This window comes from Channa argus, chromosome 18, assembly GCF_033026475.1.
Source record: "Channa argus isolate prfri chromosome 18, Channa argus male v1.0, whole genome shotgun sequence".
Classification (NCBI taxonomy): Eukaryota; Metazoa; Chordata; class Actinopteri; order Anabantiformes; family Channidae; genus Channa; species Channa argus.
Window position 1 is genome coordinate 18,425,220 of NC_090214.1, and position 144,179 is coordinate 18,569,398.

Sequence of the window (144,179 nt, forward strand, 5' to 3'; positions counted from 1 at the left end):
AGCTAACGAGAGCCAGGTTAGGACCTGTGACCCCCATGTGTTAAAGGTCGCTACGCTCATGTGAAATTAAGAGCCATTAAGAGAAAGGTCACTGCTAATGAGGACCTCTGTCTTGATGTCCGAGGAGAGCTCGATCTGTGGAATGCGTATTCCTCATGCATTCTAGGAGAAGTTAGCGCTCCCTGTAGCTTTGGTGACACAGGATAAAGTGACATTAGATTACACAATACACTGTGTGTTAGGAATTTAGCTGGCAGCGTGGGTGTGGGTGGCAGTGAAAGCAGTAGCCGATTTAAATGAACACAAACAATAGTAAGAAGTGCCACAACTGATGTCTTTGTTTTTACCCACTTGAAGTAAAAAGAAACAGTTTTTTTTTTTTCTGCAGGCCAATAGCATCTAACATTTCACAACTACAGGCTACATTACCTTCAAGTTTGATTTAGATTTGGATTTTAATCATCTTTCTCGGCAGATGGGGATGATGGTGGTGATTAAAAACGGATGCTGTAGTGAACTGTGTTTTGTTCACAGCACATCCAAGCTGTGCCACTCCACAAAACCTGCTCTATCTATGCATGGGCTACACATTTGCGTTGGGTAATGTCTAGAGATGTTCAGGGTTACAGAGCATGTGTGAAAACAGCTAGACAGCCCTGCCTATGAACTCCAGCATCTCTGCTGAATCCCACCTGGGACCTTGCTTGTCATTTTCCCCATTCTCTTCTCAACTATCAACTCTCTCATTAAGTTGCAGCAAAAGTGATGAAAACTTATTTTCTCATATCAGTGATACAATTTACCTCGAAAACATTGTTTTCTGCACGCTAAATTTATTTCACATCTGAGAAAGTGATGTCATAGGGTTCTGTGCACCACTCCAAATGAATCAGCATTTGAATCGGAATCTGAACCCCACCCAAAGAGTCCTGGCGGAAAATATGAAGAAATACTAAAGATATGAAATCAGGTTTTCAGAGGCTTGAAATCAAAATAGTGTCATTGCCCTCAAGCCAAAATGTCAACTTGTGCTCAAGATGTTTGACACCAGGCAAACTGTCATGAAGTCTCCTGATCAAAGGGAAAGTGCTTCTGAGGCCACATACTGTTTTAATTTAAATTGTCCGGGGGATTTTCTGTGGTGCCAATCTGTACAAATGGTAAAACCAGCAGCATCTTGCTTGTTGTTTTGATGCACTTTAGTACTGAGGGGTGAAATGTGCAGTAGACCTCAGGGAGTTTGGTTTTGTTCATACTTTTGCAAAAGATCCGAAGTATAGTCGCAAAGCAGATGATAAAGCCTCATCACAAAGCTTGTGCAGTGTGTTCATATACTGCATATCTGTGTTGCATGAAGGAGTGAACATGTGATCAAACACAACCGCATGTGCTGTTCCAGGGTTTGTGTGATCATGATCGAATTTTCTCCGTCTGAATGTGGCTACCGTCTGTCTGGCCTGATTTGAACCAACTAGATTCCAGGTAACTCATCAAGATTATTTAATTACCCCTTAATTATGCAAGTGAACTCAAACCATCCTGTGCTGCTAAAATGTAGGCACCAGGAGACGCTGCAGGTCACGTAGGGGTGTGTTACTGCCTTTGAGGTCTACAGGAGGTCAATGATTATGTCATCTCTGCCTAAGCTCTGTTCTTATTGGATGATTCACGTGACTATGAGGGGATTATACAGACAAAAGTGTGAATCATCCTGTGTTTGCTTTGCAGCATACATTAAAGAGCATACATTCCAAAGAATGTATGCTCTTTCACCTCAGTGTTTGCTGTTATAATGTCAGAGCATACAGTACAGTAATCACAACTAGAGGATTTTATTGAACTTCTTACAGCGTGTGGGATCGTCACATCCACCGTATATGCCTTGTAAACATTGTAGTCATCCTTCCAGTGAAAACAGCTGAAGCAGAAACAGTTAAATCATTTTAGAGCATGCCAAGGACAATTAATCTTCTTGAAACTGAAACCAGAAAGACTGGTGACACGACTTAGGGACGACAGCGACACTGAGGCTTCTGAGAATGAGCATATGAACATATAAACGTACAAACTGAACTCTTGAACTCACGCTCAGTTTAGTGCTGATATGTCAACAATGAGCTGAGAAAGGTGATGATACCCCCCTGTCTGGGGGCAAAACAAACAGTCATATGACAGTTAGTGCAGATGGGCCGACACAGGGAGCTCTGGTGCCACACGGTTGACCAGGTTAGTCCTAATAAAAAACAAAAAAGATCATCAACATTTTTTGTGTTACTTAAGTATAACAAATAAATATGATAAATATTTCTACCCGGAATGAAACCTAAAATAACAATTTTGTCTTAACTGTGTTTGCAATGAAGATTTAGTTCAAAATGCTGTCACCTTATAGGCTTCACAAATTCAGAAAGCTGAAACATTTTGAATTACATCATCAAACAAACCACAAAAAACTGTAGGTCAACAATTGAAAAACAAAGATCATTGAAACACTAGAATGTACTATATATCACCAAGACAACTTTTCTGCGAGTGAAAAGTGTTGAGACAACTGCAGAAAGATCCAAGAAAGCCCCCCAAAATGGGCAATAAATGTAAGAAAATAATTGGCAGTGACATAATAAGATCATGTTGAACTAATATCTAATGTTGCATATTGTATCATTTAGGTTTTTTTATGCTAGATACAAAAAAAAAAATACTGTTTTCTTTGATGATCACTGTTTGATTTACTGTGCAGAAATAGTATGTGGTATGGATTTGGCACTCAGCTAATGATAACATGCCAACATCTTAGTTCTTAGCAGCCACCGACAGTTTGTAAAAGAAGATGATCAACTCTATAACACTGTAACAAAACCTAATTAAACAGAGTGATACTATGGTTTCAATAAATCGAGCGGTGATGTCAATGTAGGATCTTGTCATGTCAATTTTAGACAGAGATAGTGGACTAACAATCTCGGCCATAAGTTGCTTATTTGGGTAGGAAATGAACCTTGACTAAGGTTAGACGACAAGGTCGAGGGGTTCGGTTTAGGGGAAGCCATTGGTCAAGGCCATAAGCCCCAGACACATTTTAAAAAGGCTCTTTTTTTAGAAGTTGACTTTTAGAAGTTGTTTGCATCTGTGTCTCCAGCCAGGTGCCTCTCATTTCAGAAGTCACATTCTCCCATGTATGAGTTTCATTCTTATGTGATCAATTATTTAAGCTTATAAACTTAATGTATTGAACTAGGACCTCCAGTGTTTGAATCAACAAACTGTGTCTGGTAAAACAAAATATAGTTGTTTCAAAGAGTCAGATACTGTACATATTTAATGAAATTTACAGCAGCCAGGTCCCAAGGAACCAGGATTAAGCCCCCCCCCCCCCCCCAAAACTGAAATTCATAATTGCAATGCTATGCTCCCATTAAACACAAAGACTGGCATTTAGTAAGTTTGAAGGAAACATGAATATTTGCAGTGTTTCCATGCGCTGAGATACTTAATGGCATTTTATCAACAAGAGAACCAAGTACATAGCTCAGATTAGTGTATTAGCAGCATTTAATAACAAATCCAATACAATAATGTAAGGAACTAATTCTTTCATGATCCTCAGCGTTAGGTAACTTCTCAAAACTGTGGCAGTGGCAGACTGTGGCAGTGGGACACTAAAGCATAATGCTTGGCCCGGATGTAGTTCGGAGCGGTAGTTTCACACACGTAACACTCCTACAAAACACACAGCTCACCCCTACATCAGACTGATGAGTCAGATAAACAATTGGCTTTGTGCACATTGAATTTAATAACATGTAGAAATCACTGGAGCTGATTTTCCTTAATGCTTTAATGAGACAGAGAGCAACGGCTCATTTCAGCCAATTATAGTGTGACTTTAGCTGCTGTTATCGCAAGGGCAGAGGAGTCAGAGCACGGATGTATTTAAAAAAAAATCAGACAGTGAGTGGAAAAACACATAGACTGATGCATTTTTAACTTCTCAGCATTTTGCATTTCAGCCTTTTGCTTGTCGGTTTTCAACAAAAAATCTAAATCCAAAATCTCTAGTGTCTCTACAGGCCTGTGTTGTTGGGTTTAAATGTATTTAGCACAATGAAAAAAAAAACATGAACTTTGATGCTTATCTGGAAAATAAAGCAGTCCATCTCCCGGCCTGGGGAGAATCTGACTAGTATATCATGAGTGTATCTGCTGCTGTTGAATCTGACAGTTGCCACATAATGGATAGCTGGGGTGACAGAATAAACAGTTGGGGCAGTGAGCTGTGTGCAGGGGAGGTCAGACATGCTGATTTATGGCCTCTGTGATAAATCACCTCCTCTTTCAGGGAGGAGGTCACCGTCAGATCCTCTTGACCGAGGAGCATCTGTGGATTCAGCTGTGCCCTCCGTGACCTGCAGGCAGTTCTTTCTGATGCAGCCTGGAGCCTTAGTGCCCGTCCAATACTCCTCCTACTCCTTGTCACTCCTCTCATCCTTCTTTTTTCCCCCCTCTTTCCGCATACATTCCTTTTGCCATCTATCTCGTGCTTTTCATTCTCGTGTTCCTCGTCCTCCCCTCGCCCCTTCGTCTTTGTCCTCTTGCTTTTATTTCTCCTCCACTTTATGTCTCAGGTTTCACGAAACCTCTTTCTTTTCCATCTTCTGCTGCTTCTCCTCTTACACTGTTTAATGTTCTTCTTGTTCTCCCCCTTTTTTGATTTACCTCCTACTCCCCCCCATCCCCCCTTCATCCTCATCTTACTCTCTCTCACCTCTTGCTGCTTCTTCTCCTTTGATTAATCACCTTCTCACCCAGTCACATCGCTCTGTCATTTGTTTCTCTTCCTCTTCCCTTGCTCAGTCAGAAGACATGCATTAATGCTCACTCTGTCATAATTTATGCGGCTGTTGCAAACACCTACACGTACAAATTGGGTGAGAATATGCAACAAAAGTGGCTTTTTCTGTGCAGACTTTGAAATGAGCATAAGCACAAGTTTCATACTTTGCATGAAACTTGAGTTTGATCCTGTGATGTGAGACACTTTAAAATAATACATTTTTCAATTGTATAATATTATAGGTAGAAGCTTGGACACAACACATTTTGAATATTGTCTTTCATTTGTGAACAGGATAAATAAAAAAATATCAATAGCAGCACCTAAAGGCCTAATATGCTTTGAATGAACTGCTTTTTGGATTTTGCAAGGCTGGATTCACAGTCTGAGTGGAACATTTTAAGTAAATATACTTTGTACTCAAGCACTATTTTTTAGTAAACTAACTTCACTGTGTTTATTTGACAACTGTAATTACTTTTTGCAGATGCAGATTCCTATAAAAAATATGCTTTAAATACATTAAATATATTTGAAGTAAATATTTGAAGGAAGCATAAAAGAACAAATATTTTCACCCAATGTTCCTCACCTTGCTTAAATATCTTAATTGAAAGTAGTGGCTGGTAGTTCCGTACACGTTCACTTGTTTCTTACCCTGTGTGAGAAGAAAAGGTGTAAAAGAGCACGACTCCGTGACAGATTAACAGAAGAATTAAATTGGACTATAACATGAATTAAACCTTCAACAATTTAATTCATCTCATCAAGTCTTATTTTAGATTTAGCATTTATTTAATGGGTTGAAGCTATTTCAAGGCTTTGTAAGCCTCAGTTCATTCTTCACATAACCACCTTTCACTGCTTTGGATGTGTATATAACCCCATCACCCTGGTTGTAATAATACTGCGGTTGCAGAACATACACACATCAAGGCTTTTAGCACCTTTTACACAACAGCTTCATAAAGAATCTGCTTTCCATACATTTCAGAAGCGTAGATGCATTTTGTGTTTGTTGTCATTTTGACTTTGTTTTCTCTTTCTGGAATTTTTCTTCATTTTTCATCATTTTTCATGGTAATATAAAAACAAAGTTGAGACCTTGAAAATAAAATAAAGAGCAGGCAAAAGACAATATGTCAAATGTTTAAAAATCGCTCATTTTGAATTTGATACCAGCATCTTGTTCCACAAGTGTGTTGCATCCACTGTACATGAACTGAGGAGAACATTTGTTTTAATTTCAAAAGGAAAAAAGTTTTATCCACCTTTGCTTGATTTAGAATTCCAGCAGTTTGGGGCTTAACCTTTGCCTGTTGCCTCCATCACAAAATAAGCCAAGATTGTTTTAATAAAACCAAATAAACCTCTCACTTTCAACTTTTCTGTTTCCTTCGTATTATTTAAAGTCAAAAATAGGTTTCAAGTGTTTTGCTAATATTTGCATTCTCTTCTCTATTTACATTTTACACAGTGTGAGGTTTGGCAATTTTCCTGGAAATTGGGTTTGCTTTTTAGTTGCTCTAATATTCAAGTCATTCATTTTTTTTTTTTTTTGTGGAGGCTACTAGAGATCCACAGTTTTAAAAAATCTGTTTATAGACCTCATGGTCTGTTCAATCCCAGCCTGTCAGCCACTAACAGATTGAAAGCTGCGTTCTGTGATCAGTGTCCCTCATCAGTATGGAGCAGGTGATCTCTGCTTCTCCGTCTCTTTCTCCACTTTTCACATGATCTCACATTCCAGCAAACACATATAGACACCATGATGGGACCTATTTACATTTAGGAGCTCTGTGTTTGTGTTCATGCTCAAGTGTGTTGGTATGTGCATGTGATGTTGTGATCTTCAGCGAAATCACCGACTGAGTGTGTTTGTTTGGGTGTGTGTGTCACCAGACCCTGTCATTCGATTACAGGTCATACTAATCTAATCATCCAGCTGTGAGCTCAGTGAGCAGGCGTTTATGAAAGGGACTCTAGTCCTGGTGAACACAGACCTCAGTCTGTCACTATGTTACCTTTTGCTCAATGACAAGCTGTGTCTGGGCTGACTCTGATAGCCCGCGGCCGATTCCCAGACTGATTACTGTGGGAGTGAGCGGCCTTTCAATTCAATTTAGACACCTCAGCAGCTTCGGTTAGACATGGAACTGTAAACAATGGGTCACATCAGGGCTCCCAAATACTTGCAGTTCTTTCTGAAACCTGAAGGATGTCTAGGTGTGATGGAGGACCCAGGAGTCCCAGAGATAAAGCTGTTATCAGTGTGACTTACAGAGCTGGATGCGACAAGCGACTCAGCTCTCTTCCCTGAAATCATATTGACAGGAAATGCTGTCCCCTCAGATGAACTCTGAGGCATCTGGCCTAGCTTATCATTCTTGGGCCCGCTTGTGAGGGGTTGGCAGCTGATACACATTTTCTCAAGCTCAATCAGCTGAGCGGCTTGGGGTAGAAAGAGATCAATACTTTTCATTTTTAACACAGAGGCAATATCGACCGTCTGAAACGGGCTCTTCAGTGGGCAAGGAGACGCTTTCTGCACTACGATAAGAGGCATATTATTTTAATCATCATCATCTTTCATCTGCTCCCTCCTATCTGTCACCCATTCACAGGAAGATGGTTGAGGAGGTAATATGAAAAGCTTCACACACTGCTGTGCCGTTACAGAGGCAAAAACACATTAGTTGACTCATCTCTGAACCAGTGGCTTTTTCTTACACTGTCGAGTTAAAACCACAACTAATAGGATGACAAGCTAATGTGAGGCTCTGGAAATATGCTACGACAAATTTTCAACTGGTTTCCTGTAGCTCATGCAGGGCAGTACATGTATCTATATGACTGAGAATATTTTTCTGCCCGTAGCTAAAAACTCAGGTGAGATCACATTTGTTTGGGGCTTTTCAGTTCAGATTATGACGTCATCCAAACTGAAACATTCCTCCAGATGATGTCATCTGAAGGAGTTTGTGAGCTAAAAGCGAAGATAGATTTTTATAGGGAAGGCAGAGGGAAGGTTGATAGCATTCATATGCGTGTACTCCCGAAACTAGAATCGTATGAAGCAGGTTGAAAATTTGTGAAATTGCCCTTTAATACTAATACATAATATGTACTGCCAGCATTAATACTGACCCAACTACTGTTACTATTTTATGAAGTAATAATGTACTAAACACAGATAGATAAATAGATACATAAAAACAAAAAACAAAAATCCAAGCCAGTATTTTTCTTGACAGTATGTTATGTGACTTTGGTGTGTTCAGTTAAGTATAAAAGGTCTGATACTGCATTTTATGCAATTTTTTTTTTTTTACAGGACAGGTGCAGCAGTGCCTCAGTTCCTAGAGTGGGCGCCTGCTGACCATAGGGTCGGAGGGTCACACCCAGCTCTCGCCGACCACATGTTGAAGTGTCCCTGGGCAAGACACTGAACCACAAACCCTCTATCCCCACCCGCAGATGTGCGGTACCGGTCCCAAGCCCCATAAACGTGGGAAGTGTTGCGTCAGTAACGATCCGCTGTGGCGACTCTGAACTTACAGATCCAAAGAGTGGCGCTTTACAGAACTTCATTTCCCAATCAGCTCTATTTGTTTGTGGGTAAGTAAATCGACAAGTTGTAACAAGTTCAGATAGACTGAACTGTGCAGACGTTGTTAGACAGCTACAAAATTAAACAAAACACTTTAAATGTAGTGAGTTTTATAAATATAGATGAAACCACATTACTGTTTTTTTTTTTTTTACAAAGTGTGATAAATGAAATGCCTAATAAGTCGCTGATGTTAGTTGACCAAAGGCTATCGTGGATGTGACATAATTATGTCAGCTTTTCATGAGGTTCTGGGCCTTTGTTGTCATAGTGATGAATAGGTGGAGAATTGTCAGCCACAGCAGTGAGTTTGTGCACATCGTTAAGCAGTGAAGTTTTACTGTTTTGGTTCCTTCTCCTCACTTTTGTGCTAAATTACTGTAAAGCCTACTGTGACCTAAGTGCTTAGCACAAAACGCATATAAACACAGTTAAAAACTGACTGCAACTGACTGCTAAACACGGCTCAGCATTTATCTGCTGCCAGATTGGTAACTTGGTAATTTACCTGGTGGCTAAAAAGACGACTTTGAATGCATTGTAATGTTGTTCCACAGCTGCTGAATCTGGAAATAAAAATGAGTTTTATGACTTTAAAAGGTGAAGGTTAATAATACATAAAATGTGTGACTTATGCCCTCGGGTTTTGCAGGTGTAACATAAACACAGCCATAAGGGAAACTATGACAATATTTCAGCGATTACCGTATATCGTTCACTGTCAATCACAGCTTCAACAAAAGAAATTTCTTGTTATACGGCAGCACACCAACTTGTGTTTTTCCTCCTCTCTGTGTGTCTACATACACAGGAGACACATGATTGTCTTTTCCAGTTGTCCATCTTACATATTTGCCGAAACACATACATTTCAATCTTAATTAATCCCAAAAGCCAAAGTACCAGAGCCACTCAGAGGAGCCACTGGCCATATTATTATAGGAAAACAATGAATGCATGTATTCATGACCACATTTACATGTAGTCGCACACTATAATGAAGCAATAATGTTTCTTCATGGAAAAGAAATCATATGATCATGTATCATCAGCAGGCCTGATGGAGATCACAACAGTTGAGCTCCATCACTGTTTGTCAGGCGGAAGAAAAACAACAAAACTGCTTATTGTAATTTTATTCATTGACCAAAGTGGCATACACAATACAAACCATATTCATAAAGTGGCAATAAAAGACAGAGGCAATACAAAGCAAATGGCTCCGCTAGCACACGAGGGCTTATTGTTTCAGTGCAGTAATAGACTTTCAAGGACAAACTATTATTTAGAACAAGCGTTAATGTTTGCAGACAATCACATAATTATTCTGAGAAATGAAACGCTCTGAACTCCAGCTTGGATGGCTTCGCATTTTTCTTAAGTTTAAAGTTCTCAAGTCTCATGAGCACTGGACAACAACCACAAGCTCATTAAAACAATCCTAAAGTATAACTTTACATTTTCATATGAAGTGGTTACAGACTTCCAAAACCATCTACACAACTGTATGAAAACAAGTCATATCACCACTTTCTGATCCACTATTTTAGGTTTAGGCAACTAAAGTACTTGGATTTTGAAACATCACCAGCAGGAAAGGAGAGTGACTGATTGTAGGAGGTGGTAGGTGCACAGCAGTCTGATGTGTTGAAGTCCTATGTTTTTTTACTTTGTATATCATCATCATGCTAATTAGTGAACTGTGTCACTGTCTATTAACAGTTAGCTGTAAACTGATCTTACTCGAGATTAAAAACTGCAAAGGACACAGGTTTCTATTAGTGGGCAGTAATGAACAGTGACATGTAGGTCTAAGAAAAGCTAGAGTAGACCAAAATAATGTGCAACCACATCATAGTTTAATTTAGTATATATACATATATATATTTTAATATTTTACTTTTTGGTCATAATTAAAAGTCATGCATTGCTAGGCTGCAGCTATTAAAGTAAAAATGCTAATTGGGCAAAAAAATTGAACTTGTTTTTTTACTAAAGCAAATTTGACAGAGTCAGTCCTAATTCAGTTTATAACCGTTAATCTGGCCATGAGGGCTGCATGGGCAGGTTTTGTTTTATACGACATGAAATGAAAGATCTGTAGTAAAAATGGCAACAGAAAATACAATAAAGAAAGACATGAGGGAAAGGGATTTTGAAACAGAACTATATATAACAAAAAGGTGATATCCTTTAAAATGTTTTAAACTAAATGATGAAACAAAATCATGTAATGAATTGTTTTCAGTGATTTCAACGTAGTGTTAGGTTGGTGTCTGGATAAAACTTGTACGTCTTTCTGACAAGACACAGTTTAGTTTTTCTTTGCCCACCAGTGGTTTAGAAATGTCATTGTACCTTGGTTGCTACCTTTCTTTTTTACTACTTGGTGGAGTAGTTAGCGCTGCTGCCTTATAGCTAGAAGGTCCCCGGTTTGAATCCCTGGCTGACTGTAACCATTGAATCATGCCTAATAGTGTTTAATATGGTGTTGACTGTCTTTCTATTGAAATTACAGTATAAAGAAAAATTCAGTTATGCAGTTCTTTTCTTGGGAAAATTGATAGACAGGTGGTGAGCAATATCGAAGGAACGACAGAATCCCAGCTTAACTACCGAAACAATCAGAATACACAGATGTGCTGTATGGGAATTAGAACATAGGAAACCATTTAGTACTTTGTTCATACAATAGTAACGTCCACATCATTCATCATAACTGGCTCAACCTTGCTTTCATCCCTCGACAAGCTTTCACTCTAGAAGCACAAAACGTTTGATGACGTTGCTGCTCTGAAGATTTCACACAGCCGACATTCCTTTGTAGATGGGATAGATTGAGTTCTATTCTCTAAAACTTAGCTCTGTTCAGTCCATAATGAGAAGCTTTTGTTTTTCAGTGACAGGGTTACAATAACCAGGCACCTCAGTGCCGTGAAACGCTGATTACCTTGAGCTATCAGTGCTGCTCCCATTCAGCCTCTCTATGAATCACTTCGGCTGCATCCATTGTGTGACACAAACCAGGAACTGAGAGGAATTTGCCCACTTTGTGTATTTCTTCGGTCAGGTAAATGTCAATGTCAAAGTGTCGCTTTCTCTGTGAATAGGAACACTTGTTATTTCTAGATGGATAAGCATGTGTTTTTCTCTTTCTTGAGCCAAGGTGGTGAATTTAACTATAACCTTTCATGTAAACTGTCCAGTTCAAGCATGAAAGATAAAATCTCAACATTGTACTCAAGACACTCCTCTCGAAACAACCCCTGCTAACACTCCACGTAGCCACTATCCACGCTCTCAGTTCACAAACGCCATCTTTTAGGATTGTGAAGTTGATTGACCGAACCAATATGTAAACTTTGGAGGCTAAGTCTGTCCTCAAGGAGATTGGTGAGGGATGAGCCTCTGTGCAGGAAAATAAAGACAGTCAATGAGAGCAAGGCCATTTGTGAGAGCAAGGTGAGTCTGATAGCTACCGCGGGCATCTCGTGACTTGGAAATCATCCATTTCATCTTTACAACAGTCAATGTGTCAGTCACTGCTGAAGTGTCCTTGAGCTACAGCTGAAAAAATAAAACAAAGTAACATGAAATTTGCTGCCAGGGGTCTAACAATACATCTTACAATACATTTTGCTTTAAAATGCAGGACAATGAATAAAAAGCAACACAATTACACGTTGGAACCTTGAGTTTGAGAGGGTGTTGAATATTATAACAAAATAAAATATTTTGCTGTTGAAGACTTAATGTTTATTGAGAGTGGGGGGAAAAGGATAATTATCTAGTGTCTCACAGTCCCATCACTTCCATCATGTAGAAGATTTATTAGCTGGTCTGGCAGATAAACTGCTCTGAACAGACATGAAAAGCATCAAAACATTTTTTAAACAAACAGCTATAAGCTAAAACACACAGGTATGCTGGGGTCAAAGTTCAGCACTTTATTTATTCTCAGTGCCTTTCATCAGCTTTCACAGTGTTTGTTGTGCAGCGCTGCATTAAGCTATGTACAAAAAGTATTTTCATCTGGACCTTATCCCATTGCATGTACAGCCTTCTCTTTTTCTTCAGAATTTGTATCATACTGACTTGGGACTAAGGGCATTTTATTGCAATTATAATTGTCACAGTAATTATCATTTTATAAAAGAAAAGCTGAGTGAAAGGTCCCTGGCTGTACAAAGCCCAGGCATGTGCTGCTGCTTGCTGATGCAATAGTTGCTTGAATTACAGAGTTATTTGAAAATTGTCATACTAGTGTCTTACTAATTTGATTGGAAGGTCCAGCATAAGATATACAGTATGTATGAAATTTAGCCCTGCAAAGTTTGGAAAGGCTGTTGGGTCTGTTGAACTTGGTTGCTGGTTGACTTACACACATATTTTTTTATTTTTTTTATTTTTTGTCCTTTCGGCTTATTCTGTGAGTTCAGGGCCACAGCGGATCATTGTCTGCGTGATGATTTGGAACAGTTTTTACGCCGGATGCCCTTCATTACACGACCATCCCCAATTTCTACTGGGCTTGGACCGGCGCTGCACAGCTGGGGAGGGGAATGGGCTTTTAGGGGTTTAGTGTCTCGCCCAGTGACACTAACCACTTACCGGGGATCGAACCACTGACACTGTGGTCCGTGGACAACTGCCTTACCGGGTAACTGAGCTACAGCCGCCAGACGTAAGACTAATCAGACATAAGCTTCCAGTACTGTCGGTTTCAAGAGAAGACACAGAGGAAATTCACAGTACCACTCAAACTTTTGTAAGAATTGTCAAAACACTTCTTGATGGGAAGTCTATCAAATGACTATAAAGAGATGAAAGGACAAAAAAAGAGAGGCAGAATAACCATGCAGGGGGACATGGTTGTGCTTGGCGGTGATTGTAGTATTTTTGAAGTTAAAATGTGTTTGGAGGCACAAATAGCAGTAATTCATTAACATTATTCAGTTGTGAGTGTTTATGTGGTATCATGGATGTACTGTAAAGTCTATTATTGGGTAGAACATGGGCTTTAAATTCAACACATTTTGTTTTTGTGTATCCCAGAAAAATCCACTAATCCGCACTGAAAAGTTTCTAAACTGCCCGTGTTGGATACTTCACTGTACTATTGATCCTTACATTCACTGTTTTCTAAAGAATTGATGGTTTGCCAGGAAAGAGCTGAAAGGTTACCTTGCGTGTAACACACAAATGCATTTGTTAAGTAGAACGTATGACTGCTGCGGTGCTGGGAAACTGGGCAAAGTTAAGGGTGCTGAAAGAAGGTATTGAGTAGTTCATTTTCCGACGTTTTGCACCACTACGGGAAACTTTAACACCAACGTGCGGGTTTGTCAAAGCAGCCACGGCAACTGCAAAGAGCAGCAACCTGAAGTGAAGTCTGAAAATAATGTAGGTTGGTGAGGATACAGCCATATCATACAGGGGACAGTATAGCCTGAACAGATCTGCAGTGTTGATGCTCAGTCCACCCACAGGGGATCTGTTCAGACAAGTGTCACTTTGTTTGTCACTGTTAACAGAACCTCTCTGCAGGGAATCAGTGCCCAAGTGTCTTTATACTCAGTGGGCTTTTTGAAGTACTCCAAGAAAGCTCCAGCCCAAAATAATATGATGAAGTCATTAGTGGAACTAATCATGTACCTTTTCTTCTATTCTACTCAATGATTTCTTTTTTTACTCTTAAAAAAAAAAAAAAATGAACACGAACATGTCAACAGAGATTCTCCAGTTCACTACATGATAGAAACCGTAGCTAATATGCAGATGCTTTGCAGCTTTCTCTCTCCACCGAGTCTTGCCGCTCTGCTGGGCTGGCACAGACGCCTGTGATCCATCATTGCTAGCCACAGCCAATGCAGAGTCACCTCAGCCTCACACTTCTCTGCAGGCTGTCTGCTAATTAGGAGAAGCAGAGAGTTGTGAAGTAGCTGCAGTGTAATAACATGTACAAGTTATGCATGCACATCCAACATGGAGCAGTGATATTCAAGATTTATCTCAGTCAGGGGATGTTTAAATATGCTGTTGCATCAAAAGTTTTGTTCTAAAATGACATAACTTCCACTGAAAATGCACAAAATTCAAATGAAATATAAAAGTACAGAAGAACAATTAAAGTTTAGGACCAGATGCTGCATAGTGCTCCTCAAATGTATCTTCCCTTCCAAATGTATTGGAAATGCAAGGCCAGTTCACTTTTGTTTGCTGAACATTGAAGACATCTGTGTTTTAGATCAAGAAATGAAGATGAGACGGTTTCTTTCTGTTATTTACATCTAGTTATATCAATATATGACAAATTCCAAGTGAGCAAGACTATTGGAACAGATCATGTTCAATTAAATTTGGTTGCAGATCTATTGTTGCATTAACTGCATTAAGCCTGTGATTCACTGACATCACCAAACCTTTTCTAGGTTTCCACTTTTTCCTTCTGATGAAGTCCATTGTTTCATTAAGCAACCTGTTTTGAGCAATGTCTTGCTGCAATGAGGAAGCTCCTCCCAATTCGTTTCCAGACAAAATGTTTCTGTACACCTCTGAATTCATTCTGCTACAACCATCATGAGTTCCATTGCCAAGATCAATGAGTCTGTTCCAGAAGCCGCCGCGATACGGTGCTTCACAGATGAACAGCTTTGGTTTGGATTATGAGCAGTTTCATTCTTTGTCCCCACTTTGGTCTTTCCATCACTTTGGTTGAGGTTCATCTTGAGCTGACCAACCCATAAAACTTTCTTCCCACCTGACTTTCTGATTCTTATCCTGATGCAGTAATGTATCTTGTGGGATGGCCTCTATCTCGAATCTCTGTTAAAGCAATTAGCAACAAATCTGTGAATCTGAGCTCGTCAGTTTAAATCAACAATATTGAAACTAAGGACACCATTAAACCAACATTAAACCACTTGAAACCCCCACCAACATAGGAGGCACTTTTTTTGGCTTACTGTGGAAGCTTAGGCCACATTGCATCATATGGTCTGCCCATTAATTTGGCAAAGGTTTTTTCTCTGGATGACCTGCATGACATGACCCTTAGTTTTTACCAGACATGAGACCATTGCAGTACCAAAAAGCGATTTTGTAACACGTGTCTGCTGGCTTGTGCAACCTCAGAGTCTTCCTCCGGGACGCTTTGACATACAGCCACGGGGAGTCAGGCCACAAACCACCAACCCTATACAGCCACTCAACAACGTATGAAACACATATGTAAATATTTAAGATTGGAATAAAATAAAAATAAATGAAATGGCAACCAGATATATAAAAGTAGTACCTGAAAATACATTTTGCCTCTTTTCTTTCTGGTCTGCAAATTTTTCATCGTTCTCTTTTTCATTAAATACATGGCCAATGTTTTCTGTCTGACTTGGATCCTGGTTTTTAATTCCTTATAAGGTAGAAAAGTATCTAGCAGTTTCAGCTGTGGTCACAGTGAGGTGGATGAGGATCTTTAACAGATCTTGTACTGATCAAACCTGTCTTCCTGTCGTAAAGTGACTCTGCCAAGGTGATCTGTGAAGGACAAGTGTTCCCTGGTTTGTCCCAGTCTGGTATCACATGATGACACCATGATTATTAAACTTACATCACAGATAAGTAGAATTGCTGAATACTGATCGACAAGTTATGTTTACAGCCCTAGTTCCACAGTCTGAAAATGAGAAGATTAGCTGGCTTCAGCTTTCTACTGTACTACATCATCATGCAAAAGAAAATTAGCTGATAGGTGGAAATAATAAAAAATCTAAATAAAAATGAATAAAATACTGTGAATTGCACATTTAGTGCAGTCCCTCCTGTCAATTAGGCCACAGATTCTCATTAATATCACACTGAGTATTTTCCTTCGTCTTTGATCCAGATTTGCAAATAGCAACACAGAAGAGCATCTTTTCTAGATGGATCAGGACTGATAACTGATTTAAGAATTTTGTGTAGGGGGTTGCTCACATGTACATTAGAGATTCATAAATTTACAAGTAATTTATACCAGCTGGGAATGTGTGTTTTCCTTTTGACACAGTTAATTCAATGAGGTCACTGAATGACACGTGTGCTAACTGTTTTGAAAAATGGTGTAAAAAATGTGTGAAACCAATGGAAACGTGTTAACACATTCGCAAGAGAGGACTTCTGCTGTGCTAAGAAGATTTCATTAAACACATCTTAGCAATTGAGAAAAACTGTATTTGCATAAATCACAGTTCTTTTTCTACCTGCTTCCTATGGAAATTGTATCCCCTCTAAAAAATCGGTCATCGGTGATTTCGAAATATACCCCAATGTTTGATGAATGATTTTCAACAAGATTCAGCTGTTAATGAATAAAGTTAAAATTAGCCTCATAGTACTGTCTAGAATGTTGTGGCGTGTGTAGTGTTTTTCAGGAGACTTGTAGCATCAGAACTTTAAAATAACAAACTGGGACATTTGTAGAAACCGCTGAGCTGCAGCAACAGTTGAACTATGGTGGATTGGACGTAGACTGAGACAGAGCAGACAATCGTCCAATCACAGGAGGTAAGAAACATTAAAATCATGTCCATTTGGCTCAGTACTGTCCGCACTCCATGGAAAAGCCTGAAGCTGCTAATTAAAGCAGCATTTAAAGGAAGTAGACAGAAAGATTAAGAATTGACCACCTACTGGGTAAACAATGTTTACTCTTAATATCCAGAATATTATCTATTCAAATGTATGTTTTTGAATTCATAAATTAATTTTTATTATGTTTAAGTCTCCACTCCACATTGACCAGCCACCACTAATTCTCCTCAGATCTGTGATCTGATGCAAGGTGCTATGTATAACTAGATGTAATAGGACATAGAAGCTATAATTGTTAATTTCTGTCTTATACCCATTTCTCTTTTATCTTAAATTCAAATTTCAAAATACAATTTCTATTTCAAAATAGTGAACAAAATACACAAATGAATTGGCCTGCTATTCCAATACTTTTGGAAGGTACTGTAGGTCACTCTTTTTTTTTGTACTTTTCATGTTTGTGTACAGCTCTTTGTATTTGTGAAATGTGTGCACCCATCTACACTTTGAGGGTGTGTTTTTACATGACATGTAGACACAAGCTACTTGCCACAAATCCATTTCTTTTTCCGCAGGGCAGGGAAATGTCACTAAACGCTGATCTCTGCTTTCAGGTGATCTTTGGAGGACCATTGTCTTTGTTGCCCACACCACATGTCCAATCAATTCCTGAAATGCTGCTGCAGTTTCAGCTGACAGCTGTTTTTTGGGGGGTTTTGGGGGGTTATTTGTCTGCCATAATAACCTGGTTGTGCCAAATGTTGAAGGCCATAGAAATCTGACACATTTGGTGCTCCTTAGATTTTATTTAAAACAGTTTCGATTCACATAGGGTCATTATGAGGTTTGCAATTTTCCAATTCATGTCTCATTGCATGACTTTTTTGAACGCCTGGCTTTACCCCTTACATCTTTATGAGGAGGGTGACATTTTTTTGGTTTTCTGTCTAGTGTTTCACCAACTATTGCAGAGTGCCAGGAGATTTGGAGAAATTTGAGATATTCGTGAACTCCAGACGATGTATCTAAAAAATTATGATTCTCTTTTTGTTTGCCAAAGGTGTCAAGAAACTAAATCACTCAACATCTATTGGATAGATTGTAAAAAAATCTGATGTGACATTCATGGGTCTGAATTTTGGATTTGCTCAGAATTTTCATTAAGTGCTGTGATCTGTAATCAGGTTAAATTTGCAAAATGTCCAATTCTAATCACTATATCTCTACAAAGAATAATGGCATTCCCATTAATATTTTCTTGTACTTAATAAATATTAGCAAGTCAGGCTTATCAGCATTTACCAAATCCACAAAGGCTGTAAAAACTGTTCCCCCTAATGACACTTTTGACAATCATAATGGACTTTTTGTTTGTGATTACTGTTAGATGTGGTTTTTGTGATGATATAGTTCATATTATTGTCATCGTAAGAAAGGAGTCTTGAAATAGATTTAAATTGATTGATTAACATCATCTATATAAAACCTACATACAGTATGTTAATGGTATAAAAAGAACATTAATTAAAATATTTTGTCCCAAGAGCCATGTAAGAGAAAAGGCTAAAACTTAAATGAGATAAGAAAACTAAATTGGATTTGATTTTTTTTTTTTTGTTAACATTCAGGGCAAAATAACACTAGCAATGTTGAATCATTTATATGGAAATATCATATACTTAAACCAACACATATTTATTTTAAAAACCTGCATTCAAATTCAACAGCTTAATTGGAAAGTGATTAATTTTCACATTTTTTAACCTTCCCAGAGGGGGATCAGATATTTGTCAGAACCAGAGTGAGACAATGTGTCCCCTCCCGCTGTGCTGCAGCCGCTGTCCTCCCCCAGTTCCTTCTAGGACCCTTTGAGGCCAAGATCACAACCTGCCATTAAAAGACTCCCCCCTGCCACCCTCCTTCTCAACAGAGACACATGAGCTGATGAATCCTTTGGATTATTGGCTCGGGATCCGTTTTACCATGGTTGGACTGATTTTGTTCTAGTAGTCCAATTCACAGTATCCACTTGAGCCTGAAACGCCTCAGATCAAAGGGTAATGAATAAAAGTGTAATAAGCTAAGTTCCAGACATTTCCTTTTATGATGTATATGATCCACCAGGTGCAGGTACTGCATGTGTAGTTATTCACTTTTATTACTACACTACTTCAACTTTCTTGGCAAAGTCATTTCTGCTTTCGTGTCCAGGCTTCACATACTCTACAGGATGCTTTTCTCTTTTTCTAGAGGGGGCTAAGACTGGGAACTACATTCAACTCAATACGTATATGTTTTCAGCAGTTTTTCATTCCGTCTCTATTCCTCTACCCAAATCTAATCACAAATCCTGCTGCTTTCGCAATAAGCTAATTTGAGTCTGATAAAATTGTGTTATGAGAATGAGAGTGAGTGGATTGATTGAAAGGTCAAAAAGAGTCGATCAATGAGCAGATGAGACCTTCAGCTCCACAGTGTGTGACTCCCTCAGGCAGATTTGGCTTTGATTTGGATGACACCCTCTTATTTAGTGTTTTGGGGCAGTCACCAACAGCTTTGACTACTGGAACCTGATACTGGGTTGCCCAGACTTGCCTCCATGTGACCTGTATGAGTCAGTGATCCACACAGATCCTCTGAAGCCCAAGGGAGCTTTGAAGAAGGGACACCTCACCTTCCTTAGGCATTTCAGCTGCCCACAAAGGGATTTAGGGGGCACTTTCATCAATTAGATGAACACTTTATGGGCACGTTGACTGGTCAGCATGACTCTTGCGTCAACCAGTAAAACTTTAATCCGCTACAGTGATCACTTTGGTTTGTGTAAAGGACAACTTGACAAAACAGAGGCGTCCCTGGGTTGACCAGAGAGTGGTGTGGCTGACTAAAAGGTAACACTGGTTGAACAGAAGAGCACAGGAACAATAAATTGAACTGGAGAGGCATTTTTGGCATTCAGGGTAACCAAAGGGGCACAAGTTGCTCCAAAACAGGGGCATTAGGGACTATTTGCTCAGGCAGATGAGCACTTTGGTTGACCAGAAGGCATCGGGACACATAGCGCATGTTATTTCATTAGAATTTATTCATTCATTCATTGTAGCTAGTAAGAGCATGAGGAGGACAAGGTGAGTCCTTTAGTTCATTCTAGGTCACTGGGGCATGTAGACAGAGGCTAAGAAGACTGAAGGCACATTTTTTGGTTAACCAAAGGGCTGAATGGGTGCAATTTACTTAACTACAAAGATACCAGAGTTGGCAGACGAAGATTGGACGACTACTAGGGCACTTGGGCGAATTATGTGGGCAATGTGACCAAGTAAAGGTGGACTTTGTTCAAGCAGATGGACATCAGGGCCACCCAAGTACACTTTTGAAAGGCAATAGGGCATGTATGAAGCTTGGAACCCCCCCCACCCCCCACCCCCCACCCCCCCCTGAGCATGCCACTGGTATAAATGTACAAATCTGGTGAAAACCTCCCCCCATCAACATAGCTGACATTCCTTTATGAGCAGCTCTCAGTTTGAATGACTTTAAGCAGGGCAGGCTCTACAGGTCACAGACATTACTTACCTACATGCAGCGAAACATCACTGTGAAAACATGGATGGAGGGAAGTTTTTCTCTCCACTAAAACATGTGAAGCATTAGTGTGTGCCGCGTTTTTTTTTTGTGTGTGTGTGTGTGTGTCTACACACGCTCACAGGCTTTTGTGTGCAAGTGTGAGTTTGTGTATTTGTGTTCGCAAAGGTCACATATACAAAACGAGGTTCAACCAGGTGCCGCACACAGACCTAAAAGTGTAGATTTGACAGAAATAACTCAGACCTCCCACGTCTTTCTGGATGGGAGTCAGTCTGTCATCGTGCATCTTCCTCACACAACCCCTCTCTCATCTCCTATTTCACTGTGATTTGTATATTTTTCACCATGGCCAAATCTTATTATTAGATGCTATTCTTCTTCTAAACTCAACATCTACGTCCTGTATGGGCCTGCATGCGAGGCCAGCTGGGAAGGTTCACACTGGAGTCTTAGACAACCATTGAAGAAGGAAAGACAGAGAAGTATACCACTTCCTTGATGGAGAGATAAACATTTACTTTTCCACGAGGGAATAGCAATAGCATTACAAGTAGTTAAAAATGAGGGAAAGAGAAAGGAAGTGAAATGGACAGTGAGAGCAGAAGACTGATGAAAATGGAAGTGCATGACTCATCAACCTCTATGTCATGCACAATTTATTCAAATAACATTGCCTGACCTGACACCCTTTTGAAAACTACTGTATCAGAGCACAAGCTTGTATAATGTTAATTGACAATAACCACTACCAAACATTAATCTGGCGTATGGTCAAATTACAAGAACAGACTACTCTGTTTGAATAAAAGAAGGAAAAGGAACAGTAAGCTCTGACTTGTTCAAAGCGAAAACCTTAACGTCTATGTAAATTGCTTGCTGCTACTCTGTTATTTGACCTAATGAATATTTCTTAAAACAGTGTCGGCACACTCACTTATATTTATCTCCCGCTACACTATAACACACTATAGTGGTGTTTTTGTATTTATGACTCAGTAGTTAGTCGCTGATACAGGTGCAAAATGCTCACTAGTCTGGCATACTAATACTGGCAACGTTACACACGTGAATAGATATCCCTAAATGTTTTTTTTTTTCAGAAGGAAGTGATAATGAACCAACACTTTGCTTTGCTCTCAAGGTGTTAGCAACCTCGATCGATAATAGTCTCCAGGTGTAATCCAGGTAGCAAGTACTGTATGTTCTCTGGGTGCTTAGTATATGCAGCAGGTTTGTGTCTGGTGGTCTTAGATTCAGGCTTTGTGACATTCTGGTAAATTATGTGTTTTTGGTTGAATATTAAAAAGTAAACCCACCCTGCTTTAAGCCAACGTTGACTTTTTAAACCAACCAACCTAAGACATAAGACTTCTGATGGCAAAATTGCCACAGTCCTGCTCACTCGAGTGATGGCTTCCGTCATTATGGAGAAAGAGTCTGTCCCAAAATAAGGACAAGTCATCAGTGCTGATGAAGGACCAGATCAGAACATCGCTGATTGAACTCAATCCCTAATCACTTGTAAATAAATGGTTTCCAGCTGGTCAGGGTCGACAGTCAGACGAAGGAATGCGCCCTGAGCAGCACCTTCAGTGACATTCTGCTCCAACCATGGAGAAGGTTGCAGGTTCAGATAATTACAGACTGTACCGCCTGACTGCTTAACTTAAAGACACCTGTCAGTTTGGTGTCATTGTTCTATGTTGTCGATTCATTTTATTGAGGCATTTATTAGTTTGTTCTTAAAAAAAATGTCTCTGCTGCTGTTACATCCAACTTTGCTACCTTGGTGATCAATAACAAGATACAAGTTAGTTCATTTTCAGCATTTATTCCCTTTTCAAATATGTCTTCTTAGTAGTGAGGAGGTTAAGGTGGGTGGATGCTACTCACTATAACAAGGACACGAAAGAAGACAACTGTTTAGTTCTCGATTTAAACCAACAAATAATGGCTGAAGCATGACCTGTGGTTGCCTAACTTAATCATGCATTTATTATTGTACCAATGACAAAGCTAAAGACACAGTTTGCAACTTAAACTAGTGCTAACTTGAGATTTGAAATCAATCCACTCTACTCTGTCCAGCCCTCCCTGTCCCTGCTCTGCTGTGGTCTTCTGCAGTCAGGCATGATGAGAAATGAGAGTGCTCTTGTGATATCAATTGAAATAACTGAAATTGTCTGATTATCAAACCAAGCCTTACTCAAATACTTCAAAGTAAATAAAAGTAAATATCTTACTGGGTCAGAAAAATAGATTGGTAATCGCATGATAAAACTAGTTTGAAACTAACAAGGTTTGCTAGTGGTCTTGGCATTTTAACCTCCCACTGGCCACAGAAAAGTTGATGCAGTGCTCTAAATTTAAACTTCTGTCTGTTCACATACTCACAGAAGACCGAGACTTTAAAATAGAACGACACTGATAAGCTTTTAGAGTCCGTCCCCTTCAGTTATGATAGTTTACAGCGGTAATTGATTTAGTAGATCTGCTAATGTTAAATACTCATTTTCTGTCGCTGCTATTTCCCCTGTGGCTCTTACTGTGAAATACACATGGGAAGTTTAATCTATTGTCTCTGACATTAACACCAAAGCACAAAAAAACTAACTTTTGCGCACATTTAATGATCACATGGAAGATTTCAGGACACCAAGCGGACACAATAAGGCTGTTCTATTAACCTGAGCAGAATTCAGCTACATATCCTGTATGTTCACCTGTCAGACTTCACCATTGGTGAGCGGAAGTTCAAGTGAGTAGAGGAGGACATGACAACAATGGGATGTTTAAGTGTTTATCCAATGAAGCCCTGGCAGAAATGGTTCTGTCCAACCCAAAGGTGGTGGCCAGAACTTTAACAAGTTTTCTATGGCCCCCCCGGCCCCCCATGGTGGATCTTTCATTATTTGACAGCACCACTCCATATTAGGATTAGTTTCAGTGCATATTTTTAAGAGTTGGAAAAAGTTTCACACTGGAGCTTTAACAATGTGCGAATTTTAACACAAAATGTGTAATTCCAAATTAGGGTTTTTGTGCTTGAACAAATCCAAACATTAACCATCGTTTTGTCACATCTCAAAGCAGCACTGACAGAGGCTTTCCAATAGGGTTGTCAGATCATAAAACACTTAAAACTGTCACAGGCATGGACAATTCATGTGGTTTGTCAATTAATTAAAAAAAATAAATAAAATCACTTGTTGATCTTTACCATTCAGTGGGCAGAATGTGTCGAGTGAATTTTAAAAGAAGAAAATGAAGCTGTCAAGTCACGAAATCAAACTTAGCACAGGATTTCAAACTTAGAGAAAACTACTTTGCTTTACTCTGCTATAATCATCTTCCATATTATATTATTTCAATGTCTTTTCTACATTTTCTTCTATTAATGCCAAGTGGACTTGCTATAGGAAGTAAAAAGATCTTGATGAAATAATTCAACAAAATATAAATATCATCAGTGCTCACAGCAGGCATTTAAACTGTGCTAAGAAGAAGAAACAAATTGTTTAGTTCTCGGGACAAAACAGCCATACTGAAATGGATTTTTCTTTGCAGAGCAGAATGTGATTACAGTCTGTTTACCAGCTGCTAATGGAAGAGGACTGAAAGCCTGTAATGCCTGTGTCACAACATAAATGCTCAGTGGCACTTTGATGGTGCTGCCTTATTACAGATTGCATTCAGAAACAATAAAAACTGAACAATCTGCAGCTCTTGTTGCTGCCCTCACTGTGCCATGGTGCACATGTGTGGTTCAGCATCTTGGGGTAAAACCAAGGTTGATACATACTTCATACAGAAATCTCATTCCTGTGTGACAGCCCACTCATATAGCAATGAGAAACATTAGGATGCACCACTGTGTGTTGTGCTGGCAGCCCCACTGACCCTAATTTATAACGACTTCATTGTCTTGGGGACCACAGACGTATATCAGGCATAAATGAAGTAGGACAGGCACTTTAACTGGGGAGATGAGGTGATTATAGCTCATGGATTAGTCTGCCTGGGTGAGGCGGATGATCAGCCTGACACACACACACACACACACACACACACGCATGCACAAAAGAAAAATGCACCAAAGCTCACAAGCGCTGATGCAAAACATGTAAATGCATGCACACACACTCACATCTCATCAACCCAAACAAACCCAGTGTGCAGTGGGTTTACTGCGAACAAAGCCCGCGGGAAGAAGCGCGTGATGTCGTTGAGTTTGGGCTCAGCCTGCTCACCTGGGATTTGATGGTGTTCAGCAGGTGTATGTCCCTGTGAGTTTTGTCTTTTTTTAGGTGGTGTTGTCAGGTGGCTCCAGACCAGTGAAGGGACCAGATGGGTGTTTCAAAAATTGCTTGCTTATTTCAGTAGGTCCGGCTTATCCTCAGAAACTAAGGAGGAAAGTGAATCAGCCTGACTTAAGTTATGGAAACCGATTCCCTTCGACTAGCCTGGTTTGGTTGGATTAGTTTTCAGTCCCAGTTTCACCTCAAGATTAACCAGTGTAACAATAATTTTGTTTAACTGCGATTTTGCCAGTTGTTACTAGGTTTCAAAAAAGAGCTTGTCCGACAAGTTAATGAAGGATATGACCTGTGAGTTTCTATTTTTTATTGTTGTTTACAAATCCAAGAATTACTTTAACACTGTATCTGTGATTCCAGAACCTGATTTAGCTAATTTCTAATGAGAATCACTAGATCACTACAGCTTTTAAAGCAACAATTTGCGTGTCACTACAGCTGAGAGATAAATGAGTCGACTTTGTGATGATCAGTCTACAATCAATCAAGTTGTTTGCACTTGTAATTAGCTCCCATGGTCATTCTGTCAAAATAGTAACAACAATAAAAAAAAACTGCAGCCTTAGTCTCACTGTAAGATTGGAAAAATATTTATATCTTATTCTTATCGACTCTAACTTGGCTTTTTGGAAAACGCTTACTTCTGAGTTTCTTCTGAGAATTCAAGTCTTTTTTATGTAGAAGTTGTTTCTATTTCTATTACTTCTTTTTAATATTTTTGGGTATTATTAATATATTTTCTATTGTTATATAGCTATAAATGTTATAAATGGTGCTGAAAGGTGGTTTTAAGTTTTTAATTTTAATTCAAATTTTGTTTTTCGGTGGGGCACTGAAAGAATGTTTGCCCAGAGCTCCTCATGCAACCTTGAACCGCCACTGCATCTGGTTTAGTTTGTTTGGCTCATTCAAGACAGTCTTCAAATCTACCTTCATGAATCATCCCTGAGCTTTTATTGAAAGTCAGCCACTTCGATCCATTCTTGTTTTCATACTGAATGTGCAACAGATAAAAGAAGATAAGAATTTCACTTCAAAGGTCCTTGAATACAAACCTGCTGCAGTTATATTGTTCAGCAGGCAGCATGTGAACCATTACTCCACTGTGCTGCTCACTCACAGGCAATAAAACATTTGATATGATATATAGAAAGCACTTGATCTGATACCCATCCAATGCCCTTTCTATTTCACTTCATTTTGCAGGTCCAGACCTTACATTCTTTCAAAATAAAAAATCCTCATTATTTGCAAAAGAATGACCCATCCATGTAACTGTTGCTGATTTGGTGCTAAGAGAAACCCAGTAGTTTTAAACAAAATGGGTTATCATGGGTCAAACAGATGGAGGGGAACTCTGAACCAGGCCACATAAAGGTCATCAGGCCTGTTCGAGGGGAATAAATCAGGCTGTTTGTAAACAGAAGCCACCATTTGAGGAGACTGTTCAGTGTCTCAGTAAAGTTTACAATCCTCCTGTGGAGCCCAGAGGAGCTTCCTCAGTGGTACTGTTGTTATGAGGAGGATTAGTCCAACTACCAGACACTGACTCACTAATGGACAATCTCCATCCCCCACCTGGTTGTGTTTATGTAGTCTGAATCCTCTATTTAACGTTTTCCCACGGCATTTAAAATATCTGTGTCATGAGCAAATCATCCATGGAAGGTCCCTCACAGGAGACATTTGGGGACCCTCAGTCAATTCGATTTTCCCATTCTCACCACTACGTGGAGCACTGAGTCCTGAACAAAAGCCATGTGCACAGACCTCCAGCCCTGCAACCCACGGGAGACAAAGTGTTAAACTGTGTTGCCAGTAAACACGAGTTGCTTTTGTAGTTTTAGGCAATAAACGTACAGCTATTCTCGGTGCAGAATGGAAACTTTGTTTCCCCCCCCCCCCCAAACAAGTGGGAACTCAGTCAGCACAGATACTAGACTTTTAGCCTTCTTATAACCTGATTTGGTTATAAGAAGATTATTTTTAATCTTAGGAAACAATAATTGACTTTACATTTTAGTGTACTGAACGTGGGTGCAGCTGAATTACAGCGACTTCACAGGTATTTAAACTGGACATGTGAGAACCTTGCACAGGCTGGAGGTTACTTACTGAAAATAAGCTCCGGCCAGTGAAAGGCGGGCTTGTTAAGCAGCATTTTTATGAAATGATGTGGGACCTTGCTGGCTGCTGGAAATCATAGATGCCCCCAAGAAGGAGGGATGTTGTTTTTGTAAGCGAAACGCCCGTCATTCAAAATCTTAAGCCAGTGAGACTGTACGCAACCGTGACACTGTACACTGCAAGAAATATGTGGAAGAGCACACGGCGCTGCAGCAGCTGAACTCATCCCCACGAGTGTGAGCGACAGCACATCAGTGCGTGTGCACACCCGTCGTTTTCTGTATGAATTCAGCTTGTGGGTTTTAAAGTTGAACAATCTTCTGGGAGAGAATTTTCCGCAACCTTGGTAACTGGAAACAAATCAGAGCTGATGCGTTCATTTAGCTGTTTTCTTCATGTCCTTTGAGAAAACGGGCCCAGGTAGATTCAACAGTCTCTGAATGATAAACAGCTTCACTGTCAAGAGGAACATTTTTTGCAGTGTACCCCGGCTGGAGGAAGACAGAGGGAGAGAGAGAGAGAGAGAGAGAGAGAGAGAGAGAGAGAGAGAGAGACTGGGGGTGGAGGAGCTGGAGGAGGGGGGTTGGTCCTGGAGAGCATGGCCGCAGGAGCCACAGCGCTGCTGACTTGCATTGGTTCATCCAGATTGAAAACACCGCTCATCGTGCGCTCTCGGTTGTGTGGCGGAGCCGCTCGTCACGGAACATCTAACACGGAGATTGTGCCCCTGTGTTGCTGGTGGACAGCTCTGATTTACTGCGTGTGTTGCTGCTGTTACGGGGGCAGGACCGCTCGGGCAGCTGCGGGTTGAGCCGGAGACGAAGCTGCTGGTTTGAGTCTTCTTCTTGGTTTCTTGGTGATTTTGCACGAAACAAGAGGGAAAAGAACCCGAGGACTGGGCGCCCTGCTCGCTCTGTATCTGCAGTGTGGAACATTTGCTCTCCGATTTTTATACTTTCACTTTGCGGACGCAGCGTTGCCTCCTGTCTGGGGAAATTTAGTGCGAGTTGGGGAAAGTGTTCGCTGAGCTGCGCAGAGTTGAGCTGGAGGAAGACTGTCTGTGGCAGAGGTATAAATAGTGCGGCTTTTTACAGTTTAATAACCACTTTAAGTAGAAGTGATTTTCGCTCGGGCGAGTGAGCGCTGAATTTGGTGCTTATTGAACGATCTGGCTGTGAAAACGCGGACTGAACTGTCTTAAAAGAAGACAGTCCTTCATTTAGTTTCTAACAGCGAGGTAGGAGCTACATCAGTCCGGAATTAAGGGACTCTCACCCCTTCTCTTCACCTCTCACCACATCTATCAGAACCTTTAAACCCGGACGATAATCAGCTTGGCTTCATCGGACTTCCAGAGCAGATATGCCGCAGGTGGAAATGCTCCTCATCTTTCTCATCCTCATCGTCGGGATGTGTGTGTACGGCCAGGACCCGGCTGCCAAGGTGGTGTCTGACCGATACGCCGTCTACTGGAACCGGACGAACCCCAAGTAAGTAGCTTGCTCTACCTCCTACCACCGCCCCCCGCCCCCCGCTTCCTGCAGGGGATGCACCGGCTACAGAAGGGCTCCCGGCACCTGTCTTGCGCGGTTGAAGGTGCACGCAATCCGGGTTCCAGTTTGCTTAGTGATGCCTGGGTGTAACCTGTGGTTTGTGACACTTGTAATACATCAAACACAGCCAAAGTTAAACAAAAGTGATCCGCTTAAATAAAATGAACATCACATTGCGCTTTATGTCTTAAACTAAGCAAAAATACCCTGTTACGTCGCTTTGTAACACGAGGTTGACACATTGCTCGTCACTGATGCAGTTTGAATAGTCCTCCCCTGTCTCCGTCCGCTTTTTCGCACCATAACGCGCTTTTATTCCACGCACACTGTAGGGTGTGCTCAGTGTTCGCTTCACGTTCGGGCTCAAAATTAGGCACACGAGGAGCCCTGCACGCGCTGCGAGAAATGTATTCGGCCGAGCACGAGCCTGCTGGTGGAAAATAATGCTGAGTGGCTCCCAGTCCGCCGCCGTTGATTAGAATTGACAGAGTAGTTGTTTTGTGCGAAATAGAGGCTCATCCAGTGGGTGTTTGGAGACATTTGATGTCAACTTCTCTTTATTTATCATCTCAGTGACATGTTGCTTTGTATTTCATTGCTGATAACAATGTATTTTGTTGTGCTTGTTGGCCAAAAACGGTTTGAACTTTAAGCTCCTTCCTGGTTCTAATTATGACAAGTTCTCTCCAAAAAGCTTTGGATATAAGCCCAGATTCTCCTTGTTTGGATCCTAAAATGACATTTCTCCTCCTGTGTGTGTGTGTGTGTGTGTGTGTGTCAGGGCACCTCCCTGGGTGACTCAGTCTTGGCACTTCAGCACATTGTGATATAATGAATGTGTGTCACTTTATTTCACTTGGAATGCTTTCACTCGCTGGTATTAGCCGGCTACATCATTGAAATGAGTCAAAAACATATTTTATATCAACATTTGCTCAGGGAAGAGAAACTGGTTTTTCAGTCTCTGGAAATCCAAACACACAGCCAGGCTGAAGCTGCTGTGTGGCTTCTTGAAATGGTGACGCTGAGTAAAAGTTTGTGCAGAGAAGTTGGACTGACAAGATGTTACTGAAACAAATGCAAATGTTGTGGTGATATCAAAGGCTGCACAAGTTCCTGCTCCTCTAACAGACAGATATCAGATTTCGATAAGATCTTTTGGTTCAACTCACGGGCTGCAGTTTTTTCCTTCTCTTGGCCTTCAAACAGTTCCCACTTCCCAAGTCTGGTTTCTTGGTTGCCATGCTTCACCGTCCAAGCGTCCCCTCCTACTTCCAAGCCCACGCTGGGGCAGACAATAACGGGGTACACAGGGGTACTTCAGCACTGGCCAAAACACAGCGTGATGCTCGGTCTTGTGAGAGATCCCCACATGCTGAGGTCACACACTCAGTAGTAACCAGGCGATTTGCGGGTTAAGCAGCACAGAGGGGACTGTTGTCAGGGTCAAAACCGGGGCAGTACCATCGGCCATGGGGCCCAGTTACAGCTTTGGCATGGCACCCCGCCTGGGCATTATCTCTGCAGAATGGGAGCTAAATAAATGAGTAACTCTAAATGACTGTCTCCTTTTCTCATTCATGACTTTAATCTAAACCTGACCCAGGCTGTATAATGTAAGAGAGGGGCCGTGTTTAAAGCTTTGGGGCCCCTTGACCCGAGGAAAAACTTCACAGTATTCCATACAAGCTTGTGAGCCCCGAATCCCTGCTGTTTAATGTAACTATACTCAGTGTTGGAGCCCTGGTAACCTGCTGTGGTACAGTCCCAACTTCCAGATGAGCTTTCGTAACCCCCTCATCTCCCTTCTCTGCTACATATTTGACCAAAGTGGGGGAAAAATGGCATCCGGAGCAGCAGTCCATACTCAGCCATTCATGAAATCCCCTACAGGAGCTTTGGAATTGAAATGGGAAGTCAGTCGTGAAAAATGGAAATACGATGACATTTTCATGTGTTTCTTTTGTTTTAAAGTGGCCAAAAGGAGCCTTTTATGATCTAGATAAACATGCGTGAATGTTCGCTATGCTTTCATCTCAGGGAAACATCTTTCTCCGCTGATGCTTGTTGCTGATTAGGCTTAAATGACAGGGACTCGGAGCACTGGAGGAGGTTTTAGTCTTTGCCTGGAGTTTGAAAAGCTTTCACAGGGACAGCAAGTAGCTATGTTTCCATAAGCTACCTAATTAATAGAATCTAAAGCCTTCTTAGAAAGTTATTCCTAAGAAACAACTGATGTAATGACTCCTAAAACCAACCACCAACCAAATCAGCTTTGGATAATTTTTGGGGATATTTATGAGTCATCTTACGTGGTGCAGAGGTTGCAGTATAATATTTTTTGTTGTTCAGTCTACTCAGAATCAACCAGGCGTCTGGGGGGGTTTGTGCATAAGCTGTGCACACAGTCGCATTGCAGGTCTGGGAAGTGTGGAAATGCTTCTTATTTGAATATATTTTACTAAATTAGGAATTTCGCAATGTATGTTGCAAAATTATGCTGTCAGTTTCTGTCTGACTGGTTTCAGTTGTACAGTGGTTTCAGACGTAGTAATAGACGTATAATGAGTAATGCATATTGCCGTTGGCACGACAATGTTCTTTAAAAGTTTGTAAGTTGAATGTACTTGGTTCTACTTTCTAATGAGAAATACTTTACTTTCTTTTATTAATGTTGATAATTCACAAAAAAACAGTTGTTAGAGCAAATTTGCAAGAGGATAGATCGACAGCTGGACAGTTCATCGTTCTGTCTTCAATATAACATGTAGACCAAAATCCATTTACATTAACAAGTTATTTACATTTTTAACTGCAGACTATTGATTATTATGGTGCATGAACCCTTTTAATAATGACTTAACGTTAACATGTGTGATTACATATCTGTTTCCAAGAGAATAACCCCCATCAAAAAATAGAAAAAGGCTAGAATTCATGCAAATTAGTTACAGGTATGGTGTGTTTTCAGGATAAATAAGAAAAATAAATAAATAAATATTACCATGCTTCATTAAGACATTTTAAATATGAACACATTGATACACCATCTTTACTAAATTAATAAATATGATTAAAGATTGATTATGATTAAAGATTCAGGATTCAAGATTCAAACTACTTTATTGATTTCATAGGGAAACTGTGTTGACTTGTTACAGCTGCTCTTCACGTGTAGTAGAAAAGAAAGTAGAAAAGAGAGAAAAAAACTTCCACCAAAACCAAGATAACTAGACCCAACTACAGGAGTAAACATAAATGAAATAAAAATTATACTGTTTGTCCATTTTGACCATTTAGTCCTCCTCCTTTGTACAGAAGGGGGATGAGTTGAACAGTTTAATGGCCACTGGGAGAAAGGATCTCCTGTAGCGTCCTGTGGAGCTCTTGACTGTGATCACCCACTCCACTGCATGATCATGCATAGACAACATTTTCCTCTCAGCCACAACATGTAGAGGGTCCAGCTTCTCCCCCAGAACAGAACAAGCCCTCCTTATTAGTTAGAAAGCATGGGTCAGAAGTGGGATGCGTTAAGTATAATGTATTAATGTATTAAGTATTAAGTATTAAGTAAATCATGTATTAAGTACCAGGAAAGTTTGTTACAATTTATAATCCTTTTTTAGATACACTGTAAAAACCCATGCTGTATTTTTGTGGAATCAACTAATATTTGTTTCATTAACATAACATAATGATGAATCTATGACAACTAATTTTTACTGTCTGAACCTCAAATTCTTCTTTAAACTTGAACTAATGAGATGAGTTGAATGAATTCAATTTTGTGAATTCACTCAACTGAATACATTAAGATTTTGACCAAACAAACAGCTTAATAATAAATGAAGAAGGGACTAAAACTGAGAAAGGCCAAAGGATAGGAAATCTGCTTGTAAATAAAGAGTAAATTTGATTTTTCTTTTGATCCAATTTTTAATTTATTTATTATTTGTCCTTTCGGCTTATCCCGTGAGTTCAGGGTCGCCACAGCGGATCATTGTCTGCATGTTGATTTGGCACAGTTTTTACGCCGGATGCCCTTCCTGACGCAACCCTCCCCAATTTCTACCGGGCTTGGACCAGCACTGCACAGCTTTGGAGGGGAATGGGCTGTTAGGGGTTCAGTGTCACGCCCAGAGACACTTCGACATATAGCCAGGACAGGGAATCAAACCACTGACCCTGTGGACTGTGGACATCCAATTACATTGTTTATTTTAATATAAATTACCCTGTTTAGTTCCACCTTGAATAAAAACTGTACCAGTTTAAAGCATCTGGTTTCCACTCAGATTTCTAGGAAAGTCAACTAGTTTGGGTTTAGAGTGTGGTACGTCTCATTAAAATACACTTTAAAATAACCCAGTTGTCCTTCTTGTGTGTTCAGTGAAGCATTATCTAATGATTTATTAATCATTAACAAAGTCATAGTTGCAACTTTTAAACTGCGTGTTAGACTTTCGACAAAGAAATGTGGCAATAATGCCAAATATATCCCAATAAAAGCAGGAAAATCAAAGTCTAGAACAGAAACTGTAGCATTTCATGTTGGAAAAGCTCATGTAAGAATAATGAGCCACAGATGTTCCTTGTCAGCTTTGCCGTCTGTGTTGGTAACCAATTGATGGAATAAAATGTATGAGAGGGGTATTTACTGCTGCTCTGACAAGGCGCTATTAGCGAATTCCCTCCTCAACAGCTATTTAGCTGCTTCATTAAAACCCACCTGGGTCCATATGGTCTGCACACAGGCATTGCCATGGCCCAAGGTGTTTATTTGTTGCTGATAGGTGGGATCAGCGGAGAATCAGGGCCGAGTTCCGTCCCTAATCTCCCAAGCTGTTTGTGTCTCCGACGCCATGGAAACTGATACCCCTCGTCATCAAAGAATCTCATTGGGTGGGACTAACGACCTGACAGCTGGGGAGAGAGGGATTCCAGCATTCAGGGAGAGCACTGTCACCCCAGGGGTTTCCTTTAATCCCTGATAATGCTTATCCAAAGATTTCTGCAACAGATGCCACATATTTCAGAAGACAATCAAAGAATGTTTTCAGTGGCCTCTTCGCACCCATTGACTATAAAGATCTCTCTGATGATCCAAATTGTGGCTTTGCCGTTCACTCTCTGTTTTTAGTGGAGGCAGTTCATTAGAAACCTTCTAGACTAGACACTAGACACACCACAAATGTATTCTTATAGCAGAATGACCTCAGCTATTTGCTGTTCTTACACTGCTCTCTTTTTAATCTCCACTTAATGAAACAATACTCTATTTTTCACTTGGTGTTGAGCTGATGTTGTGATAGTTTCCCAGTGGCATTGTGAGTTGCCCCATTTGTATTGTTCCCAATGTTTACCCTTGCTTTTCCCTCTCAGCCTCTTCCCGGCTCCCTACTGCTTGGTTCCGCTTGGCTTAAAAACGGACACAAAAAAAAGCAACCACGTCCAAATATTGACTGGGTCTCAGGACTGCAGCCCTCTCCCAGCACCCGGTGCAGACTGGCTGAATGGCCGCTATTGTTCCGTTCGTACTCAGCGGCCCATAGCTGGCTTTTAGCTATGCAGAAAGAGAGGCTGAGAGAAGGAGGAGACGGGAGAGGGAGAGGTGGTTGTGGAGGGTGTGCATATGTTATCTGAGGTGGGGTAGGGGGATTGTAATAAGAGGGACAGCACAGTTGCGGGGGTGAGAGAAACTTCCACATAAGAAGCCAGAGGCTATAACAGGGAACAGTGTTCAGGCTGTAGAGTCCAGGGTGGGGTCAGAACCTGTGTTTCCACCCTGAGGAAGTGTCAATCTCAAAAGGCATGAAAGAGAGCTAGCTGATTGTCATTTCCTGTGCTGGGGGCTTCAGAAACTGTCAATAAACTGAGGATGAGAGGCTTCTTATCTGAGGTTTACCTTCCATTTTATTACAGAGTGCAGAAGCATTAAGCCTCCTCGCAGCACTTCAGTCTCTCACCTCATGTAACATCTTGGATAGGAGATCTCTCACATTCAGATTCTCATATCCTGTCACTTTCCTATCACTTTGTGGACTTTACGTTAACTTGTACCTACAGAATGTCCCTAAAAAAAGCTGAACTTTCAGGTCAAATAAACTGTGTGTTTCTTGTACTCAGCTTTTAGCAAAAAGAGGAGGGGTGTGGGGGTCCTGTGGAGATCATTCCTCATGCTCAGTATGACCCTGCCTGTAGAGAGAAGCTGTCTCAGTCCTCTCTTTATGCTCTGACTAATAAGGTGAGGGCCTCAGGCTGCTGAGTCGTGATTGACAGGAACTAGTGACGAGAGGTTAAGTGTGGCAGGTTTATTGGTTTTTGGCAATATTTTTCTCAAGGCTGGTGGAAATTGGTGCATTTTCTTTTATTGTGCTAGTTATATTTGTTATTTTGATTATTTCCTGCTTTAAAATTTTTGTATTAGCCCTAAAAGTGTTATTTATGGAAACAGACAACACAAATGTAGCCATTGCAGCATTTAGTCTCAGTATCTTACTTTTAATATTTCTCAGAATCTTGAAAGAAGACTGAATGAGGCCAATTGCTCCGCTCAAATTCACAAAAGACATCTAGAAAAATTTTTTTTTTTGCTTAAAACGAATGAAAAAAAATTACAGATGCAGCATGATGCCTTCAATCACTTTGAAGTAGAAGTTCACTGGGTTCATACATTTTGTAGAATTTATATCAGGATTATTACATATTATTGCTCTTGAGTTAGGAAGATTTGAAGTTGAATCCACAAATTGTTTATAAAAAAGTGACCAATACAGCATAATAATGTCAACCTGTTATGTGAAGAAGTCTGTAGAATTGAACATGTATTGAACTTGTAAAACAGATTGTAGTAAATCTTACAAGAGAATTAATCTTTTTCTTTTTTTTTTTTTAAATACCTGAATCTATAAAACCTAACATAGAAATGAGAAAATAATGTTGGAACATTTTTCAATACTGATGCACTTGTTTGAAACTAATAATTGGAAAGGAGTCACATGATTTGGAAGATAAGCCCTAGATCAAAATAGCTCTAGATCTAAAAAACTTAAAAAATGTAACACAATTTGCCAGCAAAGTGTGATCATTAGTCATTTACTTTTTTATGCAAAACTGTTTTTAAAGAAATTTAAAAAGTACACTACAATTATTCAACTCATTTTAGTATAATAATAACTTGTTTGACGATTTTGCCTACAATTCATCCTGAGTGAAAACCAGGATACAAGAAATGAAAAGAAATGAACCCTCAAATACAGAGTAATTTAAAAAAAAAAAAAAAAAAAAACGTTGGCATTGGAAACAAGTTTTTTTTTCCATTACTTCAGCATTTTAACAGTAGCCAAAATTGACTTGATAAGATGCCTTGTGTCGAGATCAGGTACTGTGTGAGTTTGGCTGCTTCTCTTTGATATGCGCAACACTCAATGGATTAGGGGGCTGCTGCTGGTGGTGGTGGTGGTGGTGCTGGGGCTCCTCAGGTCTAATCTCACAGTCTCACTCTGCTGCACAGAGGTTCACTTTTCTGCCAGTTTAATCTTAGTGGGGCTTTTGTGTGTGTGTGTATGTGCTGTTTAAATGTGAGTGGTGAAATGGCATCCCCTGTGTCTTTGTAGGCACCGGTGAGGGTATTAGCAAAGAGGCTCTAAGGGGCTTAAGAGGTCAGCAATCCCTTTGTGTGGAGACACAAAACACTTCCTGTGGGACCCTTCACCCCTCTCTGTTCTTCCCTCAGAAAGCCAGGTCCTGCCTGACCATTCACATTAATCAGCCTTAGCTCCTAATGACTGCAGTAAAGCTTCGAAAAAGTGCCTCCAAAATGGTCCTAAAGAGCCACTAAGCTGCTAACAGACAGGACACGGCTGCAGCTGCTGCTGCTGCTGCTGCTACGTGCAGGGCGACCCGACGTATCAAAGATAGCAGCGTAGGACGGGTGCTCGGCCGTCCTGGCTGCATTCTGTATTCTCCTCAACACCATAAAATAGTGAAACCTGAGCTTAGATTGTTTGTTAAGACCTGCTGTGTAAACCTTCATCCAACAAAACCAATAAAAGCTTGTCAGAGCACACTGCAGCTGCAAGGATATGCATCTAAAAAAAGGTTGCCTGTGCAAGAATTCACTGTAAAAATCTCCATTTTAGGAGTTAGTCTTTGTGTAATATTGAACCCCGAAGGACTTTCTTTTTCCTTCTGCAAAAGTGTTATTTTAACCTGCTTCCAGTACAAATCAACTTCTTTGAGGCTTTATCTACAAATCATGTGACATTTTTCTTGATTCTAGTTCAACATCTGGCCTTACTTGATGCTCGTTCTCACCAGGAATTTTGTTAAACAAGATGATTTGTGTCGGGGAGATGTTGAAATTATGTTACTTTGCAGGTATCCTTTTCCTTCTTTACTTCTATGATTGGTAATAGAGAAGATGACCTGCTGTGGAGATAACAGAAAAGATGTGATGATTCATGTGTTGAGGACAGAGTGGAAACTAGAAGACAGAGATTGATAACTCTTAATTTTGGACTGAATGTATGCAGCTATGCCTTGTGAGCTGTGATGCCGGTAGTTTTATTACCTGCTGTGGATATCCTGACAAGGCTTGACTGCCTCTTCTAGTTTAGGACAAATGGAAGTAATGAGTAATCTGGCACATCAGAAGACTCAAATCATATATGATTACAGCTGAAATGCAAATTGGCTTGAAATACAGGCCTGATAAAAAGCAAATGTGATCATTTTGACAGTGGGGGCCAAACCTCCAACTTAATGTTTCTGGAATTATATTTGGGTCACTGCGGCTTTTGGAGGGAGGCCTGAAACAAAAAGTATGTGTACCTCCTCATCAGGGCAATATTTCCTGATTTTAAATGGCTGCTGACTTTTCACTTTGTGTTTGGCTTGGAAGAAATTAGACAAAAGCTGATGTGCGAGCGCATTACTTTTCCAGTTTTGTGAATCACGTGTGATTCACAGAGTGATGAGACACTCTGAGCTGCACATACAGCAGCCAGTTTCTCTTGTAGCTTCAAAGACAAAGCAAAACATGCATTTGTGGGAGACACTGCTGCTGTCTAATTACTTTTTTGTTTCTTGGGTTCAAATGTCTCTTGTAATGGTTTGGGAATGAGGTTTTATCTGGTGATGGTCTGGAGTTGCGATTTTCAGACCACAACAGAGAAGAAGTTGGAGCTTCTTTTGCTATTTTCAGACTCCCGTTGTGAAAAATATTGAAAGGACAAATGTTTATCCCCGTGTGAAGAACAGTTGTTGTTTCATGAACTTGGTGTGACTTTTCAGGACCTTTTGTGTGGCTCTTTGGTCTGTTAGGACTCAAAGTGTTTCCTCCTGTTGAATTTCTGCACACTCGGTGCTTTGGGACCAGTGAAATATTAAAAAAGCTGTTTGTGATCTCACGATAGGGCCCAGGCCTTCACACGCAACCAGGAGAAATCCAGGTCAGGAGCGCTTTGACTTTAATGGAGGGGTCGACATTATGCTGGGTTTTTTTTTTTTCTTCTCCCAAATCCTTTTCTGGCCTATGTTTCTTTGGTGATGAATGACTGTGATTACATTGTATTTGGTATTTTATCACTGCACAATTTGAGCTGCAGGGTCATTAATCGAAATCTCACACTGCCAACATGTGTACACTTTCCATCCTTTGACATGGCTGATTCCTCTTCGCCTTTTTTCTGCGGTGTGTGGCGGAGCAGGGAGCACAGGCAGCCATTTTCTTAATTCAACTCCATTTTGTTTCAGGAAATAAAAGTAGGTTACGAATTCCCTGGATGTCACTTGAGAATTTTATGATGTTTCTGATTCAACACAAAGCTACTTTTTGTCTGTTAAAGCTAGATTATGTGAATGTGCTGATACTTTTATTTATTTGAAGGAAAAAAAAATGTTTTCAGTACTTATTGTGATTTGGAAGAAAATACTTATTGCGATTTTTTTAAAAAAAATCACAATTATTAAAACGTTCACTTTGTAGCCATTTTGCATCATTGTAAAACTTACCTCTACAGTTAGAATGACGAATGTTTTATTTGGGGCCAAACAGGGAGAAGTATTTAAGTCAGCTACAGAAATTTGCTAGTGACAAACAAAAATCTGCAAGTGACAGAGACAAAATCACCCAGAAGATTTCCTAAAACTTTAGTAGCCATCAAGCTTAAGACTCCAGGATGTGGAATAAAGGTCCTTGGCTTCACATAGTCTCTTAATTTCTGCTGATTCCAAGTGGAGAAAGTTCAATATCTTTATGAAAGCTTAAAATCTTTTATGAAATATTAGGTTTTTGGCACAGAAAATTGTATCATTTGCAAATTTTATAGTCATTTAGGTTGATTACAAATGCTTTATTTGGGGCCAAACAATGATCATTTTAAATGTCTAAAAGACATTTGCTAGTAAAAAACAACTGGGATAACTTGGGATAAAGGTTCAGTTTTCATCAAGTTGTTGAGTAAATTCACCCAACTACAGTAAATACACTATATTGTCAGACTTGTCTCTTCTGGGCGGCCTCTGAAAAATAAACCAAAGAGTCATGAGCAATTACCCTGAAACTAGTTTAATAATCCAGTGCAGATGTGACAAGCTTATTTATGTTGGATGAGGAAAATAATCATCCTAAAATAAGGTCTTGGGAGTTTTTTTCAGTGAGGGCTTCAGTATCTCCCACTCGCTTGACCTACTAACACAATGATGTTCATACAAGCAGTCGTGTTTGTTTCTGCACAAACCCGCTGCTGTGTGCCATCACTGCTGCCCTATATGAATCGGTACCTTGGCGCTCATATCACTGGTCACAGCGGCAGCGCGGCGGGAGCACGCGCCCTGACACTGCAAGAGCTTGCACTGATGATCCCCTTTTATGTCTTGGCTCCATCAGGGCCCTGAGTTATTCTAGTGCATAATTGATGGAGGAGTTAGAATAGCAGAAGTAATGCGATGAGAGGGTGCAGCCAAGCGGAGAGAGGGATCGCGTGCGTGGGGCTGCAAACATTGCAGGGGACGAGAGGAGGGCATCTGGCGTAACAGGTCCCAGCGCTGAGTTGACGCAGAATATGTCACCGCATCAGCCAATCGCTGCGTTCCTTTTCCCGCCAATGAGATGTCTCCACTGGAGCAGAGTACTACGTTTTCATGAATCAGAGACTCTATTGTTATTAGTGCTTCTCAGAGCCTACTTTTATACCTTCCAACGTCTGATGTTATAGTCTGATGTAAAACCGATTATTTACATTTTACTAGAGATTTCTCACTGTCAGGGAAGAGCTGTAGTAAATCTCCTCAGGGTGTTTTGGCCACAGAAGGTTTTTCTTTGTCCTTCTAGCACATTTCTTATGTCACCTTTGCAGTATCATAGATGACAGGGTGGATATCACACCTAGAAAAGCTTCTTCAAAGGGAACTAATGACCCGACAAGCCTTCATTGTCTGTTTAACAAAAGGGACGAGGTCACATATCACAACCTTTCCCTTCTTGCTTCAAAGAGGCCGATGAACTCGAAGGGAACAAATTTAAAATCAAATTTAAAAAAAAGGAGGACAGATGGGTTTCATCATCTGTTTTGCCCCAAGTTTCACTCTCTTCTTAATAATTGTATAAAATACACAAATGGGAATGATTTTGTCTGTCAGTAAAATGAAAAGCTTTATAAAAACATAAAAGATGGTATTTGTGCTGGAAAAACATACCTTAGTTGCACATGTTTGTAACCTGCTTTTAAGAAAACATACTTTATTAATTAATTGAATTGGATTTGCTTGCAGTGTAATCATCACGCTATAAAAAAGTGGACAGTTGCTAATAAAACTTGTTTTCTTCACTTTATCTTCTTTTACACAGACTTTGTGACTCCTTCATACAGTGTTTGTTGTGTATCAATTACTTTCATACTCTCTGTCCTAATGTGCAAAATGTGCATTAGACACAGCTAATAGGAATTTATTGTAATTTCACGGGCAGAGAAATTGTTCTTTTAATTATCCAGCAGCCCGGCATAATGAAGCACTATGTTGTGCAGAGTTTTGTGTGTGGCTGTGCAGACGGTAGCTGGTGTCTGAAGTCAGTTCTGAAGCCCAGACTAGTCCAGCGGAGCACTTAGAGGCCACTGGACCAGGACTGTGCCTATTAAGATCATAAAATCCTGCTCATAAAGATGTTTTATTTGTTTCCTGAGTGCGCCGGCTGCTTAGGTTTCCATCAGAAGTCTTTATGGCTCAGTGCTCATATTTCTGTCTCTGGATGGAGGTGACTATTAAGTTTTACTGGACTTTTGTAAGTAGCAAAAGCCTGGTCACTGAAAGTTCACTAATAATTTTTTCCTTTTTGTTAATGTACTTTTTTCTGCCTGCAGTGTGATATTTAAATCAGTAATTTTCTCAAATCACAAATATCAGATCACTTCATATAGATATTCTATTCTTTTTTTTTATTATTTAAATATCTTATACAAAGACACAATATTTTAAATTTATTTCCATAGTGACTTACATATATTTTATTTAAATTCTGTGTTTAAAATATTATTAAAAGTAAACTTTGTGTAAAACGAATTTTTAATAGCGTAGCATAAATGTTGTAATTTCAGGTAGTTATTTTGTTTGAGATAGAAATACAAAAATACACCTAAAATATAAGTTTTTTTTATCAGAAATAATTTTTTATACAGTACGCATTAAAAATCATAATTGTGCAGATACATAAATATGCATTTGAACAGATATGTAATGTAACTTTTACAGTTACACTGGACGTACTTCTTACACACACAATAAAATCAATTTCATTTAAATCCTAAATTTTATATTAAAATCTATAGAATTTATAAATTAAACAGCTTTGTTTGCAGTAAAAATATTTTTCAAATGAAAAATCACACTAAAGTAATACAGTTTAAATCTGCTGTAGTAAAAAAAAAAAAAACTTTTTATTTTGCATAGCTCTAGACACAGTTTGGAAAATTAATCTGATTTTAAGTCTCATGACTCGTGTTTCATAGAAAACAGTTTTCAAAGGCGAACTAGCCTTTGCAGCGTTGAACCTGGCTTTGATGCAGCCGCGTGTTGATGGCGCGGGGTTCTACTTCTGTCACTTTGCCTCAGTTTCACCTATTTAAACTTGTGTGATTACAGGCTGCAATGATTGGGAAACTTTGATTAGAGAAGATGGAAGGAAAAGGGCCTTATGTGTGTGGATGTTGAAGTCCTGTGACTGCTCCTGTGGGTCACATGGTCTATCCAGAAGTAGTGCTGAAGAGGTCTAGACACGCGATACACAGGGGGGTTAGAGAAACACGCCGGCTAAGACGTCACACACATTTACCATCCACCAAGCCACTCCTGTATGTAGGCAGGCCTGTTCTAAATTTTGCCCAGCAACCCAGGAGTGTAGTGGGAGATGTGGTGTTGTGGCGCAGCACCACTATTTGATGCAGTTCTTGCCTTTTCCAGTTAGAAATAACATTAGGTTTGTATTATTTTAAAGTACAATTAAGAGATTTAGGACTTTGTGAATATTCATTTTGTTCATACTCTATCACGTAAAGTCATTAAAATGTTTTTAATGACTTTAAGCTGGAAGAGCAACTTTGGAGGCAGAAGCACCAGCTGAGAGGTCTTCCCTACATTTGCTGATATCACGTCTTTGTCATTTGGAGTCCAAACTGTTCACAAATTAGGTTACAAATCCTCCACACTACAGTGAAACTGGATAAATATGTAAATTTGCCCCCAAATCCAAGCTCCCTCCCCTTGAATAAAAAACGAAAAAAAAGATTAGGGTGTGTCATCTCAGTAAGTCACCAATAAGCATTAACCCATAACCCCTCAGCAGCCAATGAGCCATAGAGCAGCTTTGCTTTCATTGGCCCGTTGAGCACAGATAACCAAAAACTGTGCCAGATACACCAGGGTGGAAATAACCCAGAATTCCTGTTGCCTGAAGGGAGTAAAGCTCTTAATGCAGTGTGTTGAATTCATGCTGCAGCAGCCTGCACCTTTCTTTGATCTGAACGCAAATGCCAACTTCTACAGTATCTGATTAAATCACTATCTGTATGGTCTTTATGCATTGTGGCAAGGGCACACACACACACACACACACACATGGTTAAATGTTACAAGGTTACAGGGAGCTGAGTTTGCTTTCTTTCGCTCGTGGCTGGGTTATGCTTCTTGCTTGCTCATTATTTCTTCCAGTGTTTCTCTCTCAGTCTTAACAACGTCCCTTTTCTTTTCCTTATAGGAAGTTCAAGTCTTATGTTACCCAACATTTGCCTAAAATTTGTGACAGTTCAAACAACTGAGTAAATTATTAAATTGGTTAAAGTTGAACACTAACTGTTTTGTAGTTTCTATATGACAGAAACATCATAAGTAGATACAAAATATTTTACACAAAATATGTTAAAGCTATAAAAAAAGACTTTTTTTACGCTAATCTGATCACCGCTACAAAAAATATTTAGATTTAGATAAAATCCACAAAATTAGTTGGTTATTCATGATTATTCCGAAATTTGTTACAGTGTTAGTGCCAAGATTTCTAATAATATACAATGTTCATATACCAGTAAGACTTAGTGTCAATCCATAAATACTCTGTGTCTGCAAATCATGCAGATTTACTGTAGTCTTCCAAGAATGTGTTTTCTGTAAAATTTACTACCAATAAATTCTTACATTTAATGTAGCACAACCAAATTTTACTTAATTATATTCATAAAATGTACCCTGAGGAGCCCAATAATCAATCATCCTCAAAAAAAATTTAATTAAAAAGATAATAAAAAATGTACTATAAACCAAAAAATACAATACATATTCTGTACATATTCTGAAATTCTAACAAAATTTGGAGCATTGTTTAAAACCATTTGTGCAAATCCCCCACATTCGAAGCAGTAAAACACATCTGATATGATCAAGAAAAATTTTATCAAGCCCTGGAAATTTTGTCCAGAAGTCACATTTGAACTTTTTAAAAAATTTAAACCATATTTTATGTCAATTACTGTAATGACAATAAATTGCTGTCCAAATTTCTTATTTACCTAATACTACCAATATTTATATAACACCGTAAAATTCAATAATACAGCAAAACACAAGTCTTTATGTAATCTACAAATTGTTTTGTAACAACTCAAAAATATAATGTATGTAATGTAAAAATATGTTTTTTAAGTGAATACACTAGCAAAGTCTAGAAAATGTCTTAATTTACAACAAACAAATAAAAAAAGAAAAAGCCAGAAACAATTTACATAGTCAGGAGCTGCCTTACTATACATCTTTGCTAACCCTAGTGTCCACATGTGCGTTATCCAGCTCCAAACTCCTGCTGCTTGTCAATCACATATGAGAAGGATGATTAAGCCTCCTCAGACTTCACAGCTTTGTTCAAACTCTCTCAATCAAAAAAAAAGGTCTCCTGACCGCTCAGCTGACTCCTTAACTCTCTGACAGGTTTAAGTTGAGGCAACTTCATCCATGCGTGGAGTTTGCCTCCAGACAACACAAATGCTGTCGTCTTTAGCATTTGAAACCGGTTTTGTAGGTGTGGACCATTTTTTAAAAATCTCCTTCTGAGATGATGGCTTGTTCGTGATTCTGCACAGAGAAGGTTGGGGTACTTCACTGATGAATGGCAGTGCAATAGTAACTTTAATTTGGTGGTGTGCAGACACGCATTTAATCCACTGTGGAAAAAGAGCGTGCAGACTTTGGGGAGACAGACACACACATACTTGTACAGACAGACAGACACACATATGGGCCATGCATGCCTGCACACAAAGGCAAACACACACAAATGCAGACTTGTGAGCCGGGTGTCATGTGTTTATACTGTAAGTCAGCTGTTTGATCATAATTTGTGATTAATCAGCCATGAGAGCTTTTGAATTAAGTGCAGCTTTTCATGTCGGAGAAACTGCAGCCTAATCCGTCTAGCCTTTCCTAAATGCTTCATAGTTCAGCAGAGCAGATGACACAGAGTGGGGTGGTTGGGTGCTGGTGCTGGTTAGAGATCGTCTCACAACTGGAAAGTCGCAGGTTTTCGCCTCAGTTGCACCTTAAGTGCAATAAATCTCTGCCCCACTGATGAAATGTGGGTGGATTTTTCCATTTTTTAACAGCCTCTGCCTTCACCATTAGACAGCTTTTCATTTCCACACAGTCTGAGCTCCATGTTTGTCCAGACTTCTTCTTCTTATAGATGAGTCAGAAAAAGTGCCAAAAGGTCAACTGAGGAGTAGAATTACTAGAAAACAAGGACAGCGGCAGATGTCACCAATAAGGCTGAGGATATTACAGGCCGGTGCTGCTAAATCTTCAACGGTTGTTTTATTGAAGCAGTTTACATTAGTCAAATATGCTAACATGTATCACAAACATGTGACAGAAATCTGGACCCTCATGATTAAAATACTCATCTTATTCTTTTCTCCGTTACAAATGTTCTTTACGCTTTTATTTTGGCAGATATGGCTCAGGAGGTAAAATGATTTGCCAACTAATTGAAGAATCAGCGCTTGATTTTTCAAAAATTTCAACATGCCCCCAAATGGTTAATGGTGTTTGTGTTCCCTACCTGTAAACGATAAATGTCATTTAGTTGGAATTTTGGACCAACGTGAATGGATGCAGATATTTCTGATAGAAGACATGTATTCGCAGCCATATTTTTTGCAAGATGACTGTGGTAAACACATGGTTTGGCTGCATGGGGACATAGTGTAAGAGCCAATTTTAATACTCCAATACGGTGGAATTAAAAATCCATGTCCGTCTTTGTGAAATGACAGAAAAAACGAGAACAGTGAAGCCTAACTTCTGGCCATCTTCATTGTTTGTCTGATTGTTTTTGTTTTCATTCCTAATTATTATCATGGATCAAGTTGGAACTAAACTTACATACTGTATCAATGATGCTTCATTACCAGCATCATTTCAAAGTTAGGAGCCGAAGACTTGCTCACAGCATCATGTTTGACCGGAGTTCTACTTACTGTCATTTGATGTTGTTCATACCTTTTTTATGAACAGCATATTTGCCTGGTAGCCATAACTATGCATGTTTCCTGGCAACCTCATGCTGCCATTAAAATACCATAAAATGCATCCAGCTCACCCTGCATGGCATGCCCTGGGCACACTGGTCCCTCCCCACAAATGTTTCTCCTACTGCCCTTTTGTTCCGCTCCAGAATGGAGTTGACGCGTGTGAAACCGAACGTGATACCAGGGGCCCGAGAGTTCATTATTCGTCGCTGTTCTCACGGGGTGAGTGAAAAATCACTCCTTTGTGCCAAAGAAGAAAGAGCCTTCCTCTGACCTCATGGTTGCGCAGTGTAATGTCAAAAGGCCCCGAGGTTTGTGCGGTGTAGCCACACCCACTCTGTTGTGGACCCACTGTGGCATCCAAACCAGGCTCCCTCAACCCTGAGTGAGAGAAAGAGCTAAGGAAAAAAAAAAACAGCTTCTCGTAAACAAATGTTTGGTTCCCACATTGTATACCACTCTAATTGGACCCTGGCTGAACAGAGGATCTTTCTTTTACTCCAAATCCAAATACTGCATTTTCTACATTCTCCATACTGTCCACTTCAGACCACACTCACTCTCCAATTAGGCTCTTTTCTTTCAGCCCACATGTTAAAGCTTCCTTCCATGCCAAGATTTCTCTGATGAAGCTCTGTGCAGTATCACACAAAGACTGAATTACAGGTTTCTTGACATCAGCCCAGTTAGGGGCTCATCTTGGGCTCGTCACATCTCTCAAAGAGAGTTGACTGACATCAAAGTGGCTGGAAAAAGTTGTTTCCTAAGTAGAAATGATGCACGGTGGTGAAGCTGAAGAGCCGATCTCGAAGCTTCAAATGTGAACGCTAACAGTGCGGTAAAGGAGCCTGCTGCATTACGTGTGCTCATTGAAGTTAGGGTGTGTTTATGCATGTGCATATTTGAGTTAGCAAAATGCAAAAATTAAGTGCTATTAAGTCTGTATTATTAAAAATTCAACATCTTTATTATGTAAAACTCAATTCAAGTCAAGGTTAATTTCAACTGATTTTAAGGAAAAAATCCTCACAGAATGCTGCATTAAATACAAGGATTATTTACTCTAATTGAATCGTTAATCGTTCTTGTTTTGACAAACCGGTATTATAGACAAGAAGGTTTAAAAAGATATAATTTACTTGACAGCATGGAGATTATTTCCTCTAGCTACTAACCTTCAAGATACGTATGTCTTTACAGCTCTGTGGTATTGCAAAATCACTTAATAAGATAAAACATTTTGGAAACGTTTTTGTTTCAAGGCGTTGACAATTAAAAATATTATGTCATGAAACAATAAATAAGGGTTATATAAAAGTTAGAGGTGCGTGTACAGCAGCTGCTAAACCCTTTGGTTCATCCACAGTCTGATGACAACTGCAGAATCAAACGACAACTCAACAAGCAGTCGTGAAGTTTTCATAACACATCCTGGTAACTGTGTGATACGTGATAGTGTACTTTAATCACTCGTAATTACAACGTGACTCAACCAAGCGGGTGCTTTCGTGAGGTTGATTTTGGCTGCAGCTGCGATGTTCCATCCAGCTCCTCCATCTTTCCGTCGTCTCCCACCTCCCCAGATAGCGCTGCCTTGTTAGCCAGCAATGTGAAAACGCCACATTTCTGCTAAACTAAACCTTCATGGGAACGGTTGGTTCTTCTGTGGAGGAAGAACTGTTAATGGATTAAGTGGCTGCAGGGGCCAAGCCTCAATCGTGCCCTGGTTTATTGAAGCTACACCCCCCACCCCTCTCTATCTAACAGGCATGGCTAGCGTAGCCCAGCTTTAGACCCCAGTCCTCCGCCGTGAACTTGGCTTTCCTGCCCCTCTTCACCCCATTCATGTCAGCGGGCCCTGGCATTCTTGTTGGGCTTTTTTAAGTTTGTTCACTTTGGACGGCGATGAAAGGAGTCGGGAAAACACGGGATCTTAAATCACTTAATGAGGGGAGACAGGCAATGCTTTTGTCCAACTTGTTCTGTAGCTGTGTCCAGCCAAAGGCCTCTAACGGCCTCTGACACCTTGCTCTGCTGCAGACTTTAGTGTGTGCGTTGGTGCGAGTGTGTTTCTTGGTGCATCGCCAGCATTGCTTTGGCCAGACTGGCTTTCAGCGTCCGTACAATTTTTGTTCTGCACCTCAGCATTTATTTGCATTTCCTCACCAGCTCAGGCTGTTTATTTGGACTCGGCATATTTCTTGTGTTTTTGGGCGGTGGGAAGCATATTTGTGTGTGCGGTGGGGGTTAAATAGCAGGCAGGGAAAAGCTGCGGGATGTGTTAGATGGCGGACGCGAGGACCGGGGCGCTCCTTGTGGGTGCTTGGCCTTGGCCTGCAGTTAGCGTGTGCTGACTGAGCTGCAGCATGCACTCAGAGAAGGAAAGAAATAAACAAGTGGCAGCGGCAGCAGCAGAGTTACATATTTGTTTGGGCTTTATCTCGACCTTGACTTTTCCAGCACACACTTCTGCTGCTCCAATGAACTAAACACACAAACATGTTAATGAAGGGTTGTATAAGACTGTTCAACTTTTTAATCACCCCTTAAAGTACCTGAGCCTGTTTTTAGGTTTATTGTCTTAGAGTTTCCAAAGAAAGCACACCCAGAATCTATGGACACTGGCTGTAATGCAGACTCTCTAGTTTTCTTAAATTCCCTTAAATGACGTCTTTGTTACCCTCATTGATTTTATTGCAGGGTGTTTTAAACAGAGTGTATTTCCTGTCTTGAACTCATTTGTTTGAGTTTCTAACGCCGAGAAGAAGCTAAACTACCCAGAACTTTACAGGAAAACAGCAAAATTGGGAAAAGCCAGTAACACATGATAAAAATGGGAGGCAGAGACATGTTCCTGATTGTATCATCACACAACCACTCAACATCATCTCGTGATGACTGTGAATTCCTTTGACTTTAGCATTTTCCAGTAAAAGGGTGTTTGTCTGAGGTTACTTCAGTTAGAATATTTGTGCAATTTGGCACAACAGCAATAGCAGGAATGAAAGATGGAAAGCATTAGTGTGATGTTTTAGCATTAGTAAGATTAGTGTGATGTTTTCCATGTTTCATTACTGCTGCATTTGAACATTATACCAAAATGGTTTTCTCTGCTGCTGCTGCTCTGCAGTCACACAAAATCAAAGTAGTTACAATAAGCTATGGTATTAAAAAGTAGAATGCACACGTGACACCCACTACCACTGCTTTCTGCGTCATTCTTCAGTGTGTTCGTGTTTGCCACTGATGGGTTGATGCACAACGACACATGTGGGTAATGTCTTTTTTCCAGGGTGGCCAGGTTGCAAAAACAACGTTTTAAATATACATTTAATCATTGAGAAGAGGATTTAGTCTAAAGCGGCATACAAATGAGACACAGTCCCAGGCCACAGTGAATCAGATTTGATTGTGTCAGCTATGTGCAGCAGTTTATTTGTGTCAAATGATGCTACAGTGAATTAGTGCTGATGTTGGATTTTGTTTACCTATTTTGCCCAACAGTTTTTTGAGACAGTGGCCTTTTTTTAAAATGGAAAATACTTTCATGATATTAGGAATATGAGCTTGACTATGAGTCAAAAAAGAGGCTGAGTAGTAGGTTTGATTAAAAATGGGGTGCCCACATATGTAAATTAAGCTACAGTCAGAATCCGTTCAAACTGAAGGAGTCTAGTCAGCTTTATAGCTGAGGCTGCCGCCCTCGCAGTCCAGGAAATCCCCGTTTTCTCCCCTTTCCTAGCTCCCTCCATCCTCACATCAGCCGCTGGCTCTCTTTCACCTCCTCGACACCCGCTGCTATACACTCCTTCAGCCGTGAGATGAGCTGCTGTCTTCCCCACTACTAGTTAAGTCCATCCACCTCACTCAGTCCATTTTCACTCATGGGCTGCACTTAACACTCTCCCACATTCTTCACCCGCACTCCTTCCTCCCCCTTTTACTCTGACATTTCTGCCCAAGGTGCGTATTAGTGCCGGCATGGCTGTTTGGCTGTTTGACACTTGTACTGCTCTCTCTCCCTCAGTCATTGTCTCTCACTGTCTACCACCATCTCTCTCTTTCACACATGCTGCACACACACACACATTTCACACATGGAGCACACACTGCCCAGCTGGCAGGCTACTGTTCAGCTACAGGACACCCTTTAGTGTCTCTCCCCTGTCCCTGATGTGTAAATGAGTTTTGGTGAGCTCATCTTTATTAGAACTGGGACTTTTTGGAGGCCAGTTAAGGCACCATATCTGAAAATCAGCCTTGCATGAGCCATTAATGAATCAACTGCAAACAGTTGGCGCTGCAGAGCTCCTGTGCACATGTGTATCTGCATGTATGTGTGTGACTGCGTGTTCATGCTACTCTCTGAAAAGCCAAGATTTATATGGCGTTCTCAATTTAGCTTCACTGGAACCGCTTCTTGGTTGTTAGACCTCACTGTTCTTTTATCTGGCTCAAGTCCGCTTCCTTTCACAGTCCTGCAAAACAAGAAGAATGCCACGAAGTTCCCATGGTAAATCACACTCACATTTACATTTTAGGCCTCATCCAGAATGCAGTGAATACTATGGGAAAGAGTTCAACTGCGCTGCATCAAAAAACCATTACGGTCTGCACTAAGAATCTGTGAGAAGATTAAAAACTACTTGAAGGGTAAGACAGGATTAAGTCACTGTCAAGTCAATAACAAATATAAAAGCATTGAAACTACATTTGAGAAAAAAACTAACAAAATTAATAATTAAAATCTTAAATATCTAATAATAAAGAATATCGTTGCTATAAGGTATTCTGCCAATAATGTGCTCATGCATAGTTGTTGATTGACCAGTGCTGTGTATTTTCACACGACGCTGGACAGCACTGCAAGAAAAATGGGGTGTGGTTCAGTCTTTTTGCAGACGATGAGCCATTTTTGAACCAAATTAAGGTGGTAGCCTAAATATGGCTCTTCACTTGTAGTGATAAAGGTGGTTGCCGAATTGAAAAATACGTAATTAAAAGAAGTCGTAAATTTGACTTTTTATAAACATTTTTACTCTTAGCATACTTTTTTTTTTTTTTTTTTTTTACCATTATATGCAACAATATGTAAGACACCAATTCATGTTACATTCAAAATGTCCAGCCATCTTAATTTGTTTAAAAGCTTTGTATTTCCTTTAAGTTGTGGTTTGAAAGCATTTCGGAAAACTACACTTGACTAATAGTTTGTACCAGAAAGTTGGCAAAGGAGATTTTTCCCAAAACCTTCACTTTGTCACACTTCTACACTTCACAATACCCTGGACATTAGCTGGGCCATTAGTCCACATAACAGGTAATTTAAACATCATTTTTGGACACACCAATCAGTACAGCAGAACAAAGAAGTGTTTTTTATAACTCTTTTCAACCAAGGTCCATGATTACAATCACTTGTGCAGATGGAGGCATGAAGAATACTGATCCCAGTTTCTTGAGATCTGCAGTGCCACTGGTCTTTTCAGGATGTTTACTACACTAAATGAGAAGTTTATGTAAAACAGAAAGTACATACCAACCTAACCACATGCCTCCCGAGTTGTGGCTGAGGAACAAAACCCGCTTCCAGAGACTGTGCATCTTGTGCAAACAGCACTCTGCCAGTCCTGCAACATCTGTGCCTACCCAGAGTTTTTCTGCTGCATTCCTCGCCCAAAAATATTTAATGTGTTTTCAATCAAAGGCATTCAAGGGTTTTTATCAGTTTTCTTTTCATTTTTACTTGAAAATTCTCAAGTCATATCAAATATACCTTTTTAACAAATTTAACTTTTAAATCACTTAAAGTCAATTTAATCACACTTAAAAAGAACGGATGAAAAAATATTGTTCCTTGCTAACATCAGGAAGTGGTGGAGTGCACATTCTTGGATAAATATAGATTCATGCTTGTGGGCCTTGACTACAGACAGACACTGTGTACTTTACTTTGCAACCATTCTGTATGCTGTTTGAATGGGTGGTTCGATAGGCCATGAGTCCATGAGAAACCCCCAACATAAAAGCCGTTGTCTGGGCACCAAGGAAATTCTTCTGACACCTAATCACAAAAAAGAGAAGTGAAAGAAAAAAACAAAAAAACAGCCAGAGCCCACGGCGATCTCTGCGGGTTATCTTGAGGAAGCGTAACCTTTGTGACATTGATAGGATTGTACACAAAAGAAGGCGCGTTGCTTGTGCGCCCAGCATCACACACAAGCTCACAAACTTTCTTTCATTAGCTTTCTTTGGAGGAGTTACCGTGTTCTGAAGCAGCAGAGGTGATGGATGTCAGGTTGCCCTCTGTCGCTGTTTTACTCAACTGGCCTTAATGGACCTTTTAAAAAACTTGAGACAAATTGATGGGAAAACTAATCCCCAAAATATAACGCCGCCTCTTTTCTTTTTTGGTCTTTTCTCAGGATTCGCAACCACACGCTGCCTTATCAACACCTAATATTTTACACACAGTAAAAACCTCCCATAAAAACCCGTTTCTCTTCACCTCATGTAGCAGGTCAGAGCTTACGGAGCTGGAAGTCAAAGCCAAGGCAGTGAAAACAGTCACTTCTCTTCTCTTACACACATTTCTCAATGTCTTCCATTTTTTATTTCTTCAACTGACAGATTTTTTTCCATTTCGGGCCCAACATGTGATTCTCTTTAGGTGCTGCCCTGGAGCAGCTGATACTCTTCTCTGCCTGTAAGCAGGCAGCAGTGGAGATGGAGCAAGATACACCTGTTTAGTTTATTTACTATTTATGGAAAGCATTTATTTCTGAGGGAGGTGTAAGGCCAGTTTGATGAGGTGTTTAAATCATGGGGGATAAAGATAAAGCTTAGGGCTCTGTGATGGCCTCAGTCTCAATGTCAGGGGTTTAACTGTATTCTACAGGGAGAGGGGATGAAAAATAGAGAAGGAGACCAGAGCAATCAGTACATTTACTATATATTCACTAAATTAACATTGGTACTGCTGGTTAATTTTTTATTCCCATCCCCAGCTCAGCAGTGCCGGTCCAAACCCGGTAGAAATTGGGGAGGGTTGCGTCAGGAAGGGCACCCAGCTAAAAACTGTGCCAAATCAATATGCGGACAATGATCTGCTGTGGCGTCCCTGAACTCACGGGATAAGCCGAAAGGACAAAAAAATAATACAATGCTGGTTAATTATTTACATATCATGTTAAAAAGTGGTTCTGCTGTGTTGCTGCTGGATTAGAAGCTTTGAGATGGAGGTTTTACTGTACATAGATACAACAGTTTCAGAGAGGGACAGCATCACTTGGCATATAAGTCATGGCGGGATAAGGAGAAAGTGTATCGCTCTTCTTCAAAACCTTCTTCTAATACCAGAGAAGGCTTAAACAGATGAGGATGCTCTTTATAGAATAATTAACCATTTTCTTGATGAAGTCTTTGGAAAACGGAATTTTCTGTTTTGTAGTATGCGAATCAAAATTATTCAAATCGTTATATTGTAAAATAAGAAAAAAAAAACTGCAAATGTTATCAGTTGACTTTTGTCAAGTACTCTGCAAACCTAAATTTGCAGCATTTCAAAAAAACAAAAAAATAGAAGTACCAGTAGTTTATATCGGTCAACTAATAAACCAGACTAACATTTGCAGCTTGACACTGAATAGAAAACTGATATAAATAGGTCAGGCATCTGGAAAGGCAATTAATGATGCCTAAAAATGTGAAAATCACTTTAAATAAGTAGTAATACCATTTCCTGGAACTTTCCTCCCCGCAATGTTGTATTTTGCACCCAATTAAAACATAATGACTGGGGATATGAAGAAATGCTTGGAAATAGAAAAGAATGGAGGGAATCAGGAGGAGGAAGAAGAGAAGAGGTACACAGGTAGGGTGACACCTGGACAGAGAATCCCCTCAGATCTTTACCTTCATTTGAAACTGTGTCAATATTTCTGACAGAAATGCTAATAACAGTCTGAGTCTGAGGTCCTGCCATGGGAACTGAATCACAACCTAATCTTATTTCTATCGCCACTTGACCCAGGCTGCTTAAACTCCCGGTATGAGCAGGCGCTGGATGATCTAACTCTAAAGTGCATCGGTTGACCCCACAGACGACCCTGTGTGAGTCACCACCTGTATCGGTGACGTAACAAAACAGACCTGATCGGAGTTAGGTGAATGTTTGAACATATGTCTTTAATGACGTAGTGCTGTGTGTTCATTACAGCGATCAGTCTCTGGTTCAGAGATTAGAAGACAAACAGGCAGCAGTCTCCACACACCACTGAAGCCTGACTCGTGTGTGAGTGGAGGACTTTAGTGATTTTACTCACATGTTGTTTTTGCATGCTCATTATTGAATGTGCAGTGTCGCACAATTCTGAATAAACGAAAACGTCAAAATAAGAGCCGACGTTTGTTTCTCACAAAAATATATAAGATATAATAAGAGATTTTGTTTTTCTTTTTATGCTTCGTGTGAGTTTGTCAGGTTTGATAAATCCCCGATTTCTGCTTTCTGTTTGGGACATAAGACGCTTCCTGGTACTTTTGTTCACACTTTATTTTGTTGATTTGTTTCAGTTCGTATCTAGTGTTTATCCGAAGTGCTGCAAAGTTAGTAAAAGTTAGCTTAGAAAGTATTAACGTTCACCACGGTGCTGTTAGGACCCCCTGTTGTTTTTTCACCTTTTGCCTATGCACATCAGGTGGTGCAACACTTTCTTTCAGTCCTGCCTACCAGATAATACATAAACTAACAAAAAAAGCAAAAATCGCAATTCACCACCGCATTCAAGTTACATCTGATTAGATAAGAGGTTTGATACCACTCTCATGTTTTTATAGTACTGCAATCATTGTAGTATTGCAATAATACGTTTTTTTTGTCAAGTCAAGATTGTATAAAATTACTTTTCACTATTACACAAATCATGCTGTGTTTTACACGTGATGCAGCAGTGACAGCAGGAAATATGGCTGCTCGGTTGAAACATAATGTTAATATTAAATCAGAAGGGTTTTGGTGGAAAAGCCACACCACCATTATTTCTTCCTCTTTTCTCAAGTAATTTTGTTTGCAGAGGTCACTCAGTTTTAACCTGCTGACCTGTCGGTTCGTCAGGAGTCCACAAAAGCTTCAGATGTCGCTCATATGATTACCGCCGACAACACATCCCTCCTCCCTCCTCCCAACCGTCCTGCAGCCATTGTCTAAATGTCATCCTTCAAACAAATGCCTGTTCATACAGAGCCGGAACAAAACACAGCATCCTCCATTCACACTGTCAAACACACCACACAAATGCTGCTACCGTCTCAAAAAAAAACCTGGCTGTCTCGTTTTTTTTATTATTATTATAGAGGGCAGAGAACTTCTCACCCCAGATCAAAGAGGGTATCATAGCAAACATGGCACACATCCCAACCCTGATATCCATCCTGTGTGTGTGTGTGTGTTTGTGCGTGTGTGAGTGTGTGATTTGTGCATGCAGGCTATGAAAAAGCCCATTGTGGTTGTGCCAGCGTGCCTAATTAGTGTGTACACAACTATGTCAGTTGTTCTGTGATCTCCTCTTGTTCGACTGTTTGTGGAGCTCCATTGTGAGCCAAGTGGCAACGCTGTGGGGAAATGCACAAATCTGTGTGTGTGTGTGTGTGTCCCTTATATGAGTGTGTGTATGTGTTATCAAAGACACACATCAGCGTTCCTGTCTGTCTGCTTGCGGTCTCCTCTTCGTCTTACCCGCAAGCTCAGCGTCTCGGATGGCTCTTGATTTACGGTGACGAGGTCCCGCGGCTCCAGGATCGGGTGGCGCTACTGCTCAGAGTGCCAGCCAGGGGCCATAAGAGTCGAGTTCAGATTGGTTATTTGCTTTATACCCTTAATAATAACTAAAGTTTATGCCCTTATCAACTTTTTTTTTTTCCTTTTTTCATCATGCTGCTCAGTGTTAGGTTTCCCAAAGGTAGCTGAAGCTCTCTCTTTTGACTTGTAATTAACAAAGTGCTTGTGTTAGTCAGATAATGAGTGTATTACACAGAAGACTTTTAAAATTTTATGTCTCACTGATTGTTCCACCCTTTTTCCAGCAAAGTAGTGTAAATGAAACTTATTAAAAAACAAAAACTAATTAAAGTCAAGTGACAAAATAAGTGTAATACCAGTATTAATTTGTTTTACTGGTAAAACCTTGATACTTAGATGAAGAATATGAGAGGAATTTGTTTATCTGTTGGTAAAGAGATGTGTTAACAACCTAACAGAGGGCTTAATGGACACATATACTGTGTGTTAAGTAGTTCATATATATTCTGTATGTGATACTGTCCATATGCTGCTTTAGAATTAGATCGTCTGTTAATTTGAAACTCAAAGACAGACCTGTACATCTTTACAGTGTATGATTGCAGGCAATGAATGAATCTACTGCGTCCTTTCATATTATCCCATTTTCACATAAGCTCTCAAGTGAAAGGTGTTGAGGTGTAAAGAGAACATACTTCAAATGTACAAATGTTTCCTTTATGCTGTAAAAGTACGCAGAATGCATTTTCGTACACATGTCTGGCATTAAACAACACACAGAGAGGCCAGGTGAAAGACTTTTTGCGTTCAGTGAGACCTCTCATGGGTCCTGTTATATCAGAAGTGGGCCAGTTCAAACTGCTGGAAGATTAACTTTGACTCCATCAAATGTTTTCTGTTCCCCCACTGCCCTGTTTGTGCAGATGAAAGAGACATCTGAATGGGCTTTGTAGTGGATGAGGGATAAGACTATTGTCTGGATTTAGCTTTTGTCAAAATGCCCAAGGATTTTCAGTTTACCTTGTTAGTGTTTCAGCTCAGTTTTCACCACGGAGACAAACAATCAGACTTAGTCTTCTTGGAATTTCTTTAGTTTATTTCTTTGAGCAACAAAAGATCTTGTGTCAACTGCAAAAGCTCCAAAGTCCAACAGTGTTACGAACAGTGTTACTTTGCAACACAATGCATCCAGGACAAATTATGCATCATGTGTTTTGTAGATTTAAAAATTAATTGAAGGATTAAATGCACAAACACATCGATCGATATATTGTTGGATCTCCTGTAAACACTTATAGATAATACACCCCAATGAAGCATCACACCGTCCAGCGCTGGTAAAAAAGAAATGAAAGACAAGAAAAAAATAGTATGTGTGATGTTGTAGCTGCAGACAAAGCCATAGGAAGATAACACAGAGATGTGTTATCAGTCTTTGATGCTTTGGTATGGCTGGCTGAGTGTGTGTGAGTGTGTGTCCTGCCTTATCAGCACACGGAGATGTAGGGGGCTCTGCCCTTATCACGGTGCCTCTGCCTCATCTTGTATCCCATCCTCCCCTTCTGCTCCTGGGATTGTCAATACATAAACACAAGCACACACACACACACACACAGCCAAATAAAGCAGATCAGAGGGAACGCTTTTAAATAGTTCAATACATTGGTCAGCGACGTTCTGTGAGAGGACAGTGGTGATGTGTCCAGGCGGTACATATCGATGAAACACTGATGTCAATATGGTGGGAGGAGTGGGATGGGCCCTCTATTGACCTCTGTTCAAATAGACGGAGGGCCGCAGTGCTGGTGAGTTAGAGACTTGGGGTCTTGTACAGGTCAGTACTCTAAGTGTAAAAGTGATAAGAGCAGGGGTAGAATCTCACTTATGGAACTACTTGCCTGTGTCAAACAATACTGAACTAGCTTTTTACCTGCATACTGTAAGACATTATAAAGGAATTTAGACCCATTCATGATAGAGTATATATGTTTTAAATGTATTGCTTTATTCTTTTCTTTTAATCCTTCATGATAAAAATGATACTAACCACGATAAAGGTTAGACATTGTCTTTGTACTGTACATATCTAATTCTAAGTAACTTGTTTTCTCAAGTTCAATTAACTAAAATAAATTAACTAAACTAATTAACATGAGTCCAAACTCAAAACTTCTCAAGTTGAACAAGGATAACATTTTTTACAGTGTAGCCCTAGGATAGATTTTTTTTTTTAGATAATCAATTTTAATCTATTTTTTTCACATTATGGATTATTGTTTCATTGAATATTTACTGAGAGGCTTTTAATGAAATCAGTGTTTGGTTAAATGGTTTGAGTGAATAATTACAAATCTCTGCTTGCAAAGCAAATCAAGGGTCTGTGCCTTAAAGCGCAGTAAACATCTGCTGAGTAAATTCTGTTAAAAGAGGATTTCTGTCTAATTATACTAAACACATCAGATGTACAGAGGTCAACTCCAGAGCACATTTTATCAGCACTGCGTTTTCCCTTCTGAAACCCTTGTTTATCTACACAGTTTCTAAAGAAACTGAAAAGACTAACTCCTCATCACTCAGCTGGGATCTGTTGTCTGTGAACTTCCAGCTCACATGTTTTGTATGAATCTCTGTACATTACTAGAGGATTTTTGAGATCAACTTTCCCAGAGCTGCTTGTGATTTAAGATTGTTATTTTCGCCTCACACTTCTCCAACAGAGAAGGCCTTAATTTACGTCTTTTTTTTTTTTTTTTACTGTGTGACTTTGTGGTCACAGTCCTCATCTGTTTCAGAGCACGGGAGGGAAGTCATTCTGAAACCCCCTCGCACATGTGACTTATTAGCCAACATGGCTATTTGGTTAATTCCTTCCTCTTATTGCTGAAAACCTACAGAAAGACACATAACACAGTGAGGAAATTCATAGGCGAGGACACATGACGCTGGTCACTTCCTGACCACCAGACGGCCAACTGAGCATTTTTTGGTCCCTGACATACCTTCTGACCACTAACAACACAGCACAGAAAGAGGATGTTCCCACGCGTCACTTGGTCTTGATCAGCATGAGATTTACGGTGACCCGACCTGTGGGAGGCCATGATGTGGTGTCTGGAATTATCCTAGGTTGACTCCTCCAGGGAGCAACTGCCAGAGGTTAGGGTGAGGGATACAGATTTATATAGCCAGAGCTACATGCTGCACATGCTCTTTCTCCATTTAGCTAATGGGTCGGCTGTCATAATAACTATGCTTTCAGTGAGAAAGAGTTATGGCTTCATTGTCGTCCTGCTGAAGTAGTTTGCGTGCTTTAAACTTGGAGAGCTGGGAGCTTATATAAGGACTGTTGAGATGGTCTGGTGGCTTGTGGCTTTATTGTCACATCATGGGGTTTTATTCCTGCAAGAGCCACTGTGTCCACTCATGTTAAAGTGTCCTTGACCAAGACCCTTAAATGTAACATAATACACTGGTTAAAATTACTGTTGTGTGTTATGTGGTTTAGAGGGACAAAGAAGAAACAGTGCTCGTCATTTAAGCTGTGTCTTTGTATATAAAAAGGGGGTCACAATTGGTCTACTGTTCCTCTCTGTTAGGTTTCTGTTGCTTAACATGCTTGTAAATGGCTCTTTGCTTTTGTGAATAGAGCTTCATGTGCTGCACTGGGACCAAATCAGCAAACCTGTTTATGCCAGTGAAATTATGGACACTGGTCTTCCACTTTGCCAGATCAACGTCTGCCACTGGATGCCATATAGGATGCTCTATTATTTTATTATTTACACTATGCATGTATTAATAGAACTGGATACTGGAGAAAATTATGGGCCAAATGATATCAGACCAGAGTAATCACATCTTTTTCGCACTTTTTCATTCACTATTATTAAACCACTTCTTGGTCACATCATGCTATTGTAGCCCAGAAAAACAGACAATGATTTGATTATCATTCGGCAGTTACAGCTTCCATAAGGTTTTCAAAGCAAACCACTACCTAAAGGGCAACAAACAGCAGAGCCATGTCATTTGAAACCTGCAGTGCACACGACATGTGCCGTACACACAGAACAAGTAGTCAAGGCACTGGTGTTCTGATTCATGTCCTACACTGCTTGTGTGTGTTGCCCTAAGTCATGGGGCATGATGTTGATGTAAGTTAACAACATCGTGTTTCTCCACAGCTAAAATGACAAGGTGCTCAAATGTTGCTGTCAAGTGGAGGATTGAGGTTGGGAAAAAAAAAAAAAACCATGGCAGCTGTTCCACAAATATCAAAGTCAGTTTAGGAACAAATTTTGAGGCATGCAGTCATCTTCAGGAGATTTGACATGATGGGTCACTTTATCTTCTGATTGCCTAAGCCATGTGCACATTCCAGTCCCAACAATTGGGTCCACTCAGTGAACATCTGTACTACATTCCCCTCCCGTTCACACAAGTCCAAAGACAGCAGGGCGGTAGCCTCCAGCTAACCCAGAACACTGCAGATTAGCCACGCCACGCTAGCTAATGGCACAATTCAAAGTGTTGAGATCTGCTAACAGGCCGTGCGCAGGTGTGCCAGGAAACACACACACACACTTATGTGCGCACACACATTCATTCCGCACCTTCAGAATTCATCATGGTCTCATCACAAACTCACGCAGACAGCACATACAGGCCAGGTGGGTGGTTATGGATCGACATGGGCCATGTGCCAGCAAGCAGCACGGCCATTAGAGGGAAAAGGGCGAGCAGAAAAGACAAGGGAGGAAGAAGGAATTAAGAATGTGAGGGAAACCTAAGCCTCTTGGGAGCCATTTGTCTCCCCGGCTCTGTGTATCACATCAGGAGGAACATAAAACTTTATATTGTCTTAGATGAGACTTTAACTTTGTTTTAGACCAGGTCTCACCCCAGAATTAATGTTGGCCCCTGGACAAGCACGGAGCTGATGCACCACTAAAAATCTCCACTGAGACCGATGTTAATTAAATTCTTTCAGGCGGTGGTGTGACATCTCAGGTGCAGACTGCTAAACGCTCAGGAAAGCTGGAGTGAGTGCAGGTTTTCTGCCAAGAGCCATTTCATCAGTAAGAAGAATGGATTGTAGTGAACCCCAGCACTTTGTGGGAAGAACAAAAAGCTGTCATTGAATGTCTGGTCAGATATGTCATAATTATTCTTTCTGAGATTGTGATTTCTTGAGGTTTTGTTTCTATGACATCATGAACATTGTATGTTTTTCTTGTTGAATTATAAAAACACACCTTTGATTTTATCAGTTTACATCAGAATTTAGCAAATCTACAGATGAGATTTGCCCTCTCAGAACCTTAGCTTCTTTAATTATCTGGAAAAAGCGGCTTTGTAGGAAAATAGCTTCATATATAGAATTGATGAATCATACAAAGTACTGCGTTGCTATCTGCACAGAATCTCAGGTATCGGTGCTAGAATCAGAACATTTGCAACAATATTCAGCCCTAGTAACAGATGACAGTGTGAATTTATTGCTTCAATTTATTTTGTGTGTGCGTTCCTGTGTGTGTGTGCAGTGTTTATTTAGGTAGTAAATCCCCCAGCAGGCAGGGCAAAGTCTGGCTGTGTGTCAGGACTTACTCATCGGTGTTTGGGGAAAGGATTATGAGGGATGAGAGACCTACATCCATACAAAACAGGATGAAGGGAAAAACAGGGAGTGTGAGAGAGAGAGACTCCATTTACCACCAGCGGACGTGTTCTGTTGTCTTCTCATGTGCCATTAGCGAGCACCTCTGTCCAATGTGCCTCACGGTACCTTGTGTAGTGGCTCCGCTGGGGAGGCACAAACACCCACTGTCACCCTGGCGGTGGCAATGTCAACTCCGTAGGAACACACACCTCCCTGCTCCTTGCTCCTAGTTTTTGTCCTCTGCAGCCACTTGTGGAAATTATTTGATTGAAGTGCAGATGTTTTCCACAGCTGCCTCTGCAGGGGACCAAATGACTGTTTTGTTGTGGCAGGTATCATTAATGGTTATGAACTTACAAAGAAATTATTGCCATGACACTACGTTGTTAGTTAGCTCTGTAGACCTTTAAACTGACTTTCAGCTCATTTATTTTGGTTTTATAGCCCACAACTTTGACTTTTGGTCCATCTTTATCATGTTTATGGAAAAAAAGCTTCAAAAACTGCAATACTTTGATAACGCATCTGCCTTATCCTCCTAAAGGGGATAGTCTTTATAGTTTTGAGTCCATAACATGTTTCTGCTTCCAAAATAATCTATTTTTGCAGGTTTAATTAAATACAAGCAAGTAAACCTACTCTGCATCAGCTTATCCATACTTCTGCATTAGATATGCCAGTTTTATACGCAGATATGCAGTTTAAAGGTCCAGCAAAGCTAATAAGGACACTACTTGGTTGCAAGACTGAATGTTTTCCTCAACTTTCTACTACCGACAAACACCTCTCAGTGGTGGACAGGTGTACAGATGCTGCCGACTTGCCAAACATGGCCCGAGTGAAAGGTTCGCTTTCTTTTTCCTCCTCTGTTTTTGTTTTTCTCTTTTATCTTCTACTGCATCACTCTGTCGCTGCTCCTCCCCGAGCTGTCAGACCCAAATCGGGGCAACAGATGACAAGCAAATGGGTTTTGTCTGGCACACATGAGGCGATGTGATACGCTTATCAGGGCTGCAGCAGTGGGCTTTACCCAGCACACCTCTGTTGCCTTGAGCCACAGCTGTCCCTTCAACTTTCTCCCGCTCCCTCGCTACCTGCCATTTTATCTGTGGAATGTGCGAATGCACTAGTACTATGGGATAGAGGGATAGAGAAAGAGGGATGAAAGGAAGATAAAGGGGAAAGGACGGCGTCTCTGGGTGCTGACAGGTCCGCTCTTCATACTGACACCTTTTCCTGAGCCAAGGGAGATTAGAGCCTCAGTGAAGGGCCACAGAGCCCCTCCTCCACGACTCCCCCGCATTATCCCTCACCAGTTCTCCCTGCTCCTCTTCTTTAAACCATTCACAGATCCTTGTCTTCGAATAGGCGTACTGTAGGACTTAATGCAGCTGTCACATAAAAAAAAATGTGTATGGCAAATTTAGTGATTTTCATGCGAACTGAAACTGTTTCAAGAGTTTTAAGAAATTAACCACTCACTGAGAGATGTCACTTTTAAAAGAAATCTGTATTATTTTTTGCCAATTTTCTTATTTTTATTTATTTGTCAATTTTCTCAATGGCTTTAGATGATGGTTTTTAATTAAATCCATGGGCATATTGTTGTTGGACAGCTACTACATTTGGAAGTTCAAGGTCTTGTACGGGGACAATGTGTTTAGAACGGACCTGAAGTTGAAACACTGTGTTTCCTTTCTGAACAACACAGCTGCCCCTGGATTTAAATATTTTGTCTCACAAACCAAATCCCTGTTTGGCTGCATACATACACTGGCCAAAGAGAGCATGTTCACCAACGAGTTACTTACAGACTTAACATTTGTTAGTGACTGCTAATAAAGACCTGCTGCTGGAGACGTTTTCCATATTAACCAGTAAGTGAAGTAAGTGTTCAGTGCTTGCTTAGAGCCATTCTCTAGTTTCTATGGTTAAGTTTTCACAGAAACGACAGACTTTAAATCAGTAAAGAATCAATTTTTGTTTTGCGGACACAAAAAAATGCATATACTTATTATTCCGATTGGATCAGATTGGATCGCAACACCTCTGTTTTGTAGATGATATTATCAGTATAAGGTACCGGCTGGTTGAAGGGTGCAAGCTTTTTGTCAAATGCTGACAGAAATCAACTTCAGTAGCCTCATAAAAGGTAGAATCCACCAATGCCAGATTCTGTATACACCCAACCCTCTTTAAGTGTTTTTATACTTTTCACCTTTTCCTTCAGTAAATCACAGCTAATCACTTTCTGAGTTCATGTGGTGATAAATCAATGGTTACTTCATCACGTTGCCCTTTATTTGAAGCACATGTGTGTTGCTTTACTAGCATCCGCTGTGTTGGAGAAACCTTCTTGACAAACACTGCCGCTCTGACGCTGTGTGTTGAGAAATTCGCTCGGGGCCATTTAAAAACTCATCGACTGTAATATCATCCTATTGTGCAGTGTTCACTGTCAACACTATCCACTTAGCGTGGCCACAGATGCGCATATCGGCCGTCGTTGGCACAGAATCTGTGACATGTCATTTGTGGGCCAGTCCCGCTGACCGCTGGGCCACCCCGATGCTCTCATCCATTTACGGCGAGTCAGTGAGTGCTTCAGTCGTGACGAGAGGCCCAGAGGTAGAGCTGGCAGAGCCCAGGAGTGTTTGTGAGAGTACGTTAGTGAGTGATTGAACGCAGCCCTCTGTGATGTGTGTGTCAGGAGCAAAGAATCGTGTCAAACACTGGGCCATGTGCGCGCTCATTCTGCTGAAAGAAGCCTCATTTGTGACCCGCAAGCATCCGTGTTTGTTTGCATGAAAACCTGTGTGTGTGTGTGTGCGTGCGTGTGTGTGCTGTTGCATACATCTGTGAACTTCACTGCAGTGTTAATGAGAAGCAGAGCAGCCTGGAGGTGTGTGTGTGTGTGTGTGTGTGTGTGTGTGTGTGTGTGTGTGTGTGTGTGTGTAAGCTCTCATCTCCGGTGTCAGATCATTGCCGCAAAGACAGGAAGCAAGAGAGGTGAATATTTATTCCAAACAGGGGAAATTCCTCTTTATGAAGACAAATACAGGATGAGCCAATCCTGGAAAGAATTTCAGAATTAAAGACGATCTCAAAGAGATTCATTAAAAGTTATTAAGATGTGCTCGTTTTGAATCATCGGTGTCATGATCTTCCCTCTCATTTGACATGCACTACATTTGAGAACAGTGAAACGCAGACAAAGTGTGACAAACAAGCACTTAATGATTAAAGAATCAATCACATGTAAGCAATAAATAGCCAAGGATTTGTCCTAATGATGCTGCCACACGGACTTTGTGACATCAGTTTATATGGACACACATGGCAATATATAAACAGGACCTTGCATATCATATACAACAACTGCAAATATGCAATATTCTCTATGTGGATTTTGTACTTATTCCAGATTGTATAAGTATTTTAGCTGACAATAGTTGACAACTGTGCATGAACCAGCAAAAAGTAAATTATCTGTGCTCCCTCATTTATTATCTCCTGTAATTCAGCTCCTTCTTCACTCCCTCTGCTCTCCTGAGTGAAATGAAGCCAAGTGAGCACAGCTGTTTACTGACCCTTCAGTGGGGTCTCGCTCTCCTCCTGGAATCCCCCAATCCACTTTCGGACACTCCTCTGTTTGCACCTCCGAAACCATCTGAGAGCAAGTACGAGACATGAAGGCAGATGCTGCCAGAACAATGACTTTGTTTCTACATCAAAACACACAGTAAAACCAAATCAAATCTAAGGCTCTGTAACAGTGGCAGTAGAATAGCATTTTGATCGAGTAGTTTGGAGAGCATAACCGTGTTATTATCACTATATTTTTCAAAAACGATCCACCGTGACACATAGATCCCAGTGTGATAGTTGAAAAAGGTCAGAAAGGTCATTTACATTCCCCCCATGTGCTGTCTGTCTGAAACCTGCTTCACATCTGCTGCTGAGCTGAAAAGAGCAATGTTATTCCTTCCAATTAAGACCCACACACACACACACACACACACATCACCACCAGCACTGCTGCCACTGACCACTGTTTGTCTGGCTGGCTGCCTTTGACTTTGTCGACCCAGATGTCACCATTGGTCTGTCTATATATTAAATTGCGACGTGCGTCGCTTTCTTTGTTTTTTTGTTTGTTTCTAAAAGTACTGTATCCAAAACATTAAGAATATTACTATAACATTATTCTTTAAATCCACTAGAATTCCAAAAATATTACACCCTGCAAGCATAGTGTCAGTGTAAAGGCACTATTATGCTTCTCTGCAGGTTCACGTAAACGTCTGCATGGACATATGTAGTGTGACGGCCCCTGGCCTGCTGGGACTGTGTGTTTTTGTTCTGTGTGCTGCTTGCGTTACATCTCACAGGTAGTGGGCGGACCATCATTTTGAGCAGGAGAACCTGGGCCCAGTGGTCCTGATCAGCCGTAACAACTACTGCCCTTAGTCCTCGCTCGCTGGCGTGCTTGCCTTGGTTTTTTGTCACAACGCCACTACACTTAATTTCCCATGCATCCACTCACACACTTACTGACACACCTCGTGTTCTTTCTAAATTCTTCTTTAGAAATATTTTGCTATTCCTTTTTTTTTTTAAGGAAAAACATTTGTTTTGAAACGTCACTTGTTGTCTCTCTCATTTGGGGTGGCAGTGGCTCAGTTTGTAGAGTGGCCACCTACCTATTCTGTAAAGTGCCTTGAAATTACTTTGTTGTGAATCCCCGCTATATAAATAAAGTTGAATTAAGTTTAACTGAATTGGTTAACATCCTTAGAAAAAAAAAGAAGAGAAAGAAAAGTAAATGGAGCAGGTGGAGGAATGGCTTTGAAAGTCAACTGCAAACAAGGTTAGAAAACATACAGTAAATGCATCTTGCTTGTGTTCTTCCACGTACGTTCCATTCAGTGAAGCGGTTAACATGATTTTCTGTGTCCAGTTTTATTCGACCTCCTCAGTAAATTGTTTGCCAAACAATGGAGACGTACAATTATCGTACAAGTGTAACAGAAACACATATACCAACATCTCAGGACAAACCACACATACGTTTACTTATGTGCAGCAGACAGAATCACAATTGTTCCTTTAGCGTTAGGCGTCGTTTCCCAGGCTTTTATAGCTGTCATACGCACATCAAAATTTACATTTAAAACAGTGCAACATCAGAATTGGCCTGAAAAGTCCTCTTATTGTGGTTTCAGCAATTCTGAAAAAGCGACTGTCGTTCTAGTAAGACCTTTGTTGACCCATTTGAATCAGCTACAAACCAGATTGTTTATCCTTGTGAAGTTTTCTCTTCAACTTCAAACTTCAAGTCTTCAGGCTGCGGCAGCCACTGGCCTCCATCTGCGTCCTGCAGCTCTAGGTCTTGTCACCTGACACCATCTGCATGCTAACAGGCCTGTGAGAGTCTCTTCAGGCCGGCCGGCACACACTGCAGTGCACTGTGCTGTCCGGTGACAAGTGTGGAGGGACGAGAGCCAGGAGGTACACAGGAATGCAGCAGACGCTCTCTGCATGTGAGAGAGTGTGAGCGTTTCTCTCATTCCCTGCACAAGTTAAGCGAACTTGTTGAAGGCCATTTTTGTTGTCTCCTGCGTTGGTTTGCCTTTGGGTAACCTACGTCTCTTTGAGAATCTCAATCAGCCTGCTGGAAGAAAAAATCCTTTCACGTTGTTTTTATGTCACACCGGTTGTTCTGTCACCTATTCTTCCTTAAGTGCTTTAATTAATATTTAAGCTTCTTCCCTGTTCATGTCAAAAATACTTCATGTTTAAACTAAAGGTGCTTCTTCGGGGTTTGGCCAAAAAAATCAGCTCATGTTTTTCAAGGACAAATAATGAGCGCAGAGCCCAGTGACGTACAGTTTTCATCAGGCTAATTTAGTAGCAAGACATAAGGCAGAATCAGTTATGACAGAAGAGGTTAAGTTTTTCTGAGATGGATGTAATGATGTTGATCTTCTATACTAGAAAACCTATGACTTTATTATTGAGCTTATTCCACTGAAAAGCTAAAATTGTAAAAAAATAAAATGAAAGATGTGCTTTAATGTGTTTAAATCAACTCAGCATATCATAGTCTAATATTTTTTATCCTGTCAACAACTACCATGTAAAAAAAAGCCCCGAAAAAAACTAAATCAACCACGAACTGATTATACTAACAAGAGTATGTTTATCCAAAGCCTGATGTGGTTCAAGAGCTGTGAGCCACAATGTTACACTGTGTGACATGTTTCTTTTTGAAAAGAGTCCCCAGGGTACTGAACAAATGAACTATTCAGTCTTGGAGTATCGTTTGACTATAAACTACAGTGCCCAGATGTTTAAGGAAATGACTGAGCCTTTTTTGAATGTAATTATATATTTGTGCTCATTTTTATAGAGATTTTCATTTTCAGCAGTAGGAATGAATAGTCTTGGTGTAGGGACTAACACACTTATTGTGCACTTACTGTACTTGCGTTTTCATAATATTTGTTGACAATAAAAGAAAATATACAAAAAAATGCTGTGTATGTATCAGTGAAATCTTTGGTTCAGGGAGTTTCACTATTAACTTGTAAATAGTAGCTTCATCTTCCGTAACTCATAAGATGAAGTGTCACTATCATTTCTATAGTTATTGGACATACCAGGATTTAGAATATTAGTAATTACACTGCTGATTAATAGTGGAAGGAGTGGACATTTGTCAAACAATCAGAATAATGTCATTGAATGCATCATTTCGTATGAAAGAGCTGTTAAGATTCGTTGAAAAGGTTTTTGTTATTTCCTGTCTGAGTGTGTGTGCTGTGACTCCTGACTTGGGCTTCATCATTTGAGGGATTATAGGGATTTGACTCTTTACCTATGGTGTAAAGAGTTGACCTCATCCATCTGCGTGTGAGAGCCGTAGCCTCCGTTTCACCAGTTCACACTGAATGAATGCAACACACAACTCAGGGGGCAGGTACGGACACACTATTTATCAAATGTGTTTCCTCTGACCTCACACCACCCTGACACACACCTACTCAAACACAGGCAGTCAAGTCACCTGTGTGTATAGTGGTCAGGTCGGAGTCGTTTGCTTTACCTGACTGATGATCGCTCGGATGTCAGAGCCGCAGAAAGGCTTTGTTGAGGTGGATTAGCCGCCTGCAGGGGCCAGGACTCAGGTTACTCCCTGGGTAAGGTGCACTCTCTGACCTGTAGGTGTTAAACTGAGACCTCGTCTCCACTGTGAAGACTTGATTCTGCAATCGGACAGGTTGAGTGTGAGAGAGGACATCTTAACTCTCAGTATTTAACTGGTTTCCTATGTGTATGACCTCACAGCAGTAATGCAAATGTGTATGAATGCGAGGGAGAAGTAAATGTACCTGTGAAAGTATAAAGTCGTTTGATTGAAGTCTGCTGCTTTTGCCTCTCAGTCAATTACTCAACTAATTGGTCATTAGGATCATCGCTTGACCAAGAAACCTTTACACAGTAACTCACATGTATGGTCTTTTTACAGGAAACAGGCTGTTAGTCATTGGCCATTACTGGAAAGATTCATCTGTGCAGACACCATAAGTTAGCAAAATGTTTTATAATCTTCTAGAAGCAAATGAAATATTCATTGTTATAATGGTATCTGCAAGGGGGACATAATTTGATACCAACTAAAGGAATTCAGATACATGTCACTTAACTTATCTGACCATTCAAAACTGTGAAACCTGTCTTTAGGAAAAGTATGAATATGAGTATGAGTATGAATTCTCTGAATATAAATATTTAATTTGGTTTTAAGTTAAAAATTGAATCCTACAATAGATTCCCTTTCCAAATCTGCTAAAACGTTTGGAGAGCATATTTTCAGAACTTCATCATTTTTCACAGTCAGTGTATAAAATCCTCAGTTGATAAATGTTTTCACTGCTGTATTTATTTCTATACTTACTTATGTGGTCCACTTTGATTTAATTTAATTTAACCCAGACAGTATTGTGTAAAACAACATGAAGTATGTCCAAATGTTTGTGTCTCTGTGATTATAATGGCTCTGGTTTAGCTGCTGAAAGCCTCCCTGTCCATGTAATTGGCTGTTGTTCGGAGGGTAAACACTATCGCGAAGTGTTGAGCCTGTGAAGTGTTCGGTGTGTGCAGTAACATGGTGAGGGCTGAGTGCAGTGTGTGTGGCTGGGTTGCACAGTGTGTGTTTGCTGACTGATGCTGGTTCGGAGTGAGTTTAGACTCTGGCCCCTAAACGGCCTCTCTCGTGCACACAGATTGTTTCCTTCGTTCAGCATTTTTGGTACGTAAGCATCGACCAAATCAGCAGAAACATTTAGCACGTGTCAAACGGGTCACATTGTCTCTGGGATGTGGCGGCATTTATATTTTAGCCTGGACAAGAAATCCTTACGTTTTAAAGATTATTGCTGACCTATAGTGAATTACATTTGTTTAGTGTCCCATAGAACTTCTCTGTGTTAGACCCCAGACCCCATAGGGTGTTTTTTGAGATTTATTTTATTAGTTTGCAACATATTAAAAGCCGTTCCTCCCCAACAGAGAAAAGTTACAAACTATAGCTTTAGGTGTAACAGTGGAATCATATGATGGTTCTTTAAGATCAGAGCTTTGTTTGGGCAGCTTGACATAAAATGATATCAGTGGTGTCATCGGTCTAAACCTGCCAATATGTGCCGACATTCAGTGACAGCTAATCGAACTGATGTTCACAGCCTGTATGCTTAGCACACTTTTGCTTTAAACGTTCAACAAGTTTGCCGTACAGTTGATGACATTTTTACCTATTTTTCCTAGTACTAGTCGTGTGACTCGTTTGACACCAAACCTGTTGGTCCATCACTTTAGTCCAGCCCACATTTTTGTTTTCTTTAAGCATTACAATGGCTACACATTCGCTTGTTAACATACATTTAACAGTCATTTAGTCATTGGCTTTAATTCAAAGTGACTTACAGGTCAGGGACGCAGACCAGAAATAACATGAGGGCCAAGGGGTTTGGGCCTGTGGACATTTTGTGGACCAACCAAACTGCTGCTAGTGGACAACCCCTTTACCCCATTTCCACAAAAAAAGACAGAAAGAAAAGTTTTTACGAACACAATAAACATAAACCAGCTTGAGTCAACCAACTTCCTTGTTGTTGTTGTGTTTAATTTCTGCCAGACAATAGTGCATAGTCAGTATAAGTACACAACAGTGCTATGATCTTTATGAGATTCTAATGAAATATGATCATCACTGTTATTGAATGCCTGCCCCTCCCTGGTCCAATATTGTCAGCATTGACTCAGCTTAAAAACAAAGCTCTCCTAATTAGTGCAGAGATTGAACCTGTTTTGATAACCGGATGGTCTCTCCCACCACTAATCTGCCCTCCTCCTCTCAGTTCAAACACTGAAGGACAGGAAGGATGTACATTAGGGGCCAAAGTACTCAAAGTCGTAAAAAGTAATGACAGCGTCTGCTGATGCTGGTGAGAGGCTACAGTCCAACCACGTGCCTACAGTCCATTATTTGAAGACACTGCGTGAGTGGTCGTATCTTTTTACAACACTCCTAATGGTTATGGATGAAAATGATGGCACACATGATGATGCCGCTCTTTCCACAAGGCGATAATGGCGGTCACATTCCATTTGGGATGGGGAGGGGGAGTGGACGGGGGGGGGGGGGGGGGGGGTGATGGGGGTGGCTTGCTAATAGCAAGGAAAGGACAGAGAGACGGGGAAAGAGGCAGAGGGTTAGGGGTTATACCGAGACGATTAAAGATGCAGGATTAAGATGGCCGTCCTGAGTGGAGCAGGCGGAGAAATAAAGTGAGAAATAGTGTAAAATGAGCAGAGAGGAAGGGTTAAGATGGCATGTCCAGCCCTGCTCTGCTTCTCCCCAGGGGGTAGATGAGAGATGAGAATGCCTGTCATTCTGTTCTGGGGAGTATAGTTATCCAAGTGTGCACCCTAAGACTCACTGCATGTGCTTCCATCCCTGTTTGAGCTCTTTCTTTTTCACACGTTTCTCTTTTAAATCTTTCATTTTCAATTTTCTCCCATCATTTTGTTCTTCTTTTTCCCCCTCATATCTGCCTTTGTCTTTGAAATGATCTCTGACCCTACCCATGAAGCAGTAATTCAATGATCAGTAGGTTCAATTATTAACATCACAACATACTGTACTTCAAAAATAAAACTGGAACCATTGATAAATCATTAGCAAAGCTGAACATTAGGTCAGAATGCACTGAACTACGAGCCACGAAAAGCCGATGTCTCAAGTTGAAATCGCAGAGATTTTTCGTAAATGTGTGTGTGTTTATTGTCTAGCATTTTTTTTGTAATTGCACCTGATTGTAAATGAAAGAAAAGACAACGGGTGGTTGTATATAATCACATTGTGCTCTGGATCAGAAGGAGAAACTTTTCTTATAGTAAGAAGCAGCTGTGGACAACAAATGATGTCAATCAATCAATCATAATAATTTATAAATCAACCTAGAACGCTCTGCTTTAGTTGATTTTTTTTTTTTTTTACATATTTAGATGCGTTCATTGATTGTAGAGTAAACTGGCATAAATATAAGATAATATATAAGCACAGATGAATGAAACAAAGAAGTTTACTTTAGCTTTGTTCAGCATCAGACCAGTTCGAGCACTTTATGTAACTTGATGGCTGGTGCTAAAGAAAAACGCAAACCATGAATTGGATTGAAATCTTGATTTTAAAATTATTATTTTTTTAAAACTGACTTTAACATGTACTGTAGTTCACTGTAGACCTACTTCAAATTGAAATGTACTCATTTACCATAAATGCTGTACAGGATATGTAACTTGGTTGTCTAAAAATACTCCAGGTTGCACTACCACATGTTTTGACCTGCTAATGTCTTATACAGACATGTTTCCCTTGACATGACATCTGGTAAGCAAGTACTTTTTAACTCTATTCTTCAACTCCGTTCATCCATGTTTCCACTCTCTCTGACTTTGCCAAAGTTCGATTTCTCTCCTTCCTTCCTCTCATTTTCTCGACTCGCCAACGAGGGCAGGCGGTGTTGGTGTTACCAACAACTGTCAGTGTGAGAGAAGAGAAGTACTGTACTGAGTGTTGCTATCTGAACAGCACACTAGTATCTCCACTCCAATAACAATTACATCAAGTGCTGTGTTAAATAAGGTGACCCCCCCCCCCCCCCCCCCCCAAGTTCAGCGGCTGGGGCTAATCACTGCAGTCTGCTCCCTAAAGACAGCGATAATGACTGGCAGAGGAGGGGATTCAGTTGCCATGAAATGCCTAATTTAAGCCAGGCGCACACTGTACATATAAAAACACACATGATGGCGAATGGTGAATGGAAAGAAAAGAACGTTTCAGGCAGCAAAACTGTCAGACAAAGACATACACGTCTGCTTTATATGTCCTTCCTTTCGGTGAAGAAGCTGCCTGCTTGCAAGAGATGGAGATCGGCCAGCAGTGAGGCGATCTATCAGCAGCATCTCTATCTCTCCTTTATGGCCCTTTCCATCATCACATCCAAGCAGTAAATCCTTCTTCAAACCAACACTCAGCCGCTGACATGTGGTTCCTATCTAGCGATTTCACAGCTGGCCCAGATTCAGCCGAGATAATGGTCCTAGAGCAGAGGAACGCACCGATAGCTGATCTGGGGTCAGTTGTGAAGTTCAGAGAGCAGCGGATAGATTGGAATAGTGTCAGGTGTTGCAAAACATATGAAAGGAGGACGTGCACATGCTGTTTTTTGGATGTGCGGCGGAAGTGATTTTATTCAGATATATTTGAAAGGTGTGTTGCTGTCCGTGAGAGGGCTTGGTTTTGTTTAATGCCGATCAGCTGTTGGAGGGCAGCTGGTGATATTTCTTTTGGCCAAGTCACCCTCATCGGACCGGTCTGTTTTGTCCAGGCCAGGTTTCTGTTGCTCTCTGTGGCCTTTTGCTCAGTATAATATGAGCCAGGCCTGCAAATTGCACGTGGGTGGATAGATTTGTATATTTTGTCTTAACTCTTATTTATCCAGCTTTTTCCGCGGACAACGCCTCGCTTTACACATACAGAGTTCGCCACATTACCACCTCCTATGCTGCATTCTCATAAAGTGGAGGCTTCTGAGAGCTGAGAGCTTCATTAAAAGGGTTTTTCAGATCCAGTATCTGTCTCTAAGATAAGTGTGTCCACCTTGATACAGTTGAGGCAAATGAATTTCAATAGGTGCACAAATCGTTTTATGTCAATATTCCAAATGCTCGAATGATATAATTATATTACCACACATTACGGACAAAGGACACACTGTGATATTTCTAATATAAAAGTCTTTGAAAAGGACAATCAACAGAAAATTATTAAAAGGTTTATTTTGGCTTAAGTTAATCAGTGTTACTTCAAACACTTTTTAAATGAATCTCCTGTAGCAAAACTGAAATGAACAACACAATAATGTCATGAATTACATTAAAATGACAAGGAGATGCAAACTGGATCCTAACCCTAACATACAAATAAGGCACATTCCGCTGGTAAAATGTTCTGATGTTTAGAAGCAACAAAAGGCTCAAAGAGTGTATTAAAAAAGTAATATTGAAGTAATGAAAAGTTCGCACCCCCCTTAATAAATTCATTGACATTTCACTTTAGTTGATTTCCCATAAAGGAACATTTGTGCAAGCGGAGTGTGAATTAAAAATCATGTTGATAAAGAAAAACATTCTTTGTTTTACTATTTTTGCCCTTTCAAAATAAGAGGTTCCAAACTTTTGCAACTTTTTGTAAACCTATTTATAACTTTTTTATAACTAGATAAACGTTATAACGCCACAAGAATTCAGATTAGATCAATTGATGTCGGATTTACATGCAAAAAAATAATTGAATAATTTGAATGAAGGAAAGTGTTTTACAAGTCCTACTTTCTAACAATGTAGCTTCTGCCGCCTCCGTCTCTCTTCGTGTTTGTGTGTATGGAGGGGCTGTAAATATTAAAATGTTTGTAAATTTTCAAGCACCTCTAAGGTCTATTTATGCTCCATCGCGGTGGGAAACCATTTTATATGCATTGAAACTTGCCCACTGGAAGTCCCATAAGACGGGCCATTACTGTACTGACTGTATACTTTGCACAGTGCCGAATATGTGATTGAGGAACATGGCCTCCGCTGGCGCTGACACTGGAATGCTACACAGGGTGTGAATATGAAATACAGTCCCTTAAGGTGGAATGTGAATCCGAGCCTGGGACTTCTAAAGGCGGTGTGTGTGAATCCAAGCCAGGCCTCTCTTAAGTTGGTATGTGCAGATCAGAGATAGTCTCCTGTTTGCAGGCTGATGGACAAGACTTTGACAGACATTCTGTGTGAAGGGGAAGGAGTGGGGGGCTGTTATGGGGCCCTGCGGGGCCAGATTGAGTGGGCCAGGTGGTACAGCTTGGCGTTGGCATGCAGGGCACTCAGAGGGTGCTTCTATGTTTAGTTCTTACATGATGTTACATGCGCAATTTTTTCTGGGCCTGCTGTGTGATGTAAAGGGGGCAGATCTGTGCCTCCTAAGTGGTTCACTTACTGTTGCCATGTACAATGGACACTTTAACTTCTTTTAAGAGTTCCACAAGTGTTGCACTTGTTATAATTCTGCACTGTAAAACATACAAAAAATGCATTATTCACTCGGTTTACATAATTCTGTTAGCGTAAGTGTTCACTTACCAAATTAAATTAGGCAGCACAGACTTCTCAGCATTGCATTGTTTGAGCATTTGAAAAAACACGTTATAGAAAAACGCCGTCTTTTATTCATGCTATGCTAAGTCACGGTTGTTTCCGCTGGTATTAAAAGTATTCTGAACTTCATCGAGGTAGCATCCACTTCAGTTCACACCCACATAAGCACTTACAATAAAATGTTACATTGTGTGGCCTGTTGTAATGTCTTTGCACTAGACCTTCTGCAGAAGTTCTTTAAACAGCAGCAGTCTGCTCATTGTGTTCCATTAAAACTTTTCAAACAGAGGAAGTATCTGCCCGGGCAGCTGTTGATCCATCTCAACATCTCCAATGTATCGAACTTGTTTTTTCAAGTTGAGTAAACTCAAGAGCTTTTTGGGTTTTTTTTTTGTGAGATAACTTTGAACTAATTAACTCTCTACTCACATTTTCACCAATATTTTTACTTACTCAGTTTCTATTTAAACGATTTTCCCTTTTCCCACGCGTTCAATTGTTCTCAGACACACAACATCACTGTGTCAGTCCCCAGTGAGTTCAGTAGGACCACTGCATTAGTAAAGTGGACGTCATCGTCTTACCTGTGCCTGTAGCAACTTGCCCAGTGCAGCCCGTTGCCATTTTTACCACAGTCCTATTGTGAGCACTGTAAGAAAGGGACAGAGCAGAAGGCGGAGGACACAGTTTGGTCCTCTCTGATCTCTTCCCAGTCAGTTGGCAACTTGAAAGAAGATCTGCATTGCATTTTTGAGTGTTTTTGACTCTTTTCACGAGGAGACTCTTGAAGGACCACCATGACATGTGAGTCAGAGTCATTGTAGAAAATTATAGAGTTAAAACAACAGGGAAACATGACAGAGTGTTTCAAACCTTGCTCTTATTTCCCCCTTTTGCTGAAAACAGTGTTTTACTAAATGTTCACTTTCCCACTGATTACATTTACATAATATAAGTAGCCTAGTGATGCCTTCAGCTGCCTCCATTGATTACATGACCTACACCTTGTGACCCCTAAAGTTAACCCCCCCCACCCCCCCGCTGTGCTACCACATCAGACATTTGCCCCAGAAAGTTACATGTTGCACTTTTCCATTTCTCCTCAGAGACACGACTCTGTGTGAAATGACACTGATGAGTGTCTTTGTTAAAGGTTATGCTGGTCTGGGAACTGTTAATATTCTGGGCCGTTACAACCCGCTGAGACATTGTATGTGAAATTGGGCCAAACAAATAAACTCACACACACACACACACACAGACCTCCAAGCTCTTATACAGGACCTGTGGGAGTTTTAAATCAAGGATGTGCTCTTTCCCACTTACATCCCTTAAATTTTCTCACATCATTTTGGCTTCATCTTTCACATATTTCTCTCTAATCAATCTTTCACTGTCACATCTATTTTTCCTCTCGCTCCCTCTCTTTCTCTCTAAACCTTGAATGTAATCCTCTCTCCCTCTCTTTCTTTCTTTCTCTCACCCCCTCTCTTTTCAGAACCTTGAACACAACAAATTTTCCAAGCCTGAGTTTTTAGCATTTCACCATCTCCCCACAGAACTCCTATTACTTAACCGAGTCAGCTCCACTGCACTTTGATGTGTGTGAGACCTCACTGGTAGATAAGTGCTGGTGTTGGTGTGTGTGTGTGTGAGAGAGAGCTTTGCAGGCTTGTCATGAGCGGGGGTTGATTGAGTCCAGACGTTGCAGGTTCCTCTCTTCACTACCCCTCCCCACCACCACCACCACCACCACACACACACACACGTACACGCACACACTGGTTGTGGGTTCTGAGTGTGTTGGGTCTTGGGCTGGTGGGGCCACTGCCTGCTCCCCGGGGTGCAGTAAAGTGATAGGGCAGCACAGGGGGCTGAGATCGCCCCTGGGGAGGAAGGTCAGAGGTGAGAGTCTCGGCCCTGCCAAGTGAGGATCAGGGCCATGTTAGTCAAACATGCTTCAGATGGGGCCGTCCTGCAGCCACATCTGGGTTTGTCTCTGCTGCATGTGTGTGCATTAGTCTCGCCTGTGTGTCTTCACATATTCTTTTTTTTTGTGACTTGATTTTATCTTTTTTATTCAATAAATAAATAGCACAATTTACACAATTTCATATATGTGTGTAGCTAGATCTGGATCAAGGATAAAATATATATATATCCAGTGAGATTAAATTACATATTTGTAGCAATAAATGCATAAAATAATAAACACTTAGTTAAAAAAAAAAAAAAAGCTAATACTAAAAGTAAACAACAAGTAGACTGGGTTATTCCAACTTTATGCTTCAGACTTGATCCACAGCTTTTATTTTACATGTGTTGGTTTGAGCTCGCATGATATGAAGGTCCATGTGACATCAACATGCGGTGCTGGCATGTACATTTCATATTTGTTCATGCTAACTGCATATGTATGAGCGAATCTGTTTATGTTCACTCCTGAGTATATTTGGGCAATTACACTTGCAGACAGTCGCTGAGACCAACATGAAGTTGAGATCATTTAATATGAGGGTGCTTTTCAATTACAGCAGACACTTTTGTTCAGAATGCTTACTTTTTTATACATGCATTCATTTCTTAATTATATGTATAACTTACACATCCTTACTTAAATCTACAGTATGTGACTTTTTAAAAAGAAATTATTCTAAGAAGAGATATGCTCCATAACTTATCTTAATGTGAAGAGGTGCTGTCAACACCTCCCTTGACACAGAGTCACAGAACAGCCCTGGTAGCAGTGCAGATATATTCTCTTCAAAAATTTTTGGTCCTTTCTTGCCAATTAGAGAAGGTCTAAGTCTGGCATCACATGCCAGTGTGAAAAGGTGCTTTATCTATGATCTGTCTATGATATGCTGTGGGCTTTGACACTGCACCAGTATTTTACACCCAGGGTGAATTGATTTTGAGTCTTGTGCAACAGTTATTTTGATTCGCCAAAGTGGCATATTGCAGCCATAAGTTATATTTGCACTGTGGACGTTCTACATTACGTCTCCAGTTATTCCTATTTTTGCTTTTCGTTTTCAACACTGTGTTGTATCAACAAGTCAAATTCCTGTGTGCATTGTGCATCTAATTTCTTAATATTTTACATGCTGTTAGCAAGGTTGAGCGGATGCATGCATCAGAACTTAGTATGGGAACAAAGGGTTGTGCAATAATCACTTATAATAATAACAACAATATAGATTTATAAAATGTCGATGATCGATGAACTTTATAGCAAGAAGGTTTTAGGAAATAATCTACTAGAGGCTGATGAGATGCCAAGTTGAGCAAGGAGAAAAAAATGTAGGGATCCAGTTTGCCAGTTCCTAAAACAGACGTTAATGAAGCGTGAAACACTTCATGAGGAATTGAGTTTTTTCTTTAAAGACAGTTTTTTAAACTTCACCTTCCATCCCTCAGCAGCTCCTAAGATGGACGGGAGTGAGGTCAGTCTGTCACCTAGGCCCAGACGCTGACCAAACACTGGCTCTCAAGCTGAATAATTGGGCTGTCACTAACCCTTGACCTTAGTGCAGGAGTCGATGGTGTCAGATGGATATCAGCCGAGTGCGGAGAGTGGCTCGTCTGACAGGAGGCATTCTGGGATATTCAGCAGCTCTTACCTTGTTCAGGCTCTGTTTCGTTGAGCCAGTACTGTATAACGTATGGTCCTCATCATAATCACATGTCCGTATAATAAACTGCAGCATCCTGAGTTGTTTCTCACTACACTTGCCCAGCAGGTGCTGATGGGACATATTTCAGTGAGGTTATTTTAACAGAGCCTGCTCTTAGCCTCCTGGAGTCATGTGGCATTAGAGGTGGTCAAGGTGGTGCATGTTTGTTCCTGAGTGTCTAGACGCATGTATGTGCATGCCTGCATGCATATACACCCGCAGTTATGAATGCTATGTGTTTGTCAAAAGCACCGATTCTGTGGTCGGAACACTGTGTTGTTGTAAACTGGCGTCATGGCAACATGGGGAAGCATCTTTGGCACAGAGGGGGTTTATGAGTCGGTCTGTCAACCCCTTGGGGTTTTACACTGACTGAATGATGAAGCCCTGCTGTGTGTGTGTGTGTGTGTATGTGTGTGTGTGTGTGCTGACTGACACTAACCCCATGCTGTTGTTGCTGCTTTGACCCCCTTGACACTAGAATAGCGTTGTCAGTAATTAACCTGCCTCATTCATGTAAGACAGGAGAAGAATCACTTGTCTCACTCAGTCTGCACACTGTCAGAATTATTCAACTTAAAGGGTCAGTTCACTGAAATCAGGTCACTGACGGTCTGATTACCTGCTGTGTTTTAGTGGACAAACACTCGAGGGTCAGCTGATATAATCAGTTCGGTTATTTTATAGCTATCAACTCTGATCTCTACTTTGTCCTAGAATTATTAACGTACTTGTGTTTTTACCTTCACGTTACATGTGTAGTGAGAAACTTATATTTTTTACTTAATGAACAGCAACTTAATTAAACATGGAAAAATTGAAAATTTGTCTACAGATGATTATGCAAACATTAGCATTGCTCAAGTTAATTTTTGTCACCATGACAATTCAAGGTTCTTCACATTAGAATAAAAGCTAATTTAATCATATTATAAAATTAAATTTATATAAATTAAAATCTAAAGTCTGTCCTCAGACCCTTGAATCAGATAAGGGAAATAAAGTATTGAAAAACGTGAGAAGTATCAACAGAGAAGGAGTAGAAGCCCATTGCTTTGAGTACAAAACAGAATGTCTAAAGAAAAATGATAAACAGTGAGTTTTCCAACAATATGTGCTGAGAATTTACTTGTGTTTATTGGGTTACTTCATTGATTTTACCCATAAAAATAACATTTCATGCTTTAATGTTTAGTGAAACAGTTGTAGATTTACTGGCTCTGGAAAATGTTCTTAAGTCTAAAAGAATAATTTTAAACATGGGTTGTTCCATCTAAAATTGCATTACAAACTGAGTGAATACACTGAAAGATATGAGTGAACAACAGTGTTTTATTCAAACACCAACTTTACATGTATTTTCAGGAAACAATGCTAAAAAGTATTACAGAATGATGGACCACATCACCTTATTAAAATAAAAAACTTTGTGTTTAAACATGATTTAACTCTTAGGCATTTTCTTCCAATAAACAACAAGAATTTGTAGAAAAACATTTCTCTAAGTAAGATACTGAAAAAAAGTACTGCTTCGTTTTTTTTTTCTCACCGTGGGTTTACTGAAACACAAGGAACAAACACCACAGGACCTCATTTGCAAACAGACAAATCAGAATATACATGATGCTTTACGTCTAACACTGCGTTTGTGTGTGTGTGTGTTTGTGTGTGTCTTGTTAGCCTGGCACACACTGTGTCCGCAGCTGCACTGAAGGACGAGTTAGCGATTGGCACCAGCCAGGACCACCAGGATCCATACGCTCTCATTCTTCCTGCCTCTGCTTCCTCTCGCTCGCTCCAGCCTTTGTGTTAGTTTTGAACTATCCGAGGTGCCTTCCCACAAGCAGCAATGTGTTTTCAATCTGAGGCCAATTATTCATCTCCCCTGCTTTTGTTCCCAGCAGGGACAAAAACCACAGAAACAGGGAACTGTCCATACTTTACAGGCTCCATTTTTCCCATCGCTCTGCTGTCAACGCCCAGTACGACTGAGCCCCCTGGCAGAGACATTATGTGTTTAAATACATTCTGCATGTGTGTGTGTTTGTAAGTCCCTGGACAGATGTGTATATATATGTATATATAATTAGCCAACTAAGTAATAATGGCTTTAACATCCCTGCAGCAATAAGCTGTGAATGATGAGACAGGTGGAGGGAGGCAGATTCAGACCTCCCAACCCCGAGGGCATAGACAGACCCCATCTGGCGACACGGCATCACAAGACTAGGACCTGATTACCTGTTTTTGGCCCCACAAAGAGTTCCCCCTAGAGGCTATAATTAGGAAGTGCAGATATTGAGGGTGTGTTGTTTAAAAAGTCATTTAGTACACACTGGTTTGTGGAGGAGTAAATTGAGGAACTCGATATAGAACCAGCATGAGGTCGGCAGTCTGTGGTTTGTGTGTGTGTGTGTCACAGAAGCTTCATGTGTTTCTGTGGGCTGAAGTCATCTCTTCGGTTCCATCTTTGTGGACTTACCCTGGGAAGCTGCCCCTCGTCTGACCTGACCGCGTTCATGAGGAAAACAACAGGAGGCCTTTATCCTTCTTCTCCTCCTCCCTTTTTGCTTTTTTCTCCCATGTTGTCTGCATTCTTCTTCCTCTGTTACCACTTGTCCCTCTTCCTCCCTCCCTTCTCCTCTTCTTTTCTTCCTCCCAGTCATGCTGATTCTTTATCTCACTTTTTCTTTGCAGACGTTAATACAGTATCTTTTCCTGCTTCTGTACTCTCGTTCTCTCTCATTTTCTAACTTCTTGCTCTCTGCATTCGTCCTTTCTTCAGCCCCATACTCTCCTGTTTTCTCTTGATTCCTCCCTTCTTCTCATCTTTGTCTTGTTCCTGTCGTCCACATTCCTTTCCTTACCCCCTTTCTCTCCTCCACTCCCTTATTGCCTCTCCTCCTGCTTGTCCTTTTCTTCCTCCTCCCCCATTTCCATACAATCTCACGATCGTATCTTCTCTATTTGCTGCTTTTTTTCTTCTTTTTACTCTTTGCAGCTCATCCACCTTCTCAACTTCTCCATTTATACAGTTTTCCAGAATGCTTCTATTTCTTAGAGTTAGGAGAAGTAAAGTCAGAACTTATTTGATCCTTTTCTGTACATCTCTCTTCTCTTCTACTAGTCAATACTAATAAACTTTCAGAGAAAGTCAGACAGGCAAAAACCTGTAAATAACCATCAATGGAAAGTGTCTTTTTATTCGTGCCAACAAAACTTTAAAAATAAATATTTAAAGAATGTAATTGTTGTTCAGATTTAATACTTGGCAAAATGGGGAGGACTTTGAAACAGTATACAGGTATCATTATGCTTTATAGGTACACAATTTCCTTTCTTCTTGGTTGTCAGAAGAAAATAAACCACTACTGAAATAGAGACATTAAGAAAACAAATCGAAATATTAAAAAAAGCTTGTTTGATTATCTCTTCTACTCCACATTGTTCCTCTCTACACTTTTTCCCTTCATCCTGTCTCTCTTATCACTTTTCATCTAATGACTCCCAATACATACAAACCTACCATCCCTGACCCCTCTGCCTGTTTGGAACTGCGATACCTTAAATGTGCCAAACACAGCAGAAGGGGATAAAGAAAGCAAACACGGGAGGGGGGGGGGGGTCTGAAAAGAGGGATTATCCATAGATGTGTGCTTTGTTAAGAGCTCCAGTTACAGATTCATTGATAAGCTCCTCTAACTGGCCGTGAGTAATTCAGCCAATCAGGGATCATTAATCCTTAAGACAAATTGATTTAGGATTTAGGTGCTGTTATTTTCTTAATGGCTCATTATGGCACATTTATAACCAATGCTGAACTGCTGAGGCATGCCGTTGTTTTCTTTCTCTCTGGCCCCTGCTATCAAAACCCACAACCCTCCACCAGCCTTCACCACCTCCCGCTGCTCAGAATAACGCCACAAGGAAAACACAACAGTTGAAATTGCTTCGATCAGCCCTGAGAAGGCTTAATGACCCACTAAATAGCTTATAACAACAACGCTAGTTAGAAAAAGCAGATGAATAAATCTTGCTAGTAATGAAAATGATGAAACCCTGATGCTAAAGATTGAGCAAATGATGCCGAAGGTTTTTTAGCTCGGTGAATGAAAGAAGGGTTCCCACGCTGCAGGTCAGTTGAGGGTGGGGTTAACAAATGTTCTCACAGTCTAAGTGCTGAGATAATAGATAGATAGATCAGCAGGAGAAAGTCTGTGTTCAGCCACCTTTAAAGAACAACCCAGAGCACAAGTCATCTATTCAACTAAATCTTGAGTCAGGCTGTGTGTCTTATCAATATTTCGCTTCTGCCACTCAAAAACCTCATAGCCTGCATCTGGCAAACATCTGGATCATGTGTTGACTCTCTATTGCTATTTTCCCCGTGCATTGGATGGTCTTTTGTTATAAACACCTACAATCCACATGCGGCTCCTTTGCTGCATGTGTTTGGCCACATTTGAGCCTATTCAGAACTGCCATTCCAATCCATTCCAATCCCTGTCTGTTGATGGTTTCAAAAAGAATACACATGCTTGTCATTTCCAGGCCTGTTACTAATGATGCATTCCACTTGAAATGGTGAGCAAGAATTTTCTGAGTTTCCCCCTCAAATCAGCTTTCCAACTCAAAAAGTCAGTACAACAGTCTAACACAAAGTACTTTCTAAATTCCATCTATGGATATATAGCATAATGCAACATAAACTCCGGCAAAATCTCTTCTAACAGCTAGAGGTGAGTGCTCAAGAAGTTTTCTCTGGTTTAAAGACTTTAAGACATCTACTTTCTCTTCATTACAGTGAAGGTGAATGTAATTTGTTTGTGCTTTCAAATAGAAGAGCAGCTTGTGTTTCAATTAAAAGAAATGCTGAATTTTCTTCCATCCATGTTAAAAACGCTAACAAACAACCACATCTCCTGCTTAACCTGCATGGAGGATTAACAAGAAGGCCATTTTTAGAAACAGGCCAAGAAGACATATATTAAGCAAACTACCAGAATTCTATATGAACGGCGTCGTCATGGAGCGAGCGGAAAGTGCATTTTAAGAATAAACAAATCAAACTTCCTTCCAGATTGCTTTCAAGAGCAAAAGGCCATGCTCCACTGCCACAACCTGTTTGGGGTCCTATTTAAAAGCATTTCTGTTTTAACGCTGAGCCAGCGCTGTCAGGTTTAAGCACTCTCAGTCTGGAAAAGCTCCAATTTAGTGAAAGAAAACCACCATTTCAGTCTGAACAAACAGCCAAAACAAAGTGAGAAAAAGATGTGGTTGCACATTTGCCCGGCTTAAGGTAGGCGAGGTCTAAACCTATTGAATGAACATGCTTTGTCGCTGACATATTGTTTTGATTTTCCTGCACTGAAATCTAGAGGAAGTGATGTTGTATTTATTTTCATTTAGTTTGGAAGTGGAGTCCAATCAGAAATGACCACTTGCTGACTCCAGATATCAACAAGTGTTATGTTTATATCTCAGACACAAACCTTTCCTCACTTTTTTCTCACAAAGGCATTAGTTTAAATCTGTCCTTAATCCTCAACAAATCTTAGCTTTACTACTTTTGGTTTAGGTTGGACTGACATTTGCCAATGACATGTGTAAGGTTCAAGCTTAAATTTAAGACTTAGTGAAGACACAAGTGGACAAAGCGGGCTATTCCACAGTGCTTCTGGCTGAGGACATGATACTACAGAGTTGTTTGACCCCTGGTAGTCATAATATCAGCCATCAGCTCTGAAACCGAGGCCATGCTGTGCCTGCCTGGAGCCAAGACACTCAGCTGGTGCTGGAAGGGGGGGAAAAAAAGCTGAGAGAAAACAAGGTCTTTGGTTTCTCGTTTGACCAGACTATAATTAGAGAGAGAAAAAGATTAGAATATGGCTGACAGTGCCACAAGACCCCCACACACCCTGCCATCATTCACACACACACACACACATCCGCTCATTTGTGGCCCCCGCAAACCCAGTAGGATGGCCACTAATCCTGCAGCACATTTACAATCTGTGTAATGACAACACGATACCCCAAGCAGACTGTAGCGAGCACACGCCTCCCTTTCTGCTACTCACGCCTCCTGAAGCTGCCACATGTATTTGTCAGTGGCAACAGCTGCATGTCAGCACCTCCCTTTCTGTCTCACCTGGCCTCAGATCAGCTGACTGGTACTCACACAGCAGCAGCAGGCATAATATTTGATCCAGGGCCATTCTGCAAAACTGCTTCCTGGCCTCGGTCTCCCCTGACGATCCTCGCTGTGTCAATGAACAGAGGTGGAGTATTTAAGACATCCACAGTATGTCAGTGATACTGCACTTTGGGACATTAGCAGCTACAGAGAAACAAGCAGCCGGCCATCCAAACCTAATCCGTCTCTGCTAAAAGCCTCAAAAATGCAGCTTTATACAACACCTATGGGAATATACGTTTCCAATCATACTCGGGAATGAATACTTGGCATATCTAACCACTTCACTTTCTTTACCCCTCCTCTCTTGTCCACTCAGTTTACAGTAAACAGAAGGCATCAAATTTTAGCCTTGAGAATATGCCTCATTTTCCCAGACTCCGCAAGGGGCTCCTACGTCAAACTGTCATACTGGACTAATGAAAATCTCATTCTACAGAGGGATCCTCTTAAAGCTGCTAAAGGCACATGCTAACCAGGGGATTAGCCCTGTAACGCCAGGGGACTTTAATTTCAACACCAGCATAAGTCATCGCCGCTGAGCACTAACATTGATATATGGCTTAGTACTGACTAGCTTGTGTCGTGGGCGGGTGTGCTGCAGAGGGATTCAGTGATTCAGTCATTCATTCATTCATGATTGAGACTAATGTGTTGAGATGCTCTGAAACAAAACCAGACAAGTCATAGCCTGGATGTGCCTTTCACAGTTCAGTGACCGCATACATGGTCCACTTCTTCAGCCGTCGCCTTGCTATGATACCAAGTATCAGCTGTCGTCATTAGATTTCGAAGTGCTCGGTGGAGAACTCATCTTCATAGGAGCACGATGGCACGGGACTCCCCAAACAAATGAATGAATAACCTTCTCCCTACTAAAACACCTGCTGCCTATGTACCCTTGAGCACTGCTTAAGGGGATCTGAATGTTAAGTGTGTGCAAACTACAAAGCAAGTCGCAGACAGAACATGCATGCTCGGTGTACTTTGAATCAAAAAAATCTGTGGAAAAGTCAACGGGGGGATCACATGATGTGTACAAGTATGCTGTTGTGGGAATAACCTTTGCATGCTACTACGTAGAACAACCACCTCCCCAATAATAGATTAATCATGTTATTAATATTGCTGACACAAAAACGTCTAATTATAAACATAATTCAATGTTATGTAAATGAACACTTCTAGTGGTGACAAACTCTGAAGGGCACCTTTAATTATTTTAAGGTAACTAAGGTATTTTTATGCAGATTAAATTTTTTTTCTGCACAGAGCCCTTTCATCATCTTTTTTCTCTCTTCTTCCTTCTTCCAGGTTTTACCGGGGTGATTACCACATTGACGTTTGCATCAACGACTATCTTGACGTGTACTGTCCGCATTACATTGGCCCAGTCTCTGATGAACGGGCCGAGCGCTACGTCCTCTACATGGTGAACTACGATGGCTACAGCTCTTGCGACCACACTGCCAAGGGCTTCAAACGCTGGGAGTGCAACAGGCCTCTGTCCCCAAATGGACCTCTGAAGTTCTCAGAGAAGTTCCAGCTCTTTACTCCCTTCTCCTTAGGCTTTGAGTTTCGCCCTGGCAGAGAGTATTATTATATCTGTAAGTACGAACTTGTCTCTTTTTAATATTAACTAAAATGTGTCGGTATCACTGCGTATCGAAACTTTTTGCCAGTTTTTGACCTTTTATATATGTGTAGCAAACACATCCTATTACTTGAGAACTTTGGCTTATTTTGTTGGATAAAAACAAATTTTTGTTGCAATAAATACATAAGCTGTGTTTCTTAAAGTATAAGAAACCAAAAAAGTTATTGTCTAAAACTCAGCAATCGTGTCAGCGTTGGTATACTAAAGATTTAAAATTTACATTGGAAGATCAATATCATTTCCATCTTGGATTATTGCAAAATGAGAACAGAAACATAAGCCCTTTTTGGAAAGTCCTTGGAATGAGTTCCAAGCCAAAACACGAGCCAGAGGGAGCAAAACATCTCTGCTGTTGAGGTTTCGGCCAAAGTCTCTATTGTTGCTGACTGGCTGTGCTCCGCTCTTTCCTCCTCATGAGAAAACAAGCAGCTGGAAAGTCATGTTTTTCTAAGTGAAGTCAGTGCCCTGCAGGGACAGAAGTGAGGCACTAAGAGAGATACAGTGGTAGGTTTTAGTTATTTCGCTGAAACTTGTGGTGAGAGAAACTTCACAAGTATTAACAGGAAACAATAGGAGTGCAAACGTCAGTAGTAAGTGCGTAATATTTTGGCAACAGAGCAAAGTGTAACATCAAGATATCAGATTCAGGGAAACTTTTTTATTATTTTTCTGTCTCCATCCAGCTTTTCAGCCTCCAGAGCCAGAGCAGGTGTTTCAGAGAGCTTTTTGAAAATCTGAAATCATTAAAAAATGTATAAAGCGTGTCTCACTTGACCATGTTTTCTATGATGAATTGCAAATCGGGTTTTCTGTATCTGTAGTATCTTGAAAAAAAGTTTCTCCCTTAAACCAGGTTTAAAGTTAAAAAAAAAAAACAAAAAAACTCCACGTCATCTGCATAATTTTAAACACATTTCCCCCAAATATTTGACATCTTTAACTAAAATGAAATCCAGTGGGTTTGGAATGACTGACACAGGCAATTTTAATATCACATGAATTTTCTTTTTATAATTGCATAGTCAGGGAGTTCACCCCAACGTCTTTCAACACTTCTGTCTTTGCTTCACTGATCTTCAACTGTGCTTCAAGTAAGCATCTGGGATCACAAGATCATCAAGAGTTACCCCAATCTAAATGTGTATTTTTTTTTTGCAGCATTTTCTGTTGTGATTTATTACCCCTCGCTAGATGTGTTTCTGCTAAGTTGGCCAGTCTGCTTGACTCCATTGCATAAAATATGACTGTGCTGCTTAGAGAATTCGGTGCTGGTGGTAAAATTAGCCAAGCCAGAGAATTGTTGACGTTGTTGCAACTACTTGGATGTTGATTTAAAAAAATCACAGCCGCACTAACTGAACAAATGAAGCAGAGTTGGGCAATGATCCTGACTGATGTGAAACAGAGTGAAGATGATGTTCAGAAAGGCAAAGAGACCACCCGTATGACTTCAAGGCGTCCCAGGTCATTTGGACTATCTCTCACTGACTCAGATTCATGACTCATCCATCAGATCCTTGTTCAACAAAGGCACTTTGGGATCTGAGGTTCTGAGCACCGGATGAAATAACAAAAGACAAAGACACCTCAGGGACATACCAAAGGCTTTTTGTCAGAACATTTCACATAATACAGATGCTTATCCTCATTGTATAGAGTTATGTAGATGCAAGAAATAATTAAATTCCTCTATATATTTAGTTCCTCCACATAGAAACACTCAAATCACCTATAAGAGATAAATACTGCACATGTATTCTGTGACATTTACAATTTTGGAGTACTAAAGTTTTTAGTTTGGTATCATGAATGGCTCTAAATACTAGAGTACTACAGTACCCACGAGGCTCATGCAGAAGGATCTTATCAGCCTTGCAAGAAACAGATGAAGCTAAGTGGTTCGAAGAGTATAGATTCCCTCAAATTGGAAGAAGGCAGATAATGGGGGCTGGAGTCTGGTTAAACATCACAAAGCTGTGTTCTATTTACTACGTCACACCTGAGTCAGCTCCCTTCTAGTATCCCAACGCTGAAGAGTCGAGAAGTGGGGTTTGCTCTTGCCAGGTTAAAATGTTATTAGTGATACCAGTTTATAACACAACATTCCGAAGTATTTTGCATATACATACACAGTAGCACTATGTTGAGATGGTGACAGTTCTTCTTGTCATTACAAATGGTCCCTTTCACGTTGCACATACAGCAGATATGTCATCTATCGTTAATACATATGTATTGATTACTGATCAGGTTTTTACATAATTAGTGTCACCATGCTGTTATCAGTGCAAAGACGAAGGTTTAAGCTTGGTGTCAACAGCTTTTACCTTTGAATTTTTTTGAACAAAATGTTTTTTAACACTGCTGTTTACCTTACCATACATTTTGTGTCCACCATGTCAATGCATAAAGTGCCATAATTGTCTCTCAAGAAAGAAGAATAAACGCATTGCTTTATTAATTTAACTTATTTTAGTTAAATTAAATTTTAGTTTTAAAAAGTATTTTCCGGTGTCTTGAAGCCAAGATTGATGTCAGTAAGAAAATAAGTAACGCACAAAAAACAAGTTTTCCAGATTCTTTCTTTCCTCCATAACAACACGAACCTCAAAACTGTGCTTGAATTAAACTACTGTATGTTTTATCAGCTGCTGGTATCAGTGTCAAATTGCTCTAACAATGGCTGATAGTTAATACCAGTTTTGCACATATAATATGGTTTAGGAATCTGTTAAGTGTCCATGGAAAAGACATATTGAAGTGGGTTCATGACTGCTTGTCTCAGTGAAGACAGATGCTCCTTTGTCCTCTGTTGTGGTAATCGTCATTAGCCCTAGGCAGGGGGAAAAGGGGGCAGGGCCACGTCAAAAATATGACACCTGCTATGGGCCTGTCCCTTTAGCAGACAGACAGACACCCGAAGGCAAGCCGCCCTGGTTGAGGATCAGTATTGCGGCTAGTCCTCGAAGGTCAAAGGTCACCGAGATGACGATGAAGTCTGCACTGCGAGCTTCTCACGGCCTCAGAAGGCGGCATGTTTTTCTAGTAGAGCCGCAGTGGAGCAGGGAAAGCCTGATCCTAATCTCAGGGGATAGAAATCCAATTTTCAGAGCAGACAGTTAAGAGTCTGGCTCTCCCTGTGTGAGAGAGATGACTGTCTCCCGGTAAAACCCCAGTGCTTCAAACGCCCGGGCCCCACTCTGTACAGTTAGCACAGATCTACATCGATAATGACATGAACCCTGGCAGCACAGCACCCCTTTGCTGAAGCAAAGACAACAGGCTTTGTTCCGTAAGATAAACTGATCACCACAAGAAAAACATCTGATCCTGCTGTATTTATACCCGGATCTTTCTAATTCACCATAAAGTCACTGTAAGGTCTGGCCCTACATACCATGCAGGCCTGTTTACTGATCTGTTAGAACTCATACTGGTGCCAAACATGGAATCGCTACAATCACAAGACTGAACATGCAAAGTGTGTCCAAGTGTGTGACAGGGAGGTTTATCATCATCACGTTGAGACGGCAGTGGCCGGATGACATGACTAATGCTGGGGGTCTAGAGTTGCAGGCAGAGCTGGAGTTACAGTCACAGTGAAGCACGCTGTGTTGCTCGAGGATAGAAAACCCAGACTCTGACCTCAGTGGCAGACACAAGAGAAAGGAGGAGAGACAGTTGGGTAATTGTGTGTGTTGGAATCTTCGAAACGATGGTGTTGTGGAAAGAGGAAGAGGGCGAGAAAGTCATGAGAGAAAGACGTGTCGAAGTGTAACACAATGTCAGAGAGGATGAAGGTGAGGAAAACAGAAGAAAAAAGATTCTGCAACAGCTCCAACAGGAACCTTTTTATTACCAAATGGCTTTTAAAGGATAAAAGATCTTATTCAGGTCTAAGCAGACAGTGCCTACAATCATAAACAGAATGTGTAACCACACAGAGCACATACTGTACAGAAATAGAAATGCAAGCTACAGAACTTGAACTACTGTGAGATGTTACAAATATTTTATCCCTCTGAATTCTGAGGATTATTAATTTTCTTACAGTGTCTTAATACTTTAATACCTTTAAAAACAGTTACTGCCAGTGAGTGCGGGTTCTTTGTGCAGCACAGACACAGCTGCAGGTCCACTGCTGATTGTTAGATTGGCAGGCTGTCCCTATTCTTGCGTGCAGTCTGCTTTATGATTTAGTTTTTGTTAAATGTGGCTTAATTATGCATCACAGGATTTTTGCACAAAAACACGGATTATGAATAAAATGTTGACGTTACAGGAACCAAGTGAAAAACTAATATGTGCCGTTGCTTATTTTTGGGCATTGGGAGCAAATGGTTTTTCATATACAGTAAATAATGAGGACACGCTGTTTTTCATTGTGGCTGTTAGCTGTTACTTCAATTTGTTGTCATTTACCATGTGTAGTTGGTTTAAACCAGGTCTGTTTCAGCAGGGAGTTAATTGGCACTGTAGTGTAGAGCATATGTATCGTTGCTATGGTTACTTGCAGTTTAAAATGATGTATCTCGCTCTGAGTCACTGATTTATTGACTGGGGAAAAAAAGTTTGAGCAGTTGAAATCAATTTTAAATAAAAATAGAATTTACTGTTTCTTTCTGTTTTACATCTTTGTGAGCTGGACATATTCAGACATTTGGTTGGAACAGAAAATAACATCGTGTTGGAGTCTGGGGAACACTTTTTGTCTTTACTGACACTTTTGTAGACAAAACAATTCATCAGTTATTTTTAGAAATCATCAAGAGATTATTTGTTAACCAACACCCTGGATAGTTGCTGCCAAAATCCAAATTATTTTATAAGATAAATGCAAAGTTGTGTAATAGTTGTGTGTAACAAGGTATAAAATGTCTTGATTTATCTGTCCCTTGAGATACTTAATGCAACAGTGCAGAATAGACGTTCAGATTTTCAGAAAGAAGCATGAGAGGCAACCAGAAAGACACAGGTTTTGTCCAGTCGAGTTCAGAGACAGAAACTAAGACAGTGAGTTCTCCCGTCTGTTCCAGCCTCAATCGGGGTGTGAGCTGAGATACTTGATACCCGCTGACACAGGCAGAATCGGCGTGATTGACACCGTTTCTCTCGTTTATTTCCTCCCTCTGCTGCTTCACTTCTAATGTTCCTCTCATGCTGAAGTTTTAAAGATGATTTTTATCTCCTCCCGCAGCCGCATGGCATCTGATAAAGAGCCTTTTGAAATAAGAGCCCGAGTCATTGGCAACAGTCGAAACACTGACATGGAATACTTCTATCAGGAATTCACCACCAGGCCAGAATCCATCACATGGGAGCGCCTGGGTGAAAGGATAGAGTAGTGTCTGTGGACAAACTATAGACACGTCTGTGCACAGATGCACATACTCGGGGAAACCGCAGGCAAATACGTGCACGCAGACTTAACCAACACATGCTTATGAATATCCAAACACACTCATGGTTGTGTGTGCGGAGAGCTCTGACAAACTTGGCAGGCTGCAGGAAGTGACAGAGGTCAGAGAATCGAGGCACGGAGAAAATCAGTTGTTGAGGTGAAAATAAGGACAGACGAAACATTAATATTTTCCTGACAAAAGTGCAGACAGGACTCACAGCTCAGTGCTCTATTAGTGACTTGGTTCCCAGTATTGCTCGAAAACTAATTAGTTTTGTTACCTCTGCAAAACAATCAGAGCAACCAAAAAAAAAAAAAAAAAGTTCTTAATCTTTTACAATCAGGAAACAGAGGAAATGAGATTTTGTAGGTGCACATGCTGCAACATCTGCAGAAATGACTGCCCATGGCCGAATTAGACTTGTAAATGTGAGGGTGACATTGAATTGTTTCATATCATAAAACATGGAGCAGAAATCCTTTTACATCAGGATGAGAGGGGAAGTTCAGACGGCGAGATGAAGCTCTTCAGACTGTATTTAAAAGAGATAAGTGTGGAATACCTCTGATAAAGAAACAAATCGACCTTGTCGGATTGTTCGTTCCTGCTGCTGAGCTGATGTTTATGAATGAAGGTAGATTTCAGAGTGTGAAGAGGTCTCGGGTGAAGCTGTGAAGCGAATGGAAATTGCTGAGTGGCTTTGCAGAACTGGAACAATGAAACTCATGCTGAAATCAAACTACATTTTCACCATCCATCCAGATAAGCCATTTTAACTCATGTCGGTCAGCAGATGGTAATATGAAGCTCAAATATTGCCGTCTTATTCTGGTGCACACAAGTGGAAAAGGGTTTAGTCTTTAATTTTGAGCATGTACAGTAATTGTAAATTATGGTTGGACTGGCTGTCATTTTTTTTATTATAACAACTACATTTTTTCATACATTAATCAGATATATATTAAGGCATAATCCATATTTCTCAAATATTAAATGTTAAAACACAAGGAGCAGCACAAGGATTCTGGCTAGATAGAATTAAATTAAAATTAAAAAAAATTAAAATCAGAAGAAAAAAAATCATTTAAAAATTCATTTAAAAAATAATCTTGAATGAAACTGCTAGGTTCAATGTTTACTATTAAGTTTGAGAAATATAGTTTAAAATAAAAATGTGTACATTTAAGGTCATTGCCCGTATTGCAAAATGTTACCCTAAGAGACTTTTGACAAATAAAAAAAGTTTCCCATGATCGAGAAGTTTAATGGCCATGTCAGTTCATAATCATGCAGCTCTAGATTAGATCAAGGAAGGTACATGGAAAAGTTTATTGTTGTTAACAGTGTCATTTCTCCACAGCCTCAATCACTGACGACAAGGGAAGAAGGAGCTGCCTTCGACTCAAAGTCTTCGTCAGGCCTCACAGTGAGTCGCAGATTGTTGTGTCTACTCTGACTGGTTTTCTATTCTGTGCCAAGCCAACTTGTAATCGGGCTGTGCATGAGTGATGTTTGATTTCGCTAATCTTCATATCTCCTCTTTGTTTTTCAAAGACAATTGTGTGAAAAACACTGGGAGCGTGCAGGAAGGGGTCGACTTTGAAGACAACAGTCACAACTCCCTAGAACCCAGAGGTTGGTGGGAAAATATCTTTATATCTTTATGGAAATATGTGTGTGTTTATCCATGTGTGTGTGTGTGTGTGTTTGTGTGTACAATTTTTCCAGTACATCATGCCCGCATTAACACTAAATAGCTCCAGGGGAAAAACTAGTAGTTAGCCCCTTCTGACCCCCAGTTTGTGGTGATGTGGCCTCATAACTAGTTTGAAATTTTGGAAGATACATTTATTCAATTTTAACTTTCTCACAGTCCTGTTTTTCAAATCGAATAAGTTCTTATTTGTGCTGCCTAATATTGCAAATTATAATCTAAGAAAAATACAACATCCTGTCAGTAAACCTGTGAACAAATGGTAGAAAATATCAGCTCAGTATTAAAAACTACAGCTTGGAGATAGTTAGCTTAGCATAAATATTAGCAGAAAGCAGATGGGGACCTCTGTCCAAAGGCAAACAAGAATGAGAGAGAATAAGAAAATACTCACAAATGAATATCATGCATCTTGATTTTTTTAATATGTTGAAAGACATAAGTGTGAAAATAGTAAGTTGTGATTTAATGAGGGGTTATAGTATGATGGACTATTTCTTGGCTAATCTAGTCTTCCCTAGTTGCCTGGCAACCTTATTGTAACAGGTCTCCAGAAAATCCTGTCCGAAAACTAGTTTCATTATATATCATAAACCCTCTGTTGTTTGTCTTTATACTAAGCTAATCCACAGAAATTTACAGCTCTTCTTTAACTCAGCAAGAAAGTAACAATTCCTTTAAGCAAAACATAAAATAATAAAATATTTTGGAATATGCACCAGTTGTGTTTTGGTAAATTTGAATGATCTAGTGGCTCAATGGGTAGGGCATGCAGAAGAACACAGGATCAAATCCCCCCACCCAGTTGTGGCCCTACCCAGCTATCAATGGCCACCTTGCTGCCGGTCCCAAGCCCGGATAAAGGGTTACAGCTGGAAGGGGCTCTGGTGTAAAAAACTCATGCCAAATCAACATCCGGAACACGTTCTGCTGTGGCGACCCCTGAAAGCCCAAACCGAAAGCCAACACATTTAGATGTAAAGATGATCATGGGGAGCAGTTGTAGGCTTTTTCTGTAGGCGTGTTTGTTGCTTTATGATGAACAGTCCTGCTCACAGCTTTATTTGTTCCTCCTGTAATGACGACTATTTCCGTCTTTTTCCTTTCAGACGGTATCGGTCCCGAGTCGCCAGAGCCCGCTCGAAGGGATGTGAATTCTGCTGGTCAGCATCAGACTTCATTCCTCCTGGTCAGCTCTGCTGTCATACTCTTGGCTGCTATTTTGTCTTTATAGCGCCCATTGACACGAATCCCCGTATGAATGGACTGTCCTTATTGGACCACAGGCTGCCCTGCCCTGCAACCCCTCCCCTCATGGAGCACTTTTTAGGAAAAGAAACACTGACAATCTCTCTCCATGGGAAGAGAGAGGAAGGGACTTCAACACTGAAGCCTTTGTTGTTTTTTGACTTTGGAAGATGCCAGCTGGTGTAATTCTTGACTTTTCAGTGGGTGCTGATGGTCGACCCTCAAGGTGAAATAGAGGCTTACCGGTTCGCCTTGCTTCCATCCTTAGTATGCAGATATTACACATTTATTTGTGTTAAAGACAAGCACACATACATGCTTTTTAACATATACACTCATTAAACACAAAATACACAATCACTCTTTATCTTGAAAGGCAAAGAAGCACAGCAGGATCCCTCAAAGGTTTACAGACTTTTAACATTTTATGATTTCAGAAACATCATGTAACCCTTGACATGTAACACGATTAAATCTTATGTCAAAGTGAAAAAGGTTTCAAAAAAGATCTGGGAGTGACACATCAGGTATAGGCCAACTGAAAGGAAAACAAGAAGGATGCTGTTGCTAGGACACTGTTGCCAAGGGCAAGTGGGGGCTCAAGATGGGCCTTGATGATGACTTAACCTTCCTCTCAGGTTAAAAAGGATACATTGTCACAGACTCTGGAGGTCCCATGTTGACTGGAAAGTTAATTTAAAGATGCACTCATCTTTTAGTGTTTAGGGCGATTTAACAATTGATTTAACGTAATTGTTTTTTTAATAAATCATGTAACTGAAAATAGCAGCAAACACCGGTGTATGGTAAAGTATTTCAATGGAGCATAGAAGTCAATTTGGCATTTTGCCAGGCAAAATGTATTTTCCTATTTATTGTGAAGTCCTTGTGCTTTTTTCTGTTATGGTTTAGTCTGTAAGTACAGTAGAAAGGCAATAAAAACAAGTTCACTTACCTGTTAAGTTAGTGGATATTACACACAGTTCATTTGATACAATCATACAAACACACTGAGACCTGTTTATTTTTTGCTTGGATCGATTGCAGATGATGGATAATTGTTTTTTTTTTTCTTTAAGGAAGAAAAAAAAGTCTGATGTGCTATCAGGGTGTAGAAGTAGTGGAATATTTGTGTTTCAAATTTGTTATTAACGGATGTCACAAATGTAGTTTTACTGTTACACTATTGCTTTTGTGAATCACTGTCACAACACAACTATTGTAAATAGAGGCGAATGTCCAACAAAGTTCAGGGATGTATCCATGCCTAAAAAAAAAATTATTACTTTTCAAATTGGTGGGGGGGGGGTTAGGAAAGTGTGATTTTTCCTTGAATAAAGCAGCACAAGTTACAGGAGACGGTGACAGAGCTTCCGAGCAGGTGGCAGTGGTGTCTGCAGGGTGGAGTTGAGGGTTGTATGTGATTTGGTTGCATTCTTTGATGTCGTGTGTGAAGTGGACAGAAAATACACTGAGGGAGGTGTCCTGTTCTCTCGGAGGCGAACTGAAACTCGACCACCTGAGAGAGGAAAGAGAAGGAGAGTGAGATGTGAAGCTTTGTAGTGCTCCTGCTGAGATCAATACTCATGTTCTTCTTCTTCTTTTTTTAAAGCGGGAACATGCTGTAAACATATCCTTTCCACTCATCACTCCCAGCAGCACCGTTACCTTTGCATGCACTCACTGCCAAAATAAACTACAGCCCTGCTAGTTTTACTCCGGCAACAGAACCCCTGCAGGACCAGCTCATTGCATACAGTGCAGCTACTGTGAGGGGATAAAGCATCTGAGATTGTAATGAAACCTAGATCTTGAATTTCAGAAGTTATAATGACAATAGTTATAATTTATGAGAATAAAGTATTTATATCTGGTATATATAAAATGTAATTATACGTAAAATAAGAAAAGTAATGATAGAAGTAATGATATCACATAGCAATTAAATTACAGTAAATTTGAATTTTTAATTAGAAATTTAACAATACCAGAAAAGTAGTTAGGAGTAAAAGAAAGTAATATTATAAAAATTACAAATTTATTCTCATAACACAAATAATATTTTTTTCTTGTAATCTCAGATATTTATTCACTTAACAATGGCTTTATTACTGTCCTAGTACAGAGGCTGCTTGGTGTCAGGAAGAAAAAGTATCACATAAAGTTCAAGAGTTTTTAAAAAGAATGGTAGAAAAGAGAGCAGCAGAGGCTGACTTCTCATCTTAACTACAGATTTAACCCCCAGAACACACATTCCTACTAGTTCCTTAATGTTAAAAAGTATCCTAAAGTATCCTAAACTGTAGGCCAAAAGTTTGTTGTTTTTGTATGATGAAATTAGTTGTCTTTAAACCCATATTCAAATTACTGAAGACATTAATATCGGGATTATATTTGTTATATTTAGCTTTGTCCAGAACAGAAGATAAAACTATTTTCACAGATTAAGCAGTCTTTATTTCTCTCTAACAGGCAAAATGTTTTGGTGTGATGCTGTATTAAATTCTCTATTAATATTTATCTAAATTTATAACATTGCTACTTTTAACACACATAATACATAAGTTATTTTAATTGCTAAACCTGTGCTAAATGTTCCTCTTCCTTCTGTTTCTCAAACCTAAAAACATATGTTTTATATTTCATATAAGCATATTCATCATATTCATCCAGTGTTACGAGTTAGTTAGTCAGGAAATGATTGTTAATTTAAAGGCAAAAACAATAGTAAGCATTTCCTCCTGACATCTTTCAGCCTCCGTACATTTGCCATCAAGTGTACTGAAATTATTGCATCTGGCCACGTCACAACAAGAAAAACCAATCAATTTGTGGATACTGTGTATCCAGCAATTATTGTGTTGTATCATACAGTGTTAGGTACTTTCTCTTTTTTTCACACCTCTTTTGAAGGGCAATTTAACTGACACATTAATGTTCTTAGCAAGAAAAAAGTCAATGTTTGATATAAAAATGCTTTATTTCATTTTATATGTCTTTTATATGAACTAGAAAAACAAACAGGATCTATGTTGCACCCTTTCTCTGTAAATGTGTTCGTGCAAACATGGGGCATGCAAACATGCACTGTGTTCAGGTTACAATCATGAATCAAAAGGCCTGAAAAAGGCCAAAGAACAGATATATCTCCAAGAGCTAGAAAATCTTGTTCCTTGCCTATTTGTTGGAAGACAAATTTGGTTTGTCCATTGTATTGTTGCATCTTCAAAGTGCAAGATGCCCTTTCTTTCTGTTTGTAATCTTCACATCCAGCTGTGTCCGAGCCAGGCTGTGGTTACTATTGCTATGACGGCTACGTTGCAGGATCCAGGAGATGTGATTGACTTGTATTGGAATAGAAGCTCAATGTGTTTGTTTGTGGCAGCACAAGTACATCTGTTTTTCACATTAAAGTTGGATGTTTCCTGAACAAACTGAGCTACAAAGGGGATGGAAATGTATTTTGAGGATTCTTCTTCACCTGATTTTGGTACCATGTAGCCTAAATCTAACGCCACTGTGTCGCTGGTTTGCAATGTCTGTTCTCAAATCCTCTGTATCTTAAAAAAAGAAGGATGTCCGCTTGTGTCAGTGCATCTAGCATTGGGAGAATTTTGTTACTTTAGCCACAGCTGTGTGTGTGTTTTTCCTTTTCCCAAATTAGACATGGATGTGGCACAAAACTGCACATTTCTTTTATTATTGTAGTAACTGTACCTTGTGCCTACTATATGAGCCCCATCCTCTCCTGTACTCATCTAAACTATTCTAATGTCTGTTTCCTGCTCAATCCCTCACTAGACTTTTCTACAAAAAGACAATTTCTTTGTAAATACACATGTTGGAGCAGCTCTGACTAAATGAAACAAACAAACAAAAAAAGATTTAATAAATATTTCTTTGTCGTTGTAATTATCGTGTCTGGTTTTATTAATTGTTTAATAAGTGACAGTGAGAGTGTGAAATAGAAAGAGCATCAAAAAGGCGTGAAGTCTTTTGTCAAAGCAGCTCGAGCGAGCGGAGGATGTTTGTCTTGGTTGTCACTCGATGCATAATCGCACAGGCTGAGTCCGAGGGAAGTGGGCGAACAGCTGTTTCTCTGTAATCTTGAGGTAATTCACGGCCTGAAAAAACAAAACATAAACAGGTTCAATTAATCTTGTGGGAATGTGCAGCGCTTCAGGGAGCTATGCCAAGAAAACTCTGTCTCACACGCTCTTTTGCTCCTCTCTTTGCTCTGCCTCTCCTGCTGTCTGCTTCAATCCCTCACTTTCTGTCTCAGTCTGTCTCTTCCCTTTTCACCTGATGCAAAAAACGTTAACATGTTATAGCATTTAGACCACTTTGTCACGAAGACAGTAGGCAACTCTCAGAAAAAGCTTAAGAACATACTGTTCTTGGATCAAATGTAACAAACTGGCTTATTACCAATAACAAGCTGCAGAATTCTTACTTGCCTGAGTGCTGCACTCTTGGTGCTGAAGCTGATCTTTCCTACTCAAAGGACACTAAGTAACTTTTATAACATTAAGAGAGTCACAAAAGTCGGATTAAAAACGATTTGGGCAAACTGTGGATATTTGTGGAACACGTACTAGAATTTGATTAAGGTTCCTGACAAATTCCATTCATGAGAATGGGACACATGTGAGGTCACAGTGCCCTGGACCTTTAACGTTAGGCCACAAAATCTAATCAGTTGACCCTTAAGTCCAAGTGGACCTTTGTGCCAACTTTGAAGAAATCCCTTTGAGGTATTCCTGGAATATCCTGTTCCCGAGAATGGGACAGCCAACAGTCAACCCTGGTGCTGCTGCAGGAGAATAAAATTGAAAAGTGAATGTCAGAAGTTATAGTTGAGTTGAGTTAAAACTTGTTTAAAAGTCAAAAGGGCCAGAGGAAAGAAAGACAGCAAGGAACATAGACAGAATAACATCTAGTGTTATGAGTTGTTTATGTCCTCTGTCAGGAACATTGAGTATATTTTTCCACTGTGATCAATGATGGAGAAATACTTCTGGCAAAGTGTGGAGAGGCTGCTGGTGGGCACACATTTAGTCAGTGAACTTCTCCTCCATAACCACTAGCGTCGTCCAAGTCCCCTGCCAGAATCCATCTTGGTCCTGAAGGGGCAGTCTACATGTCAGTCAACATGTCAGACATGATCAACAGCGCAGTCTTTCCCTAACCTTAATCAAAGCTGTTTTGTTCCCCGGACATAACCAAGCATGGAACCCAGACTCTGTATGTCTGGTTTGAATAAATGTGGCGTAAAAACACTGCGATATTTCACAATCCATGCAGCCATTATGTTTTCTTTTAAAAGCTAATTGGCAACACAAATGTTAATTGTATGAAACAACATTGGGCGCAAATGGGCGCTAATATTTTTTTATTTAACTATTATATGAAGATTAAGTATTACCCAACCAGAAATGCATTCACTGTACACACAGTAAATTCTGAATACATTGTTCTCAATGTAGTGCTACATGTACCACTGGAGAAAGATTGTGGTGTTATAAAATATTAAATAAGCATTGTTTCAAGACACAGCGTTTACCAAACCTTAACCAAGTGCTGTGAGAGCCTAAACAAAATCATAACAACTTCAGTAATACTAATTATTATGATAAAACCAAACTGAAAATAGGCTTTATTAGGGAGAATTTTTTACACTGGGGGTTTCTGCACATATAATTAGCATTATCAGGTGTAGGCCTACAATGCAAAGTGGGTAGATAAAAAAACAAAACACAACAATATTAAAAATTTAAATACTAGTGCAAACATTGTAGGCATTTTATTAAATGTTAATTCTCAGTTTACTATCCAACATACTGAAAAGCAGCATAAAACCATTCTATTGTTGCATTAATGTTACACTAAATGCGAATGTTTTTTGCCAGGAATGAGGGGCTCAGAAAGGGGGAAGGAAAATCACACGTGTATAAAGTATAAAACAAACAAACAATAAACACAAATTGTGGTTACCGAGGTAAAAGAACACAGACTTACATTACCTGATGAAATGGCCCAAATCCAATCAGATTTTAAAGGTATGAACAAAGCAAATCAGATTTTTCCATATCAGATTTGAGCCAATTTCCTATGTGGTCATAGATCTGATTCATAGTCTCTGGCTATGTAGCCACTGTCAGAGTGTTCAGATCTGAATTTAAGATTTTGTGATTTTTATCAGGCTTTTGGCCTATTCCTGTGAATGCAGTGTCTTACGAATGCCTTGATGGTGTTTCTCCAAAGTTAGATATGAGCTGGCCAAATTTTAGCGGCCAAAGGTCAAAGGTCATTGTGACTTCTGTCTGTCCTATTCTCATCAACGCAATCTCTCAGGATCTCCTGGAGGGAATTACATTACATTACCACGTTACATTTTTACTTGGACTCATCGATAAACTGATTACAATAGGACACTGACATGCTTTTAAACTGCAACTTGATTGGTTGGTGGAGGCATACAGCTACAAGAGGTCACATTTAATTTAGATCCGACGTCTGCACATTCTGTGGATATTATACGTCGTTATCAGTCAGTGTCGGTACCTCACGGCCTGATTAAAATAACCACAAAGCAACAACGGAGTTCAGAGACAACTGAGAAATGACTACAGCCAATTTCTCATATGAACTTCAGACAGCATCTGAAGAATCAGGTCTGAACATTGTTCTGAGCTGTCATTTCATAAATGTAGTTCACAGCTGGAAAAGTTGACATTAAAAGTGTTACTTGCCTACAGGAAATACTTTGGCTGATTTTGGTAAAAGGTGATCCTTGGCTAGAGCATGCAAGAGGCAGGATATTACACAGAAAGCACACCTTCCAGCACTGCTCCGGCCTTTTGCGCCTCAGATGACTGCTCAATCAGGACCATGGACTGGCCATGACTAAGTGGGTTGACTGAAAGGAAACGTCATCAACAAGCCCACCCACTTACTGTGAATTCTCCAGACAATGACCTGCTCTGTTAACACATGGGCTCAGTCGGACATTACACAAACTTTGCAGTGGGGAGCTGGAGGGGTAATGTCGATTTGATGTCCGGGCCAACTGACTGGAACATCGGCCATCTCACATACAGCTCTTCTGGATAATGTCTCAATAGGTTCAGGGCTACAGTTCATGTCTGAGAAAAGTTTTAGTTTCAGATTGTTTGGACATGAATAGAGGAGTCTACCTACAAGGGGCATATTGTAACTAAGCGTCCATTAAGCAGGAGTAGATCTCCCGGTGGCAAGGTGGGCAGTTTTAGCAACTTCTGATCATATTTCTAAATGATAACAGAGGCCATTGTAACTAGAGCTCCCTCTGCATTAAACTCTGTTATTTTGGTTACTTCCTGTCCGTGTTCCATGTGGACAAATGCTGGTTTGTGGGAATGTCTCAATCTGGATTTCCCAGTGATAACCAGTCTCCTGTTATCAGTGTTTTGGTTCTGATGGTAACATATCTGGCACACAGTTTCACTTTCTGTCCTCCTGTTCTACTTTCTAAATTTGTGAATGTGTGGTTATGTCAATGGTGATTATAGTACAACTTTATGATACACTGTCAGCACGTATTCAGTGTAATGTACAGCATTTCTCATACAGTAATCCCCGTTTAAGATGATTTCTCTTATGTTTCAACTCTTCAAACAAGATTATCGAGGATAAATGCAGAAACCTGTTCATGGCAGGAGGATTAGTTGCATACAGACTCACTGTGTCTGCTTTTCCATTCAGCTAAAGGTTGCAAGAGCTGCTGATTAGGTGCTCTTTAGGATTCAGTTGTAACTTTTTCTGAATTACCCTAGTTTTAAATATTCTTAAGAGTTTTATCCTAGGAAGATAGTTGTATTCTATAAAAACATAAAAGGCATCTGCTGTAAGCACGTGTAATATGGACATGGTCATAGTGTCATCATGGGAGTTTTCTGCTTTATTGTCATGTGTGTAATCCTGCATCAAATCACCTGAGAGAGTGAAGGTGGAGAGGAAAGAGGAATTTTCTTCAAAACAGTAACAGCCTAGAAGCTGTTTTCTGTCAGCTTCTCTGTCAGCAGTGTGCCTTGCACAGCAGATGCCTTGGTGGGAGGTGTGAGGCGCGTCACTTTCATTAACTCAGCTGTGAAGAAACCTGCCACCTTGAGAAAACATAATCTGCAGGAAGTGGAGTTTGCTGGCTGTTGTTATTTGGTCTAAGCGAGCTGGAGATAGAGTTTAGACTGACATAGCAGCTGCAACAGGTTTGTTTTCCCCAAATATTATACTATGTGGCCAAAAGTATGTAGACTCATTCCTCTGTACTTCCGAAAGGCAGCTCCATGAAGAAATAGCTTTCCCAGTTTGGTGTGAAAGAACTTGATGTGCCCACACAAAAGGATGAAGTGGACTGTGAGCCAGACCTTATCACCCAACATCAGCACTGGACCTCCCTATCACGCTCGTGCTGGAATGCAAGTAAATCCCTGCAGTGAAGCCAGGTTGTAGAAGAGTGGTGCAGAAGAAAAGAAAGTGCTGAAGCCTGTGATCTATTCCTCGTCTGAAATGTAGCACCTGAGAAACAATGTCTACACATTGATTCCAGTCTGTTATACCATTCCACATTTGTTCACACACCATTTGTCTGAAGAGACTCTGCTCTAAAGATACCACCCAAAAACCCAAGACCCAAAACCCAAAACTAAATGTTTGGACTTACAGATAGTGTCGCATTATATTTGTTCAGTATTCATACTTCACAATTCACATTTGTCTCACTTCAAGCAAATAAAAAGTGTCAAGATAAGATCTAGACTTAACAACAACAAAAACAAACAAAAATATCTATTTTCTAATACACTAAATATGTTTTTCAAGTTTTTCTCTAATTTCTCTCTTTTAACATATAATTAAAATCATTTATTTATTATTTATTTAAGGACAGATAGAGAGACAGCAACTGGCACCTGCAAATGTGAGTAACGTCAGTTTTTTTTTAGGGTATGTAATGCACGAGATGGATCATGTTACAATGTAACATATTATAATGTTTGAATTAATAAAATTCTATATTTATTATAAGAAACCATATTGCAAGTTAAAACTGTCACTCTCCCCATTGGCACAATCACATGCTATGGACATCAAATGATGCAGGACTTGGCAACCTTCTCAAAAGGACGCTCTTCCAATCTGCTGCAGTTTGAATAGTTCCTACGTATTCAATCATTGTTGTGCTTAGGCATATTAAAATATGTTAACTACGTCATATAAGCCAGGTGGTACATCTTTTACCTACCTGTGGGTGTAAAATTAATTTCAAAGCTTTTAACATTTGGATTTATGGGTTACATATTTTCTTGTATTATATTGTGTTAGGCTTAGTTACTTTTTCAGAGCACCCAAGAAAAGGTTTGACAACACAACACAGATGCATTTTATAGGTGTTTTAATATCAAAGTAAAGTAAAGGTTCAGTCTCTGTTTAAGTGGAAGAGCAGATGCTGGGCACAGTGAAAAAACAGCAATAGGGTTCTTGGCACAGCACACCTAATCAAACACACACACACAAACACACACACAGGAGAACAGACACATAGCAGATGAGTTTTCAGGTAACCAGAGGTCACTTTACATGTAGAAGGCTGCAGACTTGTGGACAGGGAAACAAAGTGGTTAAGTCAGCAGAGATGAGCACAATGCACAGCCTATAAGAATGATGTTAAAACAATCCTTTTTGAAATGACTCAATGTCTAAATCAAGAAGAATCAGAAATCTACTAAGAAGTCAGACAAATCTACATCCAATTAATCTGAGAGCCAACACCAAAATAATCAGAAATCACATTGAATCATAATCATAAATCATAAAACCACATCCAAATCCAAGAGAGGGCAGGTTTCAAAAAGTAGGTGAGGTGTTTCCAGACTTATAGTACCGAGATCAGCAGAAAGAGATGAGCAGTCAGGTACAGGTTGAGTAGAAGCGGCAGGAAGCAAGAGCTGGAATGTCACAGTCCTACTGGAGGCAACAGCCTGGCAACAGAGGGTGAGGTGAGTCTGATTTAAGTAGAGGAGAAGAGGAGAGTGATTAAACAGTCTCCTCCCACAATCTGAAGACATGCGTGTCTATTGTGATACATCTACAAACGACCCAAAATTCTGTACCCGCCCCAGACTGGCTAACTCTATGAAAATCGTCTGGATCCACCGGTGCCCTCCTGATCACTCATGTACACTAAGTTATAGTGTAGCCAGTGAGCCAGATGTGGGGGGATAAGATCACTGATGATGTGGGCTTTCAGTATGTAGTAAATAAAAGACCTTTTTTTTAACGTGAAACTGAGTCTGAATCCAGCATATTCCGGCATATTTAACAGACTAATGTGTTACCACCTAATCAATCATTTTTCTGATTCATTTTCCTTTTCTCTTGGACCTAAATACCTCTTGTAAAGCTTATGTTAATTTGATCTCACAGGGGAAAGCCCCCATCATATCTCCCCTCTTATTCTCAATTTTTCATTCTCTTCAAACTTTTATTCTTGTCCTCTTCAATTAAATTGAAGGCTCAAGCAGATGGGATTAGTAAACAGTCCGTGGTGAATGAATCGTTTTGGGGTACAAGACTTTATATCAGCAGCCAAACAATTGCACCACCTCTTCAGAAGCTGTGACCTTCGACCGCAGGGCGGAACAGCTGCAAACCCTGTGGACAAACCCATTTCAGAAATCATCATGGAAAATCATGTTGGCCACGTGCGTGAGCAACAGGGGACAGGCTGTATTACTAAACTGCCCCGTGTCCCCATAATAGAGACCACACAATGGCATGGCGGCTAATTCTCTGCCCTCTGTTAAAATGAAGCTCTATTCAGTTTTATGTAGGCCATCTGTAACTCTACTCAAACCTACAAATAAAGACTGAGTGGAATAGAATATATTCATTGCTCTTTGCTCTCTCTGTAGATGGCTCCAAGCTGAATGGGATCTTTGAAAGGAGAGGGCTGAGCCAGAGAAAACACTGAGCACAGCTCTATGATTGACTCAAGGCCAGTGAAACAGACTAAATCTATTATTCAGACACATGCAGGACTGTAGGGTAAAGCCCTTACCTTCAACTAAAAATCAATATTGGTAAAATTGCATTTTCATTAATCATTAGGGTGTTCCTCACTGCAATAGAGCTCCAACACAATATTATTCTGTTGGTCACTGAGCTCATTACTTTGTATTATAGCATGTTGGAGTTAATTCTGTTTGCTTCTGCATGCATGCAGGATGTAAATTACAAAACGTCGGACCTTATGTTGCGCTTTTCTGCCGTACCTGCTTTACTGTTGCTTCTCATTTGCACACACACACTCTCACACATGCACTTAAAATCCAATGAGAGCAGCTGCCATGCAAAGGCGCTGGTCTGACCCACCAGGGGCCGGACCAGTATCTTGCCCAAGATCACAATTTATGACCAGGAGGAGCTGGGGATTGAACAAACTCTTTACATCCTGAGCCAAAGCTTTAATGTTGTGCAGCAATAGTTGGATTTTGTTGTACCAGCAGATTTAGTGGTTTTAAAGAGGCCAGTCGTAACATCTGGAGCTGTATTCTCACATAGTTCCTAACTTAGCCTAAAAACTTCTAGCCAAGAGTCTCAGCTTAGGAGGCATTCAGGAGACTTCCCAGAGCAACTCTGAGCAAGGAAGATGCCATTATAATTATAATTGGTGATCATACTGCATTGCAAATATATTGTTAACTTGAGTGGGCTGCTCAGTTGGACTTTGTGGTTCATGTTGTACTCATTGTGTTTTTAATGTGTACGTTGAAGTTGTCCAGCTAACAGTATTTTGTTGTCCAAATCATTACAGTACATTTCGAATATCTATTTCATGTGTTATTAGGTATGAGTGGGTATGGATGAGGGCAATGTTTTAACCAACATAACTGACCAGGAAAAAACTTTTGTTTGTTTTTGTTTGTTTATGTATCAATTTTGTCAACGATTTGATTCATTTAAATACACTACTTAAAGGTACCTTAAGCAATCCCTGTAAATTCTGGTTGACCATGCAGTTGTTCAATTACTTTTCTTCGAGTTTAACCCAAACTCTTTGCCTTGCACCAAAGCTGCTGAGGAGAGCTTGGTAACGCTACAAGGTGCTACTTTCTTGTGTGACTTAAAGTAAGCCCTGCACCCGGAAGCAAATGATAGGTCCACTTACAACAACAAAAAAAGGAGAACTATCAAGGCCAAGCAGCAAGCAGGGGGACAAAAGTTGGGCTATAAGGACTAAATAAAAGGTTGTGACCTGAAACCTGAGGACCTGGAGCAACTGGCAGCTTATATAAACACCAAGAGGAAACTGTTACTGCTATTGAATGTTGGAAGAGGACACAGCAGCTAAGACTCTGCAGAAAGGAGCAAAGACACAACTTTCAAACATGGACAAGACCAGTTTAACAATCCTGCCCAACATGTAATAAAGTCTGTGAATCCAGTATAGTGTTATACAGTCACGATAAAGCCCACAAATGAGAATAGACAACAGCATAGGACACAACAGTACAGAAAGTTCCCAACCCCTCTGACTGACAACACTAATTGTAGAATGACACTGTTGCTTTTTTAAGAATTCAGCTTTGAAAATTATTGTGAAAACATTGTCATGTTCTCATCAATCAACAACTTAAGAAAGAGGGGAAAAGGTAACTAATGAATTATAATTTGGTGTATATAATAAAGGAGTTCTTCAAATGTACATTAGTTTGCAAAGTTCTAAGTATTACTAGTAGAACTACTAGTAAGTGGTCTTTCTTTGCAGCCTTCACCAGTGTGTTACAGTAACTGTTATACAGCAACAACAAAAAGCTGAAACACATGGGACCACGTGGAGCTGCAGGCAATGGGGAGGCAGGTGTTCTCCCAGCCCCGGGCCTCAGGAGGCCACCTGTGCTCAGGTACATACACACACACACACACACACACACACTTTGCAACCTTGTCACCGTATGAGATCCCAGGAGCCAGCGCACAGACAGGGCAGCTCAATAACAGACAATTAAACACACACATGCAAATACACAACCTGTCGCTGAGGAGTCAACCTCTGTGTGGGTACAATTTGTACAAAGTGGTACAAAGTAACTGGAACAGTCACACAAGTTCTGGAAATCCAACCTAGAACTGCTATAATACATTGTTTATGCAAAAAACCTGACAAACTGTAGGAGGAGCTTTGGAAAATGATGTTCTTTTGTTTCCCCACTGTAATCAAGTGTACAGTCAATCAGGACCTGTCACTGCAATAAAGCAAACATTATTATTACAGTTTTTGCGCATGGACATCAGGTTACGTACCCCGCTTTCAAGGAATGTGATTGCAAGTGTTTCTCCTAAAATGATCAGATTATCAGATTAAATAATCGGTTTAAACATCAACTGCCATTATCTATATCACTCGGTGTAAAATGCAGTTAGATCAGATAGCTTAGGTAAAGGATGGATCCAAATACTGGTTCTCTTTCAGAGGTGGTGCCTAAGAAGTGGTGCCTGTTTTTATTAGTCCAGCTATTCTCAGTTGGCCTATTGTGTTGCTTCTTTGGAACTGGCAATTACATCACCATTATCCCAGCTTTATTTTCAACAGTTGTGTTTGTTCTGCCTCTGTTTAAGCCTCATTAGGACTAATGTTTGTTTGGATTTAGTTCATTTATTTTCCCCTATAATAAAAAGTCAAAACACTAAGGGGCACTTCAGGAGCTTAACAACTGCACAGGTCATCCTGGTCTGGAGGAAAAACTTTAAATGTCAACACAGAGAGAGAGGGTGGTCCTCACTGTCAAAAGGTTTGGACAGGTTTTCGTTAAGTTGGCAATGTTTGAAGCATAATTAAACTTACACTTTCAGTGCACTGCGCTGATATGATATTTTACACTATGCTCAATGTAACCCTGGTTTTAAGAGAACAGAAATTTGTTCTCACATGGAAGGTAAAGGAAGCTAAAGGAAGTCCTAAATCCTAAATACCACCAACAGACTGTCTGGCTTACAGAGCAGGAACCATACAGATCCACATCCTTATAACAGCCACACCTGCGAGCAAACAACTGCAGTGATGACTAATGATCACAAGTGTGTGGAAACTTCAAGTGTTTCTTGTAAAGTTACTTCCTTATCAGGTTAAACACCATCTATCATCATCAGTACCACTCAGTGTAACAAATGCACCAGGAAACGTATAGGAAAAGAGGTGTTGCAACTAGATTTTCTTTCAGAGGTGTTGCCAAAGGGCCAGATGGGGAATTACACCCCTGCCAGAAACCAGACTGCCCCCCCCTTCTCAGTCAGAATATGCTCAGTCAGAATATGTTAGGTAATTTTTAGTATAAATAAATGTAGAGCAGCATAAGGAGAATTGATCAAATCTGAGACTACTATTAGTAGTAATAATATTACACCAGTTACCTAACATACATGTCTTTGGACTGTGGGAAGGACATGGTTGGTAGGTAGACTTGAACCAGTGCCTTCTAGCTGTGAGGCAGCAGCACTAACCACTGCGCAACCATGCAGCTTATAGCAGTAATAAGGAAAACAATTAATGTTAAGAGCCACAAATACAGTAGGTCAAATAAGTCTGAATATTTGCCATCAAGATTTCTGCATTTTTGTGTCTTTTTTTTCTAAAACTGGAGACTAGATGCAGTAGCTCCTGCCCTCTTTATATGAAATACTGTAAGAAAGGAGCTGCTTACGGTTTATACAGTTAAACACAACCTGTCACATTTGCTCTTTTTAAAGACAACAGGCCAAAACAAAGCCCTAATTTTAAAGACATGTGCGACTCCGGTCTCAGGTGAGTTAATATACGGAAGTTACCTATTTGTCTGTAGTTGTAACACATGCAAATGTTCTGGAATTTAGACATTCTTCCTGTTTTTGCTTTTTACAATCAATTTTACATTGTTTTGTAGCAGCTGGGTTTCTTCTGGCTTGGACTTTGAGGCAGCAGGCAGCTTCCTGAACAGAAACACATCATTATCAACAGCTGTACTTATTGACAGTGTGATAATCTTTAAAACCAAAGTGGTCAGAAAATGTGTTGAGTGCCATAAAACTGAAAAGGCATTTTATTATGACCAAAAAATAGACTATTTCTATTAATGTAATACTGTTAACATTAATAGAAAGTGCCGTTCTTGCATAAATACATTTTCAGTCATATCTTTAAAATATTGGTATATTAGATTAAATAAAACATAGACATTTTGTTTTAAGGTCAAATATGTAATTGAATAGGATGAAAAAACCCATATTCATGGACTGAGCTCCAGTATTAAAGAAACACTTAAGAGTCTGACTTAAAATGGATAAATGAGCATTTTTATCTAGAAGTAGGGCACGAGGGCTGGCAGTGCTGCTCACGATCACTTCAGTATCTCAAAAATAAGATAATCCTTAATCTTAAACTGCACAGCATATTTGAGCACAATTGAGTAAAGATATGGTTAAAATCTCGGACATTTACTCATTATCTATCTTATATCTTTATGTCTTTGTGGTTCCCTGGGCACAAAGTTGATTTATAATAATTTTACATTGTTTTAGGGAATTCTGTCTGTCTTTCTAGTTTTGTGTATCTTTAGCCATTTTATATCAATTCTTTAATGCTTTGTGTCTGGTATTGGTCACTTCCTGTCTATTTATATTTTGTATAATTTATGTTTCTAAACTGATTTCTTTTTAACAAGAAACCTAAACAGTAACTTTAGATGTTTTGGCCCATGGGCCGACTGACCTCCCGGATCCCTGGTTCTATGCCCAGTAGGCCCGTCCAGTAATCTCTCCATGAATATCTTGATTAAATAGTTATTCATATTAATAACTTAATCATATTCTGTCATTTGTCATTTTTTATTCCTGTCAGGCCTATGGGTATAAATTAGTCGTTGAGCACATTTAACAACCCCTACAAAAAGACCAAATATATAAATAAATATTAAAAAGTGCATAAACTCCAATTGATATTGATATTATAGTGATATTTTCACAGACATGGCAGTGACATAGAATTGGATAGAATCCAATGTCTTTACTGACATTGCAAACTGCTAGAACAACAACATTTGGTTTACATCTCTGAAGATTGTACAAAAAAATGTTAGAAGCATATTTAAAAACAATTACTAAGCAGTAACAAGTTATCAAGATATGGAAACTTGTACACTGTACGTCTACATGCATTGTTTAAGGGATATTTCAAATACATCTTCACAAAAGTTTTTCTACAGAGTTATTGCACATTTTGGTTTAAGAAAGTATAACTTGGTGTTGGTTGGTCTCCTGTCTCTGTCTGCTTTTTGATAAAACACCTGAAAGAAGCTGCTGAGCTGCTCAGCTAGTGAGGCCTTACTGTGATTTAAGTCAGTTCATTCTACTAAAATGACACCGATCAGTGGAATCACTCTCCAGAGGCAAAGAAAATCACATCATTTATGTCGATTTCAATTTGAACTTTGACAGTTGAATTTAGGCTGCTGAATGACAGTAAAGTGCTAAATTGTGAGGAAACTGAGAGCATCCACAATGATGGGAACTATGACTTGCGTTTACCCCCTTTCTTTGTGAGGTTAAAACATTCCCAATAAAAAAGCGGTGGTTTGAGGGGACTCATGAGTGCGAAGTCAACGGTACAACTACATCTTTTGAATAAACTGTGAACTAATTGTCCCACCAATGAGAATAAGAACCATGACACTTGGAGAACTCCCTTTACCTGTTATCGTATAAAATGGAGTCCAGTTTAAATAATGAAATACCAAACGGGGTTAGAGAGAAAACAGAATACTAGGGTCACAAAACTTGATTGCCTTACTCTAAAATAGCATTAAGAGAAATAATAGGATGATGACATAAAAAATAATTGAAAAACAAAAGGGGCCTGTAGAATAAAGGCTTATCTGCACTTTAAAATACAACTTCTTGTTCGTTTTTGAAAATTTTGAGCAAGGTTGTTGTGTAAACTAATGTTTAAGTTTGGCTGCATTAGATTTGTAAGTGTACTGAAAAACTAAGGTAATTGTTTGAGTTTTGAGAATCCTATTAGCTACATGTCAGTGCTCTGCTGTGTGAACAGTCTTGGTTCAGTAAACTTAAGCAGCCATAAAATTGTCTTAGTCAATTTGAGGAATGTTTAAATGGCGTAATAAACCCTAGTTGGGCAACTTAAAATAGTAAACTGGTTCCTGTTGGAGGAACTTTGTACTATAGGCTGTAAAAACAAATGTTCATCTGTTCTCAATTGATTAGCAATTGACAAATTCAATGTGTACGGAAATAGGAATAAATGTTTTTCCATAAGTCACATTCTTTTCATACATGTTAAAATAAACAACTTACAGTTTCCAACATGAATGTTTTCATGAATTATCATTTTTTATCAACTTAAATCAGTGAGTTGAGTGAACGCACAGAAATTCATTTATTCAACTCAACATTTTAATGTAAATGTCTTCAAGTCATTTATTTGTTGTTTATAGTATGTTCTAAAAATAAAAAACACTAAACTTTAAGTTAAAATCGCTTGGAAATATTAAACTCAGCTAATTATATATTATACAATTATACAATTATACAAATGTTTGAATGAGAAGGTACATTGTGATCCGTGGGGATTGGCTTGAATTTTTTTTTCTTTTAAACAAAGCATAATTTTGAGGACCATGTTAGAAATACAGAGCTGTGTTGTGTTATACCTTACATTAAGTGAGTTTTACACAGCAGATTAAAACATAATAAAACAGTTATGTTGCTGAGAAAGAAAATAAATAATCGACCTGAGGCCGTAATTAGAAAGAGGACGTCAGACACAATGTGGAAAGGTTAAATATTCTCAGACATTGTGACCTCCACTTCATACACAAACACACACAAAGTAACATGAAAACCCACAACCCCCCCCACAGACAGGCTGAGGAACATTAAGCACGCCTTCAGCTGGTGCTTGGTCTTCTGCATTCCTTCCTTTGTGTGCCGCAGTTTGAGTTGCCCCCTCCTCCTCCTCCTCCTGTGTTTGACATTCCTTCCTTTTATATGCCTTTTCTTTGTTAATTAGCCTGAATGTTTTTATGGCTTGGCTTATTAGCATAGCTTCACAGTGAGGTGACATCGTTTCCCATGTACTGTACAGTGCAGTGCCACTAACCAGGCCTGTGGATCAGGGTTGTGTACTTGTATGGTGGTTTACAGGTTCACAGGCTTTGATGGATGAGTGACTTTGGTGCATTAGTCATGCAGCACTACCAACAGGCACCACTCCCAGGGCTGCAACAGGTCAGGTAGAGAACAATTAAACTGCATGTACATTTTTTTGTTTCAGTTTGGGTGTTTGGCAGAGCCTTAAAATCTATGTCACTCCAATTTTGTTTTTCAGCAATAGAATATTTTATTTAATTAAATTTTTCAATGTTCTTGTCAGATCCTCAAAGACAGGAACTGTTTCACTCAGCCTGCTGGTTCCTGGTGGAAAAGGAAATTCATTTAGTTCCAACAGTTGGATACTGGCAGAAAACACAGACAAATAATAGATAATTGATTAGTTCCTTTTTAATTAAGTTGACTAATATGATCAACTGTATTTGCCAAAAAATTATATGATCATCAATAAGTAATATGATTATTTTAACTTTGGTGCTACCTTAACTAGCATTTAAAAAGGAAGAAAATACACGTCGACAATACACGTGTTCATGCTTTGCAAGTTAATTAAAGGAGGAAAATGATTCATGCGACATTTCTCTCTCTGCCTCTGCATAAATCTTGACTTGCAAACAGTAAGTTGCTCAACGATCGAATCAGCATATTTCCGTACACTTTGAAAAGCAGCTAAATGTTGAAATTCCAGTGCACGTCCTTAAATTAAACCAGAAGTAAATTTGGCTCAGATTGCTGGTCAAAAGTTGAATCAGGAGGGGGGTGGAGTGTACAGATGTTACTGCGCCTTAATTCTCACAGTGCTGGAATGTTCTGGAAGTGTTTATGGTCAATGTTTACTCTAAATCATGTTGTCTGAAGACATGGACACATTCATGTCTCTCATGTCAAATGAAAGGATACTTAATGTGGCGGCAGTCAAAAGCATAATATTCCCAAAATATTTGTCTGCTCTTTCCATACTGGGCTGTCATACCCGCGCCCTTATAATCCAAACTCACACAGGAGAGTCAAAGTGAATATTTGTCTTGGCATCCAGTGTGTCAGGAAGAAAATTAGCCATGTGTTGGAATAACAGCGCGTGTCCAAGTGCTGTAGGAATATACAGATCTGCTTCTCTGGAAGAGAGAGCCGAGGTGTGTGTGAAGGGAATCTGGAAATGCGCCATGTGCTGTAAAACCCCTAGCACTTAGGTACTGTGAAGCCAGGATCAAAGGTCAACCACATTCTCAAACCAATGCTTCCCCCTGCTGAACACAGACCCTCTCTGGGCAACTATATCCAAATGTGAGTTCTTTAATCCTTCGTGTGATAGAATAAGTACTTCAGTGTAAAATATGCAATTGCTGTAAAAATGTACATTTATTTTTAAACTGCACAGTCAAGTTTCACAGTTTCACATTTATTTTACTTAGTTTGAGATATTTTGAGGACATTCAGTAACTGGTAAAATGCAATAACTGTTTGCTTCAATTGGGTGTAAAAGAAAGGAAAAAAAAACAAAAAAACAGAAAAGCAGCAAAATAAGTATGGAAGTATAGAAAGAGATTTATAAGATAAATAATGGTGAAGTAAAATCAAGTGAAAGAAAGCCTGAATAGAAAATAGGAAAAAGTGTAAAAAACAAGAGAGAAAATAAGGAAGCATTAAAAGGGTGGCAATGAAAAAATGATATGTAAAGAGGGGAAAAATTAGAACGCAACAAAGCAAACAAGGAACTATTAAAGAAAAAAGGAAAGAGAAGAAAGTAGTGAAAAGAAAGAAGCAATGAAGGACACTATATGTGGAAGTAAAAAGAGAAGGACACAGACAAATATGAGGGGAATGCGAAAAGAGGAATTTGTCTTTGTAAGTTGGTCTTAAACGTAATAATATTCAATTTAATTAGAAAAAACATGGTATGTAAGACATTTTCCTTAAATGAATGTAATTTTAAGGTGCAGTGTGTACATACTATCAGTAAAACATAGAGAAAAGTATGAAAGGAAAGAAAAGTCAGATTCAAGAAACAGTTCTAAGCTTCTTCACAGATAAAACCTGTTTGCTTGCTGAGGAACAGTAGATATTCTTACTACAAAATATGTTGTTTCTGTTCATATTAATATTTCACATTGTAACAATAATGTATTTACAGTCTATATCAACAACCTTGACGCTGAATGTCTTGTTTTAGCTCAGGAAACGGTGGATTGCTGAAAAAAAAGTCCACCGAGCCACTTGGATTGCTCCAACATGTGGTGCTGAGATGGATCTCACATCATATTTTGCACTGATGGTGCTGCTGCAGCTGGGCCGTGGACATGCAGAGGCAACAGTTCAAGAACAAAACGTAGACAAACACAACTGTGTTGACGGCCGTGCTTTAGAGTGAATGAAACAGTGTATTCATGACTGTGTTCACGTGCACTCAAGGAGAAAAGGGAGAAAATGTAAAGTCGGGAAAGACTTGATTTGTGGTGGAAGAGGCGATGTGCTGGGTTGAAGATATTCTCAACCTTAAATCAAACAATTTTCTTTTGAAGTTTGAAAAAACTGGAATCAAATGCAGAAGTAACACATCGTTTAGCCTTAGATATTTTTCTCTGCAAATTAGTAAGAAGCTGAAATGTCACTTACACATATTCTGACTTGACTTTTCATTCTGGTTCAGCCTGTGTTCACCGTGATTTATTACGCGAAAATCAAGGTGAATGAAAGTAACGAGTTGTCTCCCTCTCTGGACAGTGATGATGGTGTCATTCTGCACTATTACGCTATGTGGCCCCCACATAGGGTAATCAACCAATCTGTTTTAATACCTCCCCACTTTCTGATGTCATCACTCATGCTGACAGTGGTGGAAAATTACTCAGACCACATCTACATTAGGCTGGGTAAATCTGTAACCGCACCTTTCTCTCTCTACATTTTGGCTGTCGGTCCAAACTGCAACAGCTATTTCCTGATCCCTAAACTGGAGCTTTTCCAACCCGGTCTTTGGAGTGTGTGAGACTGCCAGCTCAACATTTGAGCATTTAAGGGAAAACAGAGCTCTAGAAGAAACACGGGGGAATTTGATATTTGATATTGTTGATGCTTTATCTACCAACACACACTTAAAAAGTGGAGGTAACAGACAAGGCGAAACACAATTGTGATGCACGTGACAGTGTTTTCATGATGTTTTAAAAAGAAGTTTAAAAAGAGTCTTGCAGAATTTACGGGGTGGTCGGGTTCCATTCATTGTTGAGATTGCAACATGGCAAATTACTGGAGAAACGGATTAAATGTGTGTCTATATGCTGTGTGTGTGTGTGTGTGCGTGAGTGTGTTTTTATAGCAACACTCACTTTCTTCAACGGTCTCATGGCAAAATGATACCTAAAAACATAAAACATGCAAGAAAAGTTTCCATGATACTGTATGAGGCATTGAAAGTTTCAACAAATCCAAAAACTAAATCCTGGACTAAGTCCTGGAGCAACAGATAAGCAGCCCATCACTTTTTTACATTTTTACATTTTAATTTTTTCTCCCAAACAATAACTCCTAATGTATTACATTTTTACATGAATGTCTTTCATATGAGAAACAATCTACGTAAGCAGGCTCTACTCAGTCTGATGCTTGCTATTTTTTTATAGGAAGTAGGAAGAGCTCCCAGCATCAGAGACTAACCGCCATATTTAGTGTCAGTCTCAGGTTGCCTTTATCCGGCCACACAGAACAGAGGCAGTGTGTATGGAAGCTTGTCTCTGCAGCAGTATCAAAGATGCTGCTGGCTCTATGTCAAGACAAAGACGTAATGATATGTTAGCTGTTCTGAGTCAGCCTCTGAGAGTTTCCCCCTGCCAAATGTCCGGGGCCAGTCGCAGGTCAGGCCTCTGCTTGTGATTTATGTTCTTTTTTATCAGACCTAATGAGTATTCTCACAATTAGCTAGAGACACACCATCACAGAGCAGTTCCGTGTCAGCACTGACCCTCGAAGACACAGCTGCTGCTTAACGACGGCGGAGGTGAAGCTGAGGTTTCTTTCGAGGGCGGAAGTCGCCGGTCAGCCTGCTGCAGCCATGGCTCGTTTCACTGCCTCACAGGAGCAGCACTCACCTCGCCACTGCTGAGCATTGGTTTGGTTTTTCTGCTCGCGTTCTGCTGAAAACTTTGAGGTTTTCAGTGTGCTAGTAAATCGCCTTTGTTAGTAGCTGCCCTCTGCTTGTAGGTGTGAATGAGGGTAGTTTGAAAAAGTCATCTCAGGCCTCATGAATATCTCAACTGTGCAGTACGGTGGTGGAGTGGATACTGCTGCCTCACAGTTTGAAAGTCCCCACTTTGAATCCCCAGCTGGTGGTGGCCTTTCTTTGTGGAATTCGCACGTTCTCCCCTAGCTTGTGTGGGTTTCCTCCAGTTTCCTCCCACAGCTTAATTGGTGACTCTAAATTGTCCGTTGGTGTAAACGGTTGTCTGTTTGTCTCTTTGTGTTAGCCCTGCGATAGACTGGAGACCTGTCCAGTTGTGTACCCCGCCTCATGCCCAATAACAGCTGGTATAGGCTCCAGTACCTCATGACCCTGAATCAGCCTAAGTGGTTAAGATAATTAATGGATGAGCATGTCAGGTTCACCTATAACAAGAGTAAGGGGCTACAGCCATGTTGCTGGTTCCGTAATGGTGCTTTCACACTACCAATGACAAATCCCTTGGCCAGCAACAGCTGCCATTCATCATCAGTGGGAAATCAGCATAGTCGGCCAGTTAGTCAAAGGTTAGACAAAAACAATAGGTGCAGTGACTGTTTCCACCAACAGTGTTTCCTTACGGAGGCACAGTGACAAAAACAGGAAGGGACTGTGACTTTCAAAAATACCTGCTTGAACCAGGGCATTGAAGGGCAACTGTGGCGCAGGAGGTAGAGCGGTTGTCCACCTCAGTTGCTGTTTCAATACCCGGCTCCTCCAGTCACATGGAACCGTGACCTAGTTGCTCCATGTGAGTGTGTGTGATTCTGAGTGTAAATGAGCAGTGTAAAGCGCTTTGATTACCAATAGGTAGGAAAGCTGCATATATAAATGCAGGCCGTTTATAATTTACCTAAATATTATTTATTTATTTATTTTTGCACAGATGTCAGACTGTAGTTCGGACCAGACCTCCATCAGTTACACCGGAATTTGAAAGGGATCAGGAGGAACACATAATCAATCAAAGTACATGTAGGCATGTTACTATTGTTTGATATTTATTGTTAGATGACCCATTAATGTTGCTGCAAAAGTAATTTGCTCAAAAAATTATTTGTATACATAAATATGTGATTATTCACACTCAGTAAAAAGTGAGCAGCTGAAAACAATATCATTTATTACTGAGACCCCAGTCCTTTATTATATTGTATTTATAGCAATAAGGCCAAGTTTATTGGTATTTAAAAAAAGTCTATTATATATTATCATCTGTTGGCAGACAAGTGAACAATGATGCCAATAGTTTTATACAAACAAGGAATGGAAAAAAACCTTTTCATCAGGGAAGTAACTGTTTTTGCTGGATGGCTGAATATGGCCCACAGGCTGCTATATGCTAGTGCTGGCCAGAAATAAATCATCCAGCTTTGTGCACTAGTGGTTTGCAAGCTTCATACTTGTTTTTACCTGTATTTATATTAAACTAATTGCCAGACATATGAAGGACTTTATATAGTGTTAGAAATGCAGTAAAGTACCTTGTGACAAAGATAAACTTTAGTCAGTGCCAGTGGTGACTGACTGAATCCCATTTCCCCCTCGAGCTTTGCTGTAGCTGTGTTCCCTCAGTGCTGACACTGCCCAGTACTTCAACCCCATTTACTCGACTCAACTCCACTGGGCCGTCATGGTACCATGTCGCGTACACACATGCTGCCTTGACACTTGATGTACACGGTAAGCTGGAGCCCGTCTAGTGAGAGCTGCCAAACACACTAGTTGGGAGCCTGAATTAAGGCCTGTGGGTATTATTCCTGATGGCTACTGCGTGTGGACTTTGGAAAAACTTGCTGTTGTATCTTGGCTGTATGGGTTAGTGCCTGTCAGAGTAAAGGATAACTTGTAGTGTTTTAACCCTGCTGTACTTCTTCAGAAAGTGGGTCTGGTAAGTCCACAGCTAATTAACTAGTTAATTCTGCTCCTCTGCTGTAGAGAGTAAAGGAAGTCAGACACTGTTTACCTCATAGTCCACTGGATAATAACACAATGCATAGGTCTTTTCACGTTACTAAGTACAAATATAAAAGTTTGCATCAAACATGTTTGAAAAACAGATTATAACCAAGTGAACATTGTCAGCAAGTTGCTACAGATGTAAAGTCCCATGCTGTTATTTTGCTACTTAAAACCATGTTCATTCTAAACACTCATAGAAGAAACTGATTCCCCTGATACCTGCAATTTATTGTGATTTCTAGTTTCCCTGACTCACTATAAGTAATGTGGTGACAGAAAATAAGTAGCAGCTACAGAGTCACCACACACACTTTCGAGGGAAATACAAGTTAGGAATTGGTTTAAAATTTGTATTACATTGTGCTAAAATACTTTTATAACCTGCAAACTATTTCTTATTTCTGACAGTGTCACGACAAATCATTGATAAAAGTTGGTAGAAGTAGGTAAAAATTCAAAATGTATACTCAACACAGTTATCGCAATGGGATATTTAAAAACACAACATTTTCAGAAATTCCGTGCCTGCAGCTAGTTTTGCAAATTTGGGACCATAATGATTGCATAGTGTTTTCATTTCCACTCCACACCACCAGCAACTTGGGGATCACTGTCACATAGGAATTGAACCATTGATCCTGTGGTCCGTGGTCTTCTTACACTAAAGATTAAATCAAAAATTGAAATCTCTCATGTACACAAATATCCAGACTCTTTGCTAAAATTGTGGTCAGGTGCATCCTGTTTGCTTGGATTAAAAAGAAAAAAAACCCTGAAACACACAGTTTGGCTGAAGTCCACTTGAGGCTAAACGGAACAGTTACACAAGGTCTAAAAAAGGCTCAGACCTGTATATACTTTATAATGTTCCACAATTCACTCCACTTGTCAGGACAAGGACCAAGCCATGAAGACTAAGAAACTCTGTAAATCTTCACGATCACATTTTGTGGTGAGACACTGGTCAAGACAAATGCAGACAACCATTTCTAAAGCTTTGAATGTTCCTAGTTGCACAATGGATGAAGTTGCCGGTCATGCTAAACTAAGTGATCAGACAAGAAGGTCACTCTAAGAAAACTTCAGAGGTTCTCCGCAGAGATTGTAGAATGTGTCAGAAGTACGAGCATATAAGTGACACCCAATCAATCAGATCTTTATGATGGAGTGGTTAGACAGAAGCCTTTTAGCCTGTTGGGAATATGCCAAACAACATTTAAAGGATACTGGGAGCATGAGCACAAAAATTCAGTGGTCTGATGATGCCACAGAATTAAAGTCTTTGGGCAGAACTCCAAGCACTGTGTCTGGCAAACACCAGGAACTGCTCATCATTCAGTTAATGTCATGCTGGTGGCACCATCATGTCATGGGTGGAGTCTAAGCAGCAGGGACAGAGAGACTAATCAGAATTGAGAGAAACATAAATGTAGCCAGATACAGAGCGTTTAAAAAAAAACCCTGCTCCAATGAGACCCGAGACTGTGATGATAGTTAATCATTTACTCTGACCAGGATCCATAACAAACAGCCAAGAAAATGCTGGAATAGTCAGGACAATCTCTGTCCTTGAGAGGAGCAACCAGAGACTTACACCCCATCTGCAGCTTGACAGACATGAAGATGACAGTTCACAGATAATTCCCATCCTGTCTAATGGATCCTGAGAGAATCTGTCGAGAGGAATTGGATACACTCAACCAATTCAGGTTTGAGATTTTCTTTATAATTAATTAATGTTTAATTCATTAATTTTTAAATGTCTGTTTTCATTTTGTCATAATGTGTAGACTGATGGGCAAAATTTGCATTTTTCCCTTTTTTTATTTACAGTGTAATAAAATGTGAAAGGGTCTGAATGCGTTTGGAAGGAACTTTATACTACAGAGGATGCAATTTTTTTAATTTTTGTTTCACTGTTTCATATTCACATAAAAAAATGTTTTAAAGGTTTTTGCTTTTACTACTTCTGAATGTCCCTAATTGTTAAATGTGTAAAAGTCGTGGCACAAAGTTTGGCAGCGGAGAAATAAAAAATACGTGTTGCAGCGTCTCTTGCATCTCTTTCGTTTTTTTGAAACTTGTGGACGCTGCTGGGTTCATTGTTTTTTTTCTCGCTCTATAAAGAACAAACTATTAAAAAGGAAGCTCTAGATTTTCAAAGTAAAAGAACTATGACACTCCATTCACAGCTGGTTCCTCTCAAATTCCTTGCTCTACAGTGAAGGAAAATAGTATTTATATTGTTGCCAATGTCTTTTGTCTATTATTCCAAGATGATGGCTTCAGTGGAATGTGTTTAAGTATATATTTACTACTCTCACCACTTTCTTGTCAGTCTGGAAAAAGGTAGAGGGGCCTGTGTGAGGTGATAGTAGTGGAAAGATCCCAAAATTATACAGGCAACAAAATAATATCAACTAACAGCTTATGTTTTATTAGCAGGAAGGTAATAAGGGACCTGCTAAAGTTGTTTCAGGTATTTAAGCTGCTTACATATATAGTTATAAACTGCTAAACAAATTGTTACTGGGAATATGTTTCATAGTAATTCTTTTTTCAGATCTTTTTGTGACGTATTTACAAATCTCAGTAATAAGTTTCAGTAACAATTCAGTATTAAATTGCCATTGTTTTCAACCAAATTCAGGTCGGTAGATATCAAATATGGGAAATCTAAAAAGTTAACAAACACAATGATCTGTTTTATTTCAGTGCACAAATAGTTAAAATTAAAGTTTAGCGCCTGATGGGAAACCTGATATTGGACAGCACCACCCACTTCTGCAACTTCCTGTAATGAAGACTTGCACTCAGTTTTCTCGTTTAACACTTTGCAAACAAGGCGGTTCATTTGTTTAGGGATCTCTTTACAGAGCAGGATTTCTTGCTTCATCTTTCATTGTAAATGTAATAAGAGCCTCTCCATCTGTACCACCATAGAAATATCAGACGGTGGAGAACAATTTTAATTTCAATAGATGCAATTATGGTGTTTAAATATGTATATAAGATATTTCATTTAGTCTGGGCCTGTTTGAAAACTGTTCTGCTCTCTGCTAGTCAGCTATTTATTGTTTCAACTGAGATAATTAATACATCCATGCCTCAGGCTCCCAGCATGCATCACTACATGTTGCCCACAGTGGCAGACTTCTTGGTAAATTAGGACTGAACATAGACAAACATATTCACAAATAATGCACACACATTATCAAGCCCTTACCTATACACACACAGGTACACACACACTGTCCTATGCAGGCCATTAAACAGTGAGTGGATGTTTTATTATTTTACATTTATGCTGCCACTAGTTCAAATGTACTGTCTAGATGTATTTGTCATCATACATTAGCAGAGATGGAAGGTGGATATACTGTGTGTCCAGGAGGCCACGTGGAAAGGTAGCAAGGCTCGAAGCTTAGGAGCAGGGTACAAATTTTGTTCCCACGGTATGGTGGTATGTAAAATGAGTGCGGTGGTGAGGAAAATAGTAAGGGCTAAGGCAGAGAAGAGGACAAAGTGGTGGAAGTTGAAAAAGGAAGAATGTTGTGTAGTTTTCAGGGAGGAGCTGAGACAGACTCTGAGTGGTCAGGAGGTTCTTCCAGATGACTGGACCACTACAGCTAATGTGATCAGGGAGACAGGTAGGAGGGTACTCTGTGTGTCAGTGGACAAGGAGACTTGGTGGTGGAACGAGGACGTGTATACAGAGAAAGAGGTTAGCTAAGAAGACGTGGGACACTGAGAGGACTGAAGAGAGTAGACAGGAGTACAGGGAGATGCAGCGTAAGGTGAAGGTAGAGGTGGCAAAGGACAAACAAACAGCATATGAGGACTTGTATGTTAGGTTGGACACTAAGGACGGAGAGGTGGATTCGTACAGGTTGGCCAGACAAAGGGCGATGATTGGGTCAAACCTTTAACAGCAGCTCCATAATCAATCCAGTTTTTAATTCAATGTATGGACATACAATAATAATATTTGAATTATACCTTATTACTTATATTTGCCTGTCTTTTATTTGTTTTTTTTTCTCCCTTAAAAGAAAGATTCTAATTTTGTGTTTTACTGGACAAACAAACAATCCAAAGATCACATTCATACATCACACTGTATGGACAAATAACAAACCCTAATGCATATGTCGTGCCACTCATAGTTTATTTCATAAATTTATAAGCCCAGGTTCATTTGGAATCACCTGTGGTTTCGTGTCGTAACAAGAAATGCATTTTGAATACAGTATTCACTATTTAGCACCTGCAATGGCATCATAGTTTAAACACTTCCTTGTTTAGTTTGGAGGATTTCAACCGTTAGTCATAAAATAAGCAACAATTACATTTCTTCCTTGTGAATTTCTGTTTTTGCACAACACAAATAGAAGCCCATGGCAACGCTGAAAGGTGTTAAAGTTGAGAGTGCGACAGGTAAAATAGAAAAAAAACAACAATATAAATGCTAAGTTTGTAGGTGTCTTTAATTTTACCCCCGTCTTTACTAAGGTTAACAAAAGTAATGAGTAACATAAGTTACTTTTGCTTATGAGTAATAAGTAAAGTAATAAAATGAGTAATTTATGTAATTTAAGTAATTTATTATGCTTGTGAAGTACATTATCTTGCCCAACACAACAGGAGCTTTGAATCATAATGATGCATTGTTTCCTGTCCAATCTGCTAGTTTTTGTATAAGTGGGTTTATCATAAGTGCGAGACAAAAGTAAAAAATTGAACTATAAAAACAGGCCTCAGGAGAACTGCTTCTTAATTTGGGTTTTATCAATCTCCTAAAAAGCATTATGTTCAGTGTGGACATGAATAACTTTACATCGCATGGATATGTGTAATGTCCGTTCTGGCTTTCATCTGGGGACTTTATGTGTCCTCCTGTGACTCACTGCCTCCTCTATCTCGTATTTCTTCACTTTCCAGGCCTGCATTAACCACAGTGCAGAAACTGCTCTTTATGGAGCGACCCACGCTGAACCAGAGCCATCAATTATGGGACAGTCAGACATAGCCAATATTTGGTCATAACTCAGTGAACCAGTCATGCAGGCAGAAAACTCCTCCTGCAGCATTTAGCCAGCTAATAATGATTTAATGGACAGGCTTCCACAAAGATAAACAGTAACCTCATTCTTGACAAGGGAAGCTACTAATTACATCACGGAGTACAGGCAGAGAGGCAGGCTGTCTCTACATGAGCAAATAACTGGGTACATATGTCTTCCATATGGAAGGCTGAGCCCCCGGGGCTGCAGCTCTGCCCCTGGATACAAGAGGACAGCAAACCACCAGTACAACAATTCCCGGGGAGACGCATTTGAGCTGACTTTGATCGTTATGAGCAGAAAAAGAAGGACAGGCTGATGATCAACAAAGTCATCAGAATGAGCTCTGATTTCATTTATGATCATCAAAAACACCCCATCATCACAGCACACCCATCGTGCACTCGACAATAAACTCAATGCCGCTGCAAAGAAAGCACAGCCAAAACATCCAAAACAAGTTTTATTATTTGGAATCTCTTCACTTTTTGTAACAAAGCATTTCAAATTCATAACAGTGGCAAATGCTTGGTGTTAAATCTACTCTAATCTACTCTTGAAATGTAATGATTGTACTTTTGGAATGATGTCTATATTATACAGCTGACATCTTTGGATAAATAATTTATTCTATCTCTTGATGCCCTGGGAGAAATAATTATAATTTGCGCTGATGATGATGATGATGATGGTGATGATGCTGATGGTGATAGCGCTGCAGTTTGGAAAAGACAGTTTGAATGTTTATTACACAGCTCATCATTCTTTGTTTCTCTTGTGCCGTTTTTTTTAAATCACTTCTTCGCCACCTGGGGGGCCCCTCCAAGGGGTCACAAGTTAACTGAGGAATTACAAAGATAATTATAAAGATGATGAAAGGCATTTCAGGATTTTCTTTAAGATTTTTTCTCAATTCTTTGCTTCTTTTCTTGCTCCTAGGAACCAGTTGGAACCACTTTTCTCAATATGTAGCAGCAAATCTAATAAAAGGCTGATGTAGTGCCACAATTATATTAAAACTAAAACCACTGTGTTATTGTAGTTAAATCAATTGAGAATATCACCGAACCACCCACATTTTTTTCTTTGTAGCCATTATATGAAGCTTCTTATAAATATAATTCTGTACAAATGTTACAGAAAGTGCTTCTTTTATTGAATCACGCTGGTAAAAGAGGAGGCTGTGCGGGCCTGAAGCCCGGGGTGATAACCTGATTCTCAGAGTTGTGGTTCAGAACTCCACTTTTCTCCTCCTCATTTCTCTGGTATATAATGTTTCTGACGTTTATACCTTGTACTGAAGTGTCCCCGGAGCAAACCACTTATTCTGTGGCAACATTCATTGTATGGAAATGGCTAAACTATTATTTTTTTGGAGCACATTTTTATCATAGTTTTATCTTTTCTTAGCTTTTTTTGAATCTTTAAAGTTTGTGTTACATAAATGGTTCTCAACTTATTTCCTTGTTTTACTTGATACATTGTATATTTTTTATTTTTAATCTGGGGATGCAGATAAGATATTATCTTAGAGATATTAGCTTACAGCTTCCTTATACAAACAATCTCTAAAAAGTCTCGACAAAAAAACCCAATGTCGTTTCATCGCAGTAGGATATTGGAAAAACATCATCTTCTCAGCTTTGAGAAATTTAAATTAGATTCTGATTTGTATCTGGTGTATAAAGTTTAAGGCCACTTGTCTCCTTCTTCATTATGTGACTTTGTTAACAGTCAGACAGTGAGTTGTGTGAAGTCAGTGAGAGTAGCTTCAGTCTGTGAAAGCTACGAGTAAAATGCCCAAGCAGATGACTTAAAGAGCTACAGATGGTTTAGTACTTTTAAAGCTAAATTGAAGCATTGGAGTGGTTCTATTCTATATGTTCTACTATTTTGGTTTCGGATTAGTTAGTCTGACATTTTGTAACTTTGTCTGCTATTGTGCTGTAATTGGGATTTAATGTTTCAATGTGCAGATGAAATTTAGCTTTAAGGTAACTCTATATGTATTTTTCTATAAAACTTTGTTTTACAACATTTGTGTTTATTTTATTGTTTTTTTTTGTATATTTTATTTTGTAAAAATGTTCAAACAATGTTGATATAGAATTTTCTGAAGTGCTGTTTATTCACTTCTGTTTTGTGAAAATGTTTCATTTTCAGGCTAACCTACTTTCAAAATAATGAATCTAAACTTAAATACACTTCAAAATACACTGATTTGATTAACAATACAGAAGTCAGCCAAAATACATCTCTTTGTCCAAATAGCAATTCGTTGCATGTAATGTTTGTGTTCGCTGATGTAGCCACTGTGGTCCATGAACTGACTGATCTTTGTCATAATTACTCATGTCGACTTATTTCTACACAAGACAAAACATGGCTCCTTTGTAGGAGCCTAGTTTCTGCTCCTGCTGTGCCTTCGCTTACATTCCTGGTTAATCCCGTCATATTGCAGTGTTTTCCTAACTGACACGATTTAGCCCATGAGCACTGGGCCAGAGCCCTAACTCGTGTCGGCAGGAGCCTAAACGGCATATTAACTTATGAACCAACACTAGGCCTACATGGAATTAGCCATTTGTTTCATTTTCGCCTGGAACTCATCCGAGGCGATTGTGCCTTTCAGTGGATTAGACAACTAAAAACTCTTAGAAACAAGAAATGAGGAATTTGCAAGAGAATCAGACCATTAGAATAGAAAGGTGTGAGGGGTATTTATTACAGTTTTTAAGCAGCCAGCAGTGGAAAGCAGAAAAGACAGGAATGTAAGGGATAACACTTTTTGAAATATTACTCTAAGTGGAATTAATTCCTGGCTGCTGAGCGCCTGGACATCCCAGGTGTTATTGTGAAAATACCATCTGGCTCATTAATTGGAAGTTATTCCAGACGATTACTGATACCCCCCAGGTCCACAGTCCACTCTCTCAGCACGCATATTGAATTTCATAAATAAGACACCACCACGCCTCGCCCCGGGTAGCGGCTCTACCAGGTTTTTATGGGTGAACATTGATTATCAACAGTTCAAGGTAGTTTACGCACACTGAGCAGAATTCACAGGTGGAGGAGAAAATGAAACCTCTGAGTGAAAATATGAAAGAGAAACAAATTAGAGCCTTTGGAGTATCCAGACAGTGTAAAACTATTATTTTAATTAAGTTAACTTCCACAAAGGGTTCTCTTCTCCCAATGGAAATGAGTTTTTATGCAACATAAAACTGTTTCAAAGAAAATAAAGTTATTTTTAAAAGAGGAAGAGATCATTAAACACCAGATAATTGAAAAGTTAACAGTGATGAGAATATATGCAGCCAGTTTTTAATTTAGCCCAAAGTTTTGTCTCAGAGTTTGTTATAATGTACTGTGCAGTGAACTGACACTGTATACATTTTACCTTTAACCCTGAACTGGCCTCATTTAAATCAGCACAGGACAAAACCAATAGTGGGCTCTGCATTTATGTTTGGTGTCATCACCATTGTCATTACGTGTCAAATAAGTCTGGACAATTAACTAAACTTTTTTTTTTTATTGCAACAATGTAAACAAGATAAAATAATTACTGTGTCGCATTTCTTTTTTGCAATCACGATCTAGTTTTGTATTGTCCTGCACCCATTACCTTTACAGCTATGTGCTCCTGCACTTTCCTAAAAGCCCAGCTGGCAGATTCATTTCAGCTAGATTCTACACAACATATTGGTTCAGTTGCTGAAATAATTTGCATCTTGGCACAAATGGGCAGTTTGATTTCAACAGAAAAGCCAAAAGAGTCGACTAACTAGAACTAAAACAGGAATTCTTTGTGGTCTCTGGTCTGGGTCTGATCCCAAGGTGATTATATCTGGATTGAAATGTGTTTTGTGTTGAGTCTTATTTTGACAAGCTTTTTTATTAGAACCTGCCTCGCTGTTTTCCTAGGTTTTTGTGGGTCTTTTAGTCCTTTAGTTTGGTTAAAAGCCAAGGGGGATAGAGCTTTTTCCATCATGGCTCCAAAACTATGGAATAACCTGCCTGAGGAAATCAGGCTCTGTGACTCAGTTTCATCTTTTAAGTCTCGTTTGAAAATGCATTTTTATAGATTTGCATTTCCTGAGATGTGAGAGTCTTGTTTTAGTATAAACAGTATGTTCTATCTATATCATTTGATGTATTTTACCTTGTGCTTTTCTTTGATTTTATATTTAACCTGATTTTATTTATTTAATTATATTTGTCTTCGTTTTTAATGTACAGCACTTTGTACTCTGTTTGATAAGTGCTTTATAAATAAAGCTATTATTATTATTATTATTATTATTATTATTATTATTATTATTATTTAGTCGGTGCATTTTCTCCATAGATATATAAACTGTAAACAGAATATGACCCTCCCCACACACATGAATGCGAATAAATTAAAATAAACTTTTCCAAACTTTCCAAATGCTACTGGGCTGAAGGAATCAAATTCTGAAAATAAAAACTTGTATGTGTTTGTATGTATGTGTTCACCATTTTGTAGCCACTTCTTTTTTAATCATTATCTATAGCAGAAGCCCTTTTTGGGCCAGTGTGTGTCAATTGCATGGGTTCTCATAATGCATCCACAGGTGAGAGCAGTGTAGCAAATAACCAATTGATGTCACGATAAACTTTAGATCCCAAAGTTCGGAGTTAGTAGAGGTAACTGATTAGGTTAAAGTTAAAAAAGTTTCAGTTTTAGTTTAATAAATGCAACATTTTTCTAATGCCAAAGAGAGTCAACAATGCAATGAACAAAAATAACTGGTTTTTGGAATCATGATATTTGGCAGAATCAAACAGACTTAAGGTTTTGTGTGAACATTAACTCAATATAAAAGATAATAAAGATAATAAAATATATAGTGTCTTTTCAGCTTTTTAACTTAATCAAAAATAATTCAAAACTAATTAAGTCTATTTTTAATTCTGAGTCTCCTGTATTTCTCTTCTATTCTATTCTGTTACAGGCTGTTTTTTTTTTTCACTCTTTGAACGTGTTAATTACATATTTACCGGAGATGTTATTGAGTTTTTAAAATCTGATTGACTGATAACTGATTTGCAAGCATAACAACTTAAAAACCATGAAATAAACTCCACCTGGAGCTCTGAAGAAATGATCACTGGTGTAAGTTTGGGTGTGAGTGGTCTACACACTCATCCTGGGTCTTTATGACCCTCTATCCATTGATTACAATGTCTTGCCCTGGCCCCCTGAAACTCAGGGCAGGGGAGGTTTTTGCACTTCTAACCCCACCACTTAACTGAGACCTCTCCCAGGCCATCAAGCGGGTTCACACTGTTGTGTTTCTGCTCAGCTCACAAAATGGATCCATCTTCCTTTTGTGCACAAAAGATGAAAAAAATGTTCACTTTTCTTGTTGATAATTTCTACTAAAGCAGCTTTAGCTAAAGTGGCTCCCTGCTTCCTTCATTAATGTTATTTCTGCAAAACACTGAAGGGGGTTTGAGGCATAGTTGTGGGGAAGAGACACAATGGATTAATTGTATTTACCAAATGGGAAATCCCAGCTCAAAATGATTTTAAATGACTGACTGAAAATGACACCTGACCCCTGATGCCAGTACCAATGTTAGACCTCAGACTGATATTAGAATGGACCGATAAAAACTGCAGCTGCAGTTGACATACATATTAATAGGTAACATTATTATTCTACAATAGTACACTGAGTCAAGAGAATGAGAACAAAAGCTTTTTCTGATTCATTCTTGAGTCAGATCATTCTTTACACACACTTTTAATTATTCTCACTTTACGAATGCATGGTTAACATGGCTACTGATGCTTTTACTGTATTTCAGTTTCCATGGGTGATCCAGTATTGCTGTTTCCATGGTAGCTGTGATTGATCCACTGACCAGTCACTAAATCAGTTCTGATTAAATGGGTGTTGTAGTGGTTCCTAGCTCCATGTTCCACTGGAAGCCTCTTCTCAAGAATAAAAATAATGGGAAATATGTCAATGCAAAGCTTCCATGGTGACTCACCGACTTCTTTTCATCTGCCTCTACGCAGGTGCCCTATTAGCCAACCAGTAGTTGCTAATGCAGCAACAAGGAAGGACATGATTTCTCACTGGCTTCCCATCATGTGTGTTGAAATATGGGATCATACTATACTTTTACCAGCACTCAGAGGAAAGATTCAATAGCCAGGTCATAGATAAAATCTCACTTCACCTCCATGGTTTAAGCTAAGCTTTTTGCAGCCTCATTAGATAGTGATTGATATAAATTGTTGGTCGGAGTGTTTCGCTAATCAATACAATTTCTCCTCAGACAACCAATCAGTCGCCCAGATCCCCACATCATCCACTCCATCCACCATCATGAGTGATGGCGACACCTATAATTGGATTCACTCTGTGAAACAACGGAACAGAAGAACGATCTGGAAAAGAATGAGACAATTATACACTACGATAATGTGCTGCGCTGCTGATTTAGACAAACTCATATTTATTCTGTGTGGCGGAGGCAGGAGGTGCGGCAAGCACTCTTCAAAGGTGTTTTATTGAATTTGTCAGGCTGTTTCCTTCTCCATGGCCCAATCCTTTCCTCTGTCTGTTCTATCCATCACCCCCCCTACACACACACACACACACACACACACATACACAAACACACACACACACACACAGACAAAAACAAACTCAAAATGATGGGTTTTTCACTGCACCCCAAGGCTTGGTCGACCTCTGCACCAGATTAAATCTGACACTCATGACCGATTTTGACGGGGGAAGGTAGTTTTGACTGCGGGTGATCGGGGGAGTAGGGTATGGGGAGGGGGGCTTGAAAGGTAAGTTTTAGAGTGACAGACTAATTAGGCCTTTCCTGTGTGAAGCTTTATTTTTATATTTACTCCAGAGCATCAGAAGGCCAAACAAAACTCTGACCATACCAGCTTTAATTACACACACAGACACACACACATACACACGCACGCACACACACACACACAAACAATGAAAACCATATCCGTTGCACAAAACTGACACAAGTTGGCATTGTAATGATTGACACTGCTTCTACATCAAGAGAAGTAAATTGTTCTTGGGAATCTGGCAAAGAATGGCTCCCTCTGCTGGTTGAGATAGAATAAGGACATATATGAAGCATTATTAAGAACATACGTTGGAATCGAGGAGTAGGAATTCATTCAAAACAATATAACAGTTTCTCAGAATTATAATAAAATTACTATTGGATCTAGATTTTGAATGGGTTCGAGACTGGTGTTTTTAAAGGCTACATCAATGGTACTATGGTGGAATTATGGGGTATTACAATGTTGAGTGCATATGAATAAAATACAATATAATAGTTGGAGACTTTATCTACATTATTTGCCCAATATCACTGATTCAATGGTTAACTAGAGTAAACCAGGTACAACTTTGGGGTCATAAATGGTGAAATTCAGTAACAAAATATTTGCTACTATCCAAAATCTAATCAAAAAATAAACTTAATCTTACAGAGTGGATTTCAACATTACACCATGACATGGTGTAGTAAAATAGTTTAAAGATATATCCTGAGATTACAAATTATTCTATAAATTATTAGTAAGCTTAATATTCTAATTTGATTTTTTCACCTTCACATTCTTAATTATGTTAGGTTCTCAATACTTATTTGTCGTTCAACCCAGCCTGTGATTTGGCTCTCAAATTTCTTCATTTGCACTAGGGAAAGCTATCTTTGAACATTAATCACAAATAGAGAGTTTTATTTTAAGAAAAGGCTCAGCAATTTCCTAAAACAGCAGGCATCCATGAATCTTAGGAAATGCACTCAAATGAGTGGATAGTGTGCTTTTGTTCAGTAGTGTATTAATACACGTTTGGTGTATTTAGCAGGACGGTGTAGGAGGAACTGACTCAATACAAAAAGTGGCCATGTTCATAATAATAAAGAAAGATGTGTAAGTGTAATGGTGCAACTCATTTGTGTGTTTTAGTCCCAGTCCTAATTCCCCCCCTTGGTCCTACCACTTGACCCTAAACCTCATTTTGCACCTTTGTGTGAAGGGGTGTCTTGATTCACTTAAGCAGTGAGGGGTAGGGAGCCCTCTGAGGGGGATATTTCAATCAACTCCGTTTTTATAGGAAAATGAAGGGAAGGGTCATAAAATTCGTATTAGGATTTGGCGTTGGTCTTTGTTGACATTAATGCACACATATACAATTTGTCTGAGACTGAAATTAATCCGGTTCGACCTGCTACCTTCTGCTCTGCTCTGCCCAGTCCCTAAGGTAGTTTTAGGTATGAAAATATGAATATGAGAACGCTCAAAAACATACTATTAGGCAGGAAGTTGTTAAATTCTTATTTTTTTCATGAAACATGTTACTTTAGCATGAATCATGATACATCTATTTCCTGTATTGTAGTTTGTGACTGATGTCTCCCTGAGGATAATTACAGCCTCTACAGTTTAGATTTTCTGCAGTGATTTCCTGCCCCATGAAATTAGGCCTCCCTGAGTCCATTTATCATCCCGTTGCCACAGTCCTGTCATCTCTCTCTATAGATTTATACAGGTCTGGAACAAGTTGAGAACAAGAACCAGTGGTGCCAACAAAAACACCAACAATCACATAATTGGTCACTTGACTTGATTACAGTTCTGTGCATCAAACTTTGTCCCAACTGTGGCTTGACTGACCCTTTAAAATATTATGAAAAGCCATCCTGCGAGCCTGGTTTACTAGTATAGTGTCAAACAATTGACTGATTATTAATTAAGAATAAAACTGATGAATAATCTGTGCCTGTGTTTTGTTGTATAATAATACTGGCAGAGTACTCAGAGTACTCTTAGCTATTTGTATTTGATACATTCTTTAATACGATGTTAGATATGATGCGATGGAGGCAATGAAGGAAGATAAAAAGATTGTTAAATTTAAAAACCTTCAACCTCTGGGGTGAAGGAACAGCTTATTTATAGTGTTATTGTGTCAAAGAATAATGACTTATCAGGTAATCAGGTTACTATGCCGGACCCTAACCTCATAGTTCGAGATAAATTTGTGTTAATTCTTGGGTGTACAAGTACAAATTTTGGACATTTAGTGTTAAGAACAAAATTAGGACTTTAGCAGAACCTTCAGGACAAGACTGCAAGACTACAAGTCTACTGACATGCATGTCACAGTATAAATGCAATGGAGCTTTGAGCTAGGGATTTGAGGAATGTTAGTTTCACAGGTAGAGCTGAAAATGAAAAAAAAATTAAAAATGGCTTTAGAGTTTTTGAGATATTTCATTATGAACCAGTTGCTCCAACGGTGAACCAACATCATCATCTATGGCACTCAAACATCTTTTAAGCCATCCTGTACACATGGCAAAATGGGAATACATATGATAACATCTACACGTTCTACACTTTTATTTTTTTTTCTTTCAACATGACATCACTGAATAATGCATAGGGGCAATAAATATAGTAAAAGAAGAAAACCCTTAAAATCAATGTGATAAACTTTGTGGAGGGAGCACATTACTCACATACACACCATATGATGTTCCTAACAAATATCTGGGGAAATCTAATTTGCATCTCCTGAGCTTTTCTCTATCCTTCTTTTATGGTTAAAGATTAAATTTCTCAGGCGTTTAAATTATACACCGCTTCATTAAAACAAGAGCTCTTATTCAGCCCTTTCTTCCAGGAAATATTTTCATGCCATTAACATTCAGTTAACCATGTGTGACAAACTCTCCAGAGAGGCGCATGATAGTAGCAGAAAATATGACCGCCGCATGTTTGACTTTAGTGGGGAAATGAGAGAATGAGTGCTAACACTCAGCTTGATGTTTATTTGACAAGGTTGTCAATCCAAAAGGAACCTCTGGGCTGACCTATAAACACACTTCACCTGCACTTTAAACAATGTCTAAACTTTAACACTTCATTATTTTTTTTTACCTGACAACAATTCCTCCTTTTTATTTTCTTCATTTTATCACTGAAACCGCAGCAAAGAGTTTATTTTGAAAAAGGACAAATAGGAAAACACATTCAAAAAGACTTTGACCTATGGCTTTCTCATGAGTTTAGACTGAACAAGGTGGCAGCGCTCGTATCAAAATGCTCTCTGAGTTCATCAGAAGCGCGTCATTATCTTGGTGGGAAAATGCTGAGCGGGAAGTGAGAAGTGATGAGGGTCACAGCGGGGTCATGACATGAGGAGCGGGGGGCCGATTGAGTGAGGGGGCCCCGGGGGCTTCTGCTCATGCATGAACCTCCTCAACCAAACAAAATATTTCATCTGAGCACATCAAGACTCTTGTTCCAAAACACATATATATATCCAATATGGGGACATCTAAACAAGTCAAATCACTCAGCACGTTCAGCAAAGAAATGTGCAAAACTAGGCCGTGAAAAGCATTTTCATCTTGAAAACCAAAACATCTTTAAGTCTCTTGAAAACTAATGAAAATACATTTTTCAACCACTAAACCATTGAACTGAAATACTGATAGAGTCAGATAACAGTCAGAGGGATTAATGGCGACTTACATTTTACTCTGAAAAGCTCCTGTAGATTTATGTCCCATTGATCAAAATTTTCAGTGTTTTCCTTTTTTTCTAAAGTTTACACACTTAGCCAAGACTAAACATTCCATCCTGTGCACCGAAGATGTCAAGCTTTATTGCTAAAAATTTAAAGGAAACCCAGTGCATTAGTTGCAGAATACAAGGCAGGACAAGGAAGAGGTTTACGTTGTATATTGTCAGTTGGACAGTCCTCCACTTTGGTCCAGACTGAAACATTTTAATAAACATCTCATGAATTGCTTCGTTGGACAAACATTCATGGTCCCCAGATTTTGTACCCCAAGGACATGTAGACCCCCTGAACTTTCTTCTATTGGGACCCTGATGTTGACATTTGTGCTGGAGTTAAATAAGTCAGCACCTAACTAATGTTTTGTTCCCTTCAGAATAAAGAAACTTTTGTGATCCCCCGATTTTAATATGTCCAATATTTTGCCTTATTATCAAATTATGAAATTCACAAGATCTTTACCTTTATATCTTTATTTCTTAGCGATTCTTAACATGCTAACACTCTGGAGCAAGTGTTGGCGCACTCACTTGTCTTTTGGCACCAAAGCTGAGCCAATGCTGGTCGGGTAACAGTTGGTGGATTTGGTTATGGTTTGGGTGTATGTATTTGGGCCAGTTAGGAATGAGCATTGCCACATTTAACCATATTTGGGCCAACTATGAACCATGAGTCCAATTTGCCAGCTGACCTGGGCCAACTGCGACTGATAGTCAGGGCCAATTTGGTCAAATTCTTTGACCAGAATATTACCTTTGGGTTGCCAGACCTGTGATACTGCAAAGCCAAACAATTGTTAAATTGACCTTTTTTTTTTAAGATAACTCATTTAAAACTTATTTTAAGAAACCTACATTACAAGACTAATTTATTTTTATTTGTTGTCATAAACCTAGTGTCATGTAACATCTCTTTGGAAAAGACTTTCCAGAAAGCTGTTAAATGATACTAGGCACTACAACATCTAAATCTACTTCTCACATCTGGTCTCAAGCTTCTTTCGGCAATACTGAATGCATTATAGAGAGCGGCTGGGTCTTAAAACAATAAAACAGAAAAAGACAATAAAAGAGGATACACCCAACTAACATTATGAGGTCATCAAACTAGAGAACCACATCATAGACTGAAAACAATCTAAACCCGATAGTAATACATCAATATATTAAAGGGGGAAGCACTGATCTGAAAGCTGTAAAAAGTGATAAAGGGTCCAAATAAGTCTTCCAAGAAAAAGATATGAAAATAATTATCATTAAGGGGGATTCTGATGAAGGCGCTACAACTACAGCTTAAAATGTCAAGAGAATTATGTCTTGTGTAATCACATAACTAATGTATGTCCATCATGTGTTTCATATGAAACATGAATTCAATTGAATGAACTGATTGTTTCGTTGCTTTGATCAGTAGGCTACACTGTGAATGTCTGTAAGTCATCAGTATGTCCCTCCACCAGTGACCATTATGCATTTGGTCCTCTTTGTTTGAATCCCCATCAAAATCACACCCTTTAGTTTCTTGTGTTGATGTAAAGGAGAGCTCAACCCAACCTGCCCTGATGTTCTCTTTCCCCTTGAATGTTATTCCTATTCTCATCATATTTCCCACAGCAGTATCTGTGTCGCCTCTTCCTGCCGAGAACTAACTCAAAACACGTTCGCCTGGGATCCACCATACTGGGACGAACCGTTATTTATTCATTAAAGAGAACGTTCACTTTGGCTGGAAAGAAGATCTCAAAGGTTCCTGGTCGGGATCGGGTGTCGATCATCCTGTGAGTATGGAAGGAAGAATTCCGTAAAGGAAAATAATGTGTCCATGTGAATGTCAGTCAAGTGTGTCAGCTGATGAGTAAGCCTGTCTCCAGTTAAATCTAGACATAATAAATAATCATTAATACAGTCTGAATATGATTTCTTAGAAGAAACCAGAGAAGTGTTATATCTAACTTTACAACTTTGAAGATGATATGAACGAAAATAAACAATCTGCACACACGACACTGACCCTGCCATGAAGACATGTAACAAATTATCACTAAGGAGGAGATTGCATCAAATTCATGGTTTTGACAGTATTTGTGTTAATATTGGATCTTGTTTAGAACTATAACTTCCAGTGTTGGCGCCTTTGTAATTTTACACCAAGGAGACTTGTGTTTTTGGTTTAGCTAAAATGAATTATATAACTGAAACAGACATATTGCAAAATACAAATTTACTTTATTGTCTTCCTTTGGTAGCTACTTTAGGGTCTTTATGCAGGTCACTGTCCAGACCGTCTTCTCATACTGTCAGCTAGTATATTTGCCCATCTTAGTCAATGTCACATTCGTTTGGCAACCTCTAGTGAGAATTTGTAGTTTTACTTAAAATTAAAAAAAAATATTAAATGTTTATGTTCTGTTTTCATTTTAGGTTATTTCAAAAAGAGATATTGGCATTTTGTGATAACATTATACTTTCACATTCATTTTGTCACTTATATTATCGCATTCAACTTCTCACATTGTGATAATGTTGAATGCTAAAAGCAAACTTGTTCTTGTCAGTTTTTTTTCACCTCATTTGGTCATGAATCCTTGTAGGTGTGCTTCTTAGTGAAATCATCCATCCATCAATCTATTAATCATGTGTAACCGCCTATCCTCTTGAGGGTGTCGGAGGGGCTGGAGCCCATCCCAGCTGTCATTGGGCCAGAGGTGGGGTACACCGTGGACTGGTTGCCAGTCCATCTCACAGTCAACACAGAGAGACATTCACAGACAGACAACCATTCACACTCAGATTCACACCTACAGGCGATTTAAATTCACCAATTAACCAACATGCATGTCTATGGACTGCGGGAGGAAATTGGAGTGTCCGAGGGAAACCCGTGCAAGCACGGGGACAACATGCTGACTCCACACAGAAAGGCCACAGTTGGTCGTGGGCATGAACACACAACCTTGTAGCTGTGAGGTTGGTGAAATAATGCACAATCGAGTCAAACTACAGTAAGTTCATAGACTAATACAAAATTATGAAATGATAAAAAGAGCAGCAGAGTCCGAAATATCAACACACTAAATGCTGCAACTCCATAATAAAAATTATTGGTATTTTTCGTTTGCCTCCCCCTGCCTGATAGATCTCCCCATTTGAAAGCCCGGGCTGAGATAACGGATGACATCATAAAGGTTACTCTTTTCAAAGTACAGAGCGAGTGCTTTGTGCAGTACCATAGATGACATTGTGCAACCGAGCATACCCGGGAGCTGAGTAATGCTCTTCATGACAAGTAAATTGAGCCTCAAAGCAGTCAGTTCTGAGGCGCTGTGTTAGATGGCCTGGGCCAGTTCATGCTAGTATCACAGATAATTCAGAATAACTGAATATCAGTGCACAGAGAACAAACATACTAGCATGGTGATGCTCATCTGGGCTTAAAATCAAATCAGGTGTGGATGTCAGTGATTAGGGTTATAATTAAGATGATAATGATGACAACAGTGGCCATAATGACTCTACAGTAATTGTCACCACTCCAGTGGTGATGAGGAGAGCAAAACTGTGAAACTAAATTATTACTGACAGAAGCACATGGCAGAATGTCTTTCAGTTTATTACACTGACACTGAAAAGAGGAAGTACTTTGCATTTACATTTAATCCTCTTTCACAGGAAACAGACTTCTTGGTGCACAGCCCCTGCTGTGGCATTAACTGAGTGCAGTAGAATAAGCTAATTAACTCTCAGATCCACATTTTACCAGACATAAATGTGCACCTTCAACAATGATAAAGCCCAGACTTTTTGTGTGGTTGGGCATGAGAGGCCTCCCTCACCTTGAGTACAGTAGTTTATCTACCTAACAGATCACAGATGAAATACAAACTGGTGAAGGCATCTTACTGCAGCTCGAGCGTTATGTTTTTTCCTTACGTTTAACGCGGTGGATGATGTGTGCATCAACTCAGTTCACTGAATCTTAGTTTCCATGATGTGGGGAGGTCAAATAAAAAGAATTTCATTCTCCGCAAAGTCGTGAAGCATTTGGAAACTCAGTCATGACACAGTTGCCGATGAAAAAAATTGCTTTCATATTAAACTAAGGGACCAAGTAGGTAGGCAGGAGGATGCAAAATGCAACATTTGTATTTATTCAGAGTAAGAAACAACACAGCAACTGATTTGAGCCATTTAGAGTCACCAATTAACCTAACATGCATGTCTTTGGACTGGAGTACCAAAGGACAACCCATACAAGCACAGGGACAGTGAAAGGCCACAGCTGGCTTGGGATTCAAATCAGGGGACCTTTTAGCTGTGACCACTCTACCTCCATGCTGCCTCAAATATATCATAATTATCTATTTGTCTTTTGGCTTATTCCGTAAATTCAGGGCACTTGGCACATTTTTGTACCAGATGCTCTTCCTGATGCAAACCCTCCAGTTTTTTTGTCCTTTCAGCTTATCCCATAAGTTCAGGGTCGCCTAAATGTATATTATTCATTTGTATCCACAATAGACATAGACAAGACACCAGATGTTAAAACTGAGACATTTTACCATTTCATAGAAAATATTAGCTTATTTTGAATTTGATGGCAGCAACACATCTCAAAAAAGTTGGCAACAAAAGGGTGGAAAAGTAATTGCCACAAATCAAAAACAAATGGAGCAGCATTGGACAACTAATTAGGTTAATTTGCAACAGGTCAGTAACACGACTGGGTATAAAAGGAGCATTTCAGACAGACGGGCCTCTCAAATGTAAAGATGGCCAGAGGTTCACCTATCTGCGACAAACTGTGTCTAAAAATTTAGAAAAAATTCCTCAAAGTAAAATTGTGAAGACCTTGACAATGTACCTCTTTGCAGGTGTCCCGGGCTTTGAAGCTGTGTGTCTTCCAGCATGCAGCTACTGGTCCTACCAACCTGCCCGATGTTGCTTTTGTTGCTCTTTTTTTTTTCTCTCTTCACTTTCCACTCACCACAACCAGTCAAGGCAGATGGCCGCCCACCCTGAGCCTGGTTCTGCTGGAGGTTTTTTCCGTTAAAGGGAGTTTTTCCTCTCCACTGTTGCCTGAGGCTTGCTCCAGGGGGAATTGTTGGGTTCTCTTTGTACATCTTTAAACTCTTGACTTTATTCTGTAAAGTGCCCTAAGATGAATTTGTTGTGAATTGGCAGTAAATAAATAAAGTTGAATTGAATTGAATTGTATTGAATAATCCCACCATCTACAGTATATAATATAATCAAAAGATTGAGACATTCAGGAGGAATCTCTGTGAGCAAGGACAAGGCCAAAGGTCAGAACTGGATGCATGTGATCTTCATGCCCTCAGGCAGCACTGCATTAAAAACAGGCCTGATTCTCTACTGGACATCACTGCAGGGGGTCACGAACACTTCCAGAAATCACTAAATAAAAATATAGCCAAAGTTGTATCACATAAAGAAGAAGCCATATGTGAACACAAAGCTGATTTAAAATGGTCTGAGGTAAAATGAAAAACTGTTCTGTGGTCAGATGAATAAAAATTTTAAATGCTTTTTGGAAACCATGGACGCTGTGTCCTGTGGACTAAAGAGGAGAGGGACCATCCAGCTTGTTATTAGCGAAAAGTTCAAAAGCCTGCATCTCTGATGGTATGTGGGTGCATTAGTGCCTATGTTGTTGGCAGCCTACATCTGATATGTTATTTATTTTCTATTGTCAATAAAATATGTGATAGACTAATATAGAATCATTGCATTTTTTTTTCTTATTTACAATTTACACATCCTCCCAAATATTTTTGAATTGGGGTTGTACATCAACAAAATAATGACATATTTTGTTGTGTACATCAATAACATGTAATGTAGTATCTACAGTAAGTGTATGCGAATTTGTCCTAGTATTTTTGTAAGATGCGTAAAATTAAAGGTCTAACAGTATTCTCCAAATGCTATTGCACCCAATTAAGACAGAGCACAAACAATAAAAACTCCTCAGTCACATTTGCTTGTTCTTACCCAGCAGCAACAGGCACTGTCAACTCATTTAAAAACATGAAGGCAACATGCAGAATAACCTCCAGCCTCGCCATCCTCGGGGCTCTGGAAGTACCGGTGCCTTGGGACCTGGCGCTCCTGGTCTTGATTGATTCTCTAATAAGCAATGAACAGCATCGCCTGGTACTTTGGGTAATTGTCATATTTGTCACCCTCAGCAGCCGACTGAGGCGGTAGGTGCGAGCGGTTTCTGTGATCTAATTGGACAGAGTTATCAGACGCTGAATGGCAGCAGCAGAGCAGCAAGCAGTGGTGATCCATATCCTGCTCACACTGAGAATGAGGAGTCATTAAGAGGGACAGAGAGACATTAGGAGCATCACATGCATTCATCAATTCACAGACACACACTCATAAACTCACACACTAGCACATTCAGTGTATCATGTTGATTTTATTGTTAATATATCTGCTCAGATTTATAGCCAAGACTGTTTTACCGATCTACACATGGATATTCATCACCTGCAATCACACATGTGGGACAACATTGCGTGAGATGAAGCCACATCTAAAAAGTACACAAACAACATACTCAAAAAAAAAAACCCTTCATTTATTATTTAATTTATTTTAAAGATTTTTTTGCCTCCCATTTGAATGCTGGTCACATCATGTGAATATTGTTAGATATTTTTTACATACAAATTGTTACACTTGTCTTCATTGTGAAGGTTATTGTTGCCAATTACTAAGTCAACAATGGCAGTTTCCTGTTCAGCTGAAAATATTCTTTCTTTCCCTTGTTAGGAATGCAACCTTTTGCTTTAATAAATTTAAAAAGCCGTCCTGTAATGCTGACAGGTGCAAATCTGTGGTCATATGTATTGACTTTTTGTCACTACATGTAAATTGATTTAGTTAAACACGAGTGAGCAAAGCTGCGACTTAACCAAGGCTGCAACTGCACGGCCAACGCAGCATTAATAAATTAGTGTTCAGATGACTTGGTTTCGAATCCATGTTTCATTTCTGCATGAACAAAAGTCTGCAATGTTCAATCTTTTTTCTTTCCCTTGAAGCAAAACCACTTCAATCACTTCAATAGTGAAGGAAATGCAGAATTAGTTCCATTTCTTCTGTTTTGTCTGTCACTTACCTTCACTCACATCCCAAACAACACATCCGAGTGCAGACATACAGTGGTTTTCCCACTGCTGTTTAGGCATTTAGCCTTTTTAATGGCATATTACATCATTGTAACACAGTGGAAAGGCAGAAACTAGTAGCAGAGCTTTAGAAGCTTCTCATAAGTGCCGGCTATAGAATAGTCCAGGTTCCTGCAGTAGAAACATTGCATTTGCATTCCAGTCTGCTTTTGTGGAACAACATGACACCACCTCCAAAAACAATTGTTATTCTAACAATCTCAAGATGCTGATTGTATTGGACACAACCAATGCTACATTTGAGAATAGTCTTGGTCTTTTAATATGGGCAACGGATAGATGTCTAAAAGCATTTGTAAACTTTTCATGTTTATTCCAGTTCTGTAGAACTTTGGTTTGTTTTACTCCTTTGGCAGATTTAAAAACAGCAATTAGACCAAAACAAGACTTCACCAAGTAAAGGATTTTGGCCTCAATCTGGCACAGAACAGCACATTTTAGTTAAATAGCCAGTTAAAGCAAAGTGTGAAGCTGTGTTGTATTTTCAACATTTTGTTGAAATTGCCACTTTGTCCAGTCTCATTTACGGTACATGCTGTCGCTTTAGGTACCTGTTTGTGTTGGAAACCCCAATGCGTCAATATTTAAAGCCTAAAGCAACGATCAGGGGGTGGATGACACAATATCTACAGGAGACCAAAGTTGGACTAGACGTTGTGCACTTCAATGATGATCGTAACATGGTAAATAATGTAATGTAATGTGTGCAATCGTCACTGTTTGTAGCATTTTGTTTTTACTTAATTTACCTTGTAACTGCCTAACACTAACCCATGCTGTCTCTTAGTGTAACCTTACCCTGAAAGTTTTTGTGCTTATACAAACTCCTTCCGTGGGTCAAATGGTGGAGCTTATGCAGCGTCCAGTGGTAATGTCGAAGAGTACTTGTTATGTCACTATAACACACCAAACAATGTAAAAAACGGTGCAATATGAGGCCGTAGGCAGCATCATTGTGTGACCGTGCGAGATGTTGGTTCTCCCAAAGGAACATTCAACAATACAGAAGACCTAGTTCCTGGGTTTACTTTGTTGTTTCCAGCCTAGATCCATTTAACCGATGAGCAGAGAAGACAATTCTGAGACTAGTGGTGTTGCATTTTGATTTGCTTAGTGTGAAATGAAACTTCAGGGGAAAATGGACGTTTGCAAACTGGCCCACTTGATTCAGACCAGAGCAAACTAACAAAAGGTTTGAAAAGACCTTAAAATGCTTTAAGAAGTGCTTCAAAAGACATTGGACATGTATTGTTATTGTCATACAGTAACTTGGACAAACAAGTAAAACAGAGTCAGGTCTAAAAGAAAGTGCAACAACATGCAGAGGAGGAGGAGGCTACCTTGTTAGAGAACTTGTGATCAAAGAGTTGAACTAATGTGTGCGTGTCCTCAGCAATAATTTATGACCCCCTGCAGCTGTGCAAATACCAGTGTCGAGCAACATTTCTCACTGCAAATGACGGCCCGAGTTTCAGAATTATAATGACAGATCAGCGCTGGATAATTCATCTGAGGGCCGTAAAATATGCAATTACTCTGCAGTTGCTTTGTATCCATATATCATGGCTTTCAGCCACTCGCCTACAAAAGGAAGCACTTTAATCAACACAATAGTTTAGGGGTAAAAAAAGATATGGGCCCACATGGTTTTTGTTCCTCATTATCAAGGCAAAAGTCTGATGGACAGGAAAACAACACTGTAGATTGTATGTAGAAAACGAACATGTTGCATAGCCCCCTCCCCCCCCCCCCCCCCCCCCCCCCCCGAAAAAATTAAGAGAGAACAGTTTTGATCTATGGCCCCAGCAATGAGAAGCTGGGGAGTGAGTGGACAAGTTCCAAAACACAATCTATCCATCCCAAAATAAAGACAAATCATTTTCCAAAGAAGTCTAATGTCCAGATTTCTTAATATCTCATTATCCTGTCAACAAGACGGCTTGGCTCCTGCCACACTTTCCCTAACTGCTATGAGTTGATTTCATCCTTTACTTCAATCTGTCGTGGGTCCAAGTCATTTTTCAGATTCTAAACATCTCATTCTGTAAAAGAATTCTGTGGCAGACATGACAGAAAAAGAGCCTCCTGTTGTCTTCTGCTGTA

At 39.7% G+C, this 144,179-nt stretch overlaps 1 protein-coding gene across 1 annotated transcript; it reads left to right on the forward strand.

Moving 5' to 3' along the window:
• The first annotated feature begins 27,601 nt into the window (after nucleotides 1–27,601).
• On the forward strand, nucleotides 27,602–98,592 carry LOC137103878 (ephrin-A5b-like). The gene is made up of 5 exons (XM_067484615.1): nucleotides 27,602–28,536; nucleotides 86,084–86,376; nucleotides 93,189–93,254; nucleotides 93,383–93,463; nucleotides 94,652–98,592. The coding sequence occupies exons 1-5, from the start codon at nucleotides 28,409–28,411 to the stop codon at nucleotides 94,774–94,776; spliced, it is 693 nt and encodes a 230-aa protein (XP_067340716.1). The 5' UTR covers nucleotides 27,602–28,408; the 3' UTR covers nucleotides 94,777–98,592.
• The last annotated feature ends 45,587 nt before the right edge of the window (nucleotides 98,593–144,179 follow it).

Coding starts and splice junctions, on each gene's coding strand:
- LOC137103878 (XM_067484615.1), top strand. CDS start 28,409: ATGCCGCAGGTGGAAATGCTCCTCATCTTTCTCATCCTCATCGTCGGG. Junction 86,377..93,188: donor CAGAGAGTATTATTATATCT/GTAAGTACGAAC, acceptor ATTTCTCCACAG/CCTCAATCACTGACGACAAG. Junction 93,464..94,651: donor CAACTCCCTAGAACCCAGAG/GTTGGTGGGAAA, acceptor TTTTCCTTTCAG/ACGGTATCGGTCCCGAGTCG.